The sequence below is a fragment of the Hylaeus volcanicus genome, chromosome 1 (assembly GCF_026283585.1).
Source record: "Hylaeus volcanicus isolate JK05 chromosome 1, UHH_iyHylVolc1.0_haploid, whole genome shotgun sequence".
Lineage (NCBI taxonomy): Eukaryota > Metazoa > Arthropoda > Insecta > Hymenoptera > Colletidae > Hylaeus > Hylaeus volcanicus.
Genome location: NC_071976.1, coordinates 23,523,138 through 23,636,522, shown reverse-complemented (window position 1 = coordinate 23,636,522; position 113,385 = coordinate 23,523,138). Strand labels below are relative to the sequence as shown.

Here is a 113,385-nt window from a genome sequence, read left to right as displayed (position 1 = left end):
TCTTCTCATTTGTATCGAATTACACGTGTTTGGGAAAGAAAGTTTTCGTTCGTATACCTCGAACGTACGTTTGACAGGAAACGGAATTCCGTGAAATATGAGAGACTGCTATGTGCCAGGCAGTCTGCAAAGATCTGTCTAGGGGTAAAAATATTGTTTCTTCTTCTGTTTCCGTTATCCCAAAATCCGTTCACAACAATGTCTATTATCTGTATTTCTTCTTAGTACATCGATAGAACATTTTGTTATCTATACGAATACACTACGCAGCTTAATTATTTATTTTGAAGGCGCTTAGCTGATTTTTTTTTTCGGGAATGATACTCAAAACCATTGTAACTGTCGCATGGGGGGCTGTGCCCCCTCGACCCTCCTGAAACCAATATATTAGGTTGTCCCAAAAGTTTCTTTCGTTTTATTAATAATTAATACATACACAATATTTGATGTTTTATGTTACATTACAAAATTGTGTACAATTCATTTCGCTCCATTACTGTTACAGTGTCAATGTCTAAAAAATTAGATTGTCTATTTATATAAACACTGTCACAGAAAATAATTGAATGCAACTCACGAAAGAAACTTTTAGGACAACCTAATACATCCCTCGGTGTAACATTCCTCATGTATGTACAGTGTGTTTCGTTTATCTAGCAAAGTAACTATATCTCGTGACGCACTGAAGTTACGAAAAAAATTCAATTACAAAAATTGTTCGGTTTGTAGGGTACAATCATATGATGTAATTTTTGTCGAACTTGGAATAGTAGGGAGGGTGGATTTCAAAGTCAAAATAAGTTTTTTAAATGGAACTATATATTTTTTTTTGTCATGGCCTGATAGCTTTTTTCGAAACGAATTCAACGGTATATCACATTATTTAATTTGCTGTTTCCAAACGTTAGAAATTATATTATAAACTTGTAACGTTTTGAATAGGTAATAGTAGGACATGTCGGGTTGCCGCGGCTATTAGCTGCAACACTGTAAACAAAGATCGACCTTCTTATGTCTCCTGAAGCAGATCATTTTATGTTATCAAAAAAAATGAATACAATATTTATAGTTTATATCATTAGAAATTGTTTGAATAACTTAACAATGTTTCTTATTGTTGACACTGTTGACATTTGTTGACAAGGATGCCGTCTATGAAATTCCCGAGCCACTTCGGCATAGGATAAATATCTATCACCACGCAGGCAAACTAATTTGGCATTTTCCTGAACTGTTAAGGACATTTTTAGGAAATCAATCATTTCTCTAGTATTGCACTTTCTCAAAATAAATGAGACTCGAGCCAAACATCACAACTCATCAAAACAAATGACAACAGTGTTACAGCTAATAGCCACGGCAACCCGCTATGTCTTACCATTACCTACTCAAAAGGTTACAAGTTTATAATATAATTTCTAACGTTTGGAAACAGCAAATTAAATAATGTGATAAAAAAATATATATGGTTACATTTAAAAAACTTATTTTGACTTTGAAATCCCCCCTCCCTACTATTCCAGGCCCGAAAAAAATTACATCATATGATTGTACCCTACAAACTGAACAATTTTTGTATATAAATTTTTTTCGTAACTTCAGTGCGTCACGAGATATTTACTTTGCTAGATAAACGAAACACACTGTATGTACATATTTGCAAGGTACGCTGCAATACGCATAGTGTGGGGTGTCGTGGCCCAACCCCCGATCGGAGGCAAGCCACCTGACAAATATCTCGAAAACTAGAACCGGCCGGCATGTACATGTATAGGGAAAAGTTGTTCAAAATAATGTTCTTCATAACGTATTTCAAGGTCATCAAAATCGACGAGGGTGTGAGTTTTTGGCAATTTCATCATTATATTTATTAAGAGTTGTGCAGCTAAGGCTGTAATTGAACTGCCCAAAAAAAAAAAAGAATATAAATATACCCCTTCAATCATCGGATTTATAGAAAAAATACAGGATTTCTTATATTATAAAATAATTCACAAAGAAATGAATTATAGGTCATAAATTATTTTACCTACGTGAATAATTAACGCAATCTAGAATGCAACATAGAATAAGAAGAGTACTCCATCTGGGTGAAACGTGGAGCGGAGTTACGTTATAAATTAATGTACTCCGTTATAGGACGTACCCATCCAAACAGAATATTTATATTTAAAAACAATTAAAACAACAAAATTGGTCAGTTTACGTAAATCACTCTGTACCAGAATGGATGTTGGTTTAAAAACTTACATCAGACTGATCTTTTGGTGACGCATGTTAGAGGTATCACTAGATATAAAAGAAACACTCTACATATGTATATATATTTGTACAAATATTAAAGCTATCAAGGCACTTATAATAAAAAGTTCTGGCATTAAGTTAGAAAATCAGTGCAGTTTATTGGGCTTTGATGATGTCATATAGTATGTATTAACATTACGCGAATATAAATCCTTTTCCTTAATTGTGAAAATGTTGAATTCAATTTTCTTAATTACATCATATTTGTGCCTAACGCCTGCCTCTTCCTCTACCTCGTCCACCACGCCCACCCCTGGTACCACGTCCTCCTCGTCCTCGGCCACGTGCAGCTCCTAAAAATAATTAATTATGACATTATTTACATTATTGTACATAATATACATAATACAGAATTGAATAATAAACATTACATAAAATCATATACAAAACATAGTATTTATAATACGAATAAAAAAATAATGTTTATTTATAAGGAACAATAGGAATGATTTTTCTCCTAATAGGATAATTCTTACAAAGATGTGAAACTTATTTAAAGTAATTTGCCATAAATCTCAACAACTTCCAATTATAGATAAAAATTTATAAATGTACAAACCTCTGGCAGCTTCCTTTTTCTTAGCTTTTGCTTTTGGTGTATCATCTATGAGTAATGTTTCAAGTGGTAATGAATCTGGTAAGATGTAATATCTTATATTATTGCCTCGTAAACTTAGAGTATCTAACTGAACAGGGTCCCTATTTTTTATAGTCATTTTTACTGTTTTCAAATGAGTGTTCATTGCCACATCCACTCCTGAAAGCAAAAATAATATGAAACATAGTGTGTTATACTGTAAGTTTAAATTAGAAAATGAAAGTACTTTTCATTCAACAAGTAACAAACATGCAATTATGAAATAGGTTATGTTGTCATACCGGTAATAGTGCCGTGTACTTGAGTACCATTCTTCAATTCTATCGTAACAGTCTCGTGACTGAGTTTCATCAAAAATCTAAAATAAATACAATATTATTCAGCTAGTAAAATTATTTCAAGTTAAAACACTAAGAAAAGTTTGAATGTAAGATTTTATACTATAACCCCAAATTCTCCAAAATCAGTAAATTGCTGATATACACAATTTTATGCGAACATTTTAAATACTATATATTTATAAAGTTTGTTATTAACTTACATACCTTACAAGCTTCATGTTACTATTATGTTTTCTATGTCACGTTAAAATTACAATTTCATCTACTTTCATATCCTCTTTCCTTGTTGTTTAATCGTAAATCGTAAGCAACAGTAAGCAATTGTACCATCATAGAGTAGCGTCAAGGGTGGAAAATTTCAATGGAACCAAGTGGAACCAGAGAATTGGAACATATCAGTGATGAGCAAAACCCTAGGGTTCGAATAAATCTGAAGTTCGCCGATATGTTTGTCTCTTTTCCTCTTTCGAACATTTCCCAGAGAAAGAAACAAGACAAACACATCGGCAAACTTCAGATTTATTCGAAGCCTAGGGTCTTGCTCGTCACTGAGCTATACTAATACCAACTGTAGTGGTTATCATCAGTTGGCGTAACTGGTGCGTCCACTTGCTAAGCAGCCCCATCAGTGGGAAAAAGCTCAAGTTTGTAGTGAAAATAGTTTCTATTCTTGCTACTAGATGGCACAATTAACTAAAGGGTCGATATTTAATGTTGTATTAAATAACTATTCATCAAAATAATACATTTCTAAACTATTTAAATATTAGTAAATCGTATTAATTACGCATTTATGAAAAATAAAAAGCGATTGTTTAAATGTATCGGTGGCGGCATCTTACAGAATCGGTGTAAACTATTTTCACTACAAACTTAGGCGTTTTCCCATCGATGGCGCCACTACGAAAACCCATATATATATATGTAGTATTACATATATACTAAACCAAAGCCGAAAATTTTTCAAATCTTTTTCTACATTCAGTGAATTCAAGCAAAGAATTTATTTTATTTGTTTCTTGAATCACTTGAATTTTGTATCTACCTTGTCTAAGAACTGTAACTATACGTATTCTATTATTGTTTTGTAGATAGTTAAGTGTTAACCTTAAATAGACGATTTTTTTTCAATGATACACATTGTTCTAAATATTTATCAAGTGTCAAAGATATTTCCAAATTAGTTAGAATGTTTCAACGAGTGATATGGAACAGAATACTTACTTCTTTACCAAGAAGTTATAGGTTAAGGCATATCAACAAATTTTCAAGTGATGTAACTAAAGATGAAAACAATACATCCAAATTAGTAAATGCAGAAGTATCTTCAACAGACGATTTTGAATCTACATGTAATACAGAACATGTTTCATATCTTCTTGAAGAATCCACAACATTCAAAGATGCTAAAGATAAAAGTTGGGCAACAACTCCATTTCCTAAAGATGTGTCGACAAAGCAGATGGGAGATAGACCATTTGTGAATCCAGAAGATACCTCTGTAATAATGTTTCCTGGACAAGGTACTATTAAGGTTGGAATGGTTAACAATTATATGAAGTTTCCTGCTGCTAAAGAACTTTTTGAGATTGCCAATGAGATACTTAATTATGATTTGTTGGATATTTGTTTGAATGGGCCACAAGAAAAATTGGATAGGACTGAATTTAATCAAGCAGCTACAGTAGTTTTATCACTGGCTGCATTAGAAAAACTTCGTGAAGAAAGACCTACAGCATTTGACAATTGCATGGCTACGTTAGGTTATAGTGTAGGGGAAATAACTTCTTTAATTCTCTCTGGTGTTATATCGTTCGAAGATGGAATTCGATTAGTTTGTGTCAGAGGAAAAGCTATGCAATATGCTTCAGAAAGAGTACCCCAGGGTATGTTATCTGTAAACTGCACACCATCAGCAAAAATTGCTAACAGTTGTCAAGAGGCAGAAAAATGGGCAATGGAAATGGGTGTTGACAACCCAGTATGCAGGTAGAATATGTTTAAAATATTTTAACCATTTGACCTAAAAAACTGGTCACAAAGTATTAAGAAACATGATTTTGTTTTTGTTATTTTATGTTTATAAGTGCCAGACAGCATTATTGTGCATCACTAATTCAATATCAAGGAATGTCATAATTGTTACAAAGTTTTTCGTAGTACAAATTCCAGTTTAGTACAACCTCGATAAATCGTAACATTAAAGAGAAGCATGAATAAAATCGGAGCATGTAACCACTTAACTCAAATTAGCATGGGCAAAAGAATGAGCTGGCACTTTTGGACCCTGAAAGCAAAGAACACGATCACACCCCATGGCACTCAAACTTGTTAGTTAATAACTAACAAGTGATATAAGAGGATATAATTTTGTTACAGAATTAATTATGTAATTTATTTATTTTCAGAGTTGCTATTTATTTGTGCACGCAAAGGAAGATATTAGCAGGAAACATAGAAGCATTACGGTATATTGAAAGTAATAAAAGAGAAATGGGGTTAACAGATGTAACTAGGCTACCTGTATCAGGAGCATTCCATACACCACTAATGGAACCTTGTTTGAAGTCCGTTTTTAAAATGTTAAGTTCGATAGAATTAGATGAACCTAGATGTCTAGTGTATTCCAATTACAAAACTACACCATATAATAATTTAAGACTAGTGAAAAAGTATATATTAAAACAAATCGTTTCACCAGTCAAATGGGAACAATGTCTTCAAAAGGTATATGAGAGAGAACCAGGCAGAACATTTCCAATGACATACGATGTAGGATCAGGAGGAAGAATGAAAACTATTTTAAGAATGGTTAATGCAAAAGCATGGCAGTCGTGTATTGTAATTTAATTTTGTATTATCAGATAATAAATATATGATTTTTATTACATTCTCACTCATATTTCTTTCTTAAAATGAATATATCAAAATATAAATATTAATAAACTTTGTACATTGGTCATTACAGTATTGTATCTGTAGTTGCAATGAATGAACAGTCAACATTTTCATTGTTATTATCACGATTGTTTCTGTCAGTTACAAGTAATTATAAATGAAGCAATTTTGTTTGTTTACATGTCAATTTCTCACAAGGTCACCTGAAGGTCGATATATTATACGAGTTTGAATTCGCCTTTTTATCAGCTAGAATACTGTATTAATAAAAATACCTCATCCCATTTAAGAAAACCATTCATGCCCTTGAAATTTCGGAAAATATGACCTTGAGATGCTTTTCACGAAAAGTTTTTATCAGAACAATTTTTTGGTCACTCCGTATATAACATAAGACTTGAATAGTTTTATTTTAGTTTCAACATTCGTTGGAATAGAATACAGAGGGAAGGAAGAAAATTCGGAAGAAACTTTTGGTTCACCCTAATAATGTTCATCGGGTGTAAATAAATCGCTAGGAAGTACATCTTACAAAGATGGAACAACAAAAGGGAAGGGGTAGTCACCGAAAGGAGTGGGAAATAACGGGCGTTGCAACTATTGTGGGAGTCGTGCCGCTACTTCCGAAGAAATAGCATCTGAAAGGATACCTTGTAAGTTCAGGTATAGAAATTACAATTTTTTAATGCTACTTACACGGATTTATATATTTATGTATAATTTGTGCGCGTATCAGGGATCGATCACACGTCTAATCAAATTGCTTTGATATCTTAGAGGTATCACATATACTGTTATAACGAGGCGCTAACCATTTTGGAAATTATTCTTGCTGAAGAAGTACAGTACAATAAATACAATACCGAAAAGAACATTAACTTGTAACATCATAACATATATTCCCTATCTAATTTAAAATTATTTTCTATTAACCAGCTTTGCAATATCGAATTATTGATTAATGATCAACTAATTATCAATAACGATAAATTAAGTATTGATAATATAGTAATTAGTGAAATTTCAATGGCATTATATGTGTGTACTTTTTGTGTGTTAAATTCGGTTATTAAACGAGAATTTAATTAATCGTTTCCGTTTCAAAAATAATTTCTACTTTTCGTATTATTAATATGTAGATCTATTATGGGATTATGAAAATACGGTGTCAATGCATTTTAAATAATATATATTATTTTTCTTTGGTTGTAAATGACTTTTATTACCACTATTTCAATTTATTTCATTATTGACGATTTCAACCTGTAGAAAAACAAAATTCATAGTTTGTTAATTAAATATTAAGTATTTTTGGAACCTCTGCAAATTTTAAAAACGGATTTAACGGGTATACTTTGATGCTGCAAGCATTTTTACTGCAGTTTTGAGATTAACGTATATATAATTATGTATTGACTATATTAAATTTTTAGTATTTTACATTAATTATATGTTACAATTAATATCTTTCAATTATTCTGTTTGAAATGTCATTAGTATTCTAATTATTTCTAAAACATTGATGTTCTTTGCGTTATAGAAATATTTTATTTTAAGTACATTAAACATTCAATTAGAACAATAGTTAATACTTATTTATGATTATGCATTTATGAAGACCGTTATGAAGTACTATTGTTTTGTAAACAAATAGATGATGTATTATATTCGAAACTATTGATTAACGTCACAGTTAAAATGTTTAAATAACATTTGCTTTCATTATTTTCAATTTTACACTACCAGCTGAAGTAAAATATATTAAAAAAAAATTTGTTGTTAAATGTGTCTTTTGCAACATATTATGGAGTACTCAAATGTCAAGTATAATATTTTCACGCAGTATTTATTTTATTACTATTTGACCGCTATTTTTCTTATTTTCTTATGATTATTCTCATATTGCTTTTTAAATATTAGTAAAAAATAATTAATAGTGTATTATATATCGTACTGCTAAGGAAGTTATGAAATTGAATGTTTACGGTACTATAGTATCATTGATATCTAGAGATAGACATTCATTTATAGTCATTACTGAATTTATTTTTGTTTATGTGTTAATAGTATTTTCTTAATGCCATAACTAATTCCAGCCACAAAATGACACGTCATGTAAATAGCAATACCATATAAATATTGATAACACAGAAAATAATAATAATAATAATAATAATAATAACAACAACAACAACAACAACAACATAATGTTCAACAAAGAAGCCAAGTCAGATCGATCAGGTACATATTTTCCATACGATAATTTACGTCACACTGATTGGAGTTTCTTTGTAAACAATAATATTTTTAAATAGATAAATGTTACCTTTGGAAAGGATCACAAATAATTGTTTAAATACTAAAATGAAATGTATACAGGAATCATATAACCATTACACAGAATATGTTAATAAACTACAAAAATTGATGAATTTGAAATAAAAAAAAAATATATTTTACATACTTATGAAATGGAGTATAATATTTTGATTAAAGATTTTATTATTTAGTTGCATTGCATGCAAAAAATACTAACACATACAGATCAGAGAAACAAAAGCATGGTATAAAAATCGAAACGTGAAAAGTTGTATTTTTTCTTTAATTTACAATTTTTCCTGGCAACTATCGTGAGTGCTTCAACGTATTTCTTTTAAATAATAAACTTTAAGGAAACATTTATATTTAGAATAGTCTTATTGTAACACATAATTAAATTAATTCAGTGCATTAACGTTTAACACTGTTTAACAACGTTTACACTGATTGCTATTATAATTTCATCTCTTTATGTTTGAATCTTTAAAATAAATTTTTATTTTATACTAACATTATTACAAGTTTTAAATATTACTTTATTGTTTACGCTCTATTTTAGGTTGCTTACAAAAATACGAAAGTTGATAACTAAAAAGTTGATAATCATATTAGTTATATTACTTGCGTCTAATTATTCGTAATATTTTTGTCGAATGTTTAATATAAAATAAACTTATAACGTAACGAATTAATAATGTTAATTCCATTATGAATTGACTTTTGCCTATGTCCAATGCCTGTCATTTTGTATACATTAAAATACCAATCTTCTGAATTCTTAACATATTATCCGTTAAAATGGATCAAAATACACAACCCGAGTCTCAACCTGATAGTCATTACAATCTAACTCTATGAAGTTCAAATTTTACTAATTGTTTCTCTTCTAACAGATTGTACTTGATAATTGTTAGGTATAGAAAATTTCATGGCTACTAAAGTTCGTATTCATTGCAAGATAGATCCATCAGGTTGAGACTTGGATTGCGTGTATAGATACATAGCAATAGAGATCAGTTTGAGGATTTAGAAGGTTGATACTTTAACGTAATAAAAATGGTGAGAAAATATTTTTGGTCTAAACTAGAATTATAAATAATTAAATATAAAGGCGGAGGATTAATTTCGACACCTAATAAGTACATGTATACATACAAAATGTTTATACGAACATAAGTTCGGCTACCTAGAAATCAGCGTAACTCGAAACCACGTAACTCGAGGACTCGATTGCAATTGAATCAACGCTTTATATTTAAACATCAGAGGAAAATGAAACAAGTGGGTAGCATGAAATGATTGGGAAATAGGGAGAAGAATAGAATAAAGAAAAGTGATAAGAGGTAGCTCTGGGAAAAGAATGGTAGACCGAGATATAGGTAGATGACTTCGTAATCGGAGGCGGTTGTCCGGGACTCGAGTGTGCTGTGTGCCAGTTCAGTTCACGGACACCAAATTAGACATGGTCTATTTTTAAGCAACATGTAGTTGCTCGTTCCAGTTTACTGGTTACTCATAGTAGACTCCCTTGAGCAAACCTAGATGGAGGTATTTGGAGCTCTGTATTAATTTCATTCATACACGGCTCAAGTGTTTATAATAAAGCAATGGCAGATTAATAATATCACTCTTGAAAAATTCTCGCGCAGCCTTATTAAACAGAGGTTTAATTACCCCTAATTTTAGTTATTTCTAAATAGCTTGCACTACAAACGAAACATATATGTGTGTAATTGTTGCGAAAATTCTATCCTTCTTTTTAGCTTTAAAAAATGTATGCAACAAATTAGACCGCACTACATTCGATACATTAATTAAATCTTTAAATTAAACTTTGTCAATGTTTTAATAACAATTTTACACTATTCGTTTCATCGTGTATTAATTACTGAATGTTACTTCAATATGACATCTTATTTCAATTAAATTTTGTACTTTATTTTATTTTTACTTCACGTTACAACAAATTAATTCAATTAAATAACTGGCTAAATTATTATGCAATATTTTTCAATTTACACAGTGTTTCATATAAAAACGACATGATATCAGTCTTATTTCTTTTCTTACTAGTTTTATTTTAAATTGGCTGCTGTACGAATACTTTTTACACTGACCGTAATTCCCAATTATATTAAATTGCACCAAAAGTTTCTTTCGTTTTATTAGTAAGTAATCCATGCACAATATTTTATATTTTATGTTAAATTATTAAGTTGTATACGATCTATTAGGTTGTCCCGAAAGTTTCTTTCGCGAGTTGCACACAATTATTTTCTGTGGTCGTGTTTATATAAATAGACAATCAAATTTCATAGATATTCATGTTGTAACAATAGTGGAGCAAAATGAATCGTGCACAATTCAGTAATGTAACATAAAACATAAACTATTGTGCATGTATTACTTATTAATATAGCGAAAGAAACTTTTGGGACAACCTAATATTTTGTTCTATTGCTGTTATAACACCAACTCCTAAGAAATAAAATTATCTATTTATATAAATACTGTCACACAAAACGATTCAGTGGAAATCGCGATAGAAAACTTTGGGACAACCTAATATAAAAACAGAATTTTATCTTCGTGAATGTTTTCATGAGTATTTGTCTGGCACTCAAAGTGTTAACGTTTCCACTCCTTCTTTTGGAGCCATCTTCGTAAATCTATAAGCGAATCAATAATTTGAAGTCAACTGAAAAGTAAATTTATCCAACGAGTTACGCTATTTAACCGTGAGCTTGCTAGATGTATTATTGCTTACATTAACCGATATAGTTGTACGATTCGTCATCTAAGAAAATTTCATCGAATAGCGTCAGACGGTCACAGATAAATTTAGTACAGTTTGCATTCACTAGACACGAGTGGCAAACTATAGCAAGCATTGCCAATTGTGGTTGCAAGTAAAATTAATACAATTTGGCAACCTGTTTCACGTTTTACCTTGATTTAGGTATCTATTCTCGATGGTACATTGCCTCCGAGCTTCATGTAAACCGATTTTCTTCTTAAGAGGGGAAACCACATTAGGAGATCAAGTATTAAATGTTTTCCATGATTTCTTTTTACGGAGGAAAATTTTATTAATTCTTGATTAACTTAGAGAATGTCTAAGGTATGTTTTAAAGTATATTTGGTCATTTTTTCGATTCATTTCATACAGAAATCTTCGAGATATCACCTATTCCCTATAGCAAGTTTTCACCCGAGTCTGCTTGCTACCGGTGGGAATTTTGAAGATCACATGTTAATAATATAAAAAGGAAATTTCATTGTTTTCAAATAAACAATGAAATTTCCTTTTTATATTATTAACATGTTTTCTAAAAATGAAACTGAACTGCTGCTAAAAAAGTTGAAAATAGTATTGTTTTAAGAGCGATTAAGGAGAAAGTATTATTCCAATTTTTTAGTTCATATTCATGGCATTTAAATAAAGTAGGAGTACATCAAGTTTGAAAACGATAGGTCAATTAATTTTTCAGTTATCATTCTCACGAATCGAAAAAAATGTTGTTTAAAAGGAAAATACGATATCTCAAAGATTTTTGTGTGAAATGAATTGAAAAAATTACCAGATGTACTTTAAAACATTCCTCCCTTAACAGCAAATGTGTTTTCGGTTTACGATGGGTACTTAGAAAAACAAAATCAAATTTACACTACAAAGTGTGCGCTAAATATTCTGTGGAATTTTTAAAAAATAGGAAAAGATGGCTGGATATATTATATAAATTGTATTTCTATATAATCTAGAAAAATCGGAAGATTTTATGATATCCTAGCGTCGAGTTATACTTCCAACCAAACGGAAAATCGTTGGTTTCAAGAATAACGCGATTGAAATTTCAATTTCGGGTATTTCCGTGAAAATACGTGTTAACTTTGCAACGCACATCTCGTCAGCTATTCTTGCACCATGCATAAGCTCGTGTGCAAAGTCGTAACTCGTGTAACAAAATTTGTGTATTTTGTCTAGCGATTCTGTTATGTTCATACGAAGGAAGCAATCGGTTCACATTCACGAGGAAAAGTAAAAATATTTCGTTACTCCTCTTTTTCATTATAATCTTTCACTGTTCTGTACTTGCCAGACCTACAAATTTATTTATTTAATCTATTTTAAAGGTAGCTTTTCTTCTTTGTCTTAAACGAGTTGAAGTTGCAACCTCTGGTTAAAAATTTTGAACATTTTTCCTGAAAATTGGAAATTGAGTTTGAGTTGTTTCTTTTTTAAATTGGACACCTTTTATAAGTTATTTGACTGATTTGTTAATATTCATTAATATTTTTTAAGTAACTCATATGGTCAGTTTTGAGAAAAATTACATATAATCTGGTTCAAGTGATATTGTATATATTAGGTAGACTGAAAAGTAATGTCGTTTCTTTTACATTAAATTCAAACTTTCCAATAAATCTCTATCTTTAATTCATTATATAATCACCCTCATTGTCAGCAGCCTTTTGTCACCTAGTGTGCAAATTTTCAATGCCAGAGAAATCAATGAGCTGATAAATGATAAACAAGTATCTAAGATAGCAAAAACGACATTAATTTCCAGTCCACCTAATAATACATTTACTATTAGAATGCCTGAGTAATCTTTTTAATCCTAATACCTACATGTATTACCAAAAACAGGCAGTCGAGCTCATTCGTAGGGGTGTTATTTATAAGACCGTGCTCCGAGAGCTCGAAATTACGTAAATTTACGCTCGTAAATTTTCTATTCCTATAGATACTATAGTATATTCGTGGTTACTCAAAACATGTGGAGTTCAGCTTGCATTCTACTGTCTGATTTCATCGAATATTTACTATTTATATTTGGTCGTTTTATAACATTGTATATGATAAGGGATACAGTGGTTAATTTATAGGTACTGTATAAAAGAGTATTAATAATTGAATAGAAGAAAATTGTTGTCCTCTATATCGATCTTATAAACCTATTACAGTTATTTGTGTCGAGTAGGAAGACGAGTAGACAAACAAACATACCAGTAATAAAAAGAAAGATATCGTAATGTTCCTAATGAATTCTTAAAATTTTTTTCTCTATAATGATTTTATCGACTTTGTACAGCTATTTATAACGAGTAGAAAGACGATTAGACAAATTAATATATCAATGATGAAAGCAAAGACAGACATCGCAATGTTCATAATAATTTTTTTAAATTGTTTGTCCCTATGGTGTATTTATAAACCTTGTACAACTAATTTTGACAAGAAAACGAACGAACGTATGAAAGGAAAGACGGATATTGCAATGTTCTTAATGAATTCTTTAAACTTTTGTTCTCTGTAACGATCAGGGCCGACGCAAGGCAGGTTCAGCGCGTTTGCCGGAACCCGGTCCCGCGTTTTAAAAGGCCCCACGGTCTACGAAAATTACTGAATTAAAAGGCACCGATTTTGATTCACTTTTTACAGACTGATGATACCATTAACAAATGGAAGCAATTTTTGTTGAGATGCAAGACATTTTTTTAGTAGCGATGATTAAATTGAAAGGAATGACAAAAATCATCAAAGTATTATTATTTAATATTCATCTTATAAAAAATAAATAGCATTTGTAAATAAATAATTTCGCGTTGTAAAATTCAAGTGTAGGATTTGAATGTGAATTTAGGCAACGCAAAATTTTGAACCCGGCCCCGCAAAAGGTCACGCCGGCCCTGGTAACGATATTATATTAACTTTGTCAACTATTTATGACGAGTAGGAAAGACGAATAGACAAACATCGACGATAAAAGGAAATCGAGACATGCGCCTAATAAATTCTTTAAATTTCAGATAACGACAAAGCAATCCCGTGAAGATGTCAAGACCAATTCTTAGCAGGCCGCGTACGCGTGTCTACGGATGCAACTACGACAAAGGAGAATCGTATTATAAGCCAATGGTCGATCACTTAGATCGAAAATACAGCTCTCGACCGCTCTTCTCTGAACCAAGAACTTCGTTAGCCGACGAGATCGCGGCTCGCCGAGGCGACATCGGTAACATCTTCAGTCGTTTTCCAAAATGGTTTTAAGGGGTGAACGTATCCTGCTCCTTCTTTCCTTAACCGCTATGAACGTAATCAGTAGCTTTTCGATAAGGAAATACTGAACTATCTTTTGACTCCTTGAAATCACGTGAGTGGCATGTTCAAATCCAAATCCTGATGTGAAAGGAATTGAATGTACTGTTTCTTGAATCTAGTATTATTACGGACACAATAAATTTTATCGCCGTAAAGAATGATCGCTAAAAAAAAAAAAAGAAAAAAAAGAAAAAAAAAGAAGAAAACAAAAAGAACCTCTGCATTCGTAACAAAATAAAATAAAATCGCAACATGAAGCAGTGCTGTCTAATGATTTATTGTATCCCGAAACACGAATAACATCTTTTTTAGTATACGAACGTTATCTCGTAATATACACGACACAGGTAGAGTTCGTAGCCTCGTGAAAACGATGGTTTTTACCTCGGTCAAACTTTCAGTCTTCCACTTCTTTACATTGTATATAATCCATCTGTACCGTGGTTGTTCGTATTTTTACTTCTATTGGCCGTAATGTTTGTATCATTGTACCTGTTAAATAAAGCATTTGGCCATTGTGTTCCTTCCAACGATCGAGATTATCAATTGCTTATATGTCTTGTGATCTATCGTAACGTTTATCGAGCGTCAAATTAATCATACGGCTGGCAAATATTACAAATATATTCATATAAGCTAATTAAATTTGTTGTTTAATAACGGAACGTGACATATGAAATTAAATTAAACGAAAGAATGATTCAGAAACGTTCTTCCCTCGAAGAATGTTAACTAAATATCGAAAACATGGCGAACTTGAATTATTAAATATATTTACTTTTTATTCAAGATATATAAATATGATTGTACAATTCTTATGAGAAATGAAGAAATGCACGAAGATGAGAATTACCCTCTGTGGGCTCGTATAACTTTCGCACGCTAATTTATCGACATTTGTACGAAATAATTTCAGTTTCTTCGCGAGACGACGTATACGTCTTCGTTGTATAATGTCTCTAATCAATAACAATATCGAAATATCAAACTAATATATCAAAGTAAATGCCTTGCAAGTTCGATCCATAGACGGTTAACTTGCGATTAAATCGCTTCTCGAAATTGATTTAAGAATGATTCGTTTACTATTCGAATAGAAGTTTGTCGTGAAAGGCGATCACCACTCTAAATGCTTCCATTACATTCTAACAGTATGTATCATTCTGAAAGAAGAGTTTTTAAATCATTTAGAACCCATCGAGACAATGAACGTATCCTGAGGTATCCGTTTTTACAGGCTCGCGTGACCTCCCCGGTCCTCGCAACAATTCTCTTGGACGTGACCTTGACCCCGAAATAGATCCCTTAATCCGCGCCCCCACAGTGCCTTTGTCATCCCTGGCCAACGACCCTTTGTTCCCCGAAAACGAGGAGATCGTCTACGACAGCCGTGGCCAACGGAGACGTCGATTCGCTGAAAACTTTGCTAACGAAGTCGCCGCGACGACGCAACACCTCAAAGCGAAACTAGCCACGTTCGGATTAGACGACGAGGTTGACGCCACGTTGGGAAAATCACGACGTCTGCGACAGGAGCAGGAATTTCTCGAGAATAGCCTAAACGCGAGAAGGGACATGCAAGACATGAGATCGACGATCGAGGACGCGGAGAGTGCTTTCAGCAAAAGACGTTCGAAGCTTCTCGATGAAATCGATAACATAACGGAGACCAAGCCGATGCTGACGAAATGGTCGAAGCTATTGAACGAGGACGAGAATTTGTTACCGGTTAGCGCCGCCGCGACCAGGGCCAAACAGACCAAAGCCCGTTTGAACGATCTGGAGTCCGAAATGGAGGAGCTTTCTGAGAGACAAGCGAAAAGAGAGCGCAGGGCAGCTGCTCTCAGGGCATTAGTTAATGAAAATATCGCTCATGCCGTTCAAGATCAAAAAGTTCAAGATCAATCTATCGTTAGCAAGAAGGTCTCCATTCGTGAACGCTCTGAGAAACACGTTGCCTTTTAAATGTTCCGTGTGATTATATGAGCCGATCATTATGAAAGTGGTGTAAGTAAATCTTTCTTTGTTTCGAGATAGAAAAGGTTCTTATAGAGATGTTATTGCTGGAACGGAGGAGACATCCAACTGCCTGCAAGTAGGAATGTGTCAATGTTGAAAAGAGAACAAAAAACGCGGTAATCTATCTATGTGACTTATAAAATATAAACGATAACCATTTATCGTTAGCATAAGAAACATGAGATAGGTAAGGTACCACGGTTTCCTTTCTCTTTTTAGCTGCAGCGTTCCCCTACTCCATCTACATACATATAATATCTTTATAAAGGTTTTGCATACGTTTCAAACAGCGATAGAGTGTGTTTAAGGTTTTTGAAGTAATAGTGGTGTGGGTGGTGTGTACGATAGTAAGACCATTACGTCCTTGTATGTAGCTGATGTTATTAACCTAGATACTATACAGAGATGGGAAAATATCAAGTGTTTCCGTGATTTTTTTCTGACAGAAAAATTTACTCAATCTTTTTGTGACTCTGAGAATATTTTAGGTATGTTTTAAAGTACGCATCATAAATTTTTCGATTCATTTCACGCAGAAATCTTTAAGATGTCAGCTGTCCCAGAATCTACTTTTAGGATTTATTCCAAAGGTCGCAATTGTCATTTGAAATGAACAAAATTTTTTTCTTACATTATTGTGTAAAATGTTGAAAATTGAATATTTTAAGAATCCAACGATCCTAATACGATCCAACGACAATTTACCATCTCCGAATAGTACATAAGGCTCTTATTATAGAAACGTACGATCATTCGAGTTCATAGATCTACACCATTTTCATAATGAATGGTTTTCTCATTCTGTATAGCAACTGAACTTAAGTCGATACTCTCATGTGGAAATATTACCTCGTTTACGAAGAAGCTTTTTTTACGGACAAGTACAACATAGTATTTTAGCTTTACCCGCAGAAACTGTATTTTCGTTTTGAAATGGGTTTACACGACTTTCATAACTAGCGGCTCATATCTACCTGAAAAGTTTCTAGTCCGAGAGATATAGAGTCCTGGTGATATTCTATACGATACGTTTACCATTGAAATGATCTGAGCGATCCTTTATCATTGCTCGTATGTGTATTATATCGAGAACAAATATTCATGTTACATAGGCAATAAAGATACTTGCACGAAATTGTTTCACGTGGCAGAAATACATTAACAGTATCGTGAAATTACAATTTCATTTGAAATAACGCTTATTTTATACCCGGAAGTATTTGAAAATACATGTATAAATTATGCCACTGATATGTTTTCTTTCATGTACATTGCTGTGAAAGTATACAGGTATAAAATGTTACCAAAGAAAAGACAATCATAAAGACAATTAACATTTATTTTTTTAAGTAAATACTAAAACGTTGTGCTTTTAATCAGACTTTGTCGAATATTTTATTTTATCGAAACTAGAAAATTAACAAAGACAGAATTAGAAAGAAAAAAAAAAGAACAAAAGCGATCAAAAAAAGGGATAATCCCATGAAAAGTGGTTTGATAATACCAGATGATAAATTAAGTGAAAACGAATGAAATGAAACAAAATTACACGAAAAAAGGCTTGACGAAGAATATTGAATAACTAGAAATGATCAAATTAAAATTCCAATCAACTTTATCTTTGTTAGGTAGAATGAAGAAACGAATTGTATCCATTCTCGATGTAAAATTTGACATTTTAAAAGATTTATCTGAAACATTTTTTTATTTTTTACAAATAAGAAATCAGAAAAACCAAAAAACTATAGAAGGTAATCATCATTATTCATGCATCGATTATAATGAACACCAAATCAAAATTTCACGATGAGGATATAAAACTTTCATGTAAAGTTTTATCGTAATCCATTCAGTCATTTAGACGAAATCGTATTCTCAGAAATTCGTACGTACATACGTAAATTAAACAAAAATTTAATTTTTTTAATAGTTGAAATATGATTAGAAAATTCCATGTGTTTCTTCGCAAAAAAAATTTAATCGAAATTTGTCTTAATTAGAAAACCCTAATCTGTTAAAAGGACTGAATGTAAGATGCCTTTACATTATTAAATGTCCGATATATAATTTTTATTAATGATATGTAAAATAAAGACATATATATTGCCGATGTAAAATTACTGTTTCCATTGTGCCCCTAATTGTCAAGAATAAAAACCTATGCCAAATTGTTGCAAAATATGTGCAGAAAAGAGATATGTTTCCATGGTTATATGTATGTACTTCTGTTCTCTCGTATTTACAAATAAATTTTGCTTCGAATGTGTTATAGATACAAAGTATGTTTATGCAATTAATCATACATCTGAAACTCTTCTCGTTTTGTTCGATACCTAAATTCCTTGTCTATGAGATTCTGTACCTTTAACTACTTCTGTGCATGTTTACCCAGATGTCATTAAGCATGTGTGTTATAAATATACATATATACGGTATACATTTTCCGTCCCATGTGTATTTGTATAATAGTAATTTTAAACGAAAAATCTACGAAAATCAAACGATTGTGATGTAAGATTTTGCAATAAATGTTGATGTAAAATTATCTACTTGTCCAAAGTTTGTTAATGTCAGATTTTAACAAGACCGAATAATTGATAACGATGATACATTAATTGCAAGTTATTTTGCGTGTAAAATTAACACACACAAATATTTATATCACACTTATTAGGGGTTCGTTCCATTTATTTATACAGTTCCTGTTAGCCAAATCTGCTGGGACAAATTCTGCAAAGAGCATGTTATCTGTTCCTACAGCAGAAAGGCTATAGATTAGTTACAGGAGCTGCTTTATTCGGTAATGTTGGCAGATTATTAGTCTGACGTCAGTATATTATCAGGTGCTGAAGAATAGGCCTTACCAATTGAAACTATTGTATATCTAAATTGTAATGGCCGTCAGGTTGAGACTTAGGTTACGTATTATGCATAGAGTCACTACAATGGAGATGAGGTTAAGGATTCAGAAGGTTTGTAAAATAACGTAGCAAAATAACGAGGAAATATTCTTATTAAACTACAGTTATAAATGATTGAATATAAAGGCAGAAAATTAATTTCTGCACCTAATTATGTATATTGTTCACATGTAATATATACATATACATATGTGTATACTACATATGTACAGGGTGTCCCAAAAATGTTGTAACACATTGAAAGAGGTGGTTCGGGAGGTGATTTGAAACAACTTTTTCCTTAGTGAAAATGTTGTCCGAAGTTTCGTTGAGGAGATATTAACGGAAAACACTGACCAATCAGAGCGCGCGTATGCCGGTGGAGCGGCCGCGGTAGCGTATGAGCGCGGCCGCCTAGCGCAGAGCCTACGCTCCACCGGCATACTCGCGCTCTGATTGGTCAGTGTTTTCCGTTAATATCTCCTCAACGAAGTCTCGGACAACATTTTCGCTATGGAAAAAGTTGTTTCAAATCACCTTCTGAACCACCTCTTTCAATGTGTTACAACATTTTTGGGACACCCTGTATTGTTCATATGTAATCAGGGCCGGCGCAAACCAGGTTCAGCGCGTTCGCCGAAACGCGGCCCCGTATTTTGGGGGGCCCCGCGGTCTACGAAAATGTTGATAACTTTTTACGGAATGATGATACCATTAACAGATGCAAGACATTTTTTTATTAGCGATGATTCAGTTTAAAGGAGTGACAAAAATTATCAAAGTATTATTATTTAATATTCATCTTATAAAAGATATGTAACAGCATTTGTAAATAAATAATTCCGCGTTGTAAAATTTAAGTGCAGGATTTGAATGTGAATTCAGGCCCCGCAAAATTTTTGAACCCGGCCCCGCAAAAGATCACGCCGGCCCTGTATGTAATATATACATATATGTGTATACTACATACGTATATTCTCTGTATAATACGCGCCTAAGAATGATAAAATTTTGCTATGCAAGTAAAAAATGTGCAAAAACATAAATCTACGTAGCCCATCTTACAAAATTGACAGTTACGTCTGATCTTTTTAGGTAGTCGTGATTTTGCGGGAAATCGTAACGATTTCCTTGATGGTTTGGATTATATGTATGATCGAGGAATTGATGACAATTTTGAAGATGACTTTGTTCTTACTCATCGTCGTTACAAAGAACGTTCTGCCGCTGCTTTTGCCGAAGACTTGGCTGATTTGAGACGCAAAAGGAGGGACATGCAGGTTGCACTTAAATTCAAAGCATGCCCAACGTATTAACATATTGTACACACAGAGATGAAAGTAATGAAGCTTTCATCTTTTAAAAATATTGATACGAATTTATATTATTGTCCGTCGCTTGAAATATTTCGAAGGTTGTAGAGTCCATCACGAAACGTAGTAAATAATAGTGTAATCCGCGGATACTTAATCGAGACAATTGATTTGGAAATTCAAATATTTAGAAATTACATACAGATCTCAAGTTTGTATTTGCATTACCTATCCATTACAAACTTTTTTCCAGGATCGTATTTTCGACGTGATCGATTTGAATGCCGAAATTGAGAAAGCTAAAACCACATTAGAAGCAGCTGATTCTGCTTTCCAACGGCATGCAACGAAATTCGACAATACAGATAATAACGACGATGCGCCATTAACGAAGGGATCTAATATGGAAGTCATTCCCGAGAAAAAAGTGCCGAAAACTATGAAATTTATTAAGGTCCCAAATTATGAAATTGAGTTACACATGCCACAGCCCTCAAAATCAAGACAAGACAGAACTAACTCATTAATAGAAGCGGCTACGATTGAGGATCCGTTAAATACGCTTGCTTATCTACCATTGAAGAGGAAATTCTTAAAAAGGAAGAAAAGCGTCTCGTTTTAATTATTTCTGTTAAATAATGTTTATTATTATATTATAATACCATTAAAATTTATCTGTATTGTTTAAAGTTGCTATATGAATGAAATCTATTTAAAAAACATGTTCTATGATATTTTATAATTATCATTCAATCACGGAAAGTTATTAATTTGACGATCAATCCGTTAATTCGATCGGCACGCCCATGTTTGCAAAATTGAACAACGGGTTTATAGAATGGGAACATATTTAATAATACAGACTTATCTAAGTACCTTATAGAACTAACCTGCTAGACGGAGACGTTATTTAGCCTAAGCATTACAATATAAACGGTAGGTATAATAAGAGTCGTACTATTGACTGGTCGCATATACGATAAAGCTGATGGTGATCAGGTGATGTATCAGTGATGTATAGCAGAAACTGGCAGAAACTGTCGGAGAGCGTACGACGAAATGATAATGATAGTTCACGATGCTAAAATGTTATATGCAGTTATATGTATGTTCTGTAGCAGACTGAAAAGAGAGAGGGTTGAAATGGGTACTCCTTCGACCATTTTTTTTTGTATTCGACCATATCAAAAGATTATGCTAACGAAGCAGTGTAATGTAATTAATTTAAATAATGTAATTTTCCATCATAATTCAACATCTAATTATTGATATGTACTGATATCAAGTTCTTTTAAATAAATAAAAATACCGAAAAATGTAGCGCCACCTCTCAGCAAACCACCCAAGTTTGTGGTGAAATAGTTCCCACTTTCCACCACTAAATGACGCCACATTTTCCTGTATTTTTTTTATTTATTAAAAAACTAGGCATTAGACAATTATTAGTGTACTAATCGACAATGAGTAGTTAAATTATGGTAGTTAAAATATAAAATTAAATTTATATGCAGAGAATTTATGTTTTGAATATTTTCATGTTTGTGGCGACATTTAGCGGCGCTGGGCGGAAACTATTTCACCACAAACTTGAGAGGTTTGTCAAGAGATAGCGCTACAGTTTTCGGTATTTTTATTTATTTAAAAAACTTAATATCATCAATTATTAGCGTAGAAATCAACAATTAGTAGTTGAATTATTATGTCAAATTATATGAGTATGCCGAAAAAATTAAAAAAATGTGAATATATATGATTAATTATTTCGGTCGCTGCCACTAACTAGTATTCTTGTTTTTATATTTAGCAAAATATGAGTGCAATGAATGTTATGAATAATAAACTATAATTTTTAATAATTACGGTACTGCTTATTCCTCTGGGGCAGTGTATATTACAAAGATTGGAATATAAAATTATTGTTTGATAAATCAAAAGCACTATCAACTATATTAGATATATTTACTTCTTATAAAATATATTTTTACTTACATTTCAGAGCTTTAAATTGCAACTACATCAGTTTGAATATTATATTATATTCTTCATAGCTATACATAATTCCATATACTCCAAAACGTCATTTTACTCAGAATTTATTCCACCTAAATTAATAAAGAGTTATTGCCTAAATATATGAATAACATTTCACAAGTTTAATAATTCAGTATATTACAATTTATGTTGTAAGATAAGCAGCAGGAAAAATAACTCGTAGAGAGAGCCAATGAGTCATTTTTGTTTTACAGTGTACATTTGTGATAATTATTTCAGTATATTATTATTATACAATTTGCTAGTTAATAGACAGTTGAGAAAATAATCCCTTTCTCCTTAAAATTCAAGCTACATTATTTCAGATCACATACATCTAATTTATCATTATAATATTGCCTTACTAACTTAGATTTAAAGCTATCTAAACACACTATTGTAAGTTTAAATTTTGGAAATTCTAAATATTAGAATAGTTTACATTAGAAATTTAGCATTTGTTAATTGATTTAACATATTTAAACAAAATTTCCAAACTTTGTACTTAATATGATTTCTCTTAAAGTTACAGATATATGACTTGAACCTACATGCACGAAAGTTACACATAGGTCATTTTATTACAAAATTGATTTCATAAATTGTACATAAATAATACATAAATTAGAAAAAAATTAGTTACTTTATTGTGAAAAATCAAATCTAATGAAAGGACATGTATTATGAATGTGAATATGAAAACAATTTCTTATTAAATTTTAAATAAACAAAATTATGTAGTTATTCGTTTATTTCCGAATTTGAAATAAGAATTTGTTGGGAAGGTTTTACTTCTATATATTTTTTAGTATGCATAATAAAATATTTATTTGTATACACCAATATATATTTTCTATATATGTATGTATATACATATACATATAGTTACTTTCATATACAATACATATATATACACATACACATATGAATACTTATAAAGATTTTGTTGAGCCACTTTCTTTTAGAAATTTAAATTCATATAAAAGGAACAAAAGAATAATCCAGATTTTTATATTGCATTCAATATCAATATCAAATTTTTTTTTATTTTACATTTAAAACCAAATGGCACGTAAACAATTTTTTCTGTGCTTTATAGTCTGTGTATGGATTAATTTTTTTGAGAGTAATATATGCTCACTTATATGCAAATTTAAAAACAATTAAAACGAGCATATAAACTTTTATCAATATTTTTTCTATGGTGAAATGTAATTCTTAAATACTATGAAATACAAAAATTTGGCTCTACATTACTATAACAAAAATGACTCATATCTTTTATAATTCAGAATTATTAGTGTGTATCAATATAACAAAGCAGTCTTATTGATATTGTGCATTTTTTAAATATTAGTACAATAATAGTACTTTTCAAAACTTCAGAGATATACTTTAACATATTGCATTCTATGAAAATCATAAATGTAGAATTTTAATATGTTCACAATGATCAATATTAATCAAATACCATAGATATTGTTAAAATATACCTAAAAGTGTAACAGATGCAACATAGAAATGTACAATGGTGCACTTTATAATATATATTAAACTTAGTTCTACAAACTAAGTGCAATTAGTCCAAACATAGACTTTAGCTAAACTTTTTACTTCTACAGTGATTTTCTATAGAATATTAGTTATAACTATTCATATCTTCTATTTCAATATTATTATGACATTAAAATGTAAATCTGTCATAGTAACATCTAAAAAGAAGGTATTAATAGTATTTAGAATTGCTCATATTACGTGCATTAATTTCGTATATACTATTATATGAAATATAATACATAATTATATCATGTAGCATAACTCGCTTATAAAAACTCACTGTCTAATTACAGGATATATTTATTTCTTCTACATATGTTTCAAACTATCTCTTAAAGTTTTGGAAAATAGATTATACATATCTTTGAAAATTATACAATATAAATTTTAGATTCTAACTTACTAGAATCTTTATAGTATTTTAATTAAATGTTTTTAAATTTCTTTTAAAACATATAGGTAAATATTTCAATATATTATTTTTGTTTCTATATAAATAAGTGAATTTATTTTATGTCATATTTCAAGTTGTTTGTACATTTTGCTTATTGCAAAATATTAAGTAACAAATCATTAATAAGAAAGTATTTCGATTTGTAAGCAACCTTTTTTTCATATACATGATATATATGATTAATTTTAATAAGATTGCAAGACTTAAAGAAGTAGTCTTTGTGGATTTGTATAATCATTTCAAAATTTAATGAACCTACAAATGGTTAAGGACTAAATGTTTCCAAGTCTTACAGAAATATAATAATACGCCCTTGAAAGGAATCATATTAGTGACATCTATGAGTGAATCCTTTTATGTGGCTTTGCACATCAGAATACACTGTATTGTATTTTTATATGGCACCTACATACATAAATAGCATTAGCTAGATGAATATAGTGATTGGAGACAGAGTGAAAGATACTCCAAAGCAGCCTATATGCAGCATTGTGTTTTGCACATCAAAATAACATTAATATGTAATGCCAATATATTTTTTTGAAATTTTATGTAATCTTAGACTTTTCTTTGAATTAAATGTTGTGATAAATAGTATGTTAAAGTAATCTATTGAATATGCAATATATTTTAAATTTTGTTGCAATAAAGAAAATACAAATGTGAAATCAGTAAATTTTATAATTGAAATAATATGATATATTAAAAAAAATAAAATAAAATATAAAAAGATATACGTTTCATATAAGAAATAGATACTGCATTGATCAGACACTCTATTAAGTTTTATAATTATTTAAGAAATTTTAATGCATTGTATATAAAAATATTTATATAAAAAATATATAAAAATGACATTGCCTTTAGATTTCCTTATAAGGGCATATTTGATTTCTACAAGTAGTAACTTATTGCACATAAGATTCCATTAATTGTAAGCTGTGCATGTATAAACTTAATCTACATGTGTCAACAATCTATTCTTATTTGTAAATTATTATAGCTATGTTGTACACATTATAATTTTTTAGAATACTATATTCGTGCAATTTTGTGTTTGCACACATGCGCGCGCGCGTGTGTGTATGTATATATTATACATGAAATTAATTATTTTTTTTTATATGAATCTATCGAATACTAGTAAAGAGATTCAGTACAGACTTATTTTCTTTTTGACTGTGTGTTTTACTGAACACATTCCAAAAACGCAAAGTTTCATCACCAGCACCAGTTACAATAGCTTCACCATCTGGTGACATGGCTAAATATAAAACCCTATAAGAATGTCCTGTTAATTTCGCAACTTGTGTTAAACTTGGATACTTCCAAACCAAAATTTGATTTTGAGAATAGCCGTGTGTACTGACTAGTTCTGAACTATGCTTACTCCATGCTAAATTACAAACTTGGGAACCGGTGTCAACGCATTGCATTGGTTGACCAGTCAATGTGTTCCAAAATCTGATACATCTATCTGCTGTACCACCACCAGAGGCCAAAAGACCATGGTGATGTGGAGACCATGCAATAGCTTTAACAGCTGCCAAATGTTCTGTATAAGTTTGTATCGGTGAAAGGGAATGTAAGTTCCACACATAAAGACGATTGTCATTACCACCAGAAGCTAAATATTGATTATCTGGAGACCATTTAAGTCCACAAACTTCTTGTCTATGAGCTCCTAAACGTCTTTCACTGACAACACAAGGAGTTCTAACATCTCTTTGCAATATTAACCTATCTCTGCTACCAGATGATAAAACTTCTCCATTCCAAGCTAATGCTCCAACTCTCGCGCTATGTCCTTGTAGCTTGCTTACTTGTTTACTCACAGCTACATCCCACACTTGAATATAGCCTAGATGTGTCCCGACTGCAACTAAGTTCCCTCTTTCATTCCAAGCAACTGATGTTACACTGTTGCCATCACTGGATAAATCACATAGTCTGGTCACTTGGCTGGTGCAAGCAGACCATAAGTAGACACAGCTACCCAACCCAACACTAAGAACATTTTGTGAAGACCAATCGACAAGATTTAAATAAAAGTCATCCTGTAATTCTGGTGCATCGAGTACTTTGAACGGTATTCTTGAAATCTTTCTTGTTGCTTTCCTTGGTGACCTTAGAATTTTTTGACTTTTGGCACTCAACGGTGACAAAGAATACGGTGAACTTTGATCAAGTAGTGTATGATCTTTCGTAGGTGTTGTATACTTGAAGAGATTCTTGGTAACCAATGGTGATAGTACTCTTCGCTCTTCACACTGTCCTTTTACATCTTCTATGCTTGCTCCGAGCAGTTCATTCTTCAGAAGGCATGAATAAGCAATACCGTCACGGCTACCTTCTCCATTTTCGCGAGCTTTTTTTGTAACCATGCCGTTTCGATTGTTTTCAGATATCATTGAAAAAGTTGTTTGCCAATTATTACCGGATCTTGTTGGTATAAATCGATCGAAACTATTATTCATCATTTTAGTCGGCGAGAAATATGCTGATGAATGTAATCCGGGACCTGCCAGATTATTCGTATGGCTCTCGTTGCTCGACTTCAACAGCCGCTTCTCATATTCGTGGTGGAACATTTTTTTATGCTGCAATTTTTCACATTCAGTCACATAATTATGCACCACATACAATTAGTTTTCTCTTTAGATTACGTAGATTGCACATACATTTTCATTTTTCTTACTAAACGTTGCATTAGTAAGATCAAACAAATTACTTTGTTCAGTCGCCATTCAATGTCAACTTGGAAAATTTTCGATACGGGAATAGTAAGAATGGATGATCGTGATTCTCCAATCGAAATGCTCAGTTTGAAGGATTGATTATAGAAACAGATGGTCAAACGTCTACATAAAGACACACGTAGCAGGAATAGACACCCATCTAGCGACGTAATGATTAAGCTATAGTGAAATGTCGTTTTACAACGTATTCTTTAAAAACAACATAGACAATAGCAAAAAATAATTTTGAAATGTATCTATAATACAAACGATTTTCCTCTTATGAATTTTGTTATATTTTCATTATTGCATTAGTTACAAATCGTATCTTCTACACTCTGTTCACTGTAAAGATGGAAACGAGATAAACAAAATCACGTGACTGCGACAGGGCTGACACAACAGTGGAGTTCTGCCCCAAATAAATACAAACATAATATAATTTATGTATATAAAGAATAATAAATCATTTTACAATTTTATATTAACAAAAGAAAACAAAAGATAGCACATAAAAAAATAACGAGAAATGCCATCAGATATTGTTAATTCCTTTGAAGTCTCTAATAGTTGTAACAATTTTGTAATAAAAGCTTTCCATTGGAGCTTTAATCGTTTCTGATGAATTTTTGTATTTCAATCCTGCGTATTTCAGCTTGCATTCTGCACATGATAATACTTTGCCATAATCTCAAGGGTACCCCTTCCTACACAAATTGATACATGCCTGGCGAGAATAACATATGACATGCTGACTCAACAGACCAATAGGATTTTGATGACGTGACCATTGGTTTACGTTTACGTTTACGATGTTTACATCTTCTCAGCGAACAAATTATCTACCTACGTACATCAAATATTTATAAGTAGAAAAAGTAAATTCTTTTTCTACGTGTATGAAATTTTTCAATTTGATTACTTGGTAATATTATCGTAAAATCTTGTAATGTTTAGAAATTCCAATTATTACAAGTATGAATATTTTTATTTATTTCGTCCTATTTAAATGGCGTTGTTTCAAATATTTTGTATGTATTAATGAAGTACAAAACGTATAATTAAACCATTTTTATTCTTTTATCCCCTGACTCGATAAAATTCTTAATAAATTCAATTCCTTTTTAATATACAAGTTGTACAGATTTAATTTCAGAATGTATATCTTCACATATATCTTATAGCTGTATCTAAACGTTATCTACAAGTCGCGCGTGCGCAGTCATACATATATACAAACTAATTACAGTAGCCAATTTATAGCGTTCATAAATTAATAATAACATTCAAATTTACAAATTCTTCAAGAATATCACAATTCTCGGAAAAGTATACACGCAGATGGACACAACTACACTTAAAAACTTTTGAACCGTTTTCTATCGTTTATAAATTTCACAAATATTACAACATGAGATAGAATTAAGAATTAAAAATTCATTAATTATTTTTACATCTATATAATTATTGCTATTACAAAATAATACTTTGCGATTCCATATAAGTTACATTTCAACGTCTCGATTACTATTTGATAACACTTAATTTTAAGATTACCAATGCGTATAAAACACAATTTTCGCGGAAAACAATATTTTATGAATCGCTGATCATTAATAATATTTCTAACATATACATTTGACTAATAGATTGATAAATAATTGTACTGTTGAAAGAGAAACAGAATTACATTAGTTATGTAATATCGTGAGAGCGTATATAAAAAATGTAAATTGAGTTCAATCACGTTCCAATATATCAGTTTCATTCTTTTTCTCTTAACAATCATTTTACTTTCTATAACATGACATTCATAGTAAAGAAATTTTTCGAATGCGCAATATAACAAGGATATAGGTTTGAGTAGCAAATACCCAACTCTAAAAGTAATAATTTACAACTAAGTTAAAACACTCCTTGCTGCACATTACTGTATACATGTAATAAAAATATATTATGTCAATTTAAAAATTGATTGCAATTAATAAATAACAATCTGATGTTAAAAATAACAGCTTTAATAATATCTTTATCATTATTAATAAATAGATTTAAATCTTTTTCAAAAGCGACACTTTTTCAAATGTGTGCTTAATACAAATATTTTAACTTATATATTTAGCTGCATATACAGACATATATATGTATATGTAGATATATACATATATATACATGTTAATTGCAAACATTTGTCTTTAAATTATGCACATTTTTTATTGTTTATAAATTATTCTGAAAGTTAAACTAACCAATAAAATCGACTTAAATGGTTACGATTTTGAATTATATTTAAAAATTTTAAATATCTATGAGGTGACAAACGAACAAATTCACAAGGTTTTTAGTGTGATAATTTTTAGTTCACAGTATGGTTGATAGATCAATTATTTTGTAGACTAGAATCAATTAATTACTAAATTTTTCGCTAATATACATAGACATACATAAGAACATATGTTGTACTTTTTTTTTCTACCTTTCTTGGTTGCTAAGATAAATCTTCAAACATTACTTATCATAAAATTTATCAATATAAACATACAACATATAATATGGTTGATGCTCTTCCTATTCGTATTGACAGAAAAATGGATGCCATTGAAAAATAATCTAAATGACTTTAAAATTTTTTAAATCATGACTTTAAGACAAAATTCATTTTATTACAAAAAATATTGTTCCCTTGAACCAAATGACTTCCTACAATATTTCCATCATCAAAAACAATGGAGATTTTTATGGTCATAAAAATAAATACACCACACTGTCAACAAATATAAAACAAAACTCCTAAATTTACCTATATTTTGTTCATTAATTAAACAAATTCCATGGATCAATTCCATGGTTTGAATTGTCTTTTTATTTTACATAAATACCACCTAGTAAAAATTGTCGAGTAAAATGTACTTTTAAATCCGCCATTTAGCATACCGCTGATATTCTGGTTCAAGATCCATCTTCAATTCCTCGAGTTCATCGATTTCATCAATCATATCGTCATCAAAATCGTATAAATTGTTATATTCTTCGGTGTATTTCTTTCCTTCTATTTCCATATCTTCATTTTCATTTACCTCATTCTCCGTTCCCATTTCTTTGTCACTTTGTGCTATAAAAACCACATCAATCATTTTGTACTGCATGATTGCATACCTTTAATATTTTTGCTCTTACAATAAAAATGATGCTAAACATGAACATTTTCAAATTTTTTTTTACGACGATAGAATCATTTCTCAAAAGATGATATGAAGAAAATATAAATAAAAAACTTCATTACATTTTGTATTAAGAAATTGGGAGTAAAAATAACGCGCTTTCCCAATACAAATAAGAATACATTATTTTACTGTACTTGTACACAAACATACTTATCACAAGTTTATGTAAATAGAAAACTGGGGCAAGATAAACATAATGTAATTCGAATATAAATGAAACATTTTTATCAGAATTTATCTCTGAATAAATCAATAAATAAAATAAATATACATTGTCTTTTTTCTAAATAAATACATTATCAATTTCTAACTAGAAAATATATTATTTTTTCTATGTTAAATGTTAAAAAAATATAATATTATATGGACAAAGAGTGTTACAGTTTCATATTAGCAAAGGAAATCTATAAGAGAGTGATGAAAATTTAAGGTATTTAAGGAGAATTAATATGATTTCTTCATTAGTTAAACAAAAGTAATTAAAATATTTGCAAGCGAGGCATGAGATAATGTTGAAATCAGCATAGCTAGAAATATTGTTTAAAAATAATATTTAAGTTTCCTATAAAGTTATATAGACGAACTTCGATTTATTATAGTACATAATTATACTTGTCGTTGATAGATGCAAATTATTTTTACAAAAGAATATATTGTATTATTTTATAAAATCACATAATCGTACAATGGATCAATTTGTACATTTTTATTTATAATTTAATCTTTAACAATTCTTAGTTTATAATGTATAGTGTGTGACGAATAAAACATGGAATAGATATTTAACAATTATACAGCGTTTTACAGATAGAATAATTTTTTTATGTATATATATATATACAAGATATATATATATGTATGCATGAAGAAATAGAATTATATATATCTACATTTAATTAGTGATTTTTAAATAATTTTTGTTATATGATCATATTACAATTTGTGTTATCTTAATAAAAGAAATGATAAAATCACAAAAATATGTATCTTATAAAAACGTAGTACGTTCCGATTCATATTTAATTTAGAATAAAAAAAATTGTATTGAATTTACAATTGCGTTGTAAGGTAGTAAAATAACATTGCATTGTCAATTAAAAATTTCAAAACTGAACGACTTTTAAATATATAAAATGTTCAGTGGAACACATTTGTATAATTCGATACAGAAAACTTTTAATATCTATTCCTAATATTATATTATATCAAGTTTCATATTTATAGCATAAAAATAATTTCGTCAATTTTGACAAAATCTTAGGTAAAAGAGCAATATCATAATAGATCTTTCGCATTACTCCTCAATACTTGATGTCTGAATCGAATATTTAAAAGAACGAAATGATGTACATTGAAATACAAAAGCGTGGGCACAGATATCCTCCCTCCTTTCAAAATATCTCTAAGAAAATACAAATTTGTGACTTTCGTCAATCCTCATAATGTAATTTACTCACCTTGTCGCATGAATTACTGTCGAAGGTTCAGCAACATTAGTGCTCTCGTCAGAAATCATTTCGACTGTCACATTATTTCTAGTGTTCACTGCAACTTTTGAACACATAGTCGTGGTAACTGCACATTTAATTGTATTAAGATATTTCTGCGTCATATCACTTATCGCATCTGGATTTGTAAATTTTACACGTTGAACAATATTTGATCCAAACTTCGTGAACATATATATATTTTCTAAAGGATTACCACGTGTATCGTAACTTTTCTTTATAGGACTCACACTTCTTTTTGAATGAGCGGTAGTATAAACTTTTGTACATTTTGAGGGACATTCGGAATCAGTTTCAGAATCATCATTCTCTTGTAATTTCTGTTTCATATGAAACTGCGTGCTTTTCTGCACATTATGATTCACAGAAAAATTTCTTCCCCGAATCTTAGAAATTTCGCTCTTTCTATGAATATTTTGCGGTCTTTTAATTACAGAATTCATACGTGAATCAGATACCAGAGGTAAGTCATGAATCGAGGTCTTTATTTTAATAGCGCTGTTTGGACAGCTGCTATCAGCTTGGTCAGCCATATAAAATATAAGATCTCTAGGAATAGACTTATTGAAGTCTGTCACATAACAATACGCCCTCGGTATAGACATGATACTTATTCTTCCAAATCTTCCGCCCATAGCATTTTCCATTAGTAAGTCATCGGCTCTCGTTTCTTTTACATTACTTGGCTCAAAATATTTGTTGTCCTTTGCATTAAACGTTTTTAATACTTCCTGTATTCTTGATGGATTTGTAACATCTTTATAAATAACTGAAGTACATAAATCTGTAGTATTATCGTCAAAGTCAATGTTAATGTCTTCGTACATAAAATTCTTCTTTGATAATCCTGCTGCCGGTTTACTATTTACAATAGTATTTTGCCAATCCACGCTATTATTCCCATGGCAAATATCTACTCTTTCTACTTCATTGCTCGGCATGTTGTGAGCAGTTGCAAAAGCTTTCTTATAATTATAATTATTATAAATACTATGCATTTTGGTAACTTTATTATTTACACAATTTGTTTCTATATTTATCTTCAACGCACTGCAATATGCAAGTGATTTATTATTTATATTACAGTCGCGCTCATTGCATATGAAATATGCCAAATTACTTTGCTTATTTTCTATCTTAAAAACAGAATTATTTTTGACATCACCTTTCGCGTTTAAGTTTAATATTACTAAATTGTGCATGTTGTCAGACGTATTTACAGTGTACATATCATTTATATTCGTTATATCATACATTATGTTACAAAACAAGGAGTTACTATCACTAGTAAAATTAATACTGTCCGTTGAACTTTTATCACACGTTTTTTTCACCAGTACGGAATCTATTTTCTTTAGTACTGCTTCTATATTTTCGATTTTTACGTCATTAATAGTTGCTTTTAAAAGAGAGTATTCATGTACATTTAGAAATTTAGATAAAGGTACAATCATCTTGTTCTCTGAAATACGTGTTAATAAACTATTGTTTAGAATTGTTAAACAGTTATCAACTGCTATATTTGAAATAATATAATTTGCAGATAGCAGTAAATTTCTGTTAATAAGCTCAACATAGCTTTTTGATTGTATTTCTTCGGGTAATAATCGATTACCCAAAGTGGAAATATTAATTTCCTGCCCTTTTATACAAAAGTTGAATTGTTTATTGTCATTGTTATAATTATCATACTCTTTTTGTACATCAGTTAAAGTGTTTCCACGTTCTTTTCTAAGTAAAAGATTCACTTCTGTAACTGTTTTTGAATAAGACTTACTATCTTGTTTAGAAACATTTAAATCATCTTCAAATTTAAATGACGGGAACATGTTAGTTAGACTTTTTAAACTTAACATTTCAGAAATATTGAAAGACTTTGTTGACTTTGTTTTTTGCGATACTGAAGAGATTTCTGTGTCGTGATCACGAATTCTATCTTTGCTCTCATTTAAGTAACAATGGAATTTATTTCCACGTGCCATCAAACTGTTTAGACTATCTTGAAATGTACTCCTAGATTTCAATTGGCTAATGGGGAAAAAACAACTAGGATGTTGAAATAGCGAAAGCAATTTCTCTAAATTAGGAGTATGTCTCTGTATACAAGATTTTTGGTTTATTTGTGGTTGGATTTCTGGCCGTTCATTTAAAAAAGTACTTGTTACATTTTTTGTCACATCATGTTTTTTGTTAGTAATTACCGATTTATCATTTACTATAATACAACTAGAACTTTTCTCATCTTTATTAACATTTGCAGCTGCTTTTATGTCTTGTATACCTTCATTATAATTACTTTCTGCATTTTGTACATGTCTTGACGTTACGCTTTCTAGTCGAGTTGGAATATTAATCTGATTGTACTGTACATCGCAAAATTCTTTGCTTTTCGAAGGAACAGATTTTATACTGTCATGTAGTTGAGTTTTAGTAGTAGCCTTAGAAGAATGTATATCTGTACTTAATTTCTTTATGCTAGCAGATTCATTCGCCGGTAATGCACACCTTTCTTCTACCTCGTTTGAAACTAAATAAGATACTTTGCTCAATGTGCTACGCAAATTTTCAGTACTTTGAGCATTATTCGTTTCTAAGTTGGATTTGAATACACTAATAGTGTCATCTGAGTCTGTCGGCTCTGCAGTATTAATTTTTAGATTTAAACCAAACGTAACATCATCCTCGGATGAAGTAACAGTAGGTTTATGTAAAGGTTTGGTACTTGCTGATTCAACAACTGAAACACGAAATCTAGATGACCCACTTGCAGAAGAAGCGAGATAGGTAGGTGATTCAAAGGGGAGAGTAACTGGTGACGAAGATGTTGAGGGATTTGCAGAACATAATGATGTTTCTGGAACTCGGGACACCACAAATCGACTTCGAGAAGGACTTGGTATCGGGCTTGCTATAGGTGAAGAGGCTGGACTAAGGGCTGGGGAACGTAGACGACCTCCATTGATACGTTTCGGTTCGAGCATCGTTTGCCCTGGTGCGTTATTTTGTATTGAAATCATGGTTGGTAAAGAACATGGTAGTGTTTGACAAGTAAGCGAGATTTTACGAGAGTTTGTGCTACAGAGAATGCTATGACGTGAACTTTCAGAACCTTCGCTATTTTCTTCTGTAATATGACTCTGCTCGTTTTCCGAACAACAAACTTGAATCTCAGCTACAAGCTGCGTATACTGATGCAAGGTCTGGGCTAGGTCATCCTGTTATTAACATAAAAGAAACAAGCAATGTTATGTAAATCTTTTAGTGTTAAAACCTTTCATACAACACGGTACAAATTATTTACTTACTACTTTCATTTTAGGCTTATCATCCAAATCTATTTTAGTGATACTTTTATTCTTTTTCATAGCAGAACTGAGAGCTCTCATTCCAGTCATTTGTATGTCATTATTTCGTAAGTCTATCCTCTACAATAATAGAAAAGGTACATATATAATGCAAAGCAAGTTCTCATTTTGTTGCACAATACTGTAAAATTTCTAATATTTACTTGCAAAACCTCATTTATTTCAATAATTTCAGATAATGTAACAATTCCATCGCACGTAAGTTCAGTCGATTGTATTCCTAATTGTAACAAAATACGGTTTTTCTTCAATGCATCTTTTATGGTGAACAACAATTCATCAGTCAGCGTGTTTTTTCCAATATTCAATGTTTCTAATGTTTTTGATAATGCCTACATATATAAATAACATGAATATATCCAATACATAATCCATGCATGTGTAATTATAAAGATTAATAAAATTACATACTATAATGCGTGAAAAAGAGGGAGATGATTTTTGGGTAAGTTGATTATTCCATAATATTAATACATTTAAGCCTTTACCATCCTTGTCTTCATTTATTTGATTAATAAGACCTTCTAAGATATCGCGTACACCATCATCTTGAATGTTATTGTTACTACAAACAAAAAAAACAAGTATAACAGTAAAACATAATCCATAATGTAAAATCTTATGGAATAACTCAAGATAATCAATAAATGTTCATTAAGTTATTCCTCTTTTAAAATTCATCTTTTTGCAATGGTACATACCTAATATCAAGCAGTTGTATGTGGTTATTAAATCTAAGGAGAGAACCAAGTTGTATTGCATCATAGAAATTAAGTCCATTGTCTGCTAAATACAGTTCCTTAATCCCAGTGTTCACTTTTAATGCTGAAACTGATAAAAGAGATATGTTATTTGAAATAGATACTCTATTGAAAGATTTCTTCATAACAACACACTATTTTTGTAACATTCTATAACACAAATATAATAAATTAAATCTGTTCTTGCAATGTCTAGTAATCCTATATATCTTATACATATAATGCATCTAATAATTTGTGGACATCAATTAACAATTCATATAGAAATTTAAGCAAAGTAGTGATTGCAAGTGGTAATGTTTAATTATCATCCTAAAATGAAGTTATAACACTAACAAACTGTATCACGCAATAATTACCTAGTGTGACGATTGATCTTCCTGAAAGTCCACAATTTTCTAAGTTTAGCACATGTAGATGGCAGACTACTCGTAATGCACGACTCAAGATATTCATGTCTTGTTCATTAAGTGTTACATCCTTAGCTTCAAGATGTTTTAAACATCGAGTCTAGACAAATAATGATTGTATTAATTATATACTGAGAAGAATGAAATAAAGTTTAAATACTCATATTTATTGCCAATATTTATGTTCTTCACAGTCATCTAATGTAAAACAGTCAGTCGTACAACTACGTATTATTTCCAATAATAATAATGTAAAAATTTTATTATTAAAAAGAGTATTTATAGTGTATACCTTCCTTATCAAATTTGCACATGCATGCCATCCCTGAATGCCAATGCCTGGATTAGATGAAATATTTAAGTGTTTTGCAGACTCATAATATTCTAGCATATCAAATAATATCACAGAACTCTGTAATTATAAATACAATAAACGATAAATAACATTTAAAAAGAACTAACTCCAAAGTCGAAAAATGAAAAATACCTCATCATCCAATGACGTTGCTTCTAAATCAACTTTATTAAATTGGATTCTCTTAAAAATTTCCTCCAATGGTTCACAGTGATCAGAATCCAATAACTGTCCTTTTAAATTAAGTAATTCACTATTCTTTTTGGATATATCTAAAGTCTGTTTAAACAATTTATATTTACTATAATTGTTAATTCATCTACAATTAATGTTAAGATTTCATTAATCAATTAAGTGCAAAGAAATGCAATTGCATTCCTCAATAAACATCTGGATTTATTATGAATGATAATTTATTCATACTTGATGTTAAGAATTTATGCATCAATTAAAACCAAAGGAATGCAATCACATACCTCAGTAAGTATTTAAATTCTTCACATTCATAGGATTAGATCTTTAGCTGCAAAAGGCATACTAACAACAAAATTGCATATGCCTGTGCTTCTCAATCTTTTCAAAGCGTGACACAAATTGCAAAGTGGGCAGTTCTTCACTACACATCTTTAAATGTTACATGAAAATGTGAACAAATGAAAAAATGATACTACTTATATTACTTGAAAAAGCATCAGTTTATTTTTTTATTTATTAAGATATACAATATGAGTTATAACAGATTTAAATTTAATTTACATTTTCAATCATTTTCTTGAGTAAAAATTTAAAATCGCATCAATAGATGACATACAATTTTGCCTTTTATCTGTAAGACTGTTCAAGATAGCGGAAGTTGGGGCCTTATGCCCCCCCCCCCCTATTGCCCCCAGCGGCGGCGACGGAAGGGCACATTTCTTCTCCGTCGCTGCAAAGTCGCAATGGGCTGTAGACAACTGCAGTTTAGAATTTGCAGCTGTCATTGCATACTGCCCAAGGAAACAGGGGATGTTCACTCAATGCTTTTAGATAGGATTCAATTTTATTAGCCTGCAGGACTGTTCAATACCATCGTAAAAGTATAAAAGTAACTGTTTCTAGAATTCTAAAGTTATTTTTTTACTATAATCTAAATATATATTCTCAAGCAGCACTAAGTTATTATTATTATTTACAGTGCTATCACATTAACGTCATCAATTCTCGAGATTTTTATTTTGTTACATTGTAAGCTTCAAATACTGCAGGCTTTGACAAAATTTGGCATGATAAAAGGCCTAAGTGAACTACCCCTGAGGTTTATTAACTAATTGAAGGTGTTTTGTTAAGTTAGCGGTATAGAGAATCCCCGGCCTTCGCCAAAAGGTGGGAGGCATCTTTAGAAGATTTCTCCCACGAAACCCCAAACGATAGATTTAATAAACCAGTCCCTTCCACCTGGAAATGCACATTGGTGCAGATGTGGGGTAATGGATGATGTATTGTTAACATTTTAAGGGCTCCCACCTCCCAATGTGTACGTGGATGGGGATCATGGGAGGTTTAGTGAGTAAATTCTGTGCAGTATGAGTGGTGCAGGGAATCTCATGGTATCGCCAGTCTTGTCTCAAAAGATTAGGTATGTCTTTTAAAGATTTCCTCCACGAAAAAAGATTTGCAACCCGCTTTTAGGTCGTGATCTTTAATTGAGAAGGACTATCGTTTCTCGTTACATATCGCCTAAGTTAAACTACACGGTTTCCTCGCCACATTATTCCGTTATTTTTATTATTATCCACATTATTTCTACGTGTTTGCATTTATGAACATGAGCGAATGAGCAATGTCAATTTTTCTGCTTAGCATTGCTATAAAATAGAGAAGCACCTCACTTGAAAGGTGAGAAACATTCTGAATAAGCGGTACAATAAATTGTTGAAAATTGCAAATCTTGCAATAAGATAGTAATTAAATAATTACATTCAATTAATATATAAAATTATTTTCCAAATTTCTTATTTTTAAAAAAAATGTTAATGTAATGTTCTTAGTTATAATTAATATAATATCTAAATTTTTCATTCAATTTTATCATCGAACCATCGAAAAAATAATAATAATAATAATAAAAAACCACAGACGCAACCGTCGTTATCCGTGGAGTAATTTTGCCAAAGATTTAATCAGACATTGTAATGAAAGTATAGAATGTTAAATTTTATTGAAATTCATTCAGGAGTTCAGACGTAGTCATGTTGCTAGGAAAATACATAAACATCTATATCTAACAGGCCCAATGTCAGTCGCCGAGGATTGTATATATAAAAAACTCAGGTGCATTGAATACTTGTGAGAAACATATCCCTCTAGTGGCGAGTTACGATACTTGACACTACAAGAAATCGGTTATTGTCCCCTCTAGTGGCGACTACAGGAGGTATCATTACACCTCTGATCTCCCTTCACGTGACTCGATCGGTTATGTTTTTATTAGGGGAACAATTGAACGATTAAAAATCACAGCAATTCGAAAGGATTCACTGTATATTTCTGACCTTTTTAGTATATTTATAATTGTTTGGCAATGCAAACTTGTCAACTACTAATTAAAAATAGTAGTACAATTCTGTACTGTACGTATGTCTTATCGCTTTAGCAGGAAAATTCTATTTTCAACGTAGATTCCTTATTTTCAAATTACTTGTTACCAAAGCAGCATAACGCAGATAATAGAGTGTCTATTATATCTATTTCTTGCAATTGTTAATTACACTTGTGCAAACACTTGACAGACTCGGGACTAATGAAAAATATAATTACATCAAACTTGGATGCATAAAATGTTCCTGGTGTAGGAAAATATTATGTTTTTCATGTTTCTATAAGAATAATATTAATTTTCTCTTAATCCGAATACTGTATTGATGCTGTTTTTAATGTACATGGCAAAATCCGTATTGTTTAATCTAGTATTTCAGCTGCCGGAGGCATGCCATAAGTTGCTTTTTTCTCAACAATAGCAACCTTAGCATTATCATTGACGTTACAGACCAATATTATATCCAATAGATATGGAAATCAATGATTAGCTGCCAATAATTCTACTGTATTTAATAATAACTCTTTAATATTATCATCATTTGTTATTCTTCCCTTAATCTCCACACATTTATGTTTTTAATAATCTTACGCCCTATAACCTTCCTAACCTCAATTTTTTCGTCTCTAATAATCTTTCGTTTCCTATATAACCTAGCATTTATTTAATTCTTCACTCTTGCAATCTTTTATTTTCAATTACATAATTCTTAAAGTCTTTATTCTTAACTGTACCTATTTAATCACTCTTTGTACTATTTGCTACTCTCATGCACTGTACTCTCTCACATGCCATCTAATTAAGTCCTCAGTAAAAGCATCTTATACGTACTATACAAGCGAAAGTTTATAGTTTTTAAGCTTATACCAAGAATTATAAGGACTTTTTAAAATACAGAGAGTTTAATGAAATGTTTTAAAATTGAATGACCAGAATAGTAAGTCACCACCTTGTATATTACTAAAGTACTTTAATTAACTTACACATGTATAGTATTTCTGTTACTCTTTGCCACATGAAAAGATTTCTATAAGAAGTGTATATTTCAAATAGACAAAAATTACCATAAAGAAAATTTGTTTTTCAAAAAATCATTTATTAATTTCTTGTATTGATATTTAATTCATAGCTGCTTAGGACTTATAGATTTCTCCTGCAATCATACTATAGTAAGATACAGCTCGATTGAATTTTGAAGAACATTGAGAGATAAATCACTATGCTTCCACTCTTTTAGTGTTGCGACAGGGCCTAAACCAGGGAAAAAGACAGAGTATCTGTACTTCCTCCCTTTCAGGAAACAGACATAGTAAGTTTACTCCTCAATATTCTTAAACCTGCAATCAAGTTGAACCTTAGTTTAGCTATGAGAGTCTGTATGCTACTCACACATATACTCTCACAGTCATAGAGTAGCCCACTGTGATACCTTTGCTCACAGAGGTGTATTTTAACAGTCCATGGAAAGCTCTCTGCTCTAGCAATTCAGAGGCAGCTCATATGGGCATCAATTTAGACATGCCTGGTATAGAGAATACAAAATATTGTTTGGTAATTCATGGGAGTTATGGTATACTTTGTAACAATAACAGACCTAATCTTAAAAGACCAACTATGCGTGAAAAGTATGTCTCAAAGACATTATTCTACTACAAGGGATTAACACATTTACAGTTCAAGCGTTCAGAAGTCTATGATTTACAATCTGTACATGGATTGTAAGACTATTAACATATTAATAATAACCAGTGTATATTTATTTACACATACTTCATGAAATGAAATTATAACTTCACTTATAACAAGAGTAACACAAATAAAAAATTAGAATTTTTATTAAGAAATTTAAAATATATTTTGATGTCATTAAAAGAAGTAAAGATACTTTATGTAATGTAAGCAGAAGTAAGTACAGTTTTATACAATGTCATTTTTTATGTGTATTATATTACAGTACTTTACAAAACTACAATTATTTAAATTACAATACTGTACTACTTCTTACTATTTTATAAAGTATTAAATACTTCCATATTGTTTGCCTTATTTATATCACAATTCAATATAATAATCAGAGAAAAAAATAATTTTACCTCAAGTTGACTTATAACAATTTCCAGAGGATCTGTGTTGTGCTTTATACAGGATGCCTTGTATGCTGAGATTAAATCTTCATGATTCACATTTTCGGCTGTGAAAAATTAATCAATATATTGTTAGCATACAAACAGTCAAGAGTATTAAGAAGTAAATGATTGAAGGAAGATGCTTTAAAAAAATTGTAGAATATGTATGTATGTTATTTAAAATATAATTACTGGTATGTATTAAAGACTTAATTTTGAATTTCAATTTATATTTGCATTTCATAAGTGTAGTATTTCTTAACACGTTCGCTGCGGTATTCATTGGTGACTCACCAAGTTTTTCATTTGTAGCAATGACTTGATCATTAATTAGTGTCTACATTTCCATTGAATGTTCACCTCACTATCACAACAAAGCAAGTTGATAAATTTGACCCTGGAAGCAAAGGATCAAGACAAAATCAACTCCACATTTTTCTCTTAAGAATGTAACCAAATATTTACTTGCATTATACTTTAATACGAATTAAATATAATTTAACTCGAATGTAAATCACATACTAAAAATCAAGTAGTTTTCAGTATTTAAGTATCTTTTTATATAAAAATGAGCTTCCAATTTTTACATATGTATTTTATAATTCCACAGAGAACGTATTAATATAATAATATAAATGAAGTCATAAATCTCGTAAAAGTTACTAAAGCATTAAAATGTTTACATATATCATAAATTTACTTTAGAAAAAGTTGATTAATTCTCATGCAATATATTAAAATAACTAAATGTATCTGAAAAAGTAATTCTTAAATAAAATTAATAATGTGCCAGAAAATTTCAGAAATTGTTTATTATTTAAAATATAGTTTGGAATATATTCTTTCATTAAAATACCTATTTTGTAAATGAAAATTAAAGAATATCACACTTTAAGAGTAACTTACAGGTTAATTATATATTGCACATGCTTTAATATTGCATCAAACTTATAATTAGTACATGGTTCACATTGTGAAATCTTAAATGTTCTTCAACTGACATGACCTATAAAAAAACCTACTAGCTTAGTAATACATTATCATTATGCAAATAAATAAGTATAAAAACAATATTGATAAGTTACATCAATCAATTCTACTTGTACATAATAATAACTCTTTCAAAATAACATATAAAGAAATTACTGTTAAAATTTTAATTTGTATATTTTATTTGTTTAACTTTCTTATATACTTTGTTATTATTATGGAAATATACCTGATAACTACTGAAAAAAAAAAATAAGTTTCAAATATATGGATGTATGATGTAATAAACATAGTTCACATACATAATAGAGAATATTGAACTAAACATTGCATAAGAAAGGTTAAGAAATTAACGCACACTTCTTGCCAAATACTGTTTAATAATATTCTATTCTATAATAATATATGCAGTTTTATTGAACTTTATATATTACAATTGACATTTTTCTTAAAATACAAATAAATATTTGTTAACTATAATAATATTGTAAAATAGAAAACTTCTGTGTATATGTATATCATGTTAATTGTATATCGTTGAAAGTAAATTTATACATGTAAATCATTTTATGCACTAGCTTCCTTCAAAGTATTAATATACTTTAGGAAAACAAATTGTACAGATTGAAACATTTTTTATAATAAACAATCCTTTGCAATTTGTGTAAACATTATTTATTATACAATGATTAAAACATGAATCCCTAATGACAATATTCTCATTATTAAAATATCCCATCTTATTAGCTATTTGGTACTTTTAAGATAACATGCATAATAATAATTAACTCTAGATTTCCAATATAATTACATATTTATTTTATTACAATCGATAATTCAACATTTAGAAAAGTTATAAATAACACTGACTTCTTTTGCATTTACAAAATACATAAGAAAAAAAATTTACATCAGTATAGATAATGTTATAATTTTCCTTACATCGATAAAGTACCTGTAATAACTTTGATTCATACAAATTCATAAACACGTATATGTATACATACGTGAATTTATGTTAGCAACAATTCCTAAATTATTAATATTTGTTGATTGTTACAGACGACAAACTCTACAGGTTCCTACCACATGACCTTAATATTACTACATTTATGAAAAGGAAAAGTAAATTGATAAAAAGGAATTTATATTGAGGAAATGAATGAAAAACTTATACGTAAGTTGAAGTATCATTCTCACCAAGTTTCCAAGGATTGGCTGGCTCCAGATATCCCGTAACCAAGAGATTGTCATTTGCTGGAAAACTCACACGTCGTGGAGACGATTTCTTGGTGAAAGCCAGAGAACTCCGCAATTTTTTTCCATCGATTAATATATAGGGCGAAAGTGGAACATTGCCCGTACCAAACCGTGGCCTCCTAGTATTGTACGATATTGTTCTTGGAGGAAGTTCCTCAGGATTGTCCTCAACTTTCAAGGTCGTTAGCGAATTCTCGCAGATCTGCGTTATCGTATCCGCTCCTTCGCTCATATTTATAAAATTTCTAACACATTTTGTCACCCGAAATTTACTTCACACCATGCACAACACTCACACGCACGTATATATACACCACAGCAATATGTCAATACGACCGTTCCGAAGAATCGTTAACGCGCGTATCGAAGGAAACGTCAGCTACTCATACATTACGACCGCCATTTTTATTACTGTGAAACAAGTCGACAACTATAAAACTTAATTGCAACTAAAACCATAAATTATATATTACATTATCAAGTATTATCATATCTCTTTCAATCAATTTCATTACTATTATTTAGGTTATGGATAGACTAATTTGTTAGTTGAAAGAATAATTCTGAAAGTGTGTAAATTTTTATTATGTTTAAAAACTATCGATCTAGAACTAGTGAGTTAGTTTACACTGAGTGTTCACACCGAGCGTCATGTCCTTGTAAGAGAAAGTCACCAGATATATACGACTTTCCGCTAAAAAGACAAGGATCAGCAAAGATTACTGATCAATTGAAAAATCCGCGCGCAAATTAGCTAGATAAACTTGTGGTATAGACCTGTAAACAGTAGTGCCACACAGAGATAGGCAAAACCCTAGGCTTCGAATAAATCTGAAGTTTGCCGACGTGTTTATCTCGCTTCCTTCTTTGGAAAATGTTCAAAAGACGAAACGAGACAAACATGTCGGCAAACTTCAGATTTATTCGAACCCTAGGGCTTTGCCCATCACTGGTGCCAACCGATTTTAAAGTAGGCTGTGGTACTGCATGTGTGAGAGGGGAACATTACCAGTTATGGTACCACCATCGTCCATGAATAATACATGACATATACAGGGTGTCCCAAAAATGTTGTATCACACTGAATGGGGTGGTTCGGGAGGTGATTTGAAACAACTTTTTCCTTAGCGAAAATGTTGTCCGAGACTTCGTTGAGGAAATATTAACGGAAAGCACTGACCAATCAGAGCGCGAGTATGCCGATTGAGCGTAAGCTACGCGCTAGGCGGCTGCGCTCATACGCTACCGCAGCCGCTCCAACGGTATACGCGCGCTCTGATTGGTCAGTGTTTTCCGTTAATATCTTCTCAACGAAGTCTCGGACAACAGTTTCGCTAAAGAAAAAGTTGCTTCAAATCACCTCCCGAACCACACCTTTCAATGACCTCCAATATTTTTGGGACACCCTCTATAGATGTGCATATAGGAATGAATATAATTACTAGTATGAACATATTACTAGTTGAAATGTTGTATGCAGTGATGGGCAAAACCCTAGGCTTCGAATAAATCTGAAGTTTCCCGATGTGTTTGTCTTGTTTCTTTCTCTGGGAAATGTTCGAAAGAGGAAAAGAGACAAACATATCGGCGAACTTCAGATTTATTCTAGAGTCCTAGGGTTTTGCCCATCTCTGGTTGTATGTTACTTCTTTTGTTGGTACTACTACCAATTCTACCATTGGAGGGAAATTTAAAAAATAATATATGTACTTATAGCACGGAAACATTTTTTATAACATTCTAGTTTAGTTTGAATACATATATTTAAATTTAATTGCCTCTTTTTATTTTAATCTATCCAACAACCATCTTCGTTTTTGCTGAAGATAATATATTTAAATAAATTATATTAAAATTATAATGAAACATATTACACCGGTACTATACTCTATTATATATTTATTAAATTAATTATATTAATTAACACCTATTTTTATCATTATTTTTTCATACTTTTCTATGCCTTCACGATAAGAAACATATAAATGGGTGAAAAATAAATAATAATGATCAACATGTTTATATAGATACTTGACACAGTAAACAAACTGCAGATAGCAAATGATGGTTTACCATAGTTGATTCGTTGTATTCGTGATAATAACCCTGATGATAAATAACGATTAAAAATATAATATTGCATAAATCATGTGCGCGTACAACTTAGTAAAATTTCAAGGTGATTTTTAAATAGTATATGTGACATTGTATCTGCTTAAAAAACAGCATTATAATTTATAAAACAGCTATACGTTGATTTCTACACACTAATCATATAAAAATATATTGATGTTACATTACTCAGTTTAATGAAAAGCGAAAGTGCAAGATGTTACAAGTGCTCGAGATTAAGACTCAAAGGTTATCCATTAACAAAGATACCGCCATAATAGATTGGATTGATCATGTCAATCCGTCAATAACATATGATGAATTTTTTTCAAAGTATTTAATTCCAAATAAACCATGTATATTCAATTCAAAAGTGACAGAAAATTGGTCTTGTAGAAGACAATGGAGTGATGAAGATGCTCCAGATTTTGACGTTTTGGATTTATTGTTCGGTAAATATTTTTCACTGTTACACACATTTTTTTCTTTGTATATTCTTTCCTATCGCTTTAAACACACATTATTTATAATATAATGCTTTATATTGTATTCATTGAAACTGCTTTCTTATAGGAAATTGTGTGGTACCAGTTGCAGATTGCAATAAAAAATATTACAATTCACAATCTAAAGATGATATGAAAATGAAAGATTATTTAAATTATTGGATGGACTATACAAAAAGTAATTATTCAGATTCTAGGTCACTTTTATACTTGAAAGATTGGCATTGTCCAAGATTATTTCCTAATGCTCCCATGTATAATATTCCCCAATATTTTGCATCTGATTGGTTAAATGAATATTATATTGCACATCCTCAATTGAATGATGATTATAGGTTTGTGTATATGGGACCAAGTGGAACATGGTAAAATAAAGTTTCTTTATATATTAAATTTTTTGTTTTATGAAGTTGTTACAAGTAATCATTTTTAATACTTAGGACACCATTGCATGCAGATGTGTTTGGATCCTATAGTTGGTCTGCAAATATAGTTGGAAAGAAACGTTGGTTACTATTTCCTCCGCATCAAGAAGACTTTCTACGAGATGTTCATGGACAGTTAATATATGATGCAACTTCTGAAGAACTTAACGATTTTAAAAAATATAAGGCCTACGATAAACGCGCATTAAAGTATATTGATGTAATTCAAAACCAAGGAGAAATCATGTTTGTACCATCTGGATGGCATCATCAAGTTTGGAATTTGGTAAGTCACTTATGATTGTAATTGTTAAAGAGTACTTGATATATATATATATGACATTTACCATTATGCTTTTCAACAGAATGATACAATTTCTATTAATCATAATTGGATCAATGGATGCAATATCATGGATGTATGGCATGGGTTAAAAAAGGAATTATGTTCTGTAATAGAAGAAGTTAATGACTGTCAAGATATGAGTAATTGGGCAGACCATTGCCAATTAATATTAAAATCCACATATGGAATGGATTATTATCTATTTTTTGATTTCATAACATATATAGCTAAACAACGTTTAAATATGATTTTAAAGAAAGAGAAAGTAATCAGTTTTAATAAATTTGAATTTGGAGTAAACCATTGTATATTTGATCTTGATGCAATAAGATTGGTATTAATAGATTTCATTAATGATGCGGAAGAAAAATCTATTTATGATTTAATTTGTGAAAGAAAGCAAGGTCATAAATTATTGAACAAAATTGTATTACTTTTACAAACACACAATACTGACGATTTTTCCTTAACACAAAAAACTATTGAAACTCAAAGTGAAGATGAAGCATAAAGAAAATTATAATTTCTTTGTACGATATGTAAATAATGAAATATACAAGTTTTTATATAAGTAGAAAAATTTTAATATAAAGATGCATTTTTAATTATTTACTGATGTAATAATTTGAATATAAATTACTTTATTTCAGTAGTTTTCCAATTTAAGAAAAATCATGAGTCAGTTTTAAAAAATAACATGTAGAATGTTATTTCATTCATATATGACAACATTATTAATATAACATTAACAGTGCATAATATAACATAGATTATTTTTTTATCATTGTAATTATTAAATATAGTTTCGTGATATCTTAGTAATAACGAACTCAATTTTTTAATAGTTCTATTATTACAATGTACATACATAATATAAATATATGTAAATATATAATACTTATATACAATGTGAATATTAAATATTGTAAATACTATACACAAACATAATGTAAAAGGACAATAAAAATCCAAATGTGAAATCCTATTGCATAATAATAATAATAATAAGTAAATGGTCCTGAATAGAAAAATATTATAGTTTGATTAAATTGAATTTCACTGGAAGTTAAACTATAGGTGAAACAAAAATAATGAATCTATAAAGAGATAAATCAATATATTCAATTTTGTAGAATTTACACTCTGGTTTACTATTATATTTTTATTAGTTTATTCTAAAATGCTTTAACGCTTCTAACACAATATGAATATAAAAGTATAACATGGTATTCAAGAATGTAAATACGATAAAAAATGACCATTTCGTGGTCTCTCCAACTCGCTTCTATTAATTTTTGTTTAAAACATTTTTTTTTAATATGAAATAATTTTGTATATGTTTTTCTTAATATTATATTCCAAGTTAACTAAAAATTAAAAGGTTTATAATTGTGATTGCTTTAGAAGAAATAAATATAAAAAAAATATAAGAAAAGTCTATAATTACTTACATTGTTTTTGTTCTTTAGATTACGTTTACCTGTAATGAGGCAGTATATTACTTTGAGAAAAAAAAGCAAGTTTTCGTTGGATACATGTAACACATACAATTTTTGCTCAGCATAAGAATTACGATGAAGACAAAAATGTATCTTTAGTTTAGAAAAAAACTTGAGAAAACATTTGTTTTTATTGATTTTGTACATAGAAAATTTTTGTACTATTTAATTTTGTATAAGATTATCAAATACAGATCAACAATTCTGAAAAATAACCGAGAAATAACAAAAATGTTATCTGCCAAGGAAGTTAATATATTTCTGTACATATCTCTTCATAAAGTCTATTTAAAGATTTATATAAAATATTGCACTGATGAAGATACATTTAGAAAGAATAATGTCCGTCGCATTTCTTTGTTATTTTATACTAAAAGAAAAGATTGTCATGGATATAAGGTATAAAAAGGAATATTACTTAAAATTATATCCATACAAAGTAATCTTCCAATTAAAAACAAGTAAATATAGTATGTATTTCACTATTTACACACTCAAGCACATACGATCATACATACATACATACATACGCACACACACCGCGCGCAAGCACACGCATATACACAATTTGTTTTTAACTTTTCATGATAGTACCAATTTCTGCTTGCATGGCAAGTACCTCTACTATCTAAGGTATCACGTTTCACAAAGTCTCCTTATTAATTAACAACAATTAACACTATTACAAAGATTAGACTTCACGCAACGTGATTTTATATTAATTATTGAATGATGTTTTTATACCTATATAATAGATACATCATTGTCACATCTTACACATTTTAACATTTCTTATGGAAACAGGTAATGGAATTGCACTGTATGACAAACATCACGAAATAATTATCAAATTAAATATTAAATTCCTTCTACTTTTAGTAGAAAGAGTTTTCATGAAATTTATATGACATAATAAAATATCATAATATTTGAATGAATGTTATCCTTTGCGAACATATATATCTCCATTTTAAATGATATTAATTAATGTGTCAACTAATATAGTATGTAGTATTAAAGTATTAATGTACGTGTAATCAAACTATCTAGAACCAATATGTAAAATCACGGTACCGTTTATATATGTCAGCCATATGAAATAAATTGATGAGTTATATATCAAATAGTCTCTGTAAAAAATCTGGTTTCTTGTAGGAAAGAATTAAAATTAAAGCGCAAGACTTATTTTACTTTCCTTTCCTAGGTTGCAAAACATTATATAATAATTATATAGGATGTGTAGACAATGTCTGTATTGTTGGAGTTGTAGGGGTTGTTAAAACAGGAATAGGTGTGGAAGGTATTGGCTGATGAGTTTGCCTGGGTGGTGATAAAAGTTCTTGTCTATCCCGTTCTCTTTCTTTTCCTGGACGCCACGCTTCTAATAATGCTTCAACTCTCTCCTCTGTAGGTCCCCAACGAGCAGCACCAGCTGCATTTTGTAACCACACAACTAACGTTCCATGAGCTGCTCTAATGTTAACTTCACCTCTGAAATGAGAAGTATTCGTAGTATTACTGTTTCAGTGTATATGCAAATTGTAATATGTTGGGACATACTTTGGTAATATATGCTGAAACCCATGTCTGTATTCATGCTCCATAGCAGGTACTACTACTTGTTTTCGTTTAAAATGACTACCTTCTAGCTTTATCAAAGCATTAGGTGCTGGATCTCGCCATTCCGGTAGGAAAACCACAAAAGATAAGGGTTCAGCTGAATCAGCCAAAAGGCGTTCAAAATGATTGACCATGGCTTCCATGAGTTCTTCGCAATATGGTGGGTTAGCTTGAAACGATCCACTGACAGGCCTAAAGTCTAAGAAAGGTCCTCTTGATCCAAAATAAGAATCTACATCGGCGAATGCTGAACAATATTGTCTGAAGTAGCAATTCAATGGAGACGCGAAGCATTCAAATGTCACACCAAATGATCTTTGAAGACATTCAAAAACTGTAACAGGGAGAGCCATTTGTGTTGCTTGACCCTCATTAATTCCAAGATATGTCTGATAACGCTTCAACATACACCAAACACGCGGTAAAAACATTTCAAATTTTTTATCATCAAAGCAATTGTATCTGTATAGATGTTCCAATTTAGCAAGATGCATGTTATTAATACACACAGTATCACCATGAAAACGCAACAATGTTTGTTCACGTTCAGGAAGATAATCCAGTTGTGGAAGGCGAGGAGTTGGAAGTGAAAATTGCACTGAGTAACACCAAACTTTTCTTTGTGTACTAGCTGGACCTCCTATTGGTATGACATTTCCTAAACTATTATCCTTTAATATTTGATTGTTTTTATCCTTCACTTTTTTTGCATACTCTGTTGATAAATGATAAATTTTTAAACAAATACCCTCAACACTAGCTTTTACAGTTTCTGTAAGGTGTGGTTGACATTGACGTTTCAAATGTGCAAGACGATCTTGAAAATCATCGAACGTAGCACCCACTGTTCGTCTCAACCACTGAAAAGTATCTTCTGCATTCCATTTCACTACCTTTCTGCTTTCAGATGAAGCTGCTCTTGATTCGATCATTTTTTTCGCAGCTTCTGCGTATCGTGATAATTGTTTTCTTGCATCACCAGTGAATTTTGGTCGGACTAATTTGATGGGGATGTCATTCATAATTTCACGATACATAGACATTGAAATTTCAGGAAAACACTGACTTGGTAAAAGAGGATCTGATCCACAGTCTATAACTTTTCTTTCCATTAACCATCTATTAAAGGAATCTTTAGGCGCATCTATTGATTCGCGAGTATGACACAATTCTTGATAGCATTGTCTCAGTTTTGCAAGTAAACCACAACGTAATGCTTCTGCTTCAGGATGAACATGAGGTAAATTCGATGGTGCTCTTTCATATATTATAACATTCGTTGGAATCTCCAAATCCCATGGACCACTATTGTTAGATTAAAACGTTGAAACATTGCATTAGAACATTCGAAAGTACCTTAATATGGTAGGTAAAAATTACATAAATTGAGTTACTTAGACGTACGCTAATACAAATTTCTTTGCAGGTGGAACAATACTATCCTCTGAAGCTCTACGTTTGACTGTTCCTCCAGAGGGAATGGCCCCATTTCCAGAAACAGGTTGTACACCACAGATACCAAGTGGATCCGTAATCGGATCAAACTTGAATAAGCATATAGTTGACATATATAAGTCAATATTAATTTATAACTATTAAGTCGTCAGGAAATTTCGTGCCGCTTCGGACGCAACGAGTTATCACTTTACTTGTGCTAATCGTTTGTTGGTAGACACCAATAGAAATATTCAAGTAAATAATGAAGGTAAGTTGATTAAAAACTTCAAACTCAATTTTTTGTGATAGTCTAACAAGATTTGGAATATTATTAAAGTTGGATATTTTGGTGTAATATGCACTAATTGAGCGTTACAGTCTGGCACGTGTGGCAGTCTATACCACATTTCTTGATCACAACAAAATCAGACTATTTTTCAAGTACCCTACTTTTAAGAATATTACGAATTTTCCAAACAACCTAATAGATTTTATTCCTTAGTACCTGAGGTTTTAAAGGTGGTACTACCCATAAAGATTCTCCAGTTAATTTATTCCAAAAATACGGTCGGTTTTCTCGTTTACTCCAAAATTTTTTCCATCCCTGTTGTTGTAATTCTGGCGAAAGTTCAGATTCTGTAAAAGTTCCTGGTGGTGTACCCTAGGACCATTGATACAAAACTTGTCACAACAAAATTTAACTTCACATTAGTCTTAATTAAGTTTTTATACTTTCTTAATGTATCGTTACCTGTGCTATTAAAGCTGGTTGTTGTATGTGACCTAGTTGCGAACAATGGTCAGGTATAGTTTGCGCTGAACTTAACATAGGTGCTTGAAGTTTTACAGGAGTAGGAACTATGACTTGTGCAACTGTTGGACTTGCATCTTGTTGTAATGGTTGATGATGATGATGCATAGTAGAAAACGAAGATGCCGATTGTCCTGATAGCGTTTCCCAAGTAGAAGTGTTAGGTATGTCTTGTTTCCCTCCGCTTACTTCATTCATTGTTTAATGTATATTTTGCAGGAGTACTTATGCTGTATAGAACATTTAATTAAAACACTTAATTTGTTGTATGGTTTATGTATTTTTGTTTGTTAGCAATCAAACTACATTGTTGTTTGTTGAGTTAAATCATTGGTGGTACTGCACTTTAACACAAAATATTTTAAGAACATTATTCTATTTATTATTAAAATATAATAATTGCAGACGATTCACAGACACCAAAACAAAAACAAAGATTTTTCATTTACTTGAGAGTACTTTTACACTATCTAAATATGTTAGTTGCTTTTTATTTGAAAGATAAATAACAACGAATAAATAAGAATATAATTTCCTTCATAAATCTTTAGTAAAGCTGCAGATATAAAAAAAATAAATTATGTGACAACATTTCGTAATTCAGTGTTTGTTTACATGCTTCGAAAACGTTTGATAAATTTGCGATTTTTCACAATGTAGAATTATGTAAATTTATAAAAATCACTTAATTATCAAGAGAAGACTTACTAGGATCAACGATGTTCTGAATACGTCGAAAATATACAACAAAACTTAGAATTCATTCATGATTTGTGAAATTTGACGCAACGACCTCCACCCGTGAGATACCATTTGCTTGAACTGAAATTCTGACGATGACAAAGTTAAGGCTTTCCTCACAGCGATAGTACGTAGTAGTTACTACATATACATGTGTATATTTATGTGAAAATGAATGCATTTTCATGTTGGACAGAATATTGAAATAATATTTATTGGCATAAAATATTTCTATAACTTATATTATAGTTTAAACTTTCATTGTATAAATGCATTACAAATATTTTGATACGCAAATGAATCATATTTATGATGTAAGTTTCCATGTAATCATTTTCAAACGAACCCTGAAAGTGTTACGAAAAGAAATTGCGTTATATCGACAATAAAATGTAAAAAAGATAAAGTATCACTTTTACTAGCAAATCCCATTTAAAGGTTAATTATAAATAAGAGTCATCAATTTTCGTTAGCAATTTTTGCAACAGCAAAATAAAATTATACTTTGTGGCATAAAGTAAGGATATTCGTTTGGTGACACCTTTCTACTATCTTTTAATCTACGGATTGCGCGGCCAAATCAAAGCAATATGGCGGCTTGACATAATAACTTTTGATACGGAATATATTATTTTGATTCTAACGAAATAATTATCGGAAGATTTTATTAAATTACTGCTTATATGAAAGTTAACAAGAAGGTATCTTGCGCCATACGAATGTTTGTGTAATGTATACGTAAACCGACTAAAAGTGAAGTTTTCTCAATTTAAAACTAGGTAGTGCTTCCAAAATTTATTTTATTAATAGATGCAAAGATGTCGTTAATTATTGAATTAAACTAGTATTGTTATGCAGTAAATTTTAGTACTAGCTATCGTGTTTCTATGAAGGACTATGTCGTCTACACAAAGCAAAATGCGAGGTATGCAAATATTATAGTTTAATATTCTATGTATTCTATATAATTCAGCTACTTATTTTCTATGATTTTCTGTAACACATAATATATTTAAGTCACCTATTTTTTATGGGTTGTATTATATTAACTTTAAAGTATTTGTATTTATAAAAATATGTCCAGGAAGACCACCAAAATCAAAAAACTCTTGTACATGGTGTGGAGAAACTAAGCAACCTTTAAAATATGTTCTTCCAACGCAACATGGGAAGAAAGAATTTTGTTCAGAAACCTGCTTATCTGAATTTCGTAAAGCTTATGTACGAGGTGCATGTGTTCAATGCGACAATGTAATAAGGGGTACACCAGTGAGATTAGAACAAAAAGATGGACCCACAAAAGATTTCTGTTCTTCATTTTGTTTGAATAAGCACCAGAAAAAGGAAGGACAAACGGATATAAAAAAGAGTTAGTTGCTTTTAAAAATTCAGAATAATTAAAATATTGTTTACCATGTTACGTTATGTTATATTAATAAGTAACTTTCTTCATTAGATAATAGGGACCAGTCATCACCTGCACCATCTCTTTCGCCATCAGGATTATTAAGTGGAAATAATGTTCCATCTACAACCCAATCTTTTGCAAATTCAAATAATCATACAACTGTGTCTCATCCTCCATCAACCTCTGGCGGCCCATTTCAGTATGAAACGTACCAAACTTTTGATTGGGATCTTTATTTGAAAGAAACGAATAGCCAAGCTGCACCAGTTGAATGCTTTAAACAGGTATAAAAAATTGATAATAATGAATGAATTAAATTTCAATGAGAAAGTACAAATTGTCATATTTAATTTTAATTTTAGCACGAAGTTCCGCCAATTAATGAATTTAAAATGGGTATGAAGTTGGAAGCTCTCGATCCTCGTAATTTAACATCAACTTGTATTGCAACTGTGGTTGGTGTACTTGGTCCACGCCTTAGATTACGACTAGATGGTTCGGATAATAAAAATGATTTTTGGCGCTTAGTTGACAGTAATGAGATTCATCCAATTGGTCATTGTGAAAAATCTGGAGGCATGTTGCAACCTCCCTTGGGCTTCCGAATGAATGCTTCCAGTTGGCCTATGTTTCTGTTAAAAACACTAAATGGTGCAGAAATGGCTCCTGCAAAAGTATTTAAACGCGAACCAAAAACACCACGTTCTAACATGTTTGAAATTGGCCATAAACTAGAAGCCATAGACAAAAAAAATCCACAACTTATATGTACTGCAACTGTTGGTGCTGTTAAAGATGATATGATTCACATTACATTTGATGGCTGGAGAGGAGCTTTTGATTATTGGTGCCGCTTTGACTCTAGAGATATCTTTCCTGCTGGGTGGTGCTTTAAAAGTGGTCATCCGTTGCAGCCACCAAGACAGAAATGTAAGAGATATAATAATGTTTATAATATTATAATAATAATATTTTTCTAATCGACTTTGCTAAAATGTGGATTTGTATTCAACATAATACTGATAATATTAGACAATATTTGACAATTAAGAGAGTAAAGTAAGTCTCCTGCTGCTGAGGTTTATACCATGGATAGAAGTTGGTACTATGGGGTTAATAATCAATGTATATGAATATTTACAGCAACGGGGCCTAATAGATTTAAGTCGAGGACTAGTAATGTTTTACCGGTAATGGCAATATCAGGTGGAGGTACTAATGGAGAACCAGCTGTTGCATTAGTGAGTCCTGCAGGTTCCAGTGCTCCTCCGCAACCAGCTACTGAACCTGACACTAGTACAGCTAATACCAAACCACATTCTTTAGAGAATGGTATGCATTGTCATAATTACATAAGTTTCTCTTTGTTGCTTACTTATTGTTTTTTGACTCATTACTTCTGTTGTATTACAGTTACAATTTATGTAAATCATAATTGCACATGTGGTCCTTACTTTGATCCTCGTAAAGTAAAAGCAATGCCAGCACAATTTGGCACTGGTCCCATATTAAATGTTACAAGAGATATATTTCAAGCTTTCCTGATGGCAGCAATGAGTCCAAGACAAATGCTAAGCTTATTAAAACGTGGTGAAGGAGAAAGCATAAGCTTAATTTTAGAGAGTAAACCTACTTCCGTTAGGTTACCAATATTTATGGAAGAAGAGGATTTTTATATATACATTAGGCGACAACTTGAAGATCTTTGTGCATGTGAGCACCTGTTGTTTAGAAGAAAAGAAGCATGCAATAAATGCCCAAATACTCAACAACCTCAGTCCACAAATAACGAAGAAACAGTTAATATTACTACCGCTACAACTAATACCAATACTACCGCAGAAAAAAGAAGGTGGTCGTCTCAAAGTCAACAAAGCTTATCCTCAACCACCCAACAACAACAGATACAACAAAATTCTGTGCCAAGTATGAATAATTCGACGCTCTCATCGCCTACAGTTGCAAAACAACCTCGGAAATCCGTTCCCGGTAAATGCAATAGTTAAAGATTAACTTTTATAAAAAATTCTTGTATTTATTAAATAAATATTATTGTGTTATTGTCATCATTAGAACTTGAAGCTGCAACATCCACTACTCAGTCTGAAAGTTCTATGAATCGTACAGCCTCTGTTGAACCAGCAGAGTGGACTATTGAAGATGTAATACATTATATTGGTATCACTGATCCCGCGTTAGGACAACATGCAGACTTATTTAGAAAACATGTAAGTTAGTTTAAATAGTATTGTTGAACGTGATAATATTAGAATAAATTGGTGAATAGAGAAACATTTGTGAATAGAGAAGTAATTGTAATATAATAGATATTATAGTGTTAGTAACATCAAGTTTTTTCGTTTCAGGAAATTGATGGAAAAGCTTTATTACTTTTAAATTCTGACATGATGATGAAATATATGGGACTAAAACTTGGGCCAGCACTTAAAATATGCAATTTGGTGAATCGTATTAAAGGTAGAAGGCATATGCTTCTATGACTTTGTCAAACAACAAAATGTGTATAGTGAGTTAAATCAACACAATACTTAAATTAGCTGGTCAAATTTGTTTTCATTATTGAGAACAAAAAAAATATATATATAAGTTGTTAAAATAATGTGAATATATTGGTTATAATTTTCTAAAACCTATTCATTTATCAATTAACAGAGAGAAGTTAAGCAAATCAAAGTTTTAATTTTATTTTAGTAATTAAATGTTTTTGTTCTCAAAGAAATGTTAAATTACATTAGTTACGTGAATGTAAAATTCTTACTTATGCTTATGCATGTAACAAACATAAGTAACATTGACCTTTTATGGGATTAACTTAGACTAGCTGAATCAATCTTAAATATTATTATTAAGTATTAGATTAAACAAGTATTACTGCAACGTGATTGTCACTTTCAAACGTTACCGTAATCTTTACATGTTTGTAAAAGAAGAAACAATTATTGTCTAAATCAGGTATGTCTAAAGGTCAAGGAAGCCTAATCCAGCTCGTTTCTCTACCATACTCAATTGACGAAAAACAAATCAACCAAGTTACAAACTTTATCTTTTGCTGTACATTTTGTTCATTAAACGAAAGATATACTAATTTTTACGGAAAATATCTTAAATGAAAATAAAGTTTATAAAATAATGGTAAATCCAAAGAATTTGATTTATACTGTACATCGCACTATTTAAATATTACAAGTATCCAGATACTTGATTTGCGCACAAAATATTTGAAGAGTCGTGCATTTAAATTATAGTTGTTGAATACTTGAATCACTGATGAGTTCGAATATTCAAATACAAAAAGATTCAACAAGTGGTTCTATTATGCACCATGCTAATGCAATAGAGTAGAGGAAGAGCTGTTAAGCTCTGTAGCTTCATTTAGACATTCCTAGTCTAAGTAATCCTAATTATTTTAGATTTTATTTGTGATATAAAAAGCGTCAGGAAGTATATGTAGTCTAATGAGTGCTCTATTGACCACATTTTTGTGTTTACCTTGTAATTTTAAACAGCACTATAACTTCACGTAACTACTTTCCAAATATAGTATTTGTCAACATACTAATGTTAAAGCAAAGATTTATATTTAATGCATTTTTATTTAAAAGAAAACATAAAATAATATGTACAAAGTGTAATTAATGAGGTTTTGTTTAGTACTATACACATTTAGGAACTATTAAATGTATATGCAATCATTCTGACTGTTTAATGATATTTTACGATTTCAAACAATACGTTTCGTGTGTGTTATACAGGGTATTTACCTATTTGTAGTAAATATTTTAAGGCGTGATTCTACAAACCGAAATAAGATGAAAATCAACATTGCATGTGTACATATGCGTACGTCTGGTCACACGATTACGCCTAAACGGCTGAATGTACTCCAATGAAATTTCATATTTAATTTTTGTATTCCCTACATTGTGTAATTTTGATTAGATTTTACTTCTTAAAACTTGATAGAATGATGTTTGTGTTGACTGATAACAAATCTGAACTCAAATTCCCTACATTCAAAGTGACCAATGTGGTATGTTGGATCAAAAATTGAAAAAATGCTATAATCTTTATGAAATTCAGAATCCATGTTTCTTTTTTAGTTGTCTATTACAAATTTAAGATCAGATTTTTAGAATTGGAAGTTGTCGATGAAATATGGTAGTTCAAAAATCGAAATTCATATTAATATCTGGAGACTATGGAGGGCTTCATGCAAAAAATTTATATTTACATTTAGGAGAGATTAATTGGCGAATGAAAAGGTATATTATATATGATGCATCATGCAACAAAGGGTTCAATAAAATCTGTCCATGTATAGGGATAGTTACCTCATGTAGTTTTGTTTTCTTTTAAATATATTCATACTTTTTTGTGACAATTACAATAAAAATGTTTTAATTAAATTTGAAGGAGAATTTAATTTTGTATAGAACAGCTAAATAAACTTCTTCATCTTCTCTAATAATAAAAGATTAATTAAACTTTTCGCTTATTCTTAGTAATTAATAATTCAGACACAAATCCTCAAACACAAATTTGTTAATTTTGATATTCGTTTTACTTTGTGGTGTAAAATCATTACTTAAAATATCTACCACCAGTAGGTGAATGCCCTGTATAATGTAGTGTCATTTTTTTTTATAAATTATAAATTTACTAGTAATCCGAAATATTATACATAACAAATTTTTCGTATTTAATTTATAAGAAAAATATATGCAGTTATGAAGTCAAAAGTTCAAAGTACATACAAGCGTCGTTTACTGCAAAACGAATTCAATCATGTAATCTCTTTTTTATAGTTCTTTAATACCTTATCCTATTTTTAAGTAAGTAATAAATACCTAATAAAATACCTTTTTTTTTATCAAATCTAGTTTCACATATATAATTCAAATAAATACAAATTGCTGTCTTACTCTTGTGATTTGCATTCCCAATAATATGTAATTATACTTAGAATGTGCACATCCATATGTATGTGCATAACGTGCATTAGTATATATTTTATATTAGTGAAAACATATAGGAGTGTTAAATTAGAAGGGCGTGTCTGCATAAAATTAAATTTGAAAAAAAAAACAAAAAAAAAACACATATATCAAATTATTTACATGTAATGCATGCAAAAACTGAAGTTGTCAAAACCTCTTTATACGTCCTTCTGTCATGACACTCTCAATGTGTATCCTTTATATGGCTGCTTTCATGTAAAAAAGTTTTCTAAATATGTATTATATATTTTTAATATAATTTCATAAAAAGATTGTACGAACATTAAGTATATAATTCATAGGCAAGCAGGGGCATTATTATGTGATTTATATAATTTCTTAAAGAATTTTCATAGATACAGTATTGTATTCTCTTACCTTCATTTACTCTTCATTTTAAGTATCTACTATGAGTAACACTTGCATATTAGTGCAGTAGTATAAATAAATTTTTATTTCAATGTGTACATATAATTTATAAGGTATGCAAAATTATCTCTGTGATACATTGCATAATTATAATATTACAAGTTAGTTATTAAATATATACAAATATAAGAAACAGAATATTTTCTCACTAAATCCAATTTATCTTAAACATGTAAAACTAAATAACATAAATTTCTTGTACATATATGCAAGAAATGATGCATGTATACAAGTAGCATGTTTAGAATAATAACATTAAAATATATTCTCAATTATATTTAATTTCAGATTCAATTGAAAATTTGAAAAATAATGTTGTTAATGTTCAATGCATACGCCATATATCACCTTTACTGTAAAATAAAACAATGTAATGAGTTACATATTGTTTTATGGATTATTTATAGTGTAATAACATTAAAATTTAAGGAACTATCATTAAATATAGTCAAATCAAATGAATTTAAATAGCATTTTTTAGTAATATTATTTTCATAGTTTACTATTTTATAACTTCAAATTTAAAAAAATACTAAGATTTTCACATATTTTTTGCAAATATACAATTGCATTATGTTCACATAATATTCATGAGTAAACGCTATTTCAAAATTGTTCTCAAAAAAATATTAGATTTTTTACAATTTATATAAAACAACTGTTTACTTTGTTTATATACATTATATCATTACATTCTGAGGACTCTATTTTTACCTTTGATCTTATAAACTCAGAGAATAATGCTAAAGAATTTACATATTTTTATTTCATTTAAATGATAAAATAATTTAAAAGTATTTTTATATTCTTATAACAGTAAGTATATTGTTAACAAAATGTACAAAATATATATTAGAAGAATATAATAATCATATCTTGTAATTATTGATATCTTATAATTAGTACTAAAATATTAACACACATTTTATACACTGAAATATATTGATTGAATAATTGCGAATTTTTATTAATGAAGTGTTACATTGGTAAAAATTTTTAATACAAATAAACTTATAATTTAGAATGAAAAGAAGCGATTTAACAAAAACATAAATAATATGTATATGAATAAATTTTTCTTAATTATTATGAATATTTTTAGTCAATATCTGAATCATCAAAGTTTGGTGAATCAGATTCTCTAATAGTTTTTGATTTTAAACCCTGCGGTAACCATGGTTTTTCTTCTTTTTCTGAAGAAAAATTGTCGTCAATTCTGATTACACCTGAGAGTGAAATTCTGTTTTCCAATGTTTCTGTGGAAAAATCATCACGATTTCCCAGGTCAGTAAACCCTACAATATAATCTGTAGTTTTACTATTTAAAATAAGAGCAATTGTAGGAATAATTTTGATCCTTAAACGTTCTGTAAATAATATTATTATATTAATATTAGAAATTTTAAGCGTTTAAGAGTTATATATAAATTATGTATTACCAGTTAAAAATGGACACCGTTCTACATTTAATTTACAAAATCTTGCTTCAATATGTTTCTTAGCAAGTATTTTAAGATGGTGATCCACTATTTTACATCTTGGTGAATCATCTTTATAGAAATGACAAACAATATTTCCAGATTTTTTTGATACTTCAAAAAATTCTTTTTCATCGTACACTTCTAAATATTCTCCATGGCCCTAAAATCATGTATAAAAACCATGTAATCGCATTACAATAGGTGTTCATAAAACTTAATATTATAGAAGTGCCCCACGAAACATACTAATGAAAATATTACAAAAAATTTAATAAATACACATTACCAAAGATAGCCAATTTTGTTTTTGTTGTTGATGCAATTTTAACTTTTTTAATCGATTTTCACGCAATTTTTCAAAATCACTAATATCCAAATTGTCCAACTTTTCTAATTCAGCGTCTAATTGTTTTTCAATACATTGAGTTGCTTCTATCACTTTTTGTTGCAAAACAGTCTCCATCTCGAACTAAAAATAAAATTCGTGTAGGTTATAAATAAACAATATAAATATAAATTTAATGTATGAATTTGTCTTAGTAAAAGTTACTATTATGGATATCAATTATTTTTACACAGTACTTAAGTAAAGGAATATCTTGTTAATTTCGAATAAATTATGAGTAGTATTTACTTTAAATCGTAATAGATTAATTTTTTCTTAACACAATAATTTTTACCAATTCGTTACCAGGTTTGACGGGTTTGACTATATAAGGAATTTGCTACTTCATTTCATGTGAAGTAAAAGTGGTGCTCACTCACTGTTATGGGAGCCACGTTTTTAGTTAGAGACATAAACCTACGTGGCGATAGTAGGCATCACACACACACATGTCTAGGGTATCGGTGTGTACCACCAACTACTGCTATCATACATATCGATATTTTTCACTTTCCAGTTTCAATGTCCATTCAAAAAGCCCGCTAATGATATTGAAAAGTGACAACCAATCACGTTTACCGTTTCTTTCACATTTTTAAATACTGAAATTTCATTGGTCGAGCCCCCACAACCCACTGCGCGGAAGCACGAAGGAGAGAAGGAGACGTTCTTCGCTCGGCGGCAATTAGAGAGAGAAGACGTGTCGCACAGTGCGGACAAATAGCAAAATTGTGGACAAAAATCAAAATTTCATTACTAATATAAATATATTGCTATTTATTCACAAAAAAAGTTAAAATTAAGTAATTCTTATGAATTACACCATCCTCGGTACGTCCGACTTTTGCGTTATAAGGGAGAAATTAACCCTTTTATCCGAGCCGCCCCTTTTACTTTTGCTCGGAAACGATTAGAGATTTCAAAAAAATGTTCAAGCAATCATTACACTGTTTTTAGAGGCCTATAAACCAATACCAACAAATTTAAAAAAAAACAAATTTTTTTTTAAATTATCCCCACCCCCCCCCTCGAAATTTGTGAAAATTTTGATTTATTTCTGGATCAGTATAAGCGTGTTTTTATTCTTAATCCAACGGTATGTATGAGTTTATGATTATCATACAGAAAAATGATGTAATATTGTAAAATTGTCGCTTTAGTAGACTATATTTCGAATTCTTTAGGAATTTTTGTTTCATAAATAATAGAAGTTGCACCCATATATTATTTAACACACTATGCTTCCTTTTGGCTGAGGATGTGAAAAATAATTTTTATAGAAATCCATAAATCAATTAAATCAGAATTTTTAACTTCCAATTACGACCTTACACCAACAGTACGGTCCCTTATTGAAAATAATGTAAAACCGAACGTTGCAAGTATTTGCAAAAAAACTAATAAGTTTCTTAAAATATAACAAATAATCTATCCAAATATGTTGAGAACTCGGGATATATTTTGCCGTTGTGTCTGTATGTTTGTTTAAAGATAAAGATTGTATTATGGATACAAATGATTGATACCTGATTATTTATAACAATATCCACGCTGACACACATTTTCTACGATAGAAATCTGCCTCACATTGTGATATATACTAATATTGAATTTTGTCCACTTATTCCGCATTGTGTGTCGTGTCGATCGGTGATCCGGCAATTAATAGGTAAGCATAATTCAATTCAATTAATATCTAATCGTTGTTATTTCTACCTTGCGTTACTGCTTACCGTCTCTTCAATATATTAATACCATTGCTTGTTAATTGAATCGGTTTTTTGAGAAAATTACATCAATTTTGCATTTTTATCCTTTTCGTTCTCCATGAGGTACCAATTGATATACGTTCGAATATCAATTCGTACAATGGGAGTACGTCTTCCAGAGTAGTATTATCAAATTTTCTTTTTTTCGTTTTTCCAAATTAATTTGTTGCTTAGATACGGTAAAAATATATATTTATCGTAACTTGGTTTCAAATTCGAATTCTTGAATGTTCCAGGATCTGACGCCATGAATCTGCGGAATGTTTGTCAACCGCCATTTTACGATCTTCTACTTCACTTTTAAACTTTCAATCGAAATTTCTAGACACGTAACGCCAGAAAAATTGTGCAGCTTACCAAGGGAAGCAGAATAATAGGTAATATTGTCTTTAATTATTAATGTCATTAGTATGTAAATAACGTAAATTTAAATTTTATTAGTTTATTATGAATATAGAATAAGTACTGTAACTTTTGAAACATGTTATTAATTAATGTAACTTTTGTTGCAGATTTTATGCATCATCAAAGAAAAATACTTCGAAGTTTAACGCAGGTAAAGCAGAGCAACTCCGATGATCAGCGACAGCAGAGCTATACCGATTTCGACGTGGGTAATGCAGAGCTACTCCGATGATCAGCGACAGCAAAGCCACTACGTAGTCCTGTATCAAGACAACGGTTGGTAAGTCGCATGCTTTATCTGTACCTCTGGTCCCTAATCGTATCTCCATTGATAATATTGTCAATATACAGGGTGTCCCAAAAGTCGGGGAGGAGCCGGAAATGGGGGGTAGCTGAGACGATTCTGAACAACAATTTCCTTTGCAAAAATGTCGGATGGGGCTTTGTTAACCCTTTGCTTACGGCAGTACCGCACCCATAGTAATAATAATTGTATGAAATAAAAATCATCACAGCAATATTCTATAAATAACTAATGTATATAATGTTTAAAAATAATTATTACTTGATAGTTTTATTAGATTATCGAGATCTCAACGCCGATAACGCACGTGTGTTCGTTCTTTTAAACGGCTATCAGGCCGATTTAACACCATTCAAAGTTTGCCAGACCAAATTTTTTAACGCTATGCATTACATATTGTTTATAGAAAAAGTTTCAGAAATAATGATATCAGTTACTTGATAGTTTTATTAGATGTTTTAATGAACTACTTCGTTTTTTCGACAAGGTTTTCCGACTGCCAGACCCATTTAGCACCGCTTATAATCTGCCAGACCAACTTTTTTATGTAATTTGGTATGTCAACAATACACACTAAAAATTTCAGTAATAATGATTTCGGTCAAAGATACTGTTATTTCTTACATGTTTCCGACTTTCTAGCGGAGCAATGCACCGTTTGTGCTCTGCCAGCCTTGGATTATTTTTATTCTTTAGTAGAAAACAGTCAAATAGCAAAAGGATATTTTTGATGAAATTGGCTGAAATTTTATGTCGCGGGCTCTCGGACTAATACATTCGTTAAACTAAAATTCGTTAAATTAAAATTCGTTAAATTAAATTATATTATACTTTGTTCGGTTGCCGAACATCTTATATAATTTATAGAAAATATGAAAAGAGAAAAGTATATAAGAGTCCAATCACGGATTTTTTTGTATACATCACTAATTAACAATAACGCAAAGAAATATTCATATTTTTTTGTACTAATTTTCCTGCGAGTTCATCGCACGCGTAGAATGGTAAATAAAGGAACAAGGTCAAGTTATTATAATAGTGAATTTTAATAACGATGAAAATTATGTACATATTTACAGCTTTGTAAACAGTTATACGATACGATAAGTACCGGGATCTTGACACACTACTACGTGAGAAACATATTTCTGTTTTTAGCTTATGGTATCAAACGTTACAATGATGTCGCATGTTGGTGCGATTCTGCTTTCGTTCGCTTTTCTTTTCTGTTTAATTCCGCATTGTCAAATTCTACTGAAAGATAAAAGAAAGCTAAATGAAAACAGCATGTTCCCGCATTCATAATGATTTACGTTACCCTTTGAATTCGTAGATACGGGAAGTGAACGAGTAGCAGTTAGAATTTCTTGTATAAATAACAATATAGCAACAATATGTCAACAACAACATATAATCAACATATAATGAAACTTTCTTGTAAAATTGTTTCGAGCAGGAAGTCAATTATAACAAATTGCACAATAAGGTGAAAGAAATATCGGCACACTTGTTTATCTTTAAATATCTCGACGTATAGGTACTATATTAATGTCAAATACATGTTCTGATACTCTGAAGCATATAGAGAAATTTCTTTTTTTCGAACTCGAAATAATGTTGTCGAAAGGAATAGAAAGAAACTAAAATTTATTAATCACAAAAGTATTGGCAAACCTTTACATAGCGAGAATTCACGTAACCGAGATTTCGTTACTCTCAAAACACAAGTGTGCCAATACTTTCTTTTTCTTGCTAAGAAAACTTCCGTTCCTCATTTTTTATTCTTTCCAATAACATTATTTCAAGTACGAAAAGAAATACACTGTCTCTGTCTGTCACAGAATACAAAAATATGTATTTTGTATTTTAATATACCATTTAAACACTTAAAGACACTTAAGGATAAGTGAGTATTCCAATATTTTTGCTACACATCGTACATCACAATTGGAACAAAAGTAAAATGTACCTTAGCGTACAGGATGTCGCGTAGAATAAAATTTCTGTTATAATATTTAAACATTACGTGAATGACGTTTATATAATTCGAAAAGAATAATTAAACAAATGCATGTCCCGTTGTTCAGCAATTTCACAAGAAAGACTCGCTTAAAACGAAACGAACACGCCATTTACGTCACTCAGGGGTGGTTCGATGCACCCTGGGGCTCGGGTTAATGTCACGGGTGAAACCTCATACACAACATGCAGTGAATCAGATCTGGGCACTTATGAAGTAACATTATGAACTTACGAAATAACTCGTATACAAATTTCTTAAATAACGATAATATCATTTTGGGGATTATTTCTTTCGTTAAATTTGAAATACAAAAATAAAGAAATAATTCTTTATTTTAAATAGCTTCTTTAAAATGAATTGATATCACTTTTATTTCCAAATATCTGTATTAAAAATAACAGTTCGAAATCAACTATTTCAAACAGTTATTTCTTATTTTCATTTCAATTAAAATATGCCCAGGTCTGCACTGAACGCATGAAAGCGAAGACAATTTTTTTTTTTTTTGGCTGAAACATCGACACAATAATATGACACTCTTAAGTATTAGCTTTAAAATGTTTTCCTTCGATGGTGCCACGTTAGGGCGCGTCTAATATTTTCCCCTCGATGCTTTTCAATTCCTCAGACTGAAAGTACGTGTTCGCAGAAAGTCATCTGCAGGGATCTATCGTTTTACACTATCGCGGGAAAATCAGGACACGAACACGATCAAATCGCGCAATCGTCGAATATAAAAATCTAGATAAAAATATATTCCTGAATGCCATTATAGCTGAGATTATTATGTTGCGTGAGGTACACCTCGGAGTCGATGCTGGGTTCCATTTTCTACCGATTCAAGTTTCAATCCTCGCAATACCACGGGCAGGGGGTGATACTTCGTGTCGATCTTACCAAAATAATTATTTACCGATTCTAAATAAATGAAATATTATCTAAAAGTATCTCTTTATAAGAGAGCATAAGTACTGTTTCATGAAAATTTGAAAAAATGTGAACAATTGCACATGGTTCGTAAACTTAAAATAAATTCCTTTTATTGCATATTATTTTGAAAATCATTCCCTTCGTTAAATATGAAATAAAAAAAAAAAACGATGAAATAATTCGTTATTTGAAATAGCTGTTATTCCAAATGAATTGATATTATTTTTATTTTCAAATAACTGTATACGAAGTAACGATACCAAATGAATCGATTCAAATAATTATTTCTTATTTTCATTTCAATAAAAATTTGCCTAGTTCAGATTAAACAGGTTTAAGATCACCCTCCTGGTGATCCATGCAACAAAAAAAGCTTGGTATTACGAGGGTTAAGCAATGCTTGAATTAATTGGAAGAATGTTGCGCGGAAATTGTTCGCTTAATACACTGCAGTATGAATTTATATCCATATTACGTCATCAAACGACTACTTGAACGCTTTGTGCTTCGGTTACGTAAAAAAATTCATTAAAGTATCAACTTATATTCGTAATGTAGGAGGAATTTCATTGTGAGAAAATGTGATGCTCTTTAGAAAATCGGCCATTCCAGATACATTATTTTGACACTCCTTTATGTATAGCTTTAGCGTTGTTGCGGAATTACTTATTTTAGGGTTGTGCTTCGGTTACTTAAATTATGTGTTAAACTATCGACAAAGATGGACTTATCGATGATTGAGAAGAGAATTTTTATTTCTTTAGAAATATTATTGTTTCAGTCGCGTTATTTCGATGAATTATTTTACAGAGTTTACTTTGATATTCCTGTGTTATAAAGTGATTACTTCGAAGCGTGGAGCTTCGATTATTTGAAATACTTCCTGAAGGGATACATCTTGACGAATATTTACATTACACCTACCACAATGAACAATTGGACATGTACTTGAACTAATGGATACCCAGCACTGTATTTAGCGAAACTAACTATCAGAAATTGTGCATGATTGCTTTCCGTGGCGTTTGTACGAAACAATTGCAAGTTCTCGATATACAATAGAAAAAAGAAACCTTTCCACAAATCTTTCCGTGAAGTGTTATAAAATGATATGCCGTACAAAGTGGAAGATCCTTGTAAAATTGTAGTAAAAAATAATATGTATCCGTGTCTGAAAAGCAACCAGAACTTTGCGACACTCTGCTAAAAAGACTTCTGGACGACCTAACATACATGCGCACGGAGAGACGGATTTATGTTTCCTCAGTATTTCATAGTCTCTCGTTTCTGTGTCTCTTTTGATATTTTCTTTTTAACTGTGTTAAGTCCATGGATATGTTTCAAACAAGACTTTTCTTTTCTCCACGTAAGAATACATTTAGAGCCTAGAACATACTTTGGTTTATTACCCAATGGCGGATCCATAAAAATCAATTTTTCTGTAAAAATAGAAATCGAAGGGCGAATGAAAGTGTCTTGAAAATTGTAATTGACAGATCTATGCAGGGTTCTCTCGATGTAACGTCTTTATCCGAGTTTGCTGATGTAGTTATATCTGGGAAGGGCTGTGAGTCACAAATGAGGGGAAAGATGAGTAGGGAAATGACTCATTCAATGAAAATTGAGATTTGTATAATTTTCATGATATTCCGATGACAGCATTATCGACAGATTTGTGAGGTTTTCTATGGAAAAATGAATCAGAACACGACCTCATTCAGCCTAATTTTAATCACAAACAGAATAATTTACATATTTTAAATAATATAAGCTTAATCAAAATGTCTATTTTCTGGATTTAAATCGTCTAACGAGAGAGAAGCTACTAAATGAAATTCAAAAGCATATTGTTTGACAGTTGTTTTGTTACTCGTAATGTATATACGCTATAAATCAAATCGTTGGACTGCTAAGGATTAATAAAATTGTATCTGGATTCATTTTTACCGAGTAAATTTCACTAATTCGTTGACAGTATTCTTACAAAGATGTATGATGGCGAAACCTCTGGTTTAATTAAAATTTATTTCAATAAAAATAACTGGCTCGAAACGATTTCTAAGGGATCGAAACACTTGATCACGCCACTGGTCTCGACCATATTTAAGAAGAAAAGAGAAATGGAAAATCGAAACGATGAAGATTAAACATGAAAATTTGTTTATGGATCCGCCAATGTTTGTATGTTGACGACACTCGGTTGGACGTCACCCTTATCATGTTTATCGATATGATATTTAATTACGATTACGCGACTTACAAATTAGTATTAGATACGATGGGAACGATCTCCTAACGTACACGCTTTACACTCTTAGGAAGCGACGTGAAAAAAAGGTGTTGTTATTATCGCGCCAGGACGATCCACGTGATCGGAACGACGATCATCCAGTTAAGTATCGTTGCAGTTTGACCACCTGGAACGTTAAATTAGTTCGATTGAAATCATGTAAATAGTACTTGGTAATCGATATATTTCTAGCTTGAAAAGAAATTCAGCAAAAAGATGAAATTGTGTTTAAATGACGTGATGGGAGTCAGGAAGCGTTAAGATTTTCGATATTACTACTAATAACATTGATAATATTTCAAATCCGGTTACAATTGAAGACCATTATCAAACAGGCAGAATATAAAACGAAGTCGTAGTAAGCTATAATATTTGATAAAAAACGTTCTAATTGACCTCAGCCTCCCCTAATAGTTCATAAGTGAAAAAACAATTTTCCCCAAGAATATTTTAATACGTTAACTTTGTCAAAATAACAAAATTCTACCTCGTTATCTTGGCAGGATTGCTTCGACCACTTATTTAGATATAAAGGCACGGTAGTATGAATAGATCCTCTAATAGGGACGACTACCCTAGTCCAATCGGTAGGTAGGAGGAGTAGTAGGTTTGGCCGAGATAACGAGGCGAAGTGTCTCGAATGTCTCGATCGGTATGCGTGAATCCAACAGGGGAAGTTTACCATTCGTTAAATCATTACGAGTGTGGCTTTGCGCTCTAGTCTCACGGCTCTCCATTACAGGGGCTTTCAGGATCCTCTCGTCTCCCTCCACGCTCTCCTCGTTGCTCTGCAGATAGACGGTCTCTATTGTCGCCAAGCACTTTAGCTTCATGTCGCCTCGTTTGAAGTGTTTGTTGGCGACGCGAAACTCCAAGCCCAGTACCGCGGTTTCCAGGCCCTTCTCGTCCACCGTGGTAATGTGCGGTCCCCTCAGGTACTGGGCATCGGCCTGAAAGACGACGTTTATTGTTTACCTCTAATCATTCTAACGGCGAAACTTTTCGTTCTCTTTGTGCGTCTCCCTAAGGAGTCCACGGGGAAACAATCGCCATGTGCCACGGACCGAGCAAATTTCGCCACGGGTTGCTCGGTCATCGGGCGAAACGCGATTAAGGCTCACTTTGTCGTCAGCGGCCCTTTGCAGCCCCGACGACTACGCGTCGAGGCTTTTTCGAGCGTTCCGAGGTACCTTTCTCCTGTCTGCAATTAGGCGGCCAGATGGAGGACATTGTATTTCACTGAGTATGCCAAGCTAATCGCAAACTTTCCTCGGGTGGATTATTCCAGTGAAATACTTGAGGCTTTTGCAGCTTTCGCTCCGAGTCGGGAATATTTTTATACGGATACTTATCTAAATACAAACCACGGCCGTCGTAAATTGCATTAGGAGATCGGCGGTAAAAGGTCTGCGTAAGTGGTTAAGTCGATCATTGTATAGGCTAGAATTTCGACTTGAATTTGTCGTTTGCGGAAATCTTTCCCGAATACTGACACGTTGGCTATGGCAGTTTGATTTGAATAAAAATTGATTTTATACCGTGCATATACTGTAAATTTCATTTTTACATACATGTTCTACATGTTTCTAATATTTGTAGTACATGTTTAAATTTACATGTTCATAAAATTCACTTGATTAATCAATTATGCGTGGGTGATTTTTCATTGAAATTCGTGTGAAATTTGCCATTCTATACAAAATAATTAGTTGCTCCGCGAAGTATACAAGAAGCATACACGTGAATGTAGAAACGTAGTACTTCGGGCACTATTCAAACGGTGCATGTGATTTATTCTCAAAGATAGCAGCCCCCTCATTGTTACGGTGGGTTCCTGCACTTACAAGCTTCGTTTCGCATCCAGTATACAGAGATCAGTGGGTAAATTCCCATTGTCAGCATGTATCTAACAAAAAGCGTCACACGACAGCCCCCGCTCCAGGGAGTCCTCGATAAAGTTACTATACATATTTGTTCCACGTATTACACTTTTAATACATTATTAGGCGTTACTAATAATGAGTCGCGAATGCGGTCAAACAATTTCTTTATTTCTACGTTTTGAGAAAAGTTGCTAGATTCCCTCGGGAATGTTAACGATGATCGCACAGTTTCAAAATTAAGAATCAAACGTTGGTTGACGAAAAGCTCTATCCGTACGATTATTACATTTCACAGACTTTATTTAAATGTCAACATTAGGATCACACTAGGTGGTTTTCATTAAAGTATTTCTCGTCCTCGAGTTTCATTTAATCCCTTGACGAATAGATTAAAATTATTCTTGGGTGTCCGAAATTTCCAATTATTCTTGATTGTATTATTAAAGGATTAAAGTGGATGAGTCCAAATACTACGTTACCTCAGACTATCTTTACCAAACATGATTCCACTAACGTATAGTTAAAATTAGTACGCGTAAGATCACGTTTAAATTCATTTTCATTGGGAAACTTGACCAATTCATTTCTAAAACTCTCACGAAGATGTCCTCCAATCCTGTCGCCGGATGGAACGCGTTCCAATCGGCCGTCGTTCGAGATAAAAATCGTTATCTACCTCGCTTTCAAGTGAAATGACAGTTTCGGGTCTGTCAGTTGAAAGCAAGCATTATCGTAGAAGTGTGCCATATTATATCCAACTCCATTCTCAGTTACGTGTGATAGGTTCGTTTTGTCGTGTATCGACACCAAAAGATGTCGAGCGAATGGTGTTGCGTGTCAGCAACGTTGTCCTGAAAGAATTCTCGGTTTACACGACGACGCTTCTTCGGGAAGTGTTTGGAAAGCTGTTAATTAAAAATATTGTCAAACTTCTACTATTCGAACATTCTATCGTGATTTACTGTCTTTTAATTTGGCCATCTTGGATACTGGCACGGTTAAGTGGAAAAATAGGGGAAAATAGAAGAGGCCTTTTAGATTCATTTAAATGGAAGGTGGTATCGACTCTTTGTTATTTGGATGGCTCTTTTAAAACTGTCAGCTGTTTTTTAAAATTATGCACATGTATCGAGTCATTGAGAGAAATTGTGTGCTTCAGGAAAGGAGGTGAATAAAAGGAGAAATATTAAAAGAGGGTTAATTTATTGAGCGTTGAAGCTGTTTAAGCAGAGTGCTTACCCGGTCGCCGTTGATGTACCAAGCCAACAGGGCAGCCGGGTTAGAGGGCGCAGACGTGCAATTCATACGAACAACGTCTCCAACTTGGTAGCGAGAACGACCGCCGCTTATCCGTGGTCCTTCGTCAGGAAGCACTAGAAGAAATGGCAATATTTTGGTGGCTTTTTACCATCAAACGTGTTTCCTCTCCTAACACATTCGCGACCGCTGACGCGCGGATTCGCGTCACTTTAAATTCTATTTCTGATTGTGAAAAAATTATGAAAATCTTTTTATTTTATAAGCTACATATTTACAACATTGGTATTTCAAAACATATTTTGTCGTTTTTATCTTCGTCTTAACGTAACGATACAAATGCCCGATGTCCAGCTTCAGAATTTTATTACTTTTCGTCAGTACTCGGTATTAGAAACGTAAAATATCTGGTGGTCGTAAATGTCTTAATACGAGCGACTTGAAATTCATCAGTTTAGAATGGAGTTTCCACTAGTTCGTTCCTTAATACTTGTAGGTTCACGAACAGAGCTGTAAAGTAACGATTACTTTTGTATGCATTACAACTTGGAATAATTACTTTTGAATTAGAAATGAATTAAAAGTAATTAAAATCCTGAAATGTTGACTATGGTAACAGCGAGTAACCCCTTAAACGTCTACGATTCGAAATATTTTAAATTCCCTCACCGACCACCGTCATATCGGCGTGATCAGACACGGTTTGGAAGGCGGGAGCTTCGGCGGACACCTCGCATCGATACCTGCCCGAACTGGCGAGGTTGACGTTGTTGAGCACCACCGATCTCTCCGTGGAATTGCGTGTCTGGAAAACGATTCGAGAATCGGTTGATGATCGTCTCCCGACAACGCTGTTATTCCTCGATCTCTAGGGAATACTCACGTTCACGTTCACCCCAAGAACACGGAAGGTCTGTACATTTGGCACGTCCATGGGCACGTAACGATAAAATTCGTGACCGTCTTTGTACCATTTCACCGAGTACAATACCTCCTTGTCCAGGTTGAAATTGCACTGCATGTGGACCGTCTCATTTAGAACGACGTGACGCGGTATCTGAAGGGCCGTCATGCGAAGGGCCACGATACCTGAAAAGACTCTGCGATTGTATTTGCTTATCCCTTTATCACGCGGAATATTTGCACAAGGTTGGCAGTCTGACAGAGAGAAACGAGAAATAAGTTTTCAGAAGGGCAAATATGAATTAAGAGGATGTCTGACCAATACCGACACTTTCTACTGTGCATTTCATGCAGCGTAGAAGATTCAAATGGAAATACCTAAATGTTTCCTTTCGATATAGTCGTACATTTCAGATGAAAAAGGCGTAAATGTAGGATATGTATCAGCTTTGTAGGAAATCTTATTATATTTTTAGTTTAGTGCGCTTGTTCTGAACGAACAAGGCAACGCGCTGCAGCGTTTGGTTCATGTCTGACTACAGCCAGGGCTATTCCACTTTAGAGGAATTCTGTTTATGGGCCTTCAGAAGATGGATGGATTACTCCATCCGTCCATTACTCCATGTTAGTTTCAATTTTTATTCAATTGGAAAGAAATTGTTCATCCCTGAAGAGATTAATCTTGTGCAATGTATCGTTTAGCCAGCTAGTGTTTGATTTCACTATTAATTAGCTGGAAATGAGTATTGTACCTTACTGATGTTTAGGTCTGTTTTACTTAACAATAACACATATTTTTAACTCTTGAGCGTTCATCCAAATATTACTTTTGTATGTTTTATTTTAGCATACATTTAATTATTCTACCATAAACTTATTCTAATTATTTGTATACATGCTTTGAGGTTAAAAATATGTGATATTTATTTTTTCCTCGAGCATTTTACTATCCTGTTCACTTAACGTTTAGATTTGAATTATTGGACTAATAATTATTGTTTACAAAGCATTATACCGCATTAGCGAGATATCCTTGTAAATGGGTCTCGAGTTTCAATTTCTCTTTCACTCGTGAAATGAAATTACAGAACAAAAATACAATATCCACTTCCCGGCGCAATCTGTACGAACAGTCAACGACGATTCAACGAAATGTCTGCAACTGCTCCGTGACTGCATTTTAATCCTCTTACGATTCAAGTTGAATATTATCCACGGTCGAGTGGAGGTACGCAACGACAATCGTGAGACCGCGAAAATGAGCACAATCGTGTATTTTCCGCAATTCCAGTCGACTTCTCCTTTCCATAGACAGAGACAAATAGAAAGAGGGGGAGGGGGAGCTATTGGAAACGACACGGAACAATTAAATTGTATTGCCGTTAGCGAAACGAAATTAGCAAATTTCCGTTTATTGATGCGAGCTCGAACGCGGTCTCTCGATGGCGGAAATTCAATAATTTTCAGCTCGATATTCAATCGACTGTATTTATTCTAGGTTACGTATAAATGGGATCTGTGTTAATTTGAGGTCAATGGCTTTTAACTTCTTTTTCCACGGACTCTCAGGACAGCCTGGGGAAGTGGGTGGATCCTTTTCTTAGAATAACATTCTTAAATATTAATTAAATCAATATTTTATAAGCAGGGTGAGTCTTCTAACACAACGATCTCAAATAACTCATAAGTTATACGTTGTACAACAAAATGTTTCAAATAAAAGTTGCATGGTATTTAGGCATTCTAGGAATGATACAAAAATTTTGTTGCAAGAAATGCAAAATTTATAATTTATCCTTTAAGAGGTAACACATTCTACTTTGTTGACGTCATTTTATGCCATTTTCTAACCCATAACTTGAGAGTAACTATGGCTTTCTAAAGCTTTAAACGTCGGATCAATCACTCATGTTTCTAATTTAGTTTTTCATTTCTTTGGAGTTTCCGTTTCTACGGATTTAGGGAAAATTTAACGACGATGTTAAAAACTGAGTCCCCGATGTTTCTCTGTACATTATAGACCAATTTTATCGCAAGCTTTCGAAGTTAGATCGTTTATGTTTGATGAATGGCTTCAAGGCACTCTGAAGTTGCAGATTGATATCTGCCGTCGTTTCAGGGGAAATTTGCAACGCTTTATGTAGGTCAGCCTCTGTATGTATCGTCGTATTTTTGGATACGTCTAGTCTGGTCTGGTTTCCCAACATTCCTAACACGATAAAACGTATATCTTTCGTGTCGGTGTCACATGCCAAAATCGATATTTCGCGGTTTTATCAAAAGATGTAGAGTAATCGTTCGATGTGGATGTATTTCTTCTTAAAACTGAATAGGAATTATCACTAATGCGCAAAACTTAGCGGACAAACATTTAAACGGTTCGAAAACATGGAAGTTTTCAACCGATTGGAATGAAACTCCGTGAGGAGTAGTTTTGAAGTGTCGTCTGGGTGTATGTAAAGTTACACGGGCGAGGGGTGATGCGAAGGGGTTAATTCACCTCTCTCTCTCTCTCTCTCTCTCTCTCTATATATATATATATATATATATATATATATTATTCTTATATTATTCTATATATATTATCAATACATTATGCAATAATCAGAGTACTGTGATATAGTTAATATATACAATGTATAATTTCTAGATTCAATCATCTGTATTTGGACTATAACGCCAAATTAAAATTTGTTCAACGGCTAAACAATTTTTTAATTTCAAACAGGACAACCATATGTAATCGTTACCGCGAACACAGTCCCTTCTCGAACCGCAACGTGCCAAAATTTCCAGACTGACGGTTGTTAATGAAACATTCACGACCGCTAGGGTGTATCTTTGCGGCTTGTCGAGAGGTAGACGCCTGACGTCGCAACGTAGCTCGCACGTGCTCGTAACGGACGCCAACACGGTCGATTTAATTAAAGGCAATCGGAGGAGGGTTGGACGAGCCTGTCGAGATGGGCGGTTAATCAGCAGCCGGATAATATATACTCTGATTATTTACCGACTGTATTATCGTCGCCCGTTTCGCGCTTATGTAGCGAATTAAACGTTACACAACGACCGACGTTAATTTTCAGCTCGCGTGTCCAAACAGTATTTTTTCCAGGCACGAATTATCGAATTTTCTGCCAGACTCGCTGCGGGGAATTCAGAGTCATTTGTACCGGGTGTCCCAAACGGATAATTCTGTCAGAGATTTCGAATGGAATTGAAAAAGTTTACGGCGCACTGTAAATTAAAAGAAGAACGTCAGAAACACTGTAGAAAATCAAGAGTATACTTTATTAGGGTTGTTCGGAAAGTAATTTCGTATTTTGTTCACCGGAATGATTAATTGTACTTTTAACCAGACACTTTCACTCCAAACGTAATATCGTAATATCATTACTGGATCGTGGATGTTTATGTATTTATGGGAAATGTGGGAAATTGTATGATAGTTGCAAAAATATATAAAATATCAGCAATAAAATACATGTTACACTGTCTAGAAAGTAAGGCATGGTTTTATTTAAATTTCAGTTCTTTACCTGGGTCTGTGCAAATATAAATTGTAGCTACGTAAAAAGTGTTACAAACGCAACTTCATTTTTGCCATAGTTAAATGACACAGGGAGCTAACCTTTTAGTGCGCAAAAAAATTTATTTTTGGGTGATTGTTAGAGGGAAAAGAGAGTCCTTTATTTTTTTAGGTGGAACGCGGTATACTATTTTTGTTATTTGGATAGCTCTTGTGAAACTAAATACCATTTGGTTGAACCGTGTTTTAATTTCTTCAGGGATATTGACACATACGTGTCAGTGCACTTGCTTTTATATAAAAAATACAGTTGTTTACGATCACGATACCTTTTAGAAGAAAAAAATATATATACGATATTAAAGTGAGATAGCACGTTTGTATGTTACAATCGCTTTACAAATAAAGATTAAAGCAGAATAATCACGAATAGTCAAATATGTACAACTAATCCAGACCCCTAGCGTTAGAGGAAAAAGAAATGATCTATTGTGCCTCATATTTATAGTGTGTTACCTGAAAGTTGGACAGTCAGCTCTTGAATATTGTCAATTGTTAATAATGCAACGTCATTTCGAGTAAAGTTACGCATTACTGTATTTTTCTTGAGATTAAAATCAATTACGTGGCACTTAGATAAATGAAATGTTAGCTTATTTATTGCATAGCATTCCTCTAATCGACTGTCATCGTTTTTTTTATTAAGGACGAGGTCGTATGCGGAGTTGTATATTTTTAAATTATTAGCATTTTATAAATAATCTTTTGGTGATAGGAGTCTTGATTTAGTTCGTTCTATGGAATAATTTTGTTTCTATAATGTTTGTTAAATCTTACAATTTTATGTATTTGATTCACACTTCAAAATTATTATAATATAAAGAGAAGTTATTGTATGTACGTTCATTGGTTTGTATTAGTGTTTGAATTTCAGATCTAACCTATTTCCGAGTTACAGTGTGTTATTATATAGTCATATAAATCAAATAAAATGATCTAGAATTTTTGTTCCACATGAAATGTCATTCGTTCTACTATTATACGTGCGCGTGGTTGTATACCTACTTTCGATTCGATCGCGTCCGCAGAAACGTAAGTGGAATTAAACGATACGACGAAACCGCAATTATCCACTTAAAAGCGTACGTCTGGAGTTCTTAAAAACCCAAGCAGAACACGAGAAACGAAACTCGTCGCATAGCAGGGCATTTGTCTCGAATAATTGGTCGAAAGTTGGATTAGACATCTTTGTCTATTAATAAAGTTTTCTCTATATAAAGTACACGACGCTTGTGTACAGAAAATTCAATATCCAGACAATATTTTGTCGAACCAAGAGTAATAAATAGCATACCAAGGGCTTACTCTTTTTTTCTTGTATTCAAATATAGCTTTTTTTCAATATTGTTGTTGCTTAAAGTCTCCAAAGTATTTCTACTAAATTTACTATTAGCTTGTGAATAAATTAAATAGGACAGTTGAAAATTTAAAGAATGTTATACATAATTGTATAAATAAACGTGCTAAATTTCAAAAAGTTATGTCAATTACTTCGACTGCAAAGGAAATCATGAAAATTGCCTCGAATTGGTAAAAATAAAAAGAAGTACACCCTTAACCTAAATATTCCTCTAACTATATCAAATACTATATTATCTCGATCGAACGCGATTCAAATCGTAGGATAAACAACTTTTAACAACATTTCGATGCAAATGCTCTAACGTGCGTTCACCTATGTATTTGGTGAAATTAGAAAGCCGAAAGAATGAATGAACGCGCCTCGACGGGGAGAGCGGCTGTCGGGGCACATCAAATACCTATTGTTTTATTTAAAAGGAGGGGAGGGTGTAGCTTGCTATGAATCGTGAGCTTTATTGGAAATTGAGCCAATTAGAGTACTTGAGTTAACGACCTATCGTAATACGTTTTCGCGAGGGTGCCGCCAGTTACGTCGTCGTTCCCGTTTTAAATGAACGTGACATCACGAATCGGCTCGTTTTTACGCCCTCGTATACAGGGTGTCCCTTATAAAGTGTTACGAGCTGTTTTCTCAGAATCTAAGGGAGATTCCGACTTCATTTTAGCTACATAGTAGATGGGATAATTTTTTAACGTATAACAAAATTTTGTTGGAGTAACGTTTAAGAAGAAACAGGAGCATCTCTAATGGACACCCTGTATATGTCAGTTTTTTCGATTAGCAACGGTCCTCGAAGCAGTTGACTGACGATCGCGTGACACCGGGAACAAGCGACAGTTTGCATTGTTTTCTCGTCTGGAGAAAACATTACCCGTGTATCTGATAACCAATAATTGAGATAATCAGAATAATTGTATCATGTGTTTGTCAATATTTTCCAAAGAAACAAGAGCTGTCTTCAAAGCAGTTCATAACATTGTGTTATCGTAATTTCCTTAGACGTTACAGCCGTACTGGTCAGAATTATTTTTGCTGGAAAAACGTATAAATTTTATTCAAACGAGTTTGTTGTTGTTTCGATAGTTGATATAGATTTGCTGATGATTTTCTTTTGTATAGTGTATTTGAGTCTGCTAATATACAAATAATACGTAATAATTTCTTTCGAATTTAATTCCAATAATATGAGAGTTAAGAGATACTGCAAACAGTATCGAAACAATGCAGGGGTCATCTAAGACAAAATAACGATAAGAAGAATGAAAATATTATTTAGCAAGAACTTTTAGTGCAATAACTATTGTACATGGTTACACGCTTTAATAAATACCGGAATGGAACTTAATATACAATAGCAACGTGATAGTGATAATAATATAAGATTGAATGCAAGCAGTATATAGAACAGTGTGTGGAGACAGAAAAGCAAAGAGATACAAAAGTACCGCGTCTCATAATTGTCTTCAATGAGACCGATAGGCCGAGACAGGTCAAACTTGGCTCTTCTCTTTTCCAATGTGTCGAAGCCACGAGACAGAATCGCAATTATGATTATGTCGAGACACGAAACGACCCATTTCACGTGCAACATATCGTAAAATGGCTCGAACGAAAAGGAAGCACGGTTTCGCCTTTGTTTTCTTCATCGTGAAACGAAACGTGCCGTATTTCCGGGCTCCTTTCAGCCTCCCAGCGGTGAACGAGCAAGCGAATCATTTTCGCGAGAGAACTGCTTCGAGGATATCAACGAAATTAAAACTCTATTTTTCAACGAGCCTCGAGTGCGTCGGTTTACCGTCTCCCGTTCGAAAGGGACGAGCACAAATTTCCTTCTCGTGCAGAATGCGCGAGAGAGCTTCCGCGAGAGAATGGCGGGTAATACGGTAACCAACAGACATTTAGATAAGATCCGCTTTGTCGAGGATAGAAATAGGATTCTCGGGACACGGAAGACCTCGAGGATAAGCGGAAAAGTGGATAAATTTCTGGCTCTGTATAAAAGTTCCACGAAAAAAAAAAGGAATCACGCTGGTGAATTCGATTATGATTTTTCACCGAATTTTTGTACGTTTATTCATGACCTCGCGATATTTTCCGTTCGCCAATTCTCGTGGACTGACGAAGCAGAAGCTTCGGCACCTGGTATTGTTTAAATACCGAATCTATTCGGGATTGATTCGGAACCTTCAATGCAATTCGCTTTGTCAATGTTTGAATGATAATGCAATATGTAGTTTCATTAAAAAGAAACATCGTTAAACTCAAAATTTTCTGAAGGGAATAATCTTGAGAAAATATCTCTTTTATCGTAACATACGCCTTTTAAAATAGGGTAAATTATGGAGATAAATAACGGAGATATTCAGATGTTTTTACTAAATTGTCCTGTAGATATGAAATGAAAGAATATGTATTAAAGTGAAAACGTCTATGCGTATAGACATAAAGGCCTTCAATGTCATGTTCAAAGAAATATAATTGACCAGAAGATAAGGAATCGAACTGACTAACAGGAGAAGAACAATATGAGTTCTCGGGTCGTGAAAGCTTGGAACGCGTGACAAACAAAGATTGTCGCCTCTCAGTCGGCACTCGAGTTGCCGTGCGATACCCAGTGGCAACCGAGAGTCGCCTCTCGAGTGCAAAGGGTTAAGCAAATTACACGCGCGGGACAGGGATCGATGGCGCTGAAATGCCGCGCACGCATTGTCCGCTTGGCGAACGCGTAGATCGGAATCGTGCAAACATCCAAACAATGCGAACAGCCGCGTGGACAGCGTATCGTCTCAATATTGACGGCGCAATGTCTTCGATCGAGTGGTCGAGTGAACGTCGTAAAGCGTGTCACGCGATCTACCCAATTGTCCGGTGTTAAATGTTTATTTATCGCTCCAGGCTATCAAGATCGTAAATGTTTAGACGGATTCGATCGGTTGTTCGAGCACTTAAGGGACGAGAGACGTGTCATCTTTTAGAGTGAAATTTTATTGCATATGCAAACAGAGTTCACCATGATCATGAATTACGAGACTTATAGATTGCGAAGAGTGTTAACAGTTACCCCCGAAGAATCAGCTTTGAGAAGAAAAAACCCATTTGTTGGGGGTTAAATGTGTAGCAATTGGCCCAGTACTGGGATTGCAAATGTTTAGACGGATTCGATCGGTTCTTCTAGTCTTCGGAGCAGAGGGTTTGCTGGTAGGAGCAATGGTATAATGTTTAGGAACCATCATGCAATCAGGGTCCACCATAATTACGACACTTGGAGAATACAATGAACGTCACCAGTTACTTTTGAAGGATCAGTTTTGAGAAGGAACCTACTTTCCAATTGATACGTGCCAACAGTAATCTCGAAGATTTCTGTTTAGAGCTAGAACTGTACAGTAAGAACTAATTAGGTTTAAAAAATGAACCACCAAACGGGTGGATTTATGAAACTAGAATTACTATTTAAAAACCAACTAGGTCACGTAAGATCCGAGGTTAATAGCCACAAGAACACTACATTCTAGCATCGAAGATTCACAGCTGGTTGCGACGAATTAGTGCGTCAACGCGTACACGTTCATCGGAAATTCGGATTCTCCCATTCTCTCTCTCTCTCTCTCCCTCTCTCTCTGTCTCTCTAGATAGACTTGATAGTATCGTCACGATGAAAACGAACAAGAAGACACTCGCCACAGCGAAACCGGGAATTGGAATATATTACCATAGTTAGCAATTACGATTCCTATCCACAAAGAAAACAGAGCTGAACAATCTCACCATTCTAACTTAATCCCAACTTAGATCCACACTTTGATTATCATCCAGGGAGTAGAGCACCCGCGAAGCTTTAGTGGTTGTGCAGCGACCTGGCAAAGCCAGCTGGTTGGCCGTCCGGCCCCATCGGAATACACCCAGAAGGGTCGAGGACCGACAGAACCAGTAGTTTGATCCGTTCGCCGTCAGACCGCCAACCGAACGTTCATCGCATACCTGAGTGAAGCATGAACGCGTAGAACGCTACCAGCCTGGACAGCAGTGTCCCGTAGATCATCTCGAGCTGCATCCTCGACGGCTGCCCCCGTCTCATCGATCATGGACGATCCTGAAATCTCGCGTTCGAGTCGTCACTGGCTAACCATGGTCGTCGGTTCCGCGGCTAGTAGCTTACCAGTTAGCACTGTTCACGCACACGCTCGAGAGGGAAATCGATCTCTCTCACTCTTTCTCTCTCTCCCTTTCCCTTTCCCTCTCGCACACACTCTCCGTTCTCCCGTTGTCGTCCCTCGTTTTCTCAGACACACGACGACGACGACGACGACGACGACCTTCGGGGACGGTCAGCAGGTGTCGGACCGGCACATTATCATCCACGTTCCACCTTGCACTAATCGAAAATCTATACTCGGGACCGTTGAGTAGCGGCCGCTACTGCGGCATCGGCACACACCAGCAGGAACAAGAGGCGGCGTTGTGTTGCTGGCTGCTGCTGCTGCTACCACTGACGCTTGTCCGTTCGTGGTGGTGGTGCTGGTAGCGATACGACGGGTCGCGGCATCGGGTGGGGGTTGGTGGTCGCTGGGCGGGAGAAGGGTGGCGGAGGACCACCCGGGAGCGCAGCGTTGGAGGACGGAGACGGGAACAGGGAGCAGAAACCCAGGACGAACGGAGACGGGGCGATTTCGAGTCGGTTCCTGGGCGACTGCGCCGTTCTCCAAGTCGATGATCGCTGCAAAATTCACCGTCTCGCTCTGCCGCTGCGCGAGGGAACCTCTTTCGCTGCGTTGCGTGTGTGCAGGAGCTAACGAAATTGGGGGAAATACGCTACGCTCCGGGGCGAGTCTCGCTCCCAGCGACTCTTCCGCCAGGAATTATGCGGATTTTTCCTGCCGACTGATCGTTTCCCGATGTGTCTTTCTTAGACGTTGGTAGACCGAACCCCGTCAAGGATCTGGTTACCCTTATTCCTCGCAATTGATTCCGGTGGGTGGTGAACGGTGGTCTGTCGGCGTGCGTACGACCGCGTACCGGTGTTCCGGTCGCTGTTGCAACGACAAATATAATATCTTTTGGAAACGATGAATTCGAACTCTTCGACGAGATTGGTATTGCGTACGAATCACATCAATGGTCCCTTCAATTTCTTCATTATTATCGAATAAACGCGCAATCTGTATCTGTAATATCGTCAGACAGAGATTGGGGGTGAAATGGTCAAAGGGGAGTTGACTAATGAGTATCGGTCGTCTAAATTCTACTTCACCAATTTTTTTACTATTATCGAGTATAAACACTATTTAGTGATCAACTTAGAAGAGGGTTTTCTATAATATTATATAATCTAGGCTGATAATAATTTTCTCGGTATATCAAAAGCCTTGTCTGTTTTCTCCAATTGAAAAGTAAGTAAACATCCAACAAAACAGTTAATAAGTTTCTCTAGGTGATTAGTGGAATTAAAAAGGCTATAGACGGATTCCTGGAGATAAAGTGTTAATATCCTTAAGTACTAATATTATAAAGTGACAGGGATTGAGATTTTCTTCGATAATTTCAAGAGTCACTGGTCTGATTGGAACAAATGTTTCATTTCTGAAACTCTTCTCCTCTGGAATGTCATAGGATACGTTTTTATACGAGCAGAAATTATAATAAATGTATATGGAATATTTAATGGGTGATATATTGAAATAGTTGGGTTGTAACATCGTTTTACACAGTTGTTTTTATCATTACACTCGTACTAATTGCGCGTTCTTAGTCGGCTCTATCCTATGAGTATTTTGTTGAGGATTTTTAAATTTGGAATTTCCGCCCCATTTATCTCGAAAACGAGTGGCCTCATGGCTTAAAAGCAGGGTGTTTTGTAAATACCTCCTCGAGACTTACAATTCGAGGTACGTTACATTAAAAAAGCACGTTTCCACTCCTGGCCCTCTCCTCGTTAGAAGGGAACCTTCCCTTGTAAAAGAGATAAATAATGAAGTGCCCTGTCAAGTTTGTTCCCCTTTAGATACTCTGTTCAGCATTAAAATGTAAGGGATACTTAAATATTTTTCGTTAGCGCTCGATTAAAAATTTTCAGGGTGCAACAGTTTCTCGAAAATGGGAAAGTGTTGATTCTTACACACTACTTTTGTCTTCATTAATATCGAGAGAAATGATTGAACTCTAAATCGATGATTTGTAAACTTTTTGATCTCACGATTCTTGGAGAGAAAAAACTTGCGACAGTTTCTAATCCTAAGAAATTATAAAAGCAAGTATTCAATAATTAATTCTTTCTCAAATACAAGTTGGATAAAGAAACAAATTTAGTCCAGAACAAGTAGCAGTTTAGATGAAAATTTATTTTATATATCTTTCTCAATTTTCTTCATTTCTACCAGTTGTAGGTATCTATGAATCCGTCCCACTGTGCTTCGGATATAAGCTCCAGATAAACGCGTCAGTATCCAGTAATAAGACTCATCTTTCTACTTTCTAGCCCTGTTCGCGTCGTTTGTGATTTAGAAGTTTCCTTACCGGAACGATGTTGAAAAATATCTAAATAGCTCGCAAGTTAATCCGCGATATCTCGTAAAAAAATCTTATCGCGGCAAGAGAATCTTCCTTATTTCCTCTTGGAGGTCGATTTGATTTTTATCCCGGTACAGATACTTCCGGATGGCGCGTCGACAAGATCGGTTAAGGAAATTCGATATATTTTAGCGGACGGTTACTTGGGAAATTATGTACTCCGTGGGGTTTCGCCTCGATTACTCGCTGACCCGGCACACTTGACCTTCTTCCGGCGGCCGGGATACGCGAGAAAAACGCCAGATAGACGGGTACGATAACGCGAAAGTTAGTTCCCGATCGTCTAAGGGGGACTTCACCTGCATTTTGCTTAGACCAGGGAAGATTAATCAGCGATTTCGCAGCCGTTAATGCAGCTTCTGCACGGTCCATAATCCGAATCCCAAAAACGTGGACGGAAATTAAAATAAACAGGGCGTCCCAAAAATGTTGGCGGTCCTTGAAAGGGGTGGTTCGGGGGAGGGGAATTTGAAGCAACTTTTTCATTAGCGATAATGTTGTCCGGAGATTCATTACGGAGATATTAACAGAAAATTTCGACCAATCAGAGCGCGAGTATGTCGGTGGAGCGCCCGCGGCAGCGTAAGCTACAGTAGTCTCTTTAAAGGCACAAATTTCTCTACGATAAATGCACAGAAACCATCGCAACCACGGGGGAGTATACCCCTTGAGGGATCTAGGAGTTCGATCACCGAGTAGTGTAACACGATCCGGGATCAGATATCTCTGTGAGACAATGCTAATGCAACTATATATAAAACTACTCGACATACTCTGGTGTTTTCGATCCGTCCTCTTTATTCGCTGTCCTTCTCTACGTTCATCGCATTCCCCCTCCACTTTTCAAACTGTTTAAACGGACATATTTATTCCGTTACTACCCACCCATTTCATTGGCCCCGCAGGATTTTTCACTATATAACGGAACATGAATTTCGGCTGCGCGAAAATAAAAAAATGTTCAATCTGAAAATTTTCTGTACAATTAGCAACGCGGCGATCCCGGAGCGCATGCCCCGCGTACATTTCAAACTCGATTATCTCGCAAACGAAGCATAGCACGAGAAAAATTCGCCTCGCGTTCTCGACATGTTTTTTCATGGACAATCACCTCACGAAGTCGCCATTCATTACGGGACACGCCGCGCACGGGGTCCGACCGGTCAAAGTGTCGCGCAGTTTCGAGCTTGCATCCCTCTATATGCCAGCGAGTTCGGGGACGACGTTATTAAAATTACGCGCCGCTAAGCACACGACTCGCTCCCGCCGCGTCGGGAATTTTAAGTTCCGCGGAGTTCCGTGAATAACGTGGATAAGCACGTTACGGCGAGCGAGCTGGCGCGGACGTCTACGGGAATCCGCGGGGGAACGAGCAAATCCTGGATAAGTACAGATATTATAGGTGTGCGTATTACACGCAACTCCGTGCGCAGATATATTCGCGTGATTTGTTGCATTTACGCCAGCGGAACGTTCCCACTCGCTGCTGGATCCGCGTAGCGTAACGCGCGTGCTATTCGCGCGGCGTTAATCGGCTGCAGGCGAAACGCGACGTGTTTCGAGGCGGGGCTGATAATTTCCGCCAACGACGAAGCACGGCTTTGTCGAACATGCGCGACCCGAACGATGGAAACGTGGAAAAAGCTGGGGCAACGTTGTTGCTGAAATTTTCCTGATGTCTGTTTCGAACGTTTCGAAGTTTCCCTGGCTTTAATTTGTTGCCACTAGTAAGTAAACATTTCGGGGGTGTAAAGTAATTAACCTTTCGAGGGATATTGGTACATACAGTGGGTGTAGAAAGTATTCGTACACCGATCAATTTCCAAAAAAACTGTGTAAAATTGTAATTTATTAACTTAGTTTTTATAAACAATGACATTCTACATGTTCTAGGAAATCTCTAGCATAGATAGATTAAAAAAAAAATAGCTATTTATATAAGTTGCGAAATTAACAAGAAAAAAACTATTAATCGATAGAAATATTGAAGCAATAAGTATTCGCACAACTGTCTAAAAGTACTTTCCTGGAAATTTGATGTTTTCTAATTCGCACGGAGCAATAAACTAATGTGTTTACGTTACAAACTCTGCTGTAAATGGTTCGTCATAAGAATCGTACAAATACTTATTGCTTCTATAATTTTACCCACTTTTCGCATTTTTTTGTTAATTACACAAATTATATTAAGTAGTAAATGTTGTTTGGACAATATCTATTTTAGAGACTTCCGAAAATATGTAAAATATCATTGATTCTAAAAAAGGAAGTCAAGAAACTACAATTTCATACAAAAGTTTTTTGGGAAATTGATCGGTGTACGAATACATTCTACACTCACTGTACGTGTACGTTTAGTTTCTGAGTTCTCTGAAATATGTTGTAATTTTTATAATTCACAACAAATGTCTTTACTGTCACAATTATTTGTACTCAAAGAGCAAATAAATATGGAGTTTGGAAATCATAGAATATGAGAGTCTATTATATTTTTGCCAGGCGACATGAACTCATAAAATATTCAACATATTGTACCAAAGATGTCTAAGAATAAAATGGAATATACATTTCCGTTGCTATGCAGTAATGCAGTTATAGCTGATCGATACCGATTAATATACATAGTAACTATCTTTAAATGAATGGAGCTTACAATTATTATTTATTCAATTCTATTAAAAGTGATTTTCTCTTAAATGCTATAAACGGAATATTCGGATGTTTGACAAAGCTGTCGATTCTGCCAACTACTCCATCCTACTGTCCAAACTACATAGTAGATCCTGGAACCAGCGAAAATTTATTTATCCGACTGTCTAGCTTCATTACTCTCAGAATAGAGCTACCAAAGTTTATTAATATGTAAACGGTTTTCTATACTTTAGGAATTTGGTCTTTTAAAATCAAGATATCTACGTCAGTGTAATATGTATTTAGACGACATTATCTCTTACGTTTAATTGGAATCATGCATACTTCTCTTTAAAATTAAAATCGTAAAGTAAACGAAATCCCAACGTCCCATTTAGAAAATCCTTTACTCAAAGTTTATTTTCCGATGTATTCGTAAATTATATTTGTCATACTCTGACGGTATAGGGATACATAGCAGCATCATCAAATTAAACATTTGTCCTCGGTACATGGTCTCATTCGATTAGTGAAGTGGTCTATAATAAGTGAGCTAACATGTAACGTACATGCCATGTAATTTATTTTAATGTCAAAGGCACTGGAGTGGTACATAAATATTTCAATACTATCGCAAGACTTCAAAGCTCTTTCCCTTATTAGAAGAGTAGGATAATATTTCAAAGATGCAAACACGTGAAGAATAATCTATTAGTTTTACGTTCTTATTTTGAGTATTGTTTTTACAATTCTGTTAGTCTTACAATCCAAATAAGACTTAGAAGAGAACTTTTTATATAGAAAAATGTGAATAACTCAAACATATATTTCTTACATTACTTTGAACTTGTCGTTTATCTCGGTTGTAGAATTTTTATCTGTTTTTTAGAAGGGCACTTACTAGAAAATTTGAAGATCACTGATTAATAGTATAGACATTAGAAATTGGAAAGTAGAACAGTAAATATTATAAAGTCACAATGAACTTTATCATTAAAATAGTTTCGTGTTTCAGTTTGAGAAAGTTTAGCTTTCTCGTTGAGTATAATGATCTTGACATACGTTGTAGAAGATATATTGTTGTTATAAATCTACTAGGATTGACGCTTATGCAGACGTGAAGTTGGGCTTCCGCGTTCGCATCAGGTTGCCTATTGCCGGAGGGGTTTCGATAAGAAGCACGAATAGCTAATTATATTTTACAAACACGCAAAATAAGCTCGCACCTCAGTTTCAGAGCGCTACGTGTAAATAGTTTCATGTAAGCAAACGTATTATTTAATTTAAATTTACCTTTTTGAAGTTGACGTTGAAGTTGATATGTACGTCACCATTGCATAATGTTCCTTAGAACAAAAGTTAAAAAAATAAACGTCAGCTGTCAAAATTGTTCAAATAATAAATGCATCGACATTGTTTTAAATTTAATTTGGAAAATCAGGCTTCTAAGGGTTAATACGATTATCGACACGCGTGTTGGAAAACTGACTTCTGAACAAATTTTGTCCCCTCCAAAAGAAAATAAAAAAAAATTTGAAATAACAGAACGATACGAAAATGAAACGCCAAACAATTATGCATTAACCCAATAGTATATACAAACAAACAATTAACCGGTTTCCTTCGGTGGAAAAAATAAGTCTCTCTCGACCGGTAGATTTAAAGGGAGACGGTTCAGATGGCTCGTTAATGCCGTTCGAGGAACGGAGAACTCGCTGGAAGACAAACAGAAGTTCGTCGAGGACCGTCTCGGTTCGAGTTCTTCGTTATCGTTCGTTTTTCCCGCATCCAGGGAACGACGACGACAATCGTGGGGGAACGCCGAGCACATAGTACTATAAGTAATCTCTGGCAACTTTGCTATCCACGTTTAACTTTATTCCGCTGGAATTTATTTCGCCCTAATGAATTTATCGACCGCGAGGGGCGAATCGAGGGTGAAACGAAGATTTCACCCAGTGACGAATTAATCGACACCCGTCAGGTCCCGTATCCCGGTAACGAGATTGGGATGACGCAATCGCTTCTTTGGCCGGGGCGGAAAAGTTTCTGATTTTTTCTTTTTTGCACAGGACTTGTGCATTTTTTAACGTAAATGGAAAACTGTAACCGTGACTCTGAAGTGAACATCGCTTTTAATGAAACTGTTCACTAGTTGTTTATTTGTAATTGCTGACTTCAAAAGGGATGTAAACGATTCTACATGAAGAAGTGAAATTAAAATTTTATATGAAAGTACTTCTATACAGGAAGTACTTGGTTAATTAACACGTTGACTGCCAGAGTAACACTCCTGAAAATGTCTACTTTGATTAAGTTTTGTTTCCAGACCATCGGAAACTACGTAATCAAACATTTATTACGATATTTATTTTGATAACTTCATTGAAGTTTAAGTATTTTATTCAAATTTATTTTCTTTGATGCTTAACATTTAGAATTAATTTCGTTTGTTTTTCAGCGAAAAGCGCTGTCACCCACATATGGGTGACGTGGCGATCAACGTGTTAATAATAGTTTGTTTCGTACGATCAAAGTGTTTTGTAGAAAAATCCTAGACGTAGTTTAAATCGAGACAAAATTTGTGGTCTCCATAATCCCTAGAGAAGCGAATCCTAAACGGAAGAAGCGTGGATTGTTTAAATTTTCCTGAATTTGATTTATCTCGTAAGCGAAAGCCGCCTAAGGCTTGAACTCGTCGATAAATTTTCACGCTTATTCGGCCGTGTCATCGTTATGACACTTCGAAATTGATTTTTCATGGGGATCTAACGAAGTCTGCCCAGTGTCTGTTCTCGCAATACGTCGAAACGCGAAAATATTACCGGATTCGAGCTTCGATACTTTTCCAGTTTCGCGAGGATTACAAACAATACGCGGATCTTCCTAGGTGACCATCAATTACCATTCGTGTTTCCCGTTGTTCAACGCATTTTTAACGCGTCGATGTGTTAGTACCGACAAGTCTTGATCGGATTTGAATTTGAATTTTTTTTACGTAATTGACTTGACTTTGATTTTGTTTACGAGAGATCGAAACTGATCTCTCGCGACTTTGAAAATTAGCTAGTTTCGTAGAACGTTTACACGAGGCCGGTCTGGACGGATTCATTTCAGCTACAGAATCACTGCTTCGACGGCTTTATTTCGATAATCTCCTTCCTACCCTCCGACGGAGAGGGGAGAGGGAGAGAGCAGAAAAGTTCCTTTGGGAATTGCGCGACCGTCGATGATCCAATCTCCACAATTAAGCTGATAAACGAGCTAATTAATAATTAGAGTCGATTACCAGTTGTGGTTGCTCTTTCATCGGAAAATGTCCCCCCCCCCTCTCTCCCTCTCTCCCTCTCTCCCTCTCTCTCCCTAAAAAGAACGGGAAACAAGGATTTCCAGGATAATCGGCCTACGGGAATGCCTGTAGCTGGGGTGAAATATTCAGTGGCTGAATTCGTTAATTCGGTATCTTTACAAAAATAAATTTATTAATCCTCTTAGTATCACTGATAGCGATTATGCTTAAAAGGGCATATCGCCATTAGAATCGAAACAATGCCAGTATTTAAGCATTTTTTTTACGAAATTAAATATGTAATATAAATATTTATAGTTTTACCAAGATGATCCATGTGATTTCGCTAGTTCTGTTTGTACGTATCTTCGTGTATTTTAATGGTAAACAACAAATAGAAGATTAAATAATTTAGAATTAAAGATATGACGCTATTTAAAGTGCATATAAATAGTTAAAATACAAGTTACACGTGTTTAAAAAACTTTATTAAACCATATTTGAAGGGGATCCTCTAAAAAAAAAAAAGAACTGTCGGAACCCGGAGTGCTTGAAAGGCAATAATCATACAACATACAGACAGCAATAATCGTACAACATACAGACAGCAATAATCGTACAACATACAGACAGCAATAATCGTAAAAATCGTAAGGGTTGCCGCTCCCCTTTAGAAATCCTCTTGATTTACGCGTTTACCCTCCCGAACCCCTTACGAAATTGTCGGATTCCTGTGGGAGTCCGATTGCGTGTCGCGTGTGCGCCACTTGTTGCAAAAATGATAACGGGATGGAATCGTTCTCGCGATCGTTAAGGGTTGTCTCTTATCTTTGGCAGGCTTGCGTTGGAATTCACGGAATTGGGGATTCCAGGCGTTCGGATTCGCTGCGAACAGTCGCCCGTTTCGCTTCTCAGACATTCGTCTCGGATAAAAGGAGAGAATCGCGGGTAATAGAATTTACGAAAACGCAAGTAACGGAATCTCTTTTTCGACGAATGGAAAGAGGGTTGGCATATACCGCGTTCCATTCTCTAGATTGGCGTTGTTGGACGATTCGGGATCGCTGCCTCGCAAATTTCCGAGCGATGAAACGCTTCGAACACAGTTCGGGAATTTGAAACACCCTGCTTATACAGTAAATAACTTTCTCCTTTTGCATTTGGAGCAATTTTGTTGCAAAGTATATCTTTATATGAATTTTTAGACTTTCGGAGACATAGTTGGCCTTTTGCCTTACATTTTGCAATTTTCACTTTGTCACCTTAAAACAAAAGTGTAATGATTGTAAGTACATCTAAATTATGATGTTTATTATAAAATATGTCTAGTTCTACGTTACATCTTTTTTTTTCTCTATTTAACCTTTTAATGACCGAATTTATTTCTGCAAATACATTGCAAGGGATTACTTTGAGGTTGATGGTGCTGGCAACCGCCAACAATATTGTTATTGGTTACCAGAGACATTATACAATTAAGACGTATACGTCATTTTGTGAAAAAACTAAAATTATTTGGTAAGAATAATACCATTTGAACTTTGATATATTAGCATGTGACGTGAAAATGACACGGTCCCATAGAGGGTTAAAAACAATTCCAACCTTTAATTCGGTATCTTTAAATTAGACGCCCCTTAAATTAGACGGAATTCAGATTTATCTAAACCTCGCCGTATCTAATATAGAACCCATTCAGAGAATGACCTAATTCCGAATTTGTTACGGAAGCATAGACCCCAGTGTTAACTTTACTGCTCCTGAATCGTCCGTATTATATTTGACTATAAATTGCAAAATAACACGGTGGATCCAACGGAATTAATTCCAGCCTTACCCCAATAGCATCGAACCGAATCCACATTACTCCCGAAATCGTCCACGCATCTCCACCCTATCGCTCGATCGAGATTCTTGTCAAACTGTCCCCGTGGGACGTTATCAAAATTATCCTCGAAAGATGTCCTACCTACCGCCGGATATTACACGTTAAGGGCTCTTATCGGACAGATTCATAGTCCAGAAGATACACGCGACACCTACGAATAATAAACTCCAAATAGAGGAGGAAAGGAGGGGAGTGAAAGAGGAGCGTGTCTGGCTATTACTAGATGGATCCACTAGATGGATTTTTATTCTAGGATGAATTTGACAGACTGCCGTTACATATCGATGAATCCTTGACACGGCATTAAAAATGTAACATTTAAAAGCTTATTAATGCTATTCGTACGAATATTCGAAGAGTTTGGGATTTTGCTAATTACTTCGCTTCAATATGCAGACTCCAAGCTCTTGGAACCACTGGAAATTTACTTTCATGATTGTTCAGCTTTATTACTTACAAAATACAAGTACTAAGGTCGAATAATATCTAGGCACTTTCAGAAATATTAAAGTTTGTTCTGGAGTCCCGCAAGTATCGTACTCTATCTATTTGTAAATGATATTTGTGTCATCTTTAAATTCTGTCATACTTGTACAGTGTGGAGTTCAAAATAGCACCATTCATATTTTTAACGTTTCAGACTTTTTAATCGATAGAAAGATCCTACTTCAAAAGTAACATTTAAAACCATGGGTGGTGATATACGTTATACTCCATAATGTAGATTGATGATTTAGAGATATATAGCGATTTAGATAACCTAGACACTTTACTTTGAATACAAAACGATTTCGTTCGATTAGAGAAGTGGTCTGCAATCGATAAGCTAACATTTCATTTATCTAATTGTAAGTGCCATGTAATTCGCTTTGATCTCAAGAGAAATACAATAACTATATTTCTAAGCGACGTTTCACTGTTAGCACTATTGATGGCATTCGAGATACGGCTGCCTAATTTGTAGATAACCTATATGTAGTCGAATATTATCGCATTACGACAAACCTAGCTTTCGAAGCCCGTGGCCTAATTACAAGAGTAGTGCAATGTTTCGATGATGCAAACACATTAAGAATGCTTCATTACACTGGTGCGTTCTCGTTTCGATTATTGACCAATAGCTCGGTCTTCTTGTATTATCAATCGTAGCTCCGTTTCTAAAAAAAGTGCAATACAAATTCCATGGTCTTTTTGCTTTTCGTATGGAGTGATCCTGTCCCAGCAGTATGTCATAATCACGAATTCATGTTGCATCGTTTACATTTAACGACTTTTGAGAAATGAAGGATGACACGCATGTAGGACACGCACGTTCACTACACGTTCTAAGGCAAGACTGACGAATGTTTATCATTCGGCCGGTTGTCACAGTTGCTAGTGTTGGGGTTCCCACAAAACTCGTAACATGTCCGGTCAAAATAGGGATTCCTTCAAAGTGACTGTTTATGCCAATACATGTACTATTCGTCCGCAAGAAGAGGGCTGGGCAAGTGATTACGTCCCCGTTCTGCTACATAAGTACAGTAAACGAGTAGTAAATACGAGTAAATGTAAGCACTTGCATGAACTTCTTCTCGCGGATGGACAGTAAAGTAGAAAAGAGACAATATTGAAATAAAATTGATTACCGTTTAGAAACATGGTAATAACTATGGTTTTTACTGTATTATTGTAACGCGCATACAACTGGGTTAACCGGGTTACTCGGGTAACAGATGCCTTGTGTTACCTGGTTAGATGGGTTATTCTATAATACGAAGTACCGGAACCTGGTACGGGTTAGGGTTTGAATCCCTGTTGAAAACCCAGCAGGTTCTCCATCCCCGACCTAACGTCCACTCAATCTTTGCCGGCGCGTTCAAACGTTTGTCATTCACAACCAACCACGCGGTCTTCGACGCGCAGATGTTACACCCACGATATGTCTTCATCATCGGAAAATTCCCATTGCTCACGGCGGCGGGGGGGGGGGGGGAGGGGGAAGGAGGAAGAGGAGGACGACGACTTGATGCATTCTCGGTAGCTCGAGTAGCTAACCGCTAAAGGATCGTCCTTGTCGCCAGGATCTCGATCGTCCCGTTTCTCAGTGACACTTTGCATGCATAGCAATCGCGGCGCGCACCACTTTCAAATATTCAGCGGGGCGAGCGGAGGGCTCGTGCACGACTGGCGCGGAAGGGAGAGGGAGAAAGGGAGAGAAACAGAGAGGGAGCAGGCAGCCACGACTAACGACCCTCGTCCTGTAATTGGGGTACCAGTTGCACGCGTCAGGATGAATTTCATCCCCCGAAGCCACGGGACCTCGGATCCCCCTCTTTTGTAGGCGCGTATTCGCGGCGAGTCGCGGCTCCGTACGTGGCGCGACTGTATAGCGCGCTTTTACGTCGCGAAACGTGCCACCAGAACTGCTTCCTTATTTATCGAGCCTTCTGACACACGGTGACTCGTACTTTTTCTCCGACCTGTGCTAACGACTTCTCGCCTGAGTGTTTTCGTTTCGCCCTAAATTATGCAAAGAGTTTCGTACCACGTGGGCCGCGGGTATCTCGATCTATCCGGGGCCGCGTTTCTCGCGACGGGAAATTACAAGCTGATCCTTAATTGCGTCTCCGATACCTCGAGCCTTAAATCTACGAGTCGCGGGAAGAATTTTATGCGGGCTAAGTCGCGTAAGACTTGGCCTTAAAATATTTTCGTTTGATTTTAACGAAGATGTGTGTCTCGAGAGGAGAACTTTGGTTCGAAGACCAACATGACGGACAAATTAATTATCTCAAGGTCATACTTCTCGAGACTTCAATGCCAATGACGGTTCTTTTTTTTAAATGGGATGGGGTAGTTTCGTTATGCTAATTTTGTCGCTGATAAAAAAACATTCGAACATGTACAATGTATTGACTTTTGGAAGATCTCGTGGGAAGTTATTCCTATAAAATTATACTCCAAATTACGCAGCCGACATATTATAATACATATTATAACAGTGTTGGGCATAAAACGACTGAAATCAAATATAAAATATAGTTATTGAATATATGTACAAGAAGCCCCGGTAAAGAGATCTTCCATTAAATCAATTCTTTTTAAAAAAAGTGCTTGAATGTAGCAATGATTTTCACGCGTCTAAGGTGCTTTCCACCCTTAACATTTCATACCTGCGATAGAAGCAGTGATGCGTGGAAAGTTCCCTATACAGTGGACACCGTGTATAGAATTTCCTTTTCAATTTGCGCACTAGATTTACTTCACGAAGCATCGATAAGCAATTAGCGATCACATTATGCTACGTCCACAACGATCCGGCCGCATTCGTTCCGACCATTGTCCAATAATCGGAATATTACTGGTTAAATACGAACACTCAACCTTGTTTGCTATCGATGACGTAGAATTGAATACTCAATGCCTCCCATATTGTTCGCTAGAACAATGTTAAACTGGGTCCACGACAACACTAAAACTCTGCTAGTAATCCGACTGTTTTTCTTTTCATTACCGTTAAAACGTGCTCGATGCGCGTTGTGTCAACAAATCATACGAAATCATACAAGTTGTGAAAAAAATTTATTTCTCTAAACATTCCAGATTATTCATAGGGATCAGTTATACGCGCAATTCAATGATTATTGAGGAACACTAATATTATTATGTTAGGAAGTGTATAATACCATTTAGAACACCGTAACACCATTTAGAAGATAGGACAAACTTTTATCTAAGCTTAATTTCTTTTTCTGTATTTATGAAACGAACAATTTGTATAAACATCCGCAGTTTATTTTTGCAAACTCTAATCTTCATGTATTTTCGAGGTGTCGAGCCACGCTTGCGAATTCTCTCTATGCGAAAGGTGTAGTTAATTGTTAAGTTAGTTGATTGTGAACATACATTCTTGTTTGTTGCGTCGAGGTGCGTTCTCGCTGCACGGAATATCCTTCTCGTAAAATAGTACGTATTATGCTCCGTTCGCAGCACTGCCGTCAATAACGCTGTATCGGGTCAACGGTGTATCGAACATTGTTGCGTCGTTCACGTTACTGTGACCTTTGACCCTTTATCTCTATCCCATTTTCTTAAACGTAATGTTTTGCTCTGAAAGTAGGAAAAAGCAATTTTCAAAACATAAAGACTTGTTAAGAGTGATGAAAATAATTTCGGGCTCAATGCCATGGTAATTAATTTAACGATACATCAGTTTTGATAAATACGTGTGACTGGTATTAACGTCCTAATCTTCAAGCTTTCATGTATTAACTACAAATCAAAATTTGTAAATCTTCTTCAAAGATGGATAAATATATAATCCAAATTATAAATTAAAATGCTTCACAGTTTCGTAAAACAAAAATCCCAAGTGTTACCTATTTTTGAACGAGAAAAAGGGATACACCTTAACACCGCAACCATTAATCCACAAGCGCAGGGTCATGTTATAAAACAGCTGTTGCCGAATTTTACCCATTCGCCGAGGAGTAAATAACGTACCTTACGTTTTTTCCTATTATAAATTATACTTCCATAAATTCTTGTCACGGCGTAATAAAGTCGTTGAATAAATAGAATAAATAGATTGGACGCTCGAACGCCTTGACTCCCAACGAGAATAAACGTTTTCTCCCGTATCAGGTCACCTGGTGCAATCGGAGCAGTCCAAAGAGAGGGAAAGAGTAACAATTTTGTCACCTATATCGTGTTTTTTCTTCACACGATCGCACGAGTAAAGTCACATTTCTTTGCTAAAATAACTTGTTTTATAAAGGTACATTATACTACATGTTTTGCCTAGGTCCCAACAATTAATTATTGCTTTTGTTTAATTGTCGATTTCCTTTGCAAAGGAAATTGTGGTTCAGAATCGTTTTAGCTACCTCCCATTTCCGGTTTTTACACTAATTTTAGGACGCCCTGTATAGCCAGTCCCATAAATATTCTACTGCAACATTTAAGTATAATTATTGTAACAGAAAATCAATTTGATTGACAAATTAAGTTTTTCCTTCTCTCTCTCTAATTACAAAGATATAGTTACATGTATAATAGATATGCGTTGATCTCGGTAGCCTTAGTGTTAATCGATCAAACCTTGCGAATAAATCACTATACGTTAATTCGATTCCATATCTATTACTCGACGAGTTCGATTGAGAAACTAGTTTTCTCCTTCTCTCTAATTACGAAGATATAGCTATATGTATAATAGATATGCAACGATCTCGGTAGTTTTAGTGTTAATCGATCAAACATCGCGGATAAATCACGTGGGTTTGATTCCATATCTATTACTCGAGGAAAACTTGGCCCATCTCTGAATTCTGCTTATCTCCATTGCAAACAACGCCGAAGCGTTCGTGTTTGCGTCGACTTTGTATCCCGTTAATTAATCGAATTGAAATGAAGTTATCAGCGGCTGAGTCCCCGTCACGAGACTTTGTCGTGGCGAAGTTTTCCGCTCGCGATAAAAAGAAAAACCACCCTTCCGAGCCCCGGTTTCTTAACGACGTAAAAGGCGCGAAGAATCCGCTGAAAGAGCACGTACTCCACGGTCGGCCCGTACAAACGCCGCCCAGGACGCATGCGCTTATTTATTAGCGCGACTGAAAATCGATATTAGACCTCTCTCACTCCCTCGCACATACCCCGCTTAATATTTCTTTCGATTCGCTGCTCTTCGCTGCGGAAACGCCGCACAGTGGGGCTTTTGCATAAAAAGAAGAATCGGCTAAAATTGTTGGGTCGATGCATAATTATCCGATGTTCTTTTTATTTGTTCCATTTTATCATTTGAAATTAGTGTTAAGTTCTGTTTGTTTCAGACAAAATTTGTTCAGGAGATAGTAGGGCAAAGTTGGGTAAGATGACGAATGGCTGTAAAACTGATCTTCGTTTAATTGGCAGAAATTTGACACGTGGTATCATGTATGCATTGTTAAACAAAGCAATTATATCTATAATTATTCATGTATTATGCAGTAATTCTTTTGTTAACCATTTGGTCTACAAGTACGAGTGAGACTCGTTGTAAGGAATTTGGGCTATAAACAACAAGTACGTGTCTGACTCGTGGCACTTGCTGCGAACTTGAGTAGGTCAAAGGGTTAATATTGGTATACACGATTTGGCGACTATTCATATAATTTTTTGCTGTGTTTATTTAGCGAGTTTTGTGTCACTCAAAGTTAAAGCCACAATACAATGTAAGAATTCGAAAAGGGATGCCTTTTCCTGCGTAAATTACTATAAAAATTGTTTATTGTTGAAGGAGTAGATGTATGTATGTGTAAGATCTGATGTTTTCTTTTTAAAGACATTTTGTTCTCGTCAATTCAGTGAAACAGAAAATTTTTCGATCGACGGAATTTATTTATTTGTACGATCGGTCGGGATCAAAAGGATTTGTGAAAAAAACGCAAGCGGTTTACCGAGGTATTAAAATGAATAGGTTGTCGAGTATTCGTCCGGCACAATGATTCAAGTTATTCGAAGGGTAGCAACTAGCAACTAATAGCAGCCAATTTCAGTGAATTTTTGTCTATAACAAATGGGATAGGACGAGTATATTAAAATTAATCATGGAGAATTGTACATGGAACTAATAATTAATTTTCTATTGTAGTCAGAAGTATAAATCAACAAAGAAAAGGGTATGTAAAACTCGATCGATCGATGTTGCGATTCTCTGGACTGAGTCATCGTTAAAATTTCTGAACCATGAATATTTCCTGAAATTTAATGTAAAATCTAGATTACTCTCAGATTTTGAAACTAATTCAAGAAAACTTGTCACAAAGTCTGCAAGTGTTTTTACATTAAAATAACAAACCCGTGTAGGTAAATGACATAAATGTTGTATTTGTCTCGAGAGAAGTGCATACGTAAAAAATAAAAAAACGCTCGAGAAGTTGCGAAGAACTTTGTTACTTTGAAGTATTCTTTAAAACGCTCGACTTCCCCTCGGAGACTCTCAACCTTGGACGGAAATGGACGGTTCCTAAGCGAACGATCCGAACAAAAAATTACGGGCCTCCGTAGTTCGTACGTTTGACAAAATTATGCAGTCAAATTTTGTGGATTGCCTTTTGGGCAGATCTTTGATCCAAATACTCGAGCGTGCAGCGTTCTGATGCGACTTTCGTTATCCGCGGCCGAGATACGAACGATTTTCCAGCGGAAGACGCAGCTGCCTGGGGCTCGACACGAGAAATTGGTCCTCGACGTGTCGGACAGGCCGCGGGGATCGCTTCGATCCTTTGGATCGGATTGGATCTCTTAAAAAATTTATTCGGTCGAGGGATGCCATCCGAGGAGAACCGTGAGAGCACACCAGGAACGAGCAGGATGGCTCCACTTAGGTTTCAGTGGGCCGAGTAGCTGGAAGACTGACGGGTTGCTATCTTTTGTAATCTGCTTTTCTTTCGTTTTCGTTGGCTCACCCGTTAGAAGAAGCTCAACAGTGATGGAAGGGAACTACCTTTCTGTCCATGTTGTCGTTTATCAGGGATAATTGTTTCAAGAGCGTTATTTAAGAGTTATTTTATTTCTTAAATAAACTAAACTTAGTAAACTAAGAACAATAATTTTTCTCTCATTTTCAATTGGAATGATCCTGTGATAGAGGCTTTCCTCCGTTAGAATCTCTCCCGATGAATTTTGTCCTTTCCTTACGGATGTTTAGTTCTGTGTCATTATTGGCGAGGAATGTTTTGGAGAAAAGAAGCATTTTTTTTATGAGGCGTATTTTATTTTTATAAAGATATTCTTTTTTTAGAAGGAGAAGAAGAGAAAGAAGTATTATTTACAATATGTATATCTTATCTAATTTTGAGTTCGAATGATTTTTTGAAATAGGCTAATTTGCTACGGACATCCCTTTGATGAGCTCTGCCCTCGGAATTGTTATTTGAATAGTGTTAACGGGGAACAGTGTATCAAAGAGGTGAACGAAGAGAAATCATTTGTAATGCATCGTATGGTTTATTCGATTGGACTGATCACTTGGGAACTTTACTCGGAGATCTCTTTTTGATGAGTTTTTCTTATTCCTGGGCTTGATTACTTAAAATGTTATTAAAAAGTTGTGTATTGAGCTGGAAGAGAAAGGTTCATTCGTGGTACTCCATCTCTTGTATTTAATTACATTCAGTCTCGTAAAGAGATTTTCTTAAAGGATACTACTAATAAATATTATCTTGTTCTCGGATGTTATAATCTGGAATGGTTATTTCAGTTATGCCAGGGAAGAGTAATCCGTGGGAGTGGTTGTAGAAGGACCATTTGTTATGTACGTTGATTCTTGTCCTTAATTCCACGGAACCCGTTACTAGGGGCGTATTGAATAGAGCATCTGAATAAATTTCACGATATTCTGATAAATAATTATTTTAAATACGTCATGCGAAAGGGAATCTTCAGTCAAGAAAGACGGCACTGCCTTGGAATGGGCATAGCATAATTAATAACTTATTTTACTTTTAATTGGGTCACTCTTCTGCGAATTACTTTTGTCGCCACTTCTGGCATCTTTTATCATGCATTTAATTATTAGGAGTAGAAATTAATTTTGTTGTCTTTCTCTGTTGGTAATTTAAAGTAACAAAATGACAAGGCAACATTTGTGCTTAAACTAAAATTGTAAATGTGTACATGTAAAGGCATGGAATTAATTTTCATTTTCAAATAGAATTAATTTAACTTTCTCAACATTGAATATGATCGACGAAACTTACTCGAAGAAAATATCCTTTCGATTAAGTTTGTCTTATTCGCGAATCGTAGAGTGTATCAGAAAATATAATGTTCACAGACACGGTAATTCCCTTGATGAGATGAAAGAAGAAGGAAACATTTATGATGCAGTTTATCATACTTTCAATTAGAATAATTGTCTGGGAGAGACTTTCTTGAGCGAGATACCCTTTTAATGAATTCTGTCTTGTCTTGGGGATGGTTATTGAAGAGATTTGTCTGAAAGAGGTAAATGAAGACGAAGGATCATTAGTTATGCAATCGTATCTCATCTTGACTTGAAACAATTTTTTAGGAAAGGTCTATTTGAAGAAGATCTCCTTTTTATTAACTTTCTTTTCGGAAGTCGTTATTTCAAATGTGTCATTAAATGGTACCGTCTCGAAAAGGTGGAAGAGAAGGGGTTATTCGTAGTGTCCGAATACATATCTCGTATTTCATTGCAACGAATCTTTTCTGAGAAGTTTATCCGAAGACTTTCTCCAATGGATAAGTTTTGTTTTATTCTTCAGAATGATAACTTTACAGCTACCATTCTGAAGAGAATGTTCAATTTATGAAGATGAAGGTTCCACAATGGGACGGGAGAGGAATAGTAATTTCTAATGCAAATTCTGTTACTCTCAATTGGTATAATCTTTCGCGAATGATTCACTCGAACGATATTTCCTTATCATGGATGTTGTTCTCTCGGCTACACTAATTGTGTTATTGGAGAATAATATTGCGAAGAGACGAACGAAGAGGATGCTCATTTATAGAGCATCGTAACGCAATTTCAATCGAATTGATATTTTGTAGAAGATACCTAAAATAAGCATCGTGATAGAAGGATACGGGTAATTTGTGGTGCCATTAACCTTTCTTTCAACCGAATTGAAAATCCCAATCCAGCTTCTAATCAATAGTGTTGTCTTTATTTTTACTTCTTAGAATTCATAATTTTAGAATTGTTACTGACAATTCTATCTCCAGCACATAGATGTGTACATAACGTTCACCGAGGAAGAACAGTATAATTAATTTCTTATTATTTTAATTTCTTAATGTAAGGAGCCCTTTGCTACTATTATTCCTAAAATAAAAATATGTTGACCGTTGTATTTCTAATTACTTTTTAAAATTACTCCGTTATTAACAATACCGTTGTTGCAATTTTAACGACAATCATTGAAATAGAAAACTGATTATATCGATAAATTCCTCGAGCCCTTCCACCCTCTAATTTTAAATATTCATATTGGACTGTTTTAAATAGGTATATGTTAAAAATGAAATTAACAGAATGTTACGATGTATGTTATCCTGTTTCTAATTGATATGCTGCCTTTGGTGCGGGCATATTTAATGGAGACCTTAATTTAATGATATGGGTCTTGTTTTGGCAATTGATTCGTTTAAAATTATTAGATACTGTGCTTTGTAATTTAATTACAATCTCTCTTTGAAGCATTGATAGCATTGATAACATTATGTACCATGTTTTCAAAGGAATTTATTCAAAAATTCTCTTTCTCAGTAGAGGTTCAATTTCATAATTAAATACAAACATTGCCTCTCATCTACGAGCTTTACAGAACGTTACAATCTCTAAATGGCTTGCAATTATTTGTGCTCTCTGTTTGCCATATTTCACGTTAAATTGCGAAGGAAATGGTAATAGCGATACAGGTTTTCGCCTAAATAATTGATATATTTAAATTTAATAAATCTTATTTCCTATTTTATTTACCGCTATTACAATTTTCAGAAATATTAAAGTTAAACAAGTTTTCTAATAATACATACTATTCTGTCTGGGAGTTTCTGACTTGTATATCATGGATACCGTAAATATTAAATGGAAGAAAATGGAAGAAATTTAAGAAAAGCTGTACCATAAGTTCGAGTTCATACATTCCAAATGAAAATAGCTGGCATGGTTCTAGGAACATAGGAAGATTCGCGTTCGTGGACTCTCACTACTACCATAATGAATGCTTTCTTTATTCTGTTTAGCTAGTGAATTTCATTTTGCACGGTCGTAAGGCAAGTTTACCTCGTTGCAACTGAAACTTTTTTATAAGAAAAATTAACATGTTTTTTAAACAAAGAACTAAACTAGAATTATCTCATTTAAAATTGCTTAGTTTTCATGAAAACATGTTGTCTCTAATGACGGGGAGTTCGATGAAAGAGTTTACTTTGTGAAACCTGTTTGAGTTGTTCATCATAATAACTAGACTGCTTAACACATTCGCGACTGGTTTCTATCTAAAATATGAAAATCTTTTTATTTTATATACTACATATTTACAACATGTTATTCTGCTTAGAAGAAAAAGAATTTTCATTTTCATTTCTTTGCCTATATGTGTAGAAATGTAAATTTGCATTAACATCCACGGTCTAATGATGTCATGCACATATCAAAGTAAAATAAACTGTGCTACGAGAGTAGAAATGTTTATCCGTTTATCTCGAGAATAATGCAAATGATAAAAAGGTATAACGTTAAAAGTTATCCTTAAACGGAAAAGTGGAAATCATTTCGAGAGCCTCTGGAATGTAACCAGCTCAAACAGGTTGAACGCGCTCGGACGAACGGGGGTCAGTCCTTTCGTTTTAGCGAATGCGATGCAGGGAATGCATAATGAGAACAGCGAGAAACTCTGATTGAATGTTCGGTCGATTAAACAACGATACCGCACGTGTCGTTTAATTGATCGTTTCGCACGGGCCGAATTATTCGCGGCAGTCTTTCGTCCAAGGAAAACAAAGACTCGATTGAATGAATATTTTTTCCCTTCTGACGCTTGGAGTCAATTAAATTTACGAAGAAATTTTTCCTAGAAATTCCATTTACCATTATCTTTCAAACTGAATGGCTCATATGTAGCAAAGAAACAAATTTATACAACTCAACTAGAATTCAGTTCCATCTCATATATTTACATTTAATTCACGTTCATCATTAAGTCTCTGTTTCTGTGCACAACTGTTCTTCTAATATTTAAACTTATTTCTTGTTTAATGTTGTAGAGCGTTGGCGAAAGCGATACATCGGAACGTATCGTGACGCAATCGTTTTAATTTGTTGTAGTATCGATAGAGGAAACCGTGTATCAATCGATTTTAAGTAAAATTTCCTGATACGCCAGGCAAATTTGTAGATTCGTTGAGAGGTAAACGCGGCTAACGAGCGAGTGGACGCAATTTTGTTTCAATTTCCACGGAGATGCAGAGAGAGTTTGCACGCAATCGCGCGCTAGGTGGCCGTATACATTTTTATTTCATCCGGTAAATGACATTGGCGTCGAGTTTCCGAGGCAGAAAAGATAGTGATGTCAGTTTCGACGTGGGATTTGGCGTCAGAAATCGGAACACGGTTGCCGGAACGATCCCGAACACTATTTATTCAAAATCATACACGTAGAAGTACGTAGCTGCATCGTGCGTGACTGCAACATCCGAAAATAGTTGGATGTTTGGAAAGAAACATGTTTATTGGTAGGCATAACCCTGAAGACGATGAAAATTCATTCTTTTGTTCATTCATTCTATCGAACCCCCTCCGGTACGGTTGCTCGTCTCCCACTGGAACAGAATTTACTGGCCTGCGGGAACGTTCCGTTTTCTTGGCCGTGATTCATCGACCTTTAATTTCAATCGGTTTTCCAGCGACTAGTTCGAGGTCCGACTATTCTTCGTTCCTTCTACTCGTTCATTCGTTGACGAACTTCTCAGATAAATACAGCAGGTAACTTGGACATATTGGCCATGAATCACGCAGATATACGTGAAAAAATAAGACAAAAATTTGGTGTATCGTTTTCTTATTCGGTAATCGATTTTCTTATAAAATTCTAGGGTGTTCGAATATTAAAGTTACTCGCTGTATGATCGTCGTAAAAATTCTTCCGTTCACGGGAAACACCGGAGGATATTGATTTATCCGTCTCTATTTCGATGTTACGCCGCCACCCGAAACCGTTTCTACGGGGTGTCGGCAAATATCTCGTCGATTATCCGCCAAACGGGAAACAACATGTCGAGATACTACATTTTATTCCTGTCGTAAAGGTTTTTTCATTGTTTACGCTCTAATTTTAACAGTTAATTGCGCGGAATCTTTGATCATTTATTTGTCGCGTATGCGGTAGCTCTGTTTAGCAAGTGTCAACATTTCATAATGGAAAATATTCCAACAACATATTCTAACAACGTCGCCTAGAAATAATCGAAATTTATTATTAAAGCAATTCTTAAAGCAGTTCTGTTCAGTGAACATTCCATGCGTTAGGTGAAATTTACGGAGAAAAGTATCACCTGGCCACCGAGATCGTATGATTTCATTTCAGATTATTTACTCATAAAGTACATTAAATTATTGGTTTATCCCAATAAAATTGACGACTGGAAGGCTAAATTATTCGCGTAATTTGTGGAATTGAGCGAGAATGCTGCGAGAATGTTGTTGAAAGTTGGACAAAAATCGCACAGAGCCACGGCGGTCATTTGCTTGATGATAGTTTTCATTCGTAACATAAAGAAAATTTTTTGAAGTAAAATAACGAATATTGCAATATAATCATTATAACACGTTTTATTTAAGTTTGAAGTCGGAGGGTTTACTTCAAGAAACTCTTTACAAGTATAAAACCTCTGTGAAAGTATAAAAAACTTGGGTGACTTGAATTATGTTGTATGGGAGATGCTTTTGAATATCTTTTCTTAATTCTTTGCCCTACCATTTACTTTGCGACCGCGCGTGTCCGACTCGTGCTTTTCACGTTCGACCTAATTCTGTACCACGAGTCTCACACGTTGTTGTAGGTCAAGTGGTTAGCTGTTTGGTGGTACAAACAATTAATTTTTAATACAGAAACATACCACTTTCTTAAACATGTTGGGTTGACTACTGATCAAAATGCGTGTGTATGAAATAAGACATTTTCAAGAAAAGTTATCTTTATTTTCCAAACAAGGACGTAGGCTTGATACGAAACGTAGAATCAGGAATTATTTAACGAACCTTTACGAATCCTAAACCATTTCCAGCCGTTGGAGTAAATAAATGAACCCTCTATGGGCCAAACTATTAGGTTGTCCTAAAAGTTTCTTTCGCTTTATTAATAAGTAACACATGCACAATATTTTATGTTTTATGTTACATTACTGAATTGTGCACGATTCATTTTGCTCCATTACTGTTACAACATGAATATCTATGAAATTAGATCGTCTATTTATATAAACACGACCACAGAAAATAATTGAGTGCAACTCGCGTAAGAAACTTTCGAGACAACCTAATATTTTTCTATAGACAACTTGCGAGGCATTTACTTTGATATTTAAAGTTGATGGTGCTGGTAACGGTCATCGATATTGTTAATGGTTATCAGTAAGACTGCGGATCTTTATGCAAACTAAAATCTTCGCAAACGTGCCTACAAATATTGAACCTAAATAGGAATTTATTTTATTCTGCAAATATTATAACACGAACTTTACTTTCAATCTGTTTTATATTCTTGCATATTGTTTGCATTTTGTAGTTTCTCGCGCATTCAAATTTCCCATAAATGCATAAAAATCCGCAGTCTAGTTATCAGAGACATATTTCACAATTAAGACGTACACGTTATCCTGCGATCCCCGCACGCGCACGTGCGTGCCCCGCGAATCTTTCGCTTCGGTTTCCTAGTAAACGAACCCTCGCATGGCGAAACTTTCCTCCACGCCTTCGATTCAATGTTTGATTCAAGAGCCGAACATCTTCCGCGACGATCGTACAATATACGAACGGCTGCGATCAATGTCGCAGAAAATGGTACGAGAAACGCAACGGTCACCCCAAAATGGGAACATTCCGAACAAGGCCACGCGGAAACTCTTTCATCCTCTCCGCAAATAGAATCGGTATTCGGCACCCGTCCCCTCCGCTGGAATACGAGAGCGGGATTTCCAAATCCGCGTTCAGGAAACACGTCATCCGCGTCGCTGTGCTCGAAATACGAAAGAAAAAAGAAAAGAAGAAATCCGTTACATACATAAATTTTCCCATAAATATTTATGCACCCTTATCTGTCCCCGTTGTCCTTACGGGCCGTAATAAATTAAGGGACGACGAGCGCGACCGTTGTCCGTATAAATCGAGGATACTCGATGCCTCGGATCGGGCATCGAGCGTCGAACGGCCGACGATGACAGGACCGATACGATTTTTTATCTCGCCGCTAAATCCACCACGTCACCCTGTATATCGAGTTCATCCCGCTCCCTTCGCCCCCAACTTCAATTCTCTCTCGCTCTTTAGCTGTTCTCTCCTGAGAGTCGTTCCACGAATTCGATCGACGCCGTTCAGAAGATACACCCAGCCGCGAATAACGCTGTATTTTTCCCGGGGCCTGACCTCCTTTCAACGGATACGATACGTGAATTCCTTGACGACGGGGATCCCCTTCACTGGATTGCTCAATTATTATCTCCATAAGTGTAGCGACTTCATAGAGACACGTAACTAAACAGTACACAATTTACAAGCCGGTCGCGGATGCGACTAGAGGCTGAGCCCTCAGGCCCTGTAGTTGTGCTTTCGACTATGATTCTGCTCTCACTGGCAGTCAGGGATTCAAACCCTAACCCGTACCAGGTTCCGGTGCTTCGTATTATAGAATAACCCATCTAACCAGGTAACACAAGACATCTGTAACCCGAGTAACCCGGTTAACCCGGTTGTATGTAGAGCTGTTCGAGTACTCGGAAAAGGCGAGCCGAGTAAAACTCGGCTCGAATGGCCGGTCCGAGTCGAGTACTCGGAAGAAACGAGCAGCTCGAAGGAACCGAGTAGCTCGGACAGAAGCGAGCGGCTCGGACCAAACCGAGTAGCTCGTAGAGAAGCGAAACATGACGAGCGAAACTGCGTTGCCGAAACGTGACGGTCCGTGTCGTATAGTCTGAATCGACATTTACTCGGTTCTTTCGAGTAACTCGCTTCTTTCCGAGCTACTCGGTTCCTTCGAGCTGCTCGTTTCTTCTGAGTACTCGACTCGGATCGAAAACTGGGTCTCAGCTCGACTCGGCTCGCGAGCAACTCGAAACATCCGAGTTTCCTGCAGGCCTAATTCGTCAGTCTTGCCTTAGAACGTGTAGTGAACGTGCGTGTCCTACATTCATTATATACTCGCACATTTTAAACAATCTAGTTTCATTTGATTTGAGTATTGCCTGTAAGTTCACATATCTTTGACTTGTCTGGATGTCTAGGATGTCTTCTTCTACTAGTAACCCACTCCGAGCAGGTTAAACCGCTCTTCCTACAATTCAAGAACCGTTCCTTCGTGGTTAGTGTGGGTTACAGTAACCTTCCCTTCATTAACCGGGTTAGGGTTTAGCAGCGGTTCGAATACCTGCTGGCAGTTCAATAGCTTGCTCATGGTGAACAGCGGAACGATTCGTTTCTTTTATTCTTAGGAATAAATCTGGAATTTTCATTTTTAATCGCGAGTAAACATCGTCCGATTCTGACCACCAATTTATTCTCGTGGCGCGCTATTAATAGGTATCGTGTAAACACACTTTGTTCTTGGTACACTCGTATTGTCAAGCTAAATTTCGACGCAGAAGGGATCAATTTATTTCGCACGACATTGGAAGCGATAAATAGGCGAGCTAGCATGGCCGATATGCGACGCAAATACGCGAAACCGCGGGTCCGTCGACGATTCAACGCAATTGGCCGTAAATGAAGGGACGAAACGCTGTTTTAATCGCGACGAATCGGCCGGGCTACATTAACGCGGCATTATCGGCGTCGTGTAACGGCGTTAATGGCATCGCGTGCCGTTTCAACGTCGTTTTCTGGCTGTGCGCGTTGCGGTTGCTGGAGATTTATCCGTGTATGGTCGGTATTTCATTTAAACAATTCACGGAGGAGCACACGGGCTAATCAAACCTGTCAGTATCTTCGTGGCCTGTTTTGTCCCTTAAACTCTCGAGGGACGAATTTGAAATGTTTTTCCTTTTTTCTTTTAATCGAATACACACAAGTCAAAGCAAGTTTAATGTGTAAATCGATTTTTATGTACAAATATGATGTCTCATTTTAATATTGTGTATGTATGTTTTAATTCTGAAAGGTATCGCGTTCTTACGTAACGGTAATTTTGATATAAAAGCCACATGAAGTTGGTCTCCCTTTTTCATATTTTACACAATAACAAAAAAATCAAGAAGATCGTTAAAATATAGTTTCGTTGCTATCACCTTTACTCATGAATAACTACACTTATACAGTTTAATAAACTATTTGAATTTTTTGACTCAGGTAAACCGTTTTCAAAATGTCTTGTCAACCATGAAAATATCGACATCGACAGGAGCTAGTTCAAAGTTAGTATACGATTAAAGAAAAAAAAAAATCCATTTAAAATTCGTCCCTCAATAGGTTGAAAAACATTTCACTATTCTGCCATGGAAGGAAGCTTATCCTCACTTAATCTCCTCCATTTTAGAGCAGTAGAATTGTGTTGCTGCAGAGCTTCATGTTGCCTATGGGTTGTTTTGAAAAAGAAAATCGCAAGCACATCCCTGCTTTCCTGTATTTAAACTTTTATTTATATGAACATCCTCGTTGCTCGATTCGACGCCCATTAATTTGGATTAGATAGTAACCCAGATAGCTCAGATAACTCAGATATACTCCTGTACCGTGGTCCAGTATTTTCAAACTTCTTCGATACAGGATAGTACTGAGATCTTGTTAGTTGATTCCAAACAGTCAAATTAAATTGTTATTTTTCAAATATATTCTAGGCCTGTCTTTTAAAATAAATATTTCTAATTTTTGTTGTACAGAAAAAGAAAGCTCCGTCCTTAGTAATATGATACAATATGAAAGTAAAATTTAGTTTTTCTTATAATATCAAGCAGCAGCGGTTAAATAATTATGAATATGTAATCCTGTCGTTGTCAGGAATATAGTATATAATATTAAATAATACAAAATGCAACAATAGAGAGGTAAATAGAAGCATGTGATTGTTTACACCTTAAAATACTTATTATACTAATGTTCTTCATTTCTCACCAATAACACGTCAAATTTATATTTACATATAACTTAATAATAATATGGAACATAGTAATTCAATACAAACAATCAATAAAAAGTAACAATATGATGACATACGTGTCGCTTAAGTGAAAAATTGAGCGTTTTGTTACACACGTTTAGTATTTGAAATTGCTCTTAAAAAAAAAAAAAAAAAAAAATGATTTTCCCAACAAAAGTTCAGATTGTTAGAACTGCACGAAAGAGAATGCGTTACTAGATACTGTTTGAGCGATAAAAATCCCACTTGTTACAGGGGAACCATCCCATTGAAATTGAGGTAACACTACACGTTCCAAAGCTTCCCAATATTTTTTTTGGAAAATTGCTTTCTGTTTCTGGCGTTCCCCAGGGGCCGCCTATCTATCGTGCATCCCTTGTACGCCCAACAGCACTATTCCTAGTTCTCATCGAACGGATCCTGGCCAGTGTTGTTGAAGTCGGATATGGGCAAAATTTTACTCGAATAATAGACGACGGATGAAAGCACTTCAGTGCTATTTGTTCCCAACGTTCGTTCATTTGAAATGTTACTTAAATAAGTGTTTATTGCTTCAACGTGAAATATAATTTTATTCCATCGTTTAAATTAGTATGTACAGCGGTAAATATTTTTCTTCGTAACATGTTAATTACAGACAACGTGGTAGGAAAAAAATAACGACTCTTTATAGCAGTTAAAGCAATACAATTATGCGAAGAATAATATAATTAAAATCGCAACATGACAGATTTTGAACAAAATTAAAGTTGGTGAAAATGAAATGTTACATGTAGTCGCACGCATTTAAGAAAGCAGAACTAACAAAACTTTCTGTTAGGAGATATAACGTTTCAAGTTAGTATATCATTCGGGTATGCGTAGTATGTAAATATAATTAATGACGTATCAACAAGGCATAAACTGAAATTAAATTTGCATGAGTTTTTATAAATAATATATCAGTTAATCCGTGGAGAATCCATTTTCTATTAAATAAATTAGCAAATAGGCGGGCTTGAACGCTTCATTAAAATTAAATTGACGCAAAATCTTCGCTTATGAGAGATTCACTTCTGTATACGTTTGATAAATTTTCCTTTGACGACGAAGTAAAAGAACAGATTTTCGTATTTATTTCTTAATAAATAAACTTGCTCAAATAGGTATGTATCATCTGTACTTCCACAGTACATGTCACATAGAAAATGAAAATGCTTGGTTTTTTATTATAGGTCTAACCATACCTGAAAACCCTGCTATGTCGATTAGAGACTTTTCGTGTAATGGCTTCGACATCGTTATTTTATTTAAATGATCTGCATGAAAATTATTTTTGTATTGTTCGATGTATGTATGACAAATCTTAGCAAGCAGATCTTCAATTAACTCGATTGTTTTCGAAAAAGAAATTGTTGAACAAGGCTATGATTTTCACGCGTTCAAGGTGGCTTCCCTCTTAAATCTATCGGTTTACATAAATAACTCAGCGTTCCAACAAAGTGGATAAGAGATTCAAGAACAAATAAGAATTCGTGTTCGATCATTCACAGTTTGGAATTTCTCCAGCGTTCCAATCAACCGGATAAGAGGTTCAGCGAACAATCCCGGAAATTGAAAGAAGGTCGCGTTTGCGTGCACGGGAGATGGCCGTTCTGAAAAGTTGGACGGCCCCGGAACGATGACAGGTCTCATCACCTCGGGGTTATGTACATTCAATTGGTTCGGACGGGCGGCACGGCTCGCGCGAAAACTCTTGGATCGAATATGGCTCCACCAGCGGAGCTATTAGGGTTAGTAGCACCTAGGGTAGTGGTTCCCGTTTGCGAGCCTGTCGATATTAGAAAGAAAGGCAATATAACGAAGTAGAATATTCAGTTAATCAAAGTTGAAGTATTAAGATATTGTTGCGCCGGGGTGTGGTGGCACATCGAGGAGTAGTCATTTTATATAAATAATCAACACGTCTTTTATAAAAGGAACAAGAACTCAAAACGTTTATTAACTATAACAATAACTCAAGGTAAACACGTCTATTTGATAGCAAGTCTGGCGACGTTCTCCCATTCAAAAGTTGCCGGTTCTCTTGGTAACCGGAACATCCC

General features: G+C 33.7%; 11 protein-coding genes across 19 annotated transcripts; 5 read left to right on the top strand and 6 right to left on the bottom strand.

The window, feature by feature from the left end:
- Window positions 1-2,377: 2,377 nt before the first annotated feature.
- Window positions 2,378-3,605, bottom strand: LOC128873337 (probable small nuclear ribonucleoprotein Sm D1). Its single transcript, XM_054116857.1, has 4 exons — window positions 3,448-3,605; window positions 3,184-3,260; window positions 2,864-3,061; window positions 2,378-2,597 (listed from the first exon to the last, which is right to left on the bottom strand). The coding sequence occupies exons 1-4, from the start codon at window positions 3,459-3,461 to the stop codon at window positions 2,515-2,517; spliced, it is 372 nt and encodes a 123-aa protein (XP_053972832.1). The 5' UTR covers window positions 3,462-3,605; the 3' UTR covers window positions 2,378-2,514.
- A 557-nt stretch (window positions 3,606-4,162) lies between these two features.
- Window positions 4,163-6,133, top strand: LOC128883607 (probable malonyl-CoA-acyl carrier protein transacylase, mitochondrial). The gene is made up of 2 exons (XM_054136151.1): window positions 4,163-5,232; window positions 5,652-6,133. The coding sequence occupies exons 1-2, from the start codon at window positions 4,433-4,435 to the stop codon at window positions 6,091-6,093; spliced, it is 1,242 nt and encodes a 413-aa protein (XP_053992126.1). The 5' UTR covers window positions 4,163-4,432; the 3' UTR covers window positions 6,094-6,133.
- Window positions 6,134-6,637: 504 nt separating this feature from the next.
- Window positions 6,638-18,856, top strand: LOC128883614 (uncharacterized). 4 transcript variants are annotated; one of them, XM_054136168.1, is made up of 3 exons: window positions 6,638-6,794; window positions 14,275-14,480; window positions 15,804-18,856. In XM_054136168.1, the coding sequence occupies exons 2-3, from the start codon at window positions 14,300-14,302 to the stop codon at window positions 16,529-16,531; spliced, it is 909 nt and encodes a 302-aa protein (XP_053992143.1). In that variant the 5' UTR covers window positions 6,638-6,794; window positions 14,275-14,299; the 3' UTR covers window positions 16,532-18,856. The 4 variants fall into 4 exon arrangements, with proteins under 4 accessions (XP_053992143.1, XP_053992134.1, XP_053992161.1 ...); XM_054136159.1 differs by having other exon boundaries at window positions 6,661-6,804; XM_054136186.1 differs by lacking the exon at window positions 6,638-6,794 and adding an exon at window positions 9,988-10,008.
- Window positions 18,857-20,495: 1,639 nt separating this feature from the next.
- Window positions 20,496-24,876, top strand: LOC128883630 (uncharacterized). The gene is made up of 3 exons (XM_054136200.1): window positions 20,496-20,507; window positions 20,581-20,765; window positions 21,052-24,876. The coding sequence occupies exons 2-3, from the start codon at window positions 20,634-20,636 to the stop codon at window positions 21,418-21,420; spliced, it is 501 nt and encodes a 166-aa protein (XP_053992175.1). The 5' UTR covers window positions 20,496-20,507; window positions 20,581-20,633; the 3' UTR covers window positions 21,421-24,876.
- A 147-nt stretch (window positions 24,877-25,023) lies between these two features.
- On the bottom strand, window positions 25,024-27,817 carry LOC128883602 (fizzy-related protein homolog). The gene is made up of 2 exons (XM_054136139.1): window positions 27,522-27,817; window positions 25,024-27,440 (listed from the first exon to the last, which is right to left on the bottom strand). The coding sequence occupies exons 1-2, from the start codon at window positions 27,585-27,587 to the stop codon at window positions 25,971-25,973; spliced, it is 1,536 nt and encodes a 511-aa protein (XP_053992114.1). The 5' UTR covers window positions 27,588-27,817; the 3' UTR covers window positions 25,024-25,970.
- A 2,728-nt stretch (window positions 27,818-30,545) lies between these two features.
- LOC128883591 (uncharacterized) lies at window positions 30,546-44,653 on the bottom strand. Of its 2 annotated transcripts, XM_054136123.1 has the most exons (12): window positions 44,093-44,233; window positions 42,197-42,299; window positions 41,870-41,967; window positions 37,334-37,480; window positions 37,139-37,258; window positions 36,796-36,946; window positions 36,377-36,506; window positions 36,087-36,240; window positions 35,819-36,007; window positions 35,616-35,735; window positions 32,260-35,525; window positions 30,546-30,690 (listed from the first exon to the last, which is right to left on the bottom strand). In XM_054136123.1, the coding sequence occupies exons 5-12, from the start codon at window positions 37,235-37,237 to the stop codon at window positions 30,681-30,683; spliced, it is 4,119 nt and encodes a 1,372-aa protein (XP_053992098.1). In that variant the 5' UTR covers window positions 37,238-37,258; window positions 37,334-37,480; window positions 41,870-41,967; window positions 42,197-42,299; window positions 44,093-44,233; the 3' UTR covers window positions 30,546-30,680. The 2 variants fall into 2 exon arrangements, with proteins under 2 accessions (XP_053992098.1, XP_053992090.1); XM_054136115.1 differs by lacking the exon at window positions 42,197-42,299 and having other exon boundaries at window positions 44,093-44,653.
- A 1,495-nt stretch (window positions 44,654-46,148) lies between these two features.
- Window positions 46,149-48,485, top strand: LOC128877457 (2-oxoglutarate and iron-dependent oxygenase JMJD4). Its single transcript, XM_054124779.1, has 5 exons — window positions 46,149-46,331; window positions 46,458-46,716; window positions 46,838-47,135; window positions 47,211-47,481; window positions 47,561-48,485. Exons 2-5 carry the CDS (start codon window positions 46,482-46,484, stop codon window positions 48,050-48,052), a joined length of 1,296 nt encoding a protein of 431 aa, XP_053980754.1. The 5' UTR covers window positions 46,149-46,331; window positions 46,458-46,481; the 3' UTR covers window positions 48,053-48,485.
- Window positions 48,486-49,491: 1,006 nt separating this feature from the next.
- On the bottom strand, window positions 49,492-53,758 carry LOC128877449 (mRNA (2'-O-methyladenosine-N(6)-)-methyltransferase). The gene is made up of 6 exons (XM_054124768.1): window positions 53,617-53,758; window positions 52,849-53,138; window positions 52,603-52,758; window positions 52,065-52,204; window positions 50,601-51,965; window positions 49,492-50,531 (listed from the first exon to the last, which is right to left on the bottom strand). The coding sequence occupies exons 2-6, from the start codon at window positions 53,104-53,106 to the stop codon at window positions 50,267-50,269; spliced, it is 2,184 nt and encodes a 727-aa protein (XP_053980743.1). The 5' UTR covers window positions 53,107-53,138; window positions 53,617-53,758; the 3' UTR covers window positions 49,492-50,266.
- A 471-nt stretch (window positions 53,759-54,229) lies between these two features.
- On the top strand, window positions 54,230-60,986 carry LOC128876248 (polycomb protein Scm). 2 transcript variants are annotated; one of them, XM_054122450.1, is made up of 10 exons: window positions 54,230-54,428; window positions 54,508-54,574; window positions 54,734-55,018; window positions 55,106-55,341; window positions 55,420-55,987; window positions 56,201-56,389; window positions 56,471-57,046; window positions 57,131-57,285; window positions 57,424-57,535; window positions 58,831-60,986. In XM_054122450.1, exons 2-10 carry the CDS (start codon window positions 54,547-54,549, stop codon window positions 58,866-58,868), a joined length of 2,187 nt encoding a protein of 728 aa, XP_053978425.1. In that variant the 5' UTR covers window positions 54,230-54,428; window positions 54,508-54,546; the 3' UTR covers window positions 58,869-60,986. The 2 variants fall into 2 exon arrangements, with proteins under 2 accessions (XP_053978425.1, XP_053978414.1); XM_054122439.1 differs by having other exon boundaries at window positions 54,230-54,574.
- A 458-nt stretch (window positions 60,987-61,444) lies between these two features.
- On the bottom strand, window positions 61,445-62,821 carry LOC128876258 (thioredoxin domain-containing protein 9). Of its 3 annotated transcripts, none has more exons than XM_054122471.1 (4): window positions 62,666-62,821; window positions 62,272-62,454; window positions 61,944-62,145; window positions 61,445-61,871 (listed from the first exon to the last, which is right to left on the bottom strand). In XM_054122471.1, exons 2-4 carry the CDS (start codon window positions 62,446-62,448, stop codon window positions 61,603-61,605), a joined length of 648 nt encoding a protein of 215 aa, XP_053978446.1. In that variant the 5' UTR covers window positions 62,449-62,454; window positions 62,666-62,821; the 3' UTR covers window positions 61,445-61,602. The 3 variants fall into 3 exon arrangements, with proteins under 3 accessions (XP_053978446.1, XP_053978455.1, XP_053978436.1); XM_054122480.1 differs by having other exon boundaries at window positions 62,677-62,781; XM_054122461.1 differs by having other exon boundaries at window positions 62,620-62,777.
- A 3,060-nt stretch (window positions 62,822-65,881) lies between these two features.
- On the bottom strand, window positions 65,882-83,575 carry LOC128877509 (uncharacterized). Of its 2 annotated transcripts, none has more exons than XM_054124881.1 (7): window positions 83,246-83,575; window positions 83,068-83,186; window positions 74,115-74,320; window positions 73,901-74,036; window positions 73,214-73,347; window positions 70,774-71,041; window positions 65,882-70,218 (listed from the first exon to the last, which is right to left on the bottom strand). In XM_054124881.1, the coding sequence occupies exons 2-7, from the start codon at window positions 83,162-83,164 to the stop codon at window positions 70,148-70,150; spliced, it is 912 nt and encodes a 303-aa protein (XP_053980856.1). In that variant the 5' UTR covers window positions 83,165-83,186; window positions 83,246-83,575; the 3' UTR covers window positions 65,882-70,147. The 2 variants fall into 2 exon arrangements, with proteins under 2 accessions (XP_053980856.1, XP_053980847.1); XM_054124872.1 differs by having other exon boundaries at window positions 83,068-83,179.
- Window positions 83,576-113,385: the final 29,810 nt, after the last annotated feature.

What these genes read in the sequence shown, in the direction of transcription:
- LOC128873337 (XM_054116857.1), bottom strand. An exon ending in AGTACACGGCACTATTACCG is followed by an intron (nt 3,062 to 3,183) that starts GTATGACAACAT and finishes TTTTGCTTTCAG; the next exon opens with GAGTGGATGTGGCAATGAAC. An exon ending in GAAAAAGGAAGCTGCCAGAG is followed by an intron (nt 2,598 to 2,863) that starts GTTTGTACATTT and finishes AATTATTTTTAG; the next exon opens with GAGCTGCACGTGGCCGAGGA.
- LOC128883607 (XM_054136151.1), top strand. Translation starts at nt 4,433, where the DNA reads ATGTTTCAACGAGTGATATGGAACAGAATACTTACTTCTTTACCAAGA. An exon ending in GTTGACAACCCAGTATGCAG is followed by an intron (nt 5,233 to 5,651) that starts GTAGAATATGTT and finishes ATTTATTTTCAG; the next exon opens with AGTTGCTATTTATTTGTGCA.
- LOC128883614 (XM_054136168.1), top strand. Translation starts at nt 14,300, where the DNA reads ATGTCAAGACCAATTCTTAGCAGGCCGCGTACGCGTGTCTACGGATGC. An exon ending in GGCTCGCCGAGGCGACATCG is followed by an intron (nt 14,481 to 15,803) that starts GTAACATCTTCA and finishes CCGTTTTTACAG; the next exon opens with GCTCGCGTGACCTCCCCGGT.
- LOC128883630 (XM_054136200.1), top strand. Translation starts at nt 20,634, where the DNA reads ATGTATGATCGAGGAATTGATGACAATTTTGAAGATGACTTTGTTCTT. An exon ending in GCAAAAGGAGGGACATGCAG is followed by an intron (nt 20,766 to 21,051) that starts GTTGCACTTAAA and finishes ACTTTTTTCCAG; the next exon opens with GATCGTATTTTCGACGTGAT.
- LOC128883602 (XM_054136139.1), bottom strand. Translation starts at nt 27,587, where the DNA reads ATGGCGACTGAACAAAGTAATTTGTTTGATCTTACTAATGCAACGTTT. An exon ending in TTAGTAAGAAAAATGAAAAT is followed by an intron (nt 27,441 to 27,521) that starts GTATGTGCAATC and finishes GAAAAATTGCAG; the next exon opens with CATAAAAAAATGTTCCACCA.
- LOC128883591 (XM_054136115.1), bottom strand. Translation starts at nt 44,384, where the DNA reads ATGAGCGAAGGAGCGGATACGATAACGCAGATCTGCGAGAATTCGCTA. An exon ending in AAGATCAATCGTCACACTAG is followed by an intron (nt 36,507 to 36,795) that starts GTAATTATTGCG and finishes CTCTTTTATCAG; the next exon opens with TTTCAGCATTAAAAGTGAAC. An exon ending in CCTCTTTTTCACGCATTATA is followed by an intron (nt 36,008 to 36,086) that starts GTATGTAATTTT and finishes TTATATATGTAG; the next exon opens with GCATTATCAAAAACATTAGA.
- LOC128877457 (XM_054124779.1), top strand. Translation starts at nt 46,482, where the DNA reads ATGTTACAAGTGCTCGAGATTAAGACTCAAAGGTTATCCATTAACAAA. An exon ending in CGTTTTGGATTTATTGTTCG is followed by an intron (nt 46,717 to 46,837) that starts GTAAATATTTTT and finishes GCTTTCTTATAG; the next exon opens with GAAATTGTGTGGTACCAGTT. An exon ending in ATGGGACCAAGTGGAACATG is followed by an intron (nt 47,136 to 47,210) that starts GTAAAATAAAGT and finishes TTTAATACTTAG; the next exon opens with GACACCATTGCATGCAGATG.
- LOC128877449 (XM_054124768.1), bottom strand. Translation starts at nt 53,106, where the DNA reads ATGAATGAAGTAAGCGGAGGGAAACAAGACATACCTAACACTTCTACT. An exon ending in AACCAGCTTTAATAGCACAG is followed by an intron (nt 52,759 to 52,848) that starts GTAACGATACAT and finishes CAATGGTCCTAG; the next exon opens with GGTACACCACCAGGAACTTT. An exon ending in GCAAAGAAATTTGTATTAGC is followed by an intron (nt 51,966 to 52,064) that starts GTACGTCTAAGT and finishes ATCTAACAATAG; the next exon opens with TGGTCCATGGGATTTGGAGA.
- LOC128876248 (XM_054122450.1), top strand. Translation starts at nt 54,547, where the DNA reads ATGTCGTCTACACAAAGCAAAATGCGAG. An exon ending in CAGTTGAATGCTTTAAACAG is followed by an intron (nt 55,342 to 55,419) that starts GTATAAAAAATT and finishes TTTTAATTTTAG; the next exon opens with CACGAAGTTCCGCCAATTAA. An exon ending in ACCTCGGAAATCCGTTCCCG is followed by an intron (nt 57,047 to 57,130) that starts GTAAATGCAATA and finishes TGTCATCATTAG; the next exon opens with AACTTGAAGCTGCAACATCC.
- LOC128876258 (XM_054122471.1), bottom strand. Translation starts at nt 62,448, where the DNA reads ATGGAGACTGTTTTGCAACAAAAAGTGATAGAAGCAACTCAATGTATT. An exon ending in AACAAAATTGGCTATCTTTG is followed by an intron (nt 62,146 to 62,271) that starts GTAATGTGTATT and finishes ACATGATTTTAG; the next exon opens with GGCCATGGAGAATATTTAGA. An exon ending in ACGGTGTCCATTTTTAACTG is followed by an intron (nt 61,872 to 61,943) that starts GTAATACATAAT and finishes TATTATTTACAG; the next exon opens with AACGTTTAAGGATCAAAATT.
- LOC128877509 (XM_054124881.1), bottom strand. Translation starts at nt 83,164, where the DNA reads ATGAGACGGGGGCAGCCGTCGAGGATGCAGCTCGAGATGATCTACGGG. An exon ending in TTCTTGGGGTGAACGTGAAC is followed by an intron (nt 74,037 to 74,114) that starts GTGAGTATTCCC and finishes ATCGTTTTCCAG; the next exon opens with ACACGCAATTCCACGGAGAG. An exon ending in TCGTAATGATTTAACGAATG is followed by an intron (nt 70,219 to 70,773) that starts GTAAACTTCCCC and finishes TTAACGTTCCAG; the next exon opens with GTGGTCAAACTGCAACGATA.